Here is a 142,653-nt window from a genome sequence, read left to right on the forward strand (position 1 = left end):
GGAGTATGTGTGTGTGTGTGGTGGGTGCGTTTTTTTTGCTTCATCTTCCACGCCTTCCAGCCAGCGTTATGTTGCGGTTTTATTTTTTATTATTTTGGGGCCGAAAATTGGACCACTCTGATTCTCACTCTTTGCGCTGACCCCTCCGGCAACGATTTAACCCAAACCTTGAAATTGATAACTTTTTTTGCCTCTTCGTCTTCACTGCACCAAACCCACCCGACCCACCCACCCACCGATCCACGGAGTTCCTCCCCCAACTTGGACAAGACTTGCATGCTAACGAACTGTCCCTTACCCTGAGGTGATTCGATTATGTGTATGAAGCATAGTGCTGCGGATATAAACATCATTTCTCATACTTATGATCGCGTCACGTTCCGGGGCCCTTTTGTCCGAGCTGATCTGACATCAAAATATTCATTTAGTTTACAATTCCACTCTCTCCCGCCGCAGCACGGTATTTCATTTCAACCACTTTACACGCCTCACCACACACCACCTGAATGAATGTCCATCTTCCAGCAAACCCATGATGCCATAAATGACAGCCACACACACACACACCACTCGTGTCCGCAAAACCGTTTCTCCCTGCTCCACCACCACCACCGAGTGTTGCAGAGCACATTCCCGGAGTCCCGGAGTCCCCCGGGTGAGTGCCGTGGTCGTGGTTGGATGAATTCCATTGTGTCGCATCCAAATCCGTACCCTTGCCGAGACCGTTCGGAGTCGTCCCTGCTTCTGATTGTTTGACATTTCTATTTTTCTTGTGTGGTAGTTTTTGTTACTTCACTGTCACTGTTGTTATTGCTGTCCTGGGTGGATGTTTTTCTTTGGCATTTTCTTCATGTCACCGGAGAACGGCTCGAAAAAACACTGCTGCGTGTTCAAGGTGCGCTCGAGAAGTCACGGCAAAACAAGTGGTCCATCACCTAGGTTCAAAATTTCGATGACAAGACAAGGCATTCGGCCTAGTCACGAAGTCGCGCAAGCCTCGAATGGCCGTAAACGACACACGGCACTTGAGAGCATTGCTGGAAAAGGATGTTTGGAAAAGTTTTGGAACCCTTTACACGAGGGTGTGTGTAAGAAAGGGAATCGAAACATTGATCGACTTTTTGAGCGTAGCAACGTTGTAAAGTTGCGGAGGTCCATTCTATTCTCGAAAGGGGCAACTCTATTGAACTGAGTTGATTTGTGGCCGGTATTCAGATAAAAAAGTATGTTGGAATGGGTTGACACAAGACCACTACTGCTTCAAAGTTTAGAAAAACATTCATAACTCCAAGTACATGACTACATATGTATCTCAATATGTCCGTCAATGAGTAATCACGATTGACATTTGTTTTGTACATCTTGCAACATTTATCTTCGTTGATCGTCACCCATCGCTACATAAAATCGAAAATAAACGATCTGTGAGCAAGATCACACCTCATTCATCTTGCGTCTTCAGTATCCCTTTCGAAGAAGGAAAAAAACACAGATCGTTATTTATTGCGCTTGACCAGCTTGACTCAGCTGCATCGCTTTGTCTTCCGGCTCCAGAGCGCTTCGTCCATTGCTGGGATCAAAAAAGGCAACAATGTTGATGGCTTGCTGAACTAACGACCAACGTCTTAGAATGTTGCAAACAAGTATAATCAGGGGACATTACGATCTGCACGATCGCGTATGCCTTATTTGCTAAATATTTGATTAGACTTAGAGAAAAGCCCACGGTCGACATCGAAGTTTTATACCGAGCACTTACCAAATCGTTAAAGGATCGCACCGAGACAAAGCGACGAACCCAAAAAAATCGTCCCATCGTTTTGTTGATGTCCCAAGTGGCCGGCGGCACCAATCATGCTCGGTCGGGCTCACAAAACCCAACGACAAACTAGCCGTGATCCGGACGAACGAATAGCGATCCGTGTGTGTCGTTATTAATGTGATCTATAAATACATACATTTTGTCGGCTTCACGACAAAAGAAACAAGAAAATTAATCATATTTTTTCTTCATCTTCGATCGCATGCACGCAGCCTGCGCCCGAAACCGTTCTACCTGCGCGCCGATGCGATGCCAGCCAGATCGTCACACCGTCGTTGGGATCGTTGCCAACTGATCCCGACTGTCCAGAAGAGAATCTTTCCGATCCGAGGTGCCCACGAAATTGAATTTTCGGTTCGGTTTGACCGTCCTTCCCACAAGCGGGGTTCGTCGCTTGTGCCGCTTTGTGATCCTTCTCTTCGTTTTGTTCACTTTAGTCACAGTTGTCACGGGTCCGGCAGCGCTATCGCGACCGCATGCCTTTGTGTTGATATTCATCTGACTTCGTCCAATTCGATTACATCAGCATTGCGTCCCAAAAATTGCGCTCGTTACATGAGACGATCGAACGACGGCTATCCTGCATTCCTTCAATTCAATCCGAGCCAAAACTATCGCCCGCTGTCATCGCGCAACGCAACGGACGGAGAGTAATTTTGTGCGGGAATAAGTGACCGGATAAAGTTCAGGACACCAAATTGCTTCCACAATTCAGTAAATTGGATCAACCAAAGCCTCAAAGACACATTAAGGTACGGTATCTTTAATGACTTTTTGTTATTATTGCCCTGATCATGGTCCGGCCAACCGATTGGAATCATGATCGCGCCCTCATCGTACCCGAATTAGGGTTGCTTATTGTTATATTTTCGATATTACACCTTTCCGTGACGATATTCACTTGTCTCACGAAATGAATGCTACGGTGTTGATAGATTTGAAACAAACTTTAAAAGACCACGACCAAACTCACGCATGGGAAACGTCAATGGGAATATTTTTATAAACCTTTACGCTGGTAGACCCGAGCAGTGCTTTCATTTTTTTCTTCAAACTTCATCATGACAACCGCCTTCCAGAAGTACCTTTAAAGGCAGTCAACAGCGGCAAAAACGAACGAAGGCTTGAAAGGAACGTTTGGATAACATGATTTGCAAGATTTCCGTGCCTTATGGTGTGCGATCGGACGATCGGACAAGTCATTTAATGCACACTGTTTTTAGAGATCGAAGGATGAGTTATTGTTTGATTATAGATTGTCAACGCCGCTTGAGTTCTTCCTTTTTCGTTCGCTTTGGATCCTCGCGTGTTCGCTGGTTTCTTCTTTTTGCTTTAAAGTGTTTCTTGATATTTGTATAAGTTATAATACAAAAATGTTTAAGTAGTTAGCTAAGAAACACACACGGTTTGTACGCTAACTTGATATCATGAAAGGACAAATATCTTGAATCACATTTTAATTGCAATTCTTGGTTGGACATATTCACCCTACGATTGCCATCGTTATCGTGTTGCTGCTGTGGTCACTCCATTCGACCACAACTGTGCTGTGTGCTCGGGATGAAAAACGAAATGCGTCGATGACCATCACCCGTTTCGTCCTGTGTGTTCTGCTCCGTAATGTCGTTAAAAGCGCTCACTAAGCTTGCTCGTCGTTGGTCAGCGCAAAAGCAACACCGGAGAGATAATCGTTGAGTAAATGGCCTGAAAGAAGGGCCTGCACCCCATCACTGTAAGTGACAGACAGTGTACCGAAATTGTATCGTGGTGCCTTTGCGTGTGTGTGTGCGTGCGTAGCAGCGTCACGATAGGACCACGATCCTCGATTTAGCTTGCCCTCTTGCTTGCTCTATCGCCCCTCCAGTACGTAATCGTTGGTGAAACCGAGAGTAATGAAGTGGCTTAAATTACAGAATCAGACATGGCTTCAGTTTATTGGCTATAACCATTAGTACAAGCCCCAAGGCTTTTCAAGGTCACGACAAGGTTTGATTTTAAACTGCATATGTTGCCACCATCGGCATTGGCTCGGTTAAGCCTTTTTCTGCATTAACTTTACTTCCTTTTATCCACTCTCGGTAAACGGTTTCCACGGTTCGAACCACCGCGCCGTGGATGTACCGCTTCGGTATGTTGAAGATTGCGTACTGATAAGGATGTCCACACTGCAACCGACTGCAACACATACCCTATTGGACACCGAAGGAGGAGGAGTTCCTATACTGCCCTATCGTCTAAGATTAGGTTTCTGCATCAGAAGCACTATCATTGCACTACTAAAGAACAGCAAACCCAAAACGACCTGCATTCGGAAAGGCGTGCTACAGCCCATTTATCATTTGCCGTTTGTTGTGGTCTCAACTTTACAAGGTGCAGTTGGTTGCACATGTCTACTATGTGACCACCGAGCGGCAACGAGCCGCTAGTGCCGTACCGGAAAATACTGCAGAAGCATAGCAATATCGTTCGTCCACCATCTTCATACAACTAAACAGCTAATCAGATCAGAATGGCATAGACGCTTTCGTGTGAGACAGATAAGAAGTGTTCAAGAGGCGTCTTTTACCCTCGTAAACATTTTTACATTCAGGAAATTAAAAAAAAAACATCCTTTGTAAAGTCATTTGCCATTAGACGAGGCTTAAATAAAGTTGAGTTTTAGTAGATACTAGCGTGGCATTCCGTTTTCAATCTGGAATTTGTTCTCGAATCGAATAATGTGTGATGTGTCAAGACGGTTGACGTAACTATTACGGACGTGTCGTTTCATCCTAATGTTATTTATTGGGGACAAAAAAAACATTCTTAAATCATCCACCGGTTGCGGCAGGCAGCAACTCTACGGACCAAACCATTTACCGGCTATCGAAGAAATCATTGCGGGACAACCTTGAACCTGAGCGACCCGCGCGACAATCTGCGAAACCAAAACAAAGTCACCCGTCACCCGTACAATCATCTGCCCGAACAATTGTGACGCTCGACAGGCTCGACTACCATTGTGAACATTGTGTGCGACAGAACGACAAAACTGGCGAAGGGTATCGCTGTTTCGCCGCACAGCCATCCCAGCCAGAGATCAAGAAAACTCATTAATCATTCACTGTTGCAGTAATCACGTAAAGGAAAAAGTCATTCGACACAGGTTAACTTCGTCTCCTAGGTTCGCAAAACAGGTGCACAGCAGGGTAGGGTGGGTAAGGCACACGGAAGGGCGGCTTTGTCATCTCGGTACAATCCGAGTGGAACACGTCTCTTATTAAATTATTACATTTTAATGACACGTATCAACCCGCTCGCGCATGATCATCGACGGATCCAACCGGAGAGGCCAAAGAGCAAAGCGCTGAGCACGGATGCTGGGAACGGCGTAGTAAAAATCTGTTCAATTCTACATACATCTCCCATGCCGGCCGACGATGTTGACGTGATGGGATACACGAATCATGCGAAGATGACACTATCTCTTTCAAATAGCAATTGGTTACCTTCAGGAAGCTGACGAACAAAATGCACCAAGAATGTGCCGTGACGAACCGGACAAAGGGAAGTTAAATTTTTTACGGTAAAGTATTAAAAAAGTGAGGCATAAAACTTTACGAAAGAGAAGATGCTACAGCCTTCAAACGACATTGGGTGAGAACGAAAGTGATCGCGAATGCTTGGACGTACTTTATGGGAGTTTTATAGCCGTATCGTGCAATGCATCCACTGACCGATGTTATTAACTTGCTCTGCGACTGTTATCGCTTGATCCATTCCTCCTGGAAGGACATTGGTTATCTAAGCATCTGTGACGGTTTGCCTTACCCGGAGAGCAAAGCTATAATTTTGATCGATTGCCAAAGACCAATCCGATTGAATCGGGCCACACGGTCACAGAATATCGATCTCCAATCGCAACAAACAATGCGAATGAAGGTCACCCCGCATTGCACACGGAACTAACAACGCTGGGACAGTGATTCGCTCACTCAAAACAAATCATCTCGAAGAAGTCTGAGACGACTCAGACCAAACCAAACTATGTTAGACGAGCGCATGAGCTCATCGTGCCTAAGCCAGCGGCAGTGATATTGATATGGACTCAACGGGAATCATGTCAATGCCGGTATGCACAGTATTTGTACGATAATTTACAACTATCTGCCCATCGATCTTGCTGTGCGAGAGAGTTCAAAGGGTCGTGTACTTGAGCGTCGGCCGAGCGGTTTGGATATCAAGTGTAGATCCTCTAATTCGAAGCGCTAAAGCCACACGGGTGAGCATGATCTTTGAAACACAAATTGATTAAAGCAACAATTTTGGTAGTTTTGTCTTAAGTTGAGTAGTTGTTTTACAGCTCAAATACTATGCTAAACAACACGCTAAAGATTCCAGCGAGTTCTCCAAACGATGCGAGAAAAATCAATTATCGCACAAGCACCACAGTCACAAGCCACCTAATTATGGACAATTAACCATAAACACTCTCGTCATTTCCCTTTTGATTGCATTCAATTCTCGGCAATGTCCCCTCGGGCTGATTGGGTACGGGTAAAATTTACAAATTAACAAATATCTTGCAATTTCCAAACGCAATCACAACCACTCACACACACACCTATCGGCGTCTATCTAGCTCATCGGCGCAACAACAACCGCCCAACAACGAACCACGCTCGCGCGAGCCACGCTATTTTTGGTCTGCATCATATCCTTAAAAAATCATTTCTCATTCCGTGTTCTCTTGCATCTTTCTTCCTTGATGCGCTTCGTACGATTCGGTACGATTTTCCAGATTTTTTGCTGCTGCCTCCCTTCACGACCGTCCTTAAATAGTGGTTGCTCAAGTTTTTCGGTTATTGATTTTATTTGCTGCATATTGGACGATATAATTTATGCAGAATATGTTAATATGGCTCGGTCGCCTTTCGATGCCGCCTTTTACTCGCTGTTTTTGTTTTGTGTTCCTGGCTGCGCGTAACAGTTTAGTTTAGCTTTCGGTTGTACATTCTCTCAGTCACCTTGCACCATGATGTTGTGTCATATTCTTGTTTATTATCACCGTCGCGGTACTACTTACTAAAGGAATAATGCTTTTATAGCAATGGGCACGTCACCAACGCAACCAACCGGGTACGATCGCTTTACTTTCAATTATTATTTTCTCATCTTAATCTTTGCTTTTCCGAGGCACGGCCCGGCCGGCACTTGGCGGCGCCTTTTCCGGATCATATTTGTTCATTCATACCATGGGGAAAATGCATGATCGGATGCATCGGATGCGTCCGTACCCACTCGGCTGTCGTGTCTCGCCGGGCCGGTGCATTTAGTTGTTCGGGTGCCCGGCATATAATGCGCACTTTAAAGGCTGTTTAGCTTCGGGGCGTTCCGCAAATTGACATGTGATGATTTTATAACTAATTGAAAGTTAATACAATATTACTTGAAGGTTTTGCTGTTGTTGCTGTGCCTTTCGCCGGCGCTTCGTCCAGGGTTCGCTCGCCTGAACCTGGACACGCAGTTGCGTATTTCATTATGGTCATTTGGGTAAAAATAAAACTCGGCAAACATTATTTAATCATTGTGCTGTTACAGTTCACACCCTTTCGAAATCAATTTGATGAATTGGCCGTGGTGCATAAATTGAATGCTAATGAATTCAAATTATGCGTTTATGCACCTTTCTGCGCGAACGTATCATTTCGTATCCGTTCCCGCATCCCGATAGCATCGTAAGTACATTTGCGATAAAGCAATTCATTGCCGTGTTTTTGCGATGCAATCGATCGATTGATTAGTGCCGGTAGGCGTTAGAAAACTATCATATTAAAAATAAATCTTCTGACTCGGGCCGTATCGCGATCGCAACCCAAAAACGGCAAGAATCCTCGCCGGTGCCGCCTATAATGGAGTGCGTGACAGTTCTGGCACGCTGATATGAGTTGCCTGCAGCGCGGACAGAGAGCAACCGCAAAGGATCGGCACAAGCTCGACGACGGGACGCGGCACCGATGCACTTCGGCGATGATGACGATGATGAGAGATGGGTGATAAAATGTGCGATGAGTAAGGAATAAATAAAGCATTTATCTCGCTAATTGCTGACATTGTAGAAGATATTCTCACACTTTGCATCGGGAAACGTTCATCCGGGACCTTCGCCGTTGTCACGCTCACGTGATGTGATGTGTGCTCGCCACTCTCCACATAACCGATTACATCCGATTGAGATGGTTCGGTCGGTCGGTCCAGGTCCAGGACACTGGATCGATCGCGAAATTTGTACGGGGCAACCGGTAGGGGGGTTGGGGTTCTTAAACACGAGTTGTCTGATGTATCAGCAATTAAAGGGCTGTTCGACAGAATGGCCACATGATCGAACGCAACGGGCGCATAAATCAATAGTGTTTGGGCCGGTGGAGGACTTAATTTATGCAATGCCTCGTAAGAACACTGTTGCAATTGCCGGCAATGGCATGGCGGTCGAAATGGAATGGAACGCTGTTTCTAGTCAAGCTTTCAAACTGATTTGAAATGAATTGAAGTGCTAGCTGATGCATCTCAATAAAAACCTAATGTTCATCTGTCATTACCGCCTTCCGATCGGATGCCGTAAAACGGCAGACCGTGTGAAAATGAGTAAGTTTTTTTTTATAGTCCTTAGAGGCACGAAATGCGGGATCAACTTTATGGTAAGTAAATGCGAAAAGGTCATTACTTATGTTCAAAACGCAAAGATATCGTCTGACTCCAAGAGGAGTCTGTTACTCCAAGAACATATTTGTTGTTGGAAGTGATGCATCAATTGGGATCTTGGAGAATTATTAGGTCGAATGGTGGCTAATGCGAGACTTTTGAACGATCGCAATTCCAAGTTTGGAACTTGTAGTTTTATCGTAATTTCTGCCATTTTTTTTATCTTCAAATCTTCTAAAATATCTGTTGAGGCGACCCGGTGGCATGATGATAGCGGTGCGGGTCTTCACACGCACGGAGCGGTCCAAAATCCCATCCGAACCAATCCTTTGTACGCAGGACTGAGTATCCAGACTATTTTCATCTTAAAGCATGTGCTAGATCCTAAGATCTCAGATCTACTTTAAAGAACACAGGAAAACGCAAACCGTACGGCCCACGGTTGTGCGGTAGATTGAGACGGAAGCCCAAAACAACCGGCCAGAAATGCATCCAACTTGCATCTCTCCTATCATTTTCACGAAATGGGCCACAAATCTTCGGTGTCATCTCAACAGTTGATTAGCCGCCGCTGAAGTGAATTTAGATTGCACTGCCGTTGCATCCCCCAAACGCAAATCTTCCCAAGACCCTGGCCCTGACACAGGACCTGTTATGGGCTGCAGGGCGATGGACGTAAAGTCAAGGGTAATAAATGGAAAATTTATTTGCATTTCACTACTGCCGGTACCGATGATTGGTGCTGCCAGTTTCTGTACCGGGTGCCCACTTGCGGAAGGACGGTAAACGCAAGGTATACTCATCAACTGCACCACTGCCTGTGCGCTGAGTGCGGTATGACATTTTGACTTCCCCGTCCGCAAAAACCGTTCCACCAACACAACGTCAGCGTCAGGCGTTCGCGGAAGGGAATTTGCCACGGCAGTCGTGATCGTAAACGTACCTCGCGTACGGAAGAGACAAGACACTCGTCGAGGCGCAGTGTTTTTGGCCTGGGAGTTCTGATTCTTGGCCCGGTGGAGGGCACCGTTCGCCGGATGGTTTGTAAATGAAAACTCTCGATACACGGTGCTGTTCTTGCTTTGCGTAGCGTTCTCACGATTCGACACGCGGGAGAGGATCACTCCGGTGCATTCGTCTTGGGGGCCAGTACGTGCTGCAAGCTGCTCCCTGAGCATGGGTTTTGACTCCTGAATAATGATTTTCATAACTCCTCTCCGCCACTCGGCCAGGGTCGCAAACACGCAAACACGTAAGATCTCTGGGCAGGATCATCCTACCAATCTTGCAGGTTATGAATTATGTTCGGAGAAGCTGCATGGTAGGAAATGATCGTATATCTGTATATCCAAAACTGTACTAGCGTTAGTTCAACCCCGTGAATGCAGACATCAACATCAACCTCTTCGTCGTCCGGGTTATTTTTTGCTCCTCCATTCTTTTGCTCCTGCGACTTCTGTAGATGAGATTCTATATAATTTGAAGACAGTTAAACTCCAAGGAGTTTTTCTCTTGCACACACATGTCGAAGGTAGACCCTACCTCGTTCGTTGGTGTATTCTCGTGGTCCTTTGCTGTTTCTCGAACTCTTCGCCGAGTTTATCAACATGAGTCAACGCAACTAGAACAACATGACTCAGATGGATTTGTGGTATTATCTGTAAAGCATATCTAAATCATTTTTAACTTGAAATGCAACAAATAAGACATCCAATCAGCCCCATCTACCTTTGAAAAATTCAAACTAAATTTGGTGAATGAACGAGTTGTCTTTTACAAAATGCTAATGTTAGACGACTATGATGTAGTTGATGAAGTACTGGTGTAAACAAAAGTGTTCTACCATTTCAACATTTGAAACCGGACCAACATGGTGTAACTTCAAACGACCACCATTACATAAATGTGTAGATGCACATAAAATACGCACATGAACACTACGGTGATGTACGGTTCGAATTACTGTGCGGTGTTGGTCCTTGGACCACTATGGTTTCCCCGTTTCGGAGACCGTTCCGGCCCAACAGTGTGTGTGTGTGTGTCCTGGGATGCCAAAAAAGCAGGGCCCCGATGTGAAGGCCAGCCCCACGGTCACGATTCTGGCATCCTTTGCTGATAATTATAATGACAGTTTACGATTTGTGGCGTCTCGCTTTTCTGGACATTCCTTTTTTTATCCTCCATTTTTTTTTCCTACTTCGTCTTTGTGCCTTTTCATCCCGTGGCCATCTGTTGCGCGGTCGGGAACGTTGAAAAGCAGTGTTATCTGCAGCAACATCCACCACAGCAACTCACGCGTTCGCCGTACACATCGGTTAGAAAATCCGGTGCGATATAATTAGTTGGCAGCAATATTGGTGCAAAGCCGGAGCATTATCGATGTGCGTTTTCCCCCTGTGCCGCCCTGCGAGCTTAGTACGATCGATGAGTGATCGCGCTCATGATGACGTTTGACGCAGCGTGAGAACAAGTTTGTGGTGCTGGCGATTTTTGACAAACACTCCAGATATCCCACTCGAATGAAGGCAAATGACAGACTAGCAGGAAAGTGAGGCACCTATAAAATGGTTTGCGTGTCGTGACGAAGAGGTTGCTTGCGCTTAATTAAGGGCTGCAGACAGCATAAACGCGAGCAATATATTAGGAGTAACGAAAAGCATTCAGACCAGCAGTTTTTTGTTGTTGTTGCAGGATTCGAATGAAACAAATTTCAGGCCTTTTGATGAGCTTCGATTCGACTTATACACAAACTTTCCTACAAACATAATTACAACAATAAGCCATTCCATAACAGTTTGAAGATAAAGTCAGTGTCATTCCTTTTACAACCAAACGAAAGAAAAGCAACGAATTGTCTTTTATTTTACACTTGGTCAAATCAGTTTGTAAACCACGACGTGACTTTAGACATGACTTTTGCGTAAGGAGTTCTGAATGTTTTCCTCCGGTAGATAAGTTCCCATAATCCGTTTCTGGATCAAAATGTGATGTGTGCCGGTTTTGGACAAGCTTTCCCAGGTTAGACATACGGGAGAGTGGGGAGGAAGTCAGCCCAACTAACTGACCTTTTCTCCTTCAACACCCACAAACAGAGAGTTCGATAAAATACGACTTTCCTCTGTCAGTTGCAACTGAAATCAGCACTGCCAAACGAGACCGGTTGTTGTGTCCCTTTGCGAACCGAGCCGAAAGGGTTTTTTGCCATTCGGATCGGATAAGTCCCCCTGGAGGGTTGTCCATTTTCCCGATCCGAAGACTGATTGGGTCTGGGGGGAAGAAGTTTTCCTTTTGCACCCCCTCGTTTTCTCCTCCATGAAGACAATCGCAGTGCGCATTACCTGTGAAAACCCGGGTTTCGATCCCTGCGAACCAGAAATCATCGAGGTGAAAAGACCCGTGAAAAATCTTCCTTGTACAACATTTTCAAAGCATTTCAACCCTGTCGAATACCGGCAGCTTAATCGGTCAATACTCGATGTGTATCCTCTCGGATGTTATGGTTTGGATGTGAGGATTTGGAGATGGAGATTATTTATCATGCTGGACATATGCTTTGGATAAAAAGGGGTTTTAGGGGTTTTTTTTTACATCACGGGCTTACACCTTCCCCTTCAACGGGCAGGGGCAGGGTGGTAGTTGTTGTGGCCAAATTTGGCAGTGGCCCTTTCCCGTTCCTATATGTTTCCCTGCCACCCTGTTGCCGGGTGGATTGCAATGCATTAGAGCTGATGAAGGGACGATTGTCGGTAGATTGCTACTCGAGTCACTTTTCCCTCATGTCACTATTTTGTTTTTTTATTTGTATCAAAGCCTTGCCGCCGTTTATCCTCATGTGCCACTCGCTCTTCCTCACTGTACAGCATTTATTACTCCTTCCTTTTTTCAATTTCTATGCCTTTTCTGCGTGTGATGAGAGTGAATAACAGTTAATCGATTCAAATGGACACCATATTTTATTGAGAAGAAGAAGAAAAAAACACAATGCAAATGCATAATCAGTTCTGAGTACCTTCCAGATCGAGACCAATAAAAGGGAAGATGGCAAATTGCGAGGAAAGAAAACTACCGTTGAGTAGAAAAGTGTGGGGAGAATTCCGATGTGCCACAGAAAGTGGAAATCTCACTACGGAAGAACTAAACGGTGGTGAGGAGAGTACACCACCTGCCAGGACGGTTTAGTCTTCGTAGCAGGAAAAGCTAAACGTGACCAAGAAACAGTGACACTGTGTTGTGCCCCATGGATCAGTCACTCTTACACGGTAGCGAGCGAACCAAGACGGTCATCCTAGCAACTGACGACCGCGAACTGGCGACGGATTGATTACGTTCGTGTTTCCGTCACGGAATCCAATTATCCTACGTCCAACGTCGTTCGACCAGGCTGACCATGCCTGCGGTTAGCAAAGGTGTCGCCTTTCTTGAAACGAAATTGTGCGCGCGCCATGCTAAACTTTAATCAACATACCTGAAGTGACCTTTCGACATCGGTACGCTTGAATGGGCAAATCAGTCCAGTTTGCTGCTCATCTTCTGCACCCCACTGCAAGGCACTTGCCGCGGCCATACAATGTCCAGCTGGAGCTGATAAACCTGGTCGGTTTGGGCAGGCACGGAGCTGATGGAACAATTTCAGAACGCCTAAAAGAAAAACACACTGGATCTTTAAGCCGTTATTAGGACTTGTCTCTTGTGCCCCATTCTGGCTGCATACATAAATCGATAAGAACATAGGCTTGAAAGACGACGCATCGTTTTGTTAATTCTATTAATTGGTTCCCGAGAAAATTGCATACCACCGAAAACGAAATCTCAACTTCGGTGCCGGGCTATCGTGCGTGTGCTTCTCGGAAATTAACGTGGAGACCGTACCTCGGCTAACTCTGATCCACGCAGACTGAGTGCCAAAGCAGCACTTTTTCTCTGTCTCCGGACAAGTGTCTCTGAGTTCTGGGGCTTTTGGAGCAGAAACGAATTAGCTCCGAAACGCAGCGGCAGAGTCTAATGATGATCGCGTTGGTTGCCATCGTCTGCACGTCATATTATTATCATCTTTATACAGATTGCCTCTATAAATTATCTCTTAACTCCTCAGCTCCGATGATAATCTATGATTATCGAGGCTGTCTCGAGACAACACTAACGTTGTCCTTGTTTGAGTGAATACATTAAAAAAAACTTCGCAATCTCCTACTCTCGACAGGATTTTGTAATATAGTTACAGAAACATCACCGCACATGCAAACAAACTTTCGTGATACTAAAATCTCACTATCGGCTTCGGTTTTGCCTTACCAGACGTCTTAGGTCTCAGTCTTACGTTTCGGAAGCAAAGGAAAAAAAATTGCACATCTTCTCCTGGCCAAGAGACAATAAATAACTCTAACACCAGCACTGACCCCAATTACTCAAATCGAGAATTTTAGGGTTGATTTCACTTGACGTGTTCTTCGTTTTCATTCGCTTCGTGAACACTAACAGGGCTTGCCTGTTGACCACTGGCACAAATTCACCTACGAGAGATGCGAGCGGTAAAAATCACCCCTATCGGACGGTTCGGAATGCAGGACGCTTGCCTCCGTTAATCGTACATGGGTATTGCTTGTTTCGGGAGGTGTTCTCAAAAAGGGGTGAAGGATTCCTTAAGAAAATTAGCTAAAGATTGAATATCAAGTAGCAATAAATCGTTCAAGCGTCTTTTCTGCACAAAAGGTCAACGCCGGAGTTGAGGGACCGGGATCAATCCCTTCGCTTCGCTAGCCGCATTCTTTCTTTCACACCAGTCAATTACACATTGGAAGTATTGTATAAAATATACCGTAGCATTACTAACGTTTTACCTTTAATTCACGCTGCAAGCTACAGAAAACCCAAGTTTGGTTTTTGCATTAATTTTCTTAATGCAGTTTTAGCAGAACCTGTTAATAAAATTTAACTAAATTGTTCTTGTTACTGCATTCCTACGAAATGGTGCTTTGATGAACTTACATTGATTATATTGACGAAAAAACGTTTCAAGAGATCTCCATGAAAGGAAGTTAGAGCGATTACTGTATGCTATTTATCGTGAGCAGGTTCGATAAAGTATTTGGTGGTGTCATCAATCATCAATTCCACACGACAAGACCGTTACAAAAGCTCATTCGTAGCAAGAGCTATCCGGCAACACGGAAATAAAGTCATTAATGGTAGACATGTCCTAGAAAGTCGTTATGTCAGGAAACAGTATCCGAATTGAAGAGTTGAAGCATTTGTAGAGTTTTTATCAGTGATTAGTGGTCTTCTATTAATACTATTCCCTACAATCAATCACAATAGAGTGATCGTTTAGACAGGACATAGAAAATAAAATATCATAAAATTTCCAAATATATCAACGTTTTTAATGAACCCTTTATGAAAACTATATGATACCTTCATAAATAGCTCAAGAGGGATATATTGATTTAATAATTATTTCAAACATACAAGTTTTTTATAGTTATGTTACCCACTGTACTCGCTGGGCCAAATGGAAAGAGATGGAAGATGAGTATATGAGAAAAAGAAACATAAGTATGAGATACCACAATAACGGATAGCACATGAGAATTAAGCAAATTTCTTTTGTAGTGGTTCTGTTAGTGTAAGAAATTATTAAATTGGTCGTTTGTACACAAATTTCCCTAAATTACCAAAGCACGAGAGGCACATTTTCAAATCGCATATAGAAAAACTTCAAATCAATAGCCAAGACACCAACCTATCAGTTTTTCGAGCAGCTAAAGCATAAAAATGGAAAATCACGTAGCAAGTAAATGATATTTGGAAAAATTAGCAGAATAACATTTTCATTTGTAAAAATCATCAGAACTAAACTTGTGTAAATAAATGAACAATCCAGATTTAAAAACATTCTGCAACTGCTCGACACTTGGCGAACTCGAAAGGTTGCATGAGTTTTCTTTGCACTTGGGTTCACTTTTCGTTCAGATGGGTTAGTTAAAATTTTACACTTTTCGATAAACATTGCACGCGAAAACATCATTTAATTATCTAATATTTTGTTCCAATTGTGTCTTGAATATAAAAAAACCCTAAATTGCAATATGTAATATTTTTGAAATGGTAAAAATGGCTACCACACATCACTGCTTCAACAATGTCCAACCTCTCGTATGTGCCTGCGCGAAGCTGTCAGATTTCCCCGGAGTAATGTGCGGACAATGCAAACAACAAAAACAATGCGATACGTAAATAATTCTCTCGCAGCGACGCAATTTTTATCCATTCGGTGTGTACTGGCGGAAAATAACGTGTAGTCACGAGGAGCAAATTGTTCTGTGGGCTGTTTCAGTTTCATTGCAGTAATACAGACGGTAATAGCTTCAAGCGCTAGCATAAGATCAGCGGCATTGCCTTTTTTGTACCCAAAATTCCTTTGTGTGTTTGCAGTTTGGTGATCTGGACAGGTATGTAAAATTTTTTCACAAGGTAAATATTTGCACTAACTTTTGTGGAATTGTAAATTCATGCCCGTTAAAGTGCTCATGCGCTTTCTGTTCATGAGTAAACGCCTTAAACATTACATTAGTCAGGTAGAGATCTTCCTGAACAGATCCTTCAAAGTTAGGGAACAAATTAGAACCACAATGTTTTGGACTTTTGACTGTAATTGAACGGGTTTGTAAACCAAATTGTGTCCCTTGTCGGTGCTCTTCATATTTGATCTTCAAACTAACAGTGACAGCGGGTAGCTAGCAAACAGGGTAAAGACACGTGCCTTTCGTTCTGTCCATATGTAGAATACTACACACCACAATTCTCTATACCGGTTCCCTCTGCTTGGATGCTTTGTAATAAAAAGAAGCCACATAGTTATAAATATCACTCTCAGAACGGACGAGTTGGGTCTTGCGCACAGCGTTCGTGTACGCATCAACAGTTGAGAAGGAGCTACGAGCGTTAACAAGCGTTTACTTTCAATTTGCGGACAGTGTATTCTGAAGATCAGCCACGATGGAAGAACCAGATCGTGATCGTCCTGCAAATGCCGATGCGGTTGGTAGCAAAGTAAACGACCCGCTGACGGCATCATTCAGCTCGGAAGATCCCGACAGCTGGACATTACTGGGCAAAGGCAACGATCAGCTGCACAGTGAACCAAGTGGAGTGCAGGAGATCGATAAAGAAAATGTGACTGCGGAGAAAGGAGCTGGTCAGCCGACCTCAAAGCAGCGTCATGATAGTCACCATAGCACTGAGTGAGTTTTAACGATTTTTTTTGCTTTATTTGTGAGTGATGAATGCAATTTTGTGAGCAGAGTTCGTAGGCGAACTTTGTTCCTTTGTGAGTTAAATATAAACTTTGCTGTGAACTATTTGCAAACTTATGTTCGCCCGTTGTTCTAGACTATAAATGTGTTGCTAACTTTTAATTAATTGTAAAATACCGCTTCAGTTCGCAGCTAGATGAATCTTCCGATGGAATCAGCGTCATCAGTGAATGTGACACGGCGAGCTCTGACAAGATGCTTACTGAAGAGGAATCACCCATCGACCATGGATGCACGGTTCATTTCAGCCGGAACATTAATCTAAAGCTTCCGGATTACATACCACTTACACCGCCTTACACACCAGACGAACCGAAACCAACTAGGCAAGAAACGACAGACGAGAACAAATCCGAGTTACAGATCAAACGTCCCGAGGAGCAATCGATAGAATCAGTGAATTCGATTGTGGAACATTCTCATCCTCCTGTGAGCAATGCCAGCTGGGTCTTATTCAGCCTGTTGGCCACGGGGATGGTCGCGGTTCTGCTTGGCAACTCAATGCGGCTCCAGAGCCGGGTAGAAGAGGTGAATTTTGAGCACGAGAAACGCATTTCCGAACTGGAGCTGGAGAACAATATTTTGAAGAACGAAATGAACAAATTGCGCCACCTTTACACGCGTTCCGAGCTAGACGAGCAAGTTCAGCGGGCTGAATTTGAGTGGAGAGATGTGCTAAATCAAGCAGCATTTGATGAAACCGTGGACCAGAAGCAGGACGCTGAACTTGTGACGGAAGAACCGGTCCAAACACCGATAAGGAAAGTTCCTCCCCAAGATGGTGGTGTGAAGCGAAAGGTTGTTTGGTCGGGAGACGAAGAGGAACCGATGCTAATTGTGGACAAGGATTACGTACTGCCAGCGTTCTGTTACAAACAAGATCAAGCAGTGCACGATGATCTGTTTGCTGAGTATAGTGCAAAGTATTGTGACATAAAGAAGCGCAAGATTGAAGCAAAGCAGAAGAAGAGTGAATTTCATCAGAAAAAACAGGCCAAGCCAGAAAATTATAACAAATTCATCCATCCTAAGGCTTCGGAGCCTTCGCAGGAAAAACGGATCGACCCTAGCAAGCCGGCATCACCATTCAACATTGACTATCAGAAAGCATTTGATGCTATCAAGGCAGAGGGTAGCGTTATAGTAGAAGCTCTGGGTAGCATTTTGGATCTTTCTCCCGATCCGGAAGAAACTTTGAAAGCGAATGTAAGGGATGCTATTTCCCCCGAATACGATGAAAAGATTTCGTCAGAGGATGAAGCACGCACACCAACAGATACTCCTGTGTCACATGAGACTGAAGAACAGTTATCAAAATGCTTCGAAGAAAGTGGTTGTGAAAAAGTATCTGGAAAGCAAAGATACGAAGATCACAAACAGCGAAAGTATCGCGAAAATGAATATTACAGAAAAGAGGATAAACCAACGAGACAGGAAGAAAAAGAGTTTATCAAACAGAAGGACCGTGCATCGCATGAAGATGGACATAAACAAAGAAGTGATAGCCGGGAAGATGTAAGGCAATATGATAGCAAGGAAAGGAAAAAGGAGTATCATTCGAAGGACAAATATAAGCAAAAAGAGCCAGAGAAAGGATACAATAAACAGAAGGACAATAATATCCGTTCAGCTCAGGAAGATGGCCATAAACAAAGAAGTGATAGCCGTGAAGAAATAAGACAATATGATAACAAAGAGCGAAAAAAAGAATATCATGAAAAGGACAAATATGAGCAGAAAACATACGCTGAAAATTATAAGAATGAATATAACTCCAGAAATAGGGAAGATCACCATGACGGGAAACGAAAACATCACAAACAACACGATAATTATCGCAAAAATGATCACGACGATGACGACGATGATCATCACAAGAAAAAGTTTAAACAGCGTGAAGAGTTCAAGGAGCGCGATCATAAAGAGAAGTCTTATCACTCTGGCCATCGTGACGAGCAAAGACGTGGTAGTGGCGAACGGCCAACAAAGCAGGCTTACGAATCCGGTGAAGGATCTTATTTAGAAGAGTTTAAGCGTACAGAATGGACCAACGGCGATCGACGCCACGACGATTATGAAAAGCATCACAAAAAGCATGATCGTAATCAGCGTCGCGAGAATGATTATTGGGATGAAAAGAGATATAAGGGCAGAGATGAATACCGCCAGAATGGTGGTAAACATAGCGAGCGGGGATCAGGTGATCAGCATTGGCAGGAGCGTATGAAACACGGACGACAAGCCGCCAGAGATGAGCAAAGGCAGCAGATGGAACGAGACAATAACTGGTACTTAGAGCGAGGAACTCAACGTGAAGAAGATCGAATGTTTCCTGTACCAGATAGTCCAACGCGGTGAACTCGCGATCGTTCTGTTACGTTGCAGCTGCGTTACCAAATACTAGTGACCAATCCTAACGGATTCATTTAATTTTGCTTTTAATTCTGCTATCAGTTTATGCAGTTAATTTAATTGAGTTTCTACTTTGTGAGCCTGATGCTGTTCAGTGTTAGCAGAATAGATACTACTATCGATACAGCTTAACACATCTTTTGATAGCTGCACTCTAATAAAGTATGTGATATATAAAAAACTAATTAAAAGGACATACTTGTACGCTAACAATGTTGAGAATAGTTAACAACGGTAATTATGACATGCTATGGCATTTATTGGCAATACGCACCGTGTTTAGCGTCCACCGCCTAGAAAGCTGGGTCTCCATCGCTGCACTGCCGGCAGATTGCGCTGTTTGTCCTCATGCTCTCGTTCGGCCATCTGTTCTGCGAGTAGACGCTGATTTTCACGGAACTTTACAAGAGGATTTTCGAAAGATTTATAGTACGTCATCACATCGCGCACATCTTCCACCTCACTAGTGGCGATCGTAACCAACAGTGCCATTAGATCGAACAATCCCGAATCATCATCATTGCCAGTCCAGCGCGGTATGTTGAGCGTATTTTCCGGGTGCAACTTTGTCGAGTTTGGATCCCAATCGATTACAACGACTTTGCTAAGATCGCGGTTTAGGTTGTCCAAATTTTTTACATGATGTCCATCGACAAAGTGTGTTGCATCGCGCACCAAACGATACATGATATAGCCCCGCGGGTCAAGTGCATCCAGGATGGGGAATACGGTCATTCCCTGATCGGCAGTGAATACTACAATCTCATAGTTTGCGGCCAAAGTTTCCAGAAACTTATCAACGCCGGGACGCTTCTTGAAACGCCACCCGGTTTGGTATGTCCAGTCCGGGTGTACCAGCACATCTTTCATCTCTAGCACCAGCGTGTAAGGTGGCTGTACGTAGGGATACTTGAGCGGGTCCGGCAACAGCTTTTCGCGTGATGGTTCTTGAATCATTTTTTGGTAGTATGTCATCGATTTCCACATTCGTCGGAAGTATTGCTGAAACGTGGGCAATTCCATGAATTCGTCCATTATTATGTTACCTTCCGCGTCCCGATCCGGTGCGCCAAACACCCAAACCATGTACACACAGAAAGCGGATACGGAAAAGCCAAAGAAGACGAATCCTAACTTCATCCGCTTCCAGGACGATTCCTTCTCTTCGTCCTCCTCTTTGCGTTGCTTTTCTTGCTGCACTTCATTTTCGGTTCCTTCCACTGCGGTTTGTGGAAATAGTTTCGAAAGCAATTGTGGCGCTGCAGCACTTTGCTGTTGTTCGCCAGGACCTTTGCCGGCTATGGAAAGAAACAACAAAGCTGTTACACAACTGTCCATTGCGGTTAAGTACGCGTGATCGATACATACAAACTGTCGAAAGGAACCTAATTTGCCGGCCCTGTAAGAATTTGGTGGTGGTGCAGTACGATCGGGCCCATTTACGGGGGTCGTCCCAAACTTTAATGAAGCGTGGACTGGAATAATGGTACTGGCCACGGTTTGTACGGTAGAGGGCGGACGCTGAAATGGTTTGATATTGGCAAATTTGTCTCAGGCGGAAAAACTCGCACAGGTTTCTCGAAACCATTTTTTATGTTTTGATTCTGTACTTCAGCATGTTCTTTGACATTCGATTTTTCACAATCGCCGAAAGGTTGACAGCGCGATAGACATGGTCCGCGAATAAGGTCATGTTTGACATAAGCTTCACAGACGAGAAAACCGATTGATGTGTTCAATTCTATTTTCAGCAGTTATTATAATTTTACTACACTACAGTAGATTGAATTATACACTAGATGGTTGCAGCTTTCCATAATTGGCCAAAGACAACAGAGTCACAAAGAAACAAATGTGTTATTTGGCAGTTGTGAGTTGTGTCATAGCACAATTTGAACTCAAATGTCAAATGGTGAGTTGTCAAATCATGGCCACAGTTTACCAACCATTGCAGTTTCGTATTACCACTGGAGTTCGTCGTGGTTAGGTGGCATACAATTAAAAGAATAGAACAATCACAATATTCCGTGTTCTCCTTTCCGATAAATGATACAAATCCCCACGAAATACTCTCTCTGCGTACATCGGAGCGTAGTTTCATTCCGCGTAGTGCAATAGTGGTGTTACGGCACGCAGTACAGCTACGCACAGCGTTCAATGTATTGTGTTTGGGTGGCGGAATTTCCAGCACAAAGCACTAACGCACTCTAAATAGGGGTTTTTCATCGCGGCATCATTTTTCGTTGTTCAGCACGCAGGTGTTTATCTAATCGCGACAAAGAAATGTGTTAGATCACGCTAAACTAGGCCTAATTTCTTCGTAAATATCAACGAACTCCACACCGAGTGAGATTGTGGAATTGGTGTCACGAAAGGTCATTGCGTGTTTCATTTTGTTTACAGCAAAAGTTAAAGCGACCAGAGGTGTTTGTTTCATACGAAATTGTGCACGGGATAAATAAGGAGGTGAATTTGTCGCGTAAATGCGGGCACGGATCAGGCCCTCGAGCATATTCGTCACTTCTCGCGATGATTGTAGATTTTGCCTAAAGATAAGCTATCAGTGTTGCTGCGTGCCGAGGATGAGACGAGGTGTGTGACGAAGCGTTGAGCAACGTTGATTCTATGTGTGTTTGTTGTTAACAAGTGTCTGTGCTGTGGCTGAGTTCATTCCGATGTGTACTTGCTAGCAAAACCACCACGATTGGACGCAATTTGACCCATTAGGTGTGCTGCGTTACTTGTTGTGGAACAGCTCTGGAGCAAGACGGATTGCTGCTAAACATTTCCAGTCCAAGGACACGAACTCTAAGGTGGCTATAATAGCCGCACAACGAACAATCAGAACAACCGTGAGCTACGTAAACTCTGGCACTTTCCGACCAGTACTACAATCCGCACAAAAATGGCACAAGAATCGGTAAGTAGCAAAACTAACGAGTCTACTTACTTGTTTAGACAACAAGTTCGCATTAGAATGTAGAACGCTTTTATTATACGGGGGCACATGGGACAACCTCACCGGATATTGGGGCTGCTTACAATTCATCTTCGAAGATATTCTTTTCTGGCGGGATGTCTACTACCTCGACCGCATCCAGTGTGACGAAGCTACCGTACTTGGGTGCACAGTCAAAATACCGCTTACCTTCAAAGGTGCCATCATTCACACCCACTGGTTCATCGAACTTGACTCCGATGTAGATGCCGGGCTTTCCTACCAGCCTGCCCTGGTAAGCAATCTCTCCGAGCCGAGTTGGTGCACATTTGGTCATCACCGTACAGCGTTTCCCTACGGTTGCATCCCTTAGCTTCTTCTCCTGTTCTTCGCTGGCACGGGCTCGTGCAGCCATTTTCTGAGCAGCTCGCTCATCGCTGTATCGGCCGAGCTTGTTTTGCCGCAAATAATTACGCAAACTGTCCTTTCGGCTATCGTATTCTTCTGAGGAAAGTTCAAATTTTTCAGCACCACTATCTTCCAGCCAGGTACAGCGTCCGGTAACGTGAAGCCGCATCCCATCCAGGACAGGAAACTCTCTGAGCGATTTATGATCATTTCGGTTGCCACGATCAATAATCTTCTCGATGAACTGATCACCGTTGTAAAGTTCCACCTCCATTCCATAAGCACTAATGCCGGTGGCAAACTCAATAATGTTCTAAAGAAATCCAAACAGAAATGATTTAAATTGCAGCCTTCTTCTGGCCCAGATCAATTGACTTACTGTTAACTCCGCGATTGTAATGTTGGGATCCATTTTGCGATCGTACGATACAGCATCACTCGCGGAGTTGCTAATATGCAAATGAATAAAATCTGCCATTGAAATGCCGCTCGGAAACCTGGGAATTGTAAGCCTGTCTCTTTAACAATCATTTGAGAACTGTAGATGCTTCCTTCTAAAGGTCCGTTGTTTCATGAATGTCATAGCAACCGAACCATACATAACGAAAACAAACAATAAGATTGCTTTGATCGGTTTGAACGTTTTCCATTTTGTTTGTGTTTTAGTTGCTGCCGTTAGAACAACAAAATTCAAACTAATGTAATAAATTCATTCTTTACTTATACTTTATAGCAGAGAATTGTTTCTATCTAGAACGAATTATTTCACATTTCATCAGAATATTGTTACCATAACTGGACATATTTGGCCAGGTCTACTAGGTCGGGCTGGGAACGGAGCAGAAACGTAAACACGGCTTATCGCAAGGAACAGATTGCGAGGTTAATGATGATGAAAGTAAGGTCCAACGCTTCTTCGTGGAGGATACAACAATAGGAAGGTTAATAAATAATTTGCGATAGACTCCGCAATGTACATGCCAACTATTGGATACCTTTTATTGTATTGCAACAAGTATTATAACACGAGAACAGTTGAGGGAGTTTTAGTTCACAGGAGGGCACGTTACTCCAGGGATACATCCGGGCACACACTCGATCATCGGGTCACAGCATGCCCGATGCGGATAGTCGCAAACCCATTCGCGGACGTTGAAATGCAACCCCGGTGGACAGTTCATTTCGCACGCCCGGCCAGTTTCACACACGTAGTAACGGGTGCAATCGCTGTGGGCCAAAAACACCGGTTGCGCTGGATTGCGGGCCGGACATTCGGCGTTTGCGACACAGTTCAGTGGACAGGCGTTGCAGTTATCGTTCCGCTCGTCTAACGCGGCCGCCGGGATCGGTTCGGGTTGCTGCTCTCCCATCGCGGCACACACCGCAATTGCGACGAAAAGGATGATTTGTTTCATCGTGCAGTCCTTTCTGTACACTTGATGCCAAAATGGTTCACCTGCTGAAGAATGTTTCAAAGTATGTGGTTAATGCGCTAAACGCCGCTGGTTTTATACGAATCTCGAAACTGAGCCTGAGGGTGAGTGACTTAGACTTCAAGGCAGTTTTCAAATAGCAAAAAATTTCGCAGAACTGATGATGATAAACAGACATGTTTTATGTTGTTGCGCTTATGTCAATCAATCATCATTTGCTAAATGTTGCTGTTTGCGTAATGTTTCAAGATCGAGCGCGTTTTGGAAATTAGTTAATGTGCTGTCGAAGCAATAGAACGCTTTTGGCTGTTAAGTATTGTTTTAATTAAATTTTAGATAATACAAAATATGATGTGCTAAGAGATGGAAAAGGAAGAAGAGTTGAAGGTATTTTCAAGCAGATTATTCGATTATTTTATAAAATAATTGATTGACGGACATACAACACGTACATTTAATTTATCAAAACTGAAGCTCTTAGTGCAATTTCACGAATTTGAGGTTATGTCTAATTATTTTCTCGAAATTGCGGTTTCTTTATGTTGACCAACAACAATGTAATGGTCTTCTTAGCCTTATCTGATCTGTTCGATCTACGATCCTCGATGCGTATGATTCTTTTTTATGGTGACGAGTTAAGAGTTTATTTCATTTGTTTCTAAAATGTTTTACCAAGTATTTAAAACTAGTTTGATTTAGAAAAACTCTAAGGGAGTTCAGCAAAATCAATCAATCTTCGTTCTGATTCAATCAATCAATCTGTTTTTAATCATAGACGAGATTAGATTCTTGTCGAGTGTAATTCTCTTATCTCTTATCCATGTTAATGACGTTCATGCAATTTTTTGTTAACGAACATATAATGTTTATAATGTATCTATCAAGCTAGATAACCCCAATGATTTTGTCATATCCATTGATGATTTCATCCGTTTGCAACCATTTGTTTGTTAATTTATGTAATGACCTGTTCAGAATCATAAATTTGTCAGGTCTGTTTGAAACACAAGAAATAGAGTATTGAAGCGAGAAATTGTTATTTTGTAGATCTTGTGTAAAATTTTGATCGGCAAATTATTTTTAATATATCTTGTTTTCATTACACTCTCTGTAAAGTCTGTCAGAATAGACGAAATTGTTTTGAAATCGAGTAAGTCATTTCGTCGATAGCAAATATATGACCCACTACCACAACTACTACCACGGTTTGGTATAGTTTGTAGTGAATTAACCTACATCCTCTTCCTACTTTCTTGACCAAACAGGTCGAAAGATTCGAAGAAAGATATGTAACGAAATGCTCTCCAACGCGGGATTTGGATTTATGTTGGAAAGAGCACGTATGTTGCCGCCGTACCGCATGAGCAAAGACCGCGGTGATCGAGGTACAGCTCTCACCAGCTCATCCTCTCCCTGTATCGTTGGTTAGTTGCTCTCTTCGAAGATACTGCCACAAGTCTCCGCGATCGCGAGCACCGTTCGCTTTGATCGTCTCTACACGATCGTGTGTTGGTCGACGGGTGTGAGGCTGGAATTTTCCAGCGATCCGCTGATCGGTGCTCCAAACCAGCTACGTACGCTTTCAAGAGCGGACCATTGATTGATGTAGTGGTATTGCAAAATGCAGTTCGACGAGAGCCCGCGGGTCTCGGTCGGCAGAAGCCCACCGTCCCGGTGAAAAGAAAGCAAGCCCATTTCTTCGCAGTGTACGTTTGGTGGTGGTCGCGTCGCCAGCTTGCAGAGTGGCGAACATCTTCGACTCGTCAGACGGCGACGGCGAGTTAGAGACATCCGCATCCGACTCGCTACACGGGGCCCAGTTTCCGGTTACTATTCGTTCTGGTGGAACAAACAGTCACGTTCAACTGTGAATTACGCTTTACCCGTGCACGATGTGTGCACCACGAATTGGGTGAAATTTTGTACAAAAAAATTAAATTGTGTTGGCTGAGTGATAGACACACGACGGTCGCGATCCAGCAGCAGCAGCACCATTTTTTCTACAACGGTGCAACGTATCGTACAGAAAAAAACACAGATGCTGTGCGCGTGAGAGTGTGTTTGTGGTCGCGGTCTGGGCTTCGCGAATTTCTTCGCGCTGGTGGTAGTGTTCCGTTATAGTGTCGTTATTAAATCGGCAGCGGCCAGGCGCTCGGCAGACGCTGACCTCCGCCAGTGCAATTTGCTCCGTGGTCGGAAAGTAAAAGATGCCCTGCAGAGAAATGTAGTAAAATGTGAAAGTGAATCATCAGCTCCAGCGTGTGTGGTGGTACGGTGCTGATACTCGTTCAATTAATACTTCCGTTTGGAGGGGTTTTTTTTTATTGAGATCCTCAACCGACAAAAAGAAGACGGCATTGGAAGGAAAGCAATGTCTGGCTACGTTTAGAGCGAGTGTTTTGGTGAATTGTAATGTATTTTAACAGCAAATAAGCAATAGCGATACACAGCCGCAAGTGCGACGCGATACTATGAAAAAGAAAAATAAGATCACGATCATGGATCTTGTCCTGCTTTGGGCCTTGAAGGTAAAAACCCCGTAGCAATAAGCTGTCTTCTCCCGTCGTCCTTACACACATTGTTTTTAGATTTACAACTGGCCAATGATTGGGGTTTTCCGTTGAACTATTTTCATTTTTATGAAACACAATAAAAAAAGCGATTCAAAAACAGCACTACAGCTTTCCCTCCCGCGTGTGCGAGACTTGCTGCAAGTGTTGCAAACTTTTTGCCCGTGAGGGAAGATCGAATGATCCGCGATTGCAGTCCAATGGGTGCCATATAAATAAGCAATAACAAATTTCGATTGTTATAAGAGAATTGATTGGGGTCTTTTCGTTAAAAACTCCCAACGCGAGCTTCTTGTGTTAATTTGTTGCGATTCAAGAATCTAAATACCGGTCGGAGTGTCGTCTCAAAGTCGCTAAGGGCATTAAATGACAAAAATAAAAAGGGAATTGTGACTCTTCCGTGCTCACACAGCTCACAGTGCTCCAATACAGCTTTGGCTTTGGCCCGGAATCCAGAAACGAATGGTAGGACTCCCGCTGCTTCGATAAACATAATTACCATTTCCATCAATTTGACCTATTTCTTTCCGGTCATATATTCAAATGAAGCGGAAAACGCGTACGTGTGCGCCCGGTCCGAGCGCAGAACCATCGACTGCAGTCGAGGAGAATTAGCTCTCACACACGCTGATCGGCGACTCAGCATCGGCGGCAGTGACAGTGTAGTTTGGGGTGCATTTTGTAAGCGTACGGTCGGTTTGGTTGTCGGTGGCCGGTCTTCAGCCTTGAAACGGATACATCTAACTGCAGCTCTCCGAGCTCCCTCGCGGTGATAATGACGATGACAAGTGCTGGGGTGCTGGCACGCAGGCGGTAGTTGCGGTTTAGACGCTGGCTTTGCTACACCCGTAGAACCTGCTTTTCTCGTCCCGGGTTTGCGCCTCAAGTTAATGTAGGTAATGCTGCAGAAACCTGCTCGCGCGTACACCCGTTCCAAAGCTTTTCGGGTTGGATATCTTCCGCTGCATATATCCTTCCCAGCTCACCAAGAAGCCATTTCCTGCCGGTACCGGCCGGCGTTGATAGCTTCCCTGGTCGTCTTGTTTCGCTTTGGGGATCGTATTTGTGGTGTGGATTTGGTTGTTGCGGTTTTCCGCTTGGACCCAAACGGCGGTTAGGTTTTATTGCTGGGAAAAGGTCGAAAATCGGTCAACAAACGGGTTTCCTTCGAAAGTTGGGTGGTGGATGGGGTGTAACGTTGCAATAATTGCAACTGCAGCCCAGCATTGGAGCGAGAACATTATTCGATGCCTCGCTCCGCAGGATTGTACCGTAAACAAATGATCTAGCCAGTTTCTTTACACAGTTAAGTCCAATTTATTTATGTTAGAGTAACAGCAAAAGGGTGGCGATAGGATGGTGGAAGCAGATGAAATGAAATTCTGCCTGAAAGGAAGAGAAATTTTCCGAAATTAAAGACATAAAACGAAAATATTTTCTACATAAAACGCATGTCTATGCATTAATTGTTCTCCATCGTGGGGTGAAAAATGAAATATACCTCCATTCATCGGTGGATTTTCCACGTTCAATCAAAATTGTACGCAAAACTTTCTTTTCCGATACGACCGACGATCCCGATCGTGTTTCGTAGCCAAATTCGATAAAAGCTCTCGAAACCGGCAGCAGCAAGCAAAGCCACGATCTCGAACATGACCCAACAGATGCGCGCATTTGGTTCGCTGTTTCCCTCCGAAGACTTTCGCCCGTGCGTTGTTCCGAATTGGAACCGTTATGCAGCTCCACAGCTGCCCAAGGCAGCAGCACTGGGATCGTTGCTGGTGGTGTTTGTAGTTTTATCGTAGAAGCAGAAGCGTTTTCGCCATGCTCCTCAATTCGTATCGCTTCCTATTGCTCCTATTCGCTGTTTTCTTCCATTGCTTTATTGAGTCTTGCTCCTATATATATTGCATCCTCAGTTTATTTGCTGTCTGTCTGGCAGCAATTGGGATCAACCATCGGTTAGGAAACAATACGGTCCGTAACAAAACTCGAAGACAGTTAGGCAGGTAATTTCTGCCATGCAATTATTAGGGCCTTTGATGCGAAATTTCGGGTATTTTTGTTAACTTTAATTACCTTGCAATACTTCATTTTGAAATATATCTTCTTTTATTTCGTTTACTCCCTGAAAACTAGCTGTATTGTAATTATTTTAAGCACTGTATCTCGATTTTAAATTTCTTAAAGCAAAATATTCTATCGAAATGAAGATTCACAATATCCAATATCGTCTGCGCAAATGAAGAAACAATTGTGTTTATGTGTTCCTGGTGTACCAATTTTGCTCATCGAAACTCGTTCCGCTCTGAAAATGAACGCTCGCCTGTAATACACACATTTTAATGCAGATAGGTTTCTTTAAATTGTTGGTTGAAATGTTATTTTAACCAATTTTTTGCACAACATGGCGACACATTCGTATGAATATATTGTAACATTGAGTATATTGAACCCTTACCTATATTTATATACTAGTGTTACGTTGAAAACGGCAATACAGTTTCCTTTCACATCCTACATCTCTTTCAACAGGTCGTAAAACAATTTATCGATCGGATCAATAGCTCCAACAATGATCCAAACCGAAAGGCCGTGACACCGGCGATTGCAACCCGCTTCCTGTTGGCACGCAAATATGACATCACGCGAGCAATGGCACTATACGAGCAGCATGAACTGATTCGGCAACGAGAAGGGCTGTACGGATTCGATCCACTGAATGAACCACTTCGTGCAGAGTTGGAGACCGGCAAGTTCACGATCTTGGTAAGATATTTTGTTAGACAATGTGTATATTGGTTGCTTGACTTTTGTTTTACGCATAGCAATAAGAGTGGATTTTAGCAGGATTGAGAATAAGAATTGTTTATCGTCTCATGCACACTTCTTCCGAGCCGGATATGGTACATCCGCTTCCAGTTTGATGAATGTGTTGTTCGATGTCTTCTCGGGGAGTTCGCTTTCAAAGTGATCGCTGTGTGTGAATCAATACGAGCAGTTTTGAACACGTTTGATGAATTGTTTTTCAGAATGTTGATATTTTGGCTGGATACTTTCTTGATCTTCGTTACGGCATTCTGACGAAGAACAAAAAATCTTTTTGATCTTAGCTTTACTGATCTTTCGATGGTTTACTAGTGCTATTTTTATATCACCGATATCCAGATGTGATTCGATACGCGACGTTCTTTTTTCGTATTAGACAAACACTTCCTCCCGTTCCGCTATGGGACCGCTTCAAAAGTTCCTTCCTGTTTCCCCAAAACTGAAGCCTATAATTTTCAATCTACCCATAAACGTAATATTTGAATGCTAAACCAATTATCCGTCATACTTGTATGTCGCGTTTAACAACTAATGTTTCTTTCCTTTTTTTCCTTTTAAAGCCCGGACGAGATGCCAGTGGTGCAGCGATCGCACTATTTACCGCCAATCTGCACTATCCGATGACCGTGACCCATAAAACAACACTTCAAGGGGTCGTTTATCAGCTGGATGTGGCGTTACAGAGCACCGAGACACAGAAGGCAGGCTTAGTATTCATCTACGATATGAGCACTTCGAAGTATTCCAATTTTGATTACGATCTATCACAAAAGATCCTCACACTGCTAAAGGTAAAGGAGAACATAATTATGATTGAATTTCATGTATTCGATATCATCGTGACACTTTATGAATCAACGCAAATGGAATAGACATCCTGGTGGCCGAGTATGATTCCTTGTATGTAGAAAAAATACGAGTTCGAAAGTTCCCAACACACACGATGGTTGGTTAATTTATTCGCACCTTTGTTTGGTGCTATTTGAAGCGCGCGTGTGTAGAGATGACGAAGGTTACGTATGACTTTCGCGCCCACCAGCATGAACTGTAAGCGGGAACCGCCGACCAACCGATCAAGCCGACCGCGCATGGTTAGTTGGTCTCTGCTAGGGTGACCGAACATTTCGCGGGCGTTGTACTGCGTGGCGAGGATTATATTTGATACGTCATAATTAAGATAGCGCATATCGATGTCCCCGCCGGCAGTGTGTCTTGTTGCCACGTGCTTGTTTGTGTGTTTGTGTGGATAGTTCGTGCCCTCGTACACACGCGGTGACAATATCCAAATTGTTTCAATTGAGACGCGGTCGTGCTACCATGGCGCATATTGCGTTCCCAATGTATCTGTGTGTGCTATGGTAAGCTTTCGTGTGTGATCACGTACCTTCCCGTACATACGCAGCGGAAGTCCACTTCTATACTGTCGCACGGTAAATAAGAAGGGCAGCAACAGAAGAAGAAGCAATTTGTACGCGGTGCAAAACGACAAACCATCAAGCAAACAGTAAGTGAAGGCAGTGAGCTAAGCAAACGCGGGCGCACACTACGGATTTCCTGGAAGTCGAAATATACGCCTGGATGCCCCGGAACGCCGATGAGGCAGGCAGTCAAGTCCATCTTGGGAGAGATATCACCTGTTGTTCCGCTGCTGTTCGACCCATTGAATGAATTCAAATTCCGACGTAGATCAGTCAGTCAGACCGCGGGAGTAATGAAATTAAAGAGGGACGACATGATCGCTTAATTTTGTTGCTGTTGATTTGCTTACCTACGCCGCAGTTACTTACCTGCGGACGCCACGACTGGTTTTTGTTTTGCGCTAAGCGTGTGTTGTCATTCATTAAGTCATCGTGCAACCTAGTGGTTCCCTTAACAACATTTACTCGAGGCATCAGCGCATGCGTTTGCCTGAGGACGTTAGCTAAGTGTGTGTTTTTGCGCTTCATTCACTGATCTCATCAGTGTCAGTGCATCCGTAGGGAATTGGTCTTATTATTGTCCGTGTGTGGAATGAATGTTTAAGTTGACTACGTATTGACGAGCAAGTACTGTGGCCCCATAAAGTGACGCGATACTGAGTTATAGTGATTTGAAATTCATTCTGTGCGAAGTGTGAAGAACAACGTGCGTCCATCAAGAATCACGAATTGGAACTTGACATAAGAAGAGATTGAAATGTTTCAGACGCTCATAACTCAGAATAGGGGTTGAAAAGTTCAGCTCTTCAACTTTCATAAGACCTGAGGTGTTAATACTCAATGAGTTCCTACCTCAGCAGCTTCAAGATTTGTAGAGATTTTAGTGCCAAAAGTAGTCAATGAACTCTGTGTATTCTCATTCAAAGTAAGAGGATGAATATATTCAATATTCCGAACACTACGATTAGGACTCTGCCACTAAAGGTTCCTCCTTAGGCTTTGAATTCAGGCTAGAAATGACATTTTTCAACTTCAGTGGCGCAAATTCTGTCTCTTCGTAGATGGAATGAGGGTAGCAAGAGTTCATTGAACCCACTGCAGGGGGATTATCTCAAGAACTGCAATTAAAGTGAAGCTTAAAATTCATCTGTCTGTACACAACGTATACAGTTTATCCAACACTATGAATCACGTTCCCGTTGTTGCCAATCAGAAAATTACATTTTACTGTTTATTGTTGTATTTCGTTCTAAGAAGCTGCACATCTGGAAAACAACAACACGCTAGTCGATTAACGTTCCCCGAAATAGGTATTCTAAATTTATTTCTCTCGTTGGCTTGTTTTTATTGCGGCAACCTGCATGTTGTAATAACAAAACGCATCGGTATTCTATTTGCATTTCCTTTCTCATCGGGCAAGGACGTTTCGAAGTTATCCTGACAGCGCGGATAGCAATGGTGCCATCGCTGTGTGCGTGTGTTTGGTTAGCGTTTCTACGAAGTTGAATGTTTGATTGTGTGCTGGAAGGGTCCGTATGTCATGCGTGTGTATGTGTACCGATAAAATGCGTGTGCGTGCGGTGTTTTAAGGCGCACGCGTTTGTCGATGCTAACACGATGGGAAAGATTTCAGTTTGTGTTGTTTCGTGAAGCAGCACACGGTTGTGTGTGCACGGGAAACGCAAGCGCATTCGTGCCTTTCCCCCTAATCGTATTTTATTGCACAAAACCCATTTTAACTACACAACACACAACTACCACACAGGGTACCGAAATCAGCGCCATATTACGAAGTGACCACACGCTAATCAGTATGCATGAAGTTCGTGCACGTTTGATACAATAGGCAAACCAAGGGACGGTGTTGATTTCGCAGTGCCGAAAGCAAACCCTTAATGTTTTGCCTGTCAGTTGACAAAGCTATTTCGGATACTGTTCAACGTTTGTGCGTACAAGGCAACGGTGCATATTGGTTGTTGAAGTGAAAAACGCCTCGACCAGTTGGTGTATCGACCCTTTTGCGAATCGTGACATCTCTCTGTGGTGTGTGTCCCACCACCACCACCAACACCGCCCTGTGTCGCATGTCAGCTAGTGTTTGTTTTTGAACGTGAAAATCTCTCGGCGTGCTTCTTTTGCACAAGTGTGTCCTGAGGCCAAAAGGGATTTTTCCTCATTGTGTTGTTTCCCTGCGGCTTTTTCGCAGCAAATCGGCGAATCTGCGAACCGTGCGTATACACCTGCATACAGAAGGCGTGGGATTTGTGAAGCTTAAAAGTGTGCAGTGAAAGAAGAAACATCATACAAGCGAAAACGGAACGGGGTAGTCAATCCGTGGTGCTGCGACCGCGGCAAGTGTGTTATCGATTTTGTGGAAAAATTCATTTCCGTCCGTCCCGTTGCGAGCGGTTTTGGGTTGGGGAAAAAGTTATAAATATTTCCTTTGTGTTTTGTTCGGGTCGGTAGTTGCCGCTGTTTGAGAGGCAATATTTGTGTGGAAAATTGCCAACGCAACAGTGATTCGCAAACTAACAAATGCACGTCTGCGGCAGATGGCCAAATCGACAGTGTCCCTTCGTGAAATGTTAAGGATACCTGCGTAAAACCGACAAACAGCAAAGCGTACACTGCGAAGGTTAGTATGGCACACGGGTGTTGCGCCACATTTGTTAGGAGCAAATGTTTGCCTGGCAACCCTTAAAATTTGTATGATGCGTTTGTGATAATACATCGTGCCCCGAATGTCAAGAGCATCGATCGGTTATAACGTTTCAGTTATCTCATATATGTACCGGCCATGGACGTATTATAAACCCACGCATTTTACTTCAAACGTTGTGTGAGGAAACAATTGTGTGTAATGATGCCCAGTGGAAAGTGCCGGAGAAGATGTCCAAATAAGATCCCTGACGGATGATGTTTACTTGACAGTGAGGTGGATTGTAAATGCGTGATATCAAAATATGAAAAAAATGTTTCAATTGATCTCATTTGAAAGTTGTCAAACCCTTTCAAAAAGATAGAGAAGGCACATTATCCCTCAATAGCGAAAGTGGTCATGAAAAACACATGCTTAGTTTCGCAGAAAAAAACACAGCAGCCCGTCCATTTTCAGTAGAGATGGGAACGAGATCAAAATGTTGTCCTTGTTCAAGGGCGTGATGATTTGGCTTTAGATCCAACCGTTCTAGTTTTCCCTGCGAAGGGCTAAAAATATAATTCTTGCTTTTGCGTGACATTAAGCCGTATCGCATTTATAAAGTTTGTTTGTTATTCTTAGTTCTTAGGTACCATTATTTAAAACCTATCGGGCAGTATACTGATCATGTTCAATAATTAATTAATTCATTTAATCGATTTGCCTAGGAAGAGGCATGGGAGATAGCCGAAAGAAGCTTCTTGGTTAGACGAGATATTCACATTTTTTATGGAAAACTTGATTGATTTAGAAAAGAGCGCGCATCAAATGCAGGTGGTTCCCGAGATACACGGTATCAGAAAATCGCGGATTTGCAGATACGCTGGTCCAGGAATTTGGTAGCTCAGTAATGTTATTGTACAAAATTCAAGCGAATGCGATAAAAAAACTGTTGTTATTGCTTTCTAATTTGATTTGTTAAGTTTGATATTTCTTCTAAAATATCGCCCGACCGATTCAATTTAGTTAAAGCTAATCCCTCAATTTTGCATCTCAATGATTCGCAAAATAGCGTCTCTCGGAGAGGCTACCTGTGTATCCATCACTATTACTATTAGAGAAATGGTCCTATTTTTAGTTTGATTTGCTTATACTTTATCCCAACCGGTGCGTGTTTGCAGGAAAATCAGCTCGAACAATCGTTATAAGCTAAACGAACGCACTGCACAAAGTTAAGTATCAAGTATTAAAGTTTTTCGATATTATTTCATTTGAGTTAGATCCCTATTGCTCGCTGATGTGTACTGCTTTACCATTGAAACTGCATATTTTGGAAAACCCAACAACGTTTGACTAACGATTTCTTTGGAATGCTTAGGGCACTAATCCACTAATCGATGAAATACTTTCATAGAAAGACCTGAATTACTTAAGAATTTTTAGTCAATAGGAAGATGAAGCAAATAGGAAGATTTGTGCAATGTTTTGCCGCCCTGGTATCAAAGTTGACCTACTTTTCAGCTCACAGGTCAGCTCAGTGGCCTATTTAACCTGATGCACACGGTGTGCGTTCATATTTCGCTCATGTTACGAAGGAGATTTAATTGGTTGGCTATATAACCAGCCATTTTGATATGTGATTTATTGGATGTATTTTCCAGATGTTTGAAACACTGTGGCGAATATTTTTTATTTCCAGCACTCGGTGCGAAACATATCTTAAACCCTTTTTTGTATATTCTTCTCTTTACAGGGTGGTTATCCAGCACGGTTGAAAAAGGTCCTCATCGTAACGGCTCCGCTTTGGTTTAAGGCACCGTTCAAAATCTTACGGCTATTTGTGCGTGAGAAATTGCGCGAGCGTGTTTTCACCGTATCAATACCGCAGCTGAGTTTACATGTTCCTCGGGAATCTCTGCCGGTTCGGTTAGGTGGTACCTTAGAAGTCGATCATTCCTCATGGTGAGTAAACTGCAAAGCATCAGCTCGGATGCAACATACCATTAGGCGAAGCGATATTCAGTATTGTTGTGCAGTTCTCTGTTGATATCTTCATATAAAGCCATTCCACTATTCCTTCTTGGTATAGCACCTTTATGGTGGTGGCTATTGTATTCCCTCTTGCATTTATGGTTGTTCAATTGTTCTTTCACTGTAAAACAATGCGAGGGCACTAAACATTCTTCCTCATTTTGTGTGTGTGTAACTTACTCATGATGTCAAGCTGAGTTGAGTTTGGTAGTGTTTTTTGTTTTTGTATCCTGGGGTTCCAAATTTTCGATGTTTGTCCCTATAAAAATCAACATCTCCTTTCGCAGGATGCACAAATCATACAGTTTCTGGGTGTTGGACTGCGTCATTTATTGTGCATGCCAAGTTTAAGGTAAAATGAAATAAACCGTTTTCCTCATTAATTCGAGCATCAGAATTCCTCACTGATTCACATTCGCTCACCTCAGATACATAACATTTTCACGTTTTGCAAAACAAAAAAAAAACATTTCCTGTGTTATGTGGACTTTACAAAGTTTTGATTTCCCATCGGCATCATCATCTGTTCCGTGCTGGACCTTTGTTTTAAACAACTACAAATGCTAGTTAAACTATGAGCGATCCTAGCTTACGTAATGAACTTATTATACATTTGCTAGCACTAGAAAAATAAACATTTTCGTAATTTATAGCTCCATTTATCTCGCTCAGTGACTACAATGACATCGGTCGTAAAAAAAACTAACATTTCAACTGATGATCAATGGTCATCGGTTCAGCATTTGATACACAGTCTTTGATAATATGTTTGAATGAAAGTTTAATGCATTTACTGTTAAAACATTGTGCACATTTCCAATATTTGCTGATATCTTTACGATTATCAGTCATATTTCATAAGATTATTTCTTCATTCATAACTGTTTTGATGCTAAATAGCTTGCGGGTTAATTTAGTCATTATTGTGCTTGGTAAATTGGTTTCTTTGACTTATCGTGAGTACCGGTCGAAAACAACCGGTGAAGGCATTGATCTTAATTTAATTCTCTTCCTGATCATTTCATGGGTTTTTTGTCATATTTGCACAGATCTTATGTTCACGTGGATATTTGTTAGCATATCATGATTCCGTTTAGACATTCCTCAGTATTGAAGATATTAGACACTACACAAGTGTTGTATATTCGTCTTTCACTCATACACGAGCCGGAATAAAGAAGAAGTATTAATTGTGTTGTACAATTTCAGGTTGTTACATTGTTACAAATCGATGACGAATCGTGAAGACGAAATTATTGCGACAGCAGGCCAGCAACAACAGCAGCCACAAGATTCTCAAAACAGCTCCACTAGCGTGGCCGGACCGAATGCTGGCAGTCCCGTGATGGGAAGTGCAGGAATCGCGGCAATTGCTGCGGGAACCGGTCCATTAGACGCACACCATCTACTAAGTGGAGTTGGCTCGGAATTAGTGGACGTTGCTTTCGTGGCTACTCATACCCACCGGGCAGTTCCTTCCGGCAATAATGGTACACTGGTGGAAGATCACTTAAATGTGGATGATATTAGCGATATCGCTGCAGTGAGTGTCAGCCAACATCTCGCTGGGAATCATACAGGCAATGTTGGGCATCACAATCACCATACCACCAATTCGGAACTGTGGACAGAAAACCCGCCAAGCAGCGCATCTTCGGGCTTTAGCGACGACGATAGTTTAGCTGGCGCCGAGGGGGATCCGAAAACGATCGAACAGATTGTGCAGATGGTACGAGAGCGTGGCAAGATGGGATTGATTCGGGAGTACACTGAAATCAAAGCCCGCGCTCCCGATGGTACCTTTACACATGCAAAGTAAGTACAATGTTAGTTTTCCAATAGCGAGAGTTAATTAATGAGTGATTCTTCTATTACTGTTACAGGTTGAGAAATAATTTAGGAAAGAATCGCTACACGGATGTGCTATGCTACGACCACAGTCGCGTTGTATTATCGCAGGAAGAGGATGATCCGACGACGGATTACATCAACGCGAATTTCGTCGACGGTTACAAGCAGAAGAATGCGTACATCTCCACACAGGGTCCACTGCCAAAGACATCGTATGACTTTTGGCGCATGGTCTGGGAACAGCACTGTTTGTTGATCATCATGACAACGAGGGTGATGGAGCGGGGTCGCGCCAAATGCGGTCAGTATTGGGAACCTAGCGAAGGCGGCATAGCGGAGTACGGTTCATTTCGATTGCGGACTATGTCGATAGAAACTAATGAAGATTACACGGTGGTAGAGTTGGAAATAAGAAATATTAAGGTAAGCAATCAATCGATATCCTTGCTGAAGGAAGTGCAGTACTTATGAAAGCAAATTTTCTTCCTTTACAGACTGATGAGGTAAGGTGCGTATCCCATTGGCAGTTTACCAGTTGGCCAGACTACGGTGTGCCCTCGTCGGCTAAGGCTATGCTAAATTTCCTGCAACGTGCCCGCGAGAAGCAGGCAGAGATGGTACAATGTTTGGGCGACCTTTGGGCCGGTCATCCACGGGGACCCCCTATAGTGGTTCATTGCAGTGCCGGAATCGGACGAACGGGTACATTCATAACGTTGGACATTTGTATATCGCGCCTGGAGGACGTTGGTACGGCCGACATCAAGGGAACGGTAGAGAAAATACGCTCACAACGGGCATACTCGATACAAATGCCGGACCAGTATGTGTTCTGTCATTTGGCCCTGATTGAATACGCGCTTTCACGCTCCATGTTACAGTCGGTAGATCTTTCGGAGTTTGACGATCGGGACGAAGAATCCGACTAGAAAGAAGAATCGTAAGTGACAAACAAAAACCCAGCATAATAAGCGTAATTTACAAGCGTCTTTGTGATCTACGACGATGAGAACAGGCCATTATTGGCTTCCGATTGGGGAATGGTATGGAAGGTGATAAAATCGACAGCTATCATTAGGGTTTGTGCGATGAACAGTTGTTAATCTACCAAACGCCACTTTGCAACTGTTGAACCTTGCTATCCCAACATGATCGTTATTTCTCCGTGTGATCAGAGTAAATGCCAATCACTTTCTCACGCAAGCGTACTCGCAACTCTTTCTGCAAGTGGACCATATCGTGCGGATTTGGTGTACGTGTAAAAGCATGTGAGATTTGCTTTTCTGTTTTGGAAGAACGTATCATTTGTTTTAAACTGCAAAGGCGTATTGTGCGGTCCAGATCCTAACCACTATAAAAAGAAAAGACCTGACAGGCAATAGGCAAAATACCAGGCGATATTAGATATGATATACTATTACATGCGAAGCGATATTGGCAAATTACGGAAAGGGATATTGCTGAGGCTGACCATACCTTCTTGCTGATGGCGTCTTTTTCGGCTTTTTGCAGTGTGATTTAACACCAAAAAACGGCACAACTACAGAATGATTTTCTTCCAAAAAGTATCCATTCATTCACAAAACGCAGGTAGCGAATCTAAACAGTCGTATTGGGGAAAGAGTCGTATCTTGCAGAATTGTATAGCTTCGTAATACAAATAGATTTCAGCCTTTTTCTACTACCTACAGTAGAGTGGTAAAGTCTCGCTATCAGATAAAGGATCGAATAATTGTATTATAATTAAGAACCTTTTCTTTTCGAAACCGTTGCATTTTAAAACGGCCACTCTAGGCGAAGAAACAACCGACTAACAGATTATCCAGTCCAGTGAAATTGTGAAGAATCAATTATATATGTGTGAAAATCCATTCAACTAGCGCGAGACAAGTGCTAAGAGGAAGTATGCGGAAGAAAATAGAGAAAAGATATCAGAAGTTTATTTTTTCTATTTATTTTAACTTTAGTGAGGAAGATATTCGTAAGTACATGTAGTAATATTTAAAGAAAAAAAACTAGTAAGAATAAAAGGAAATCATTTGAACGGCGCGCCGCCGTGCCGAGGGAGATAAAATACAAAACAAAACACAATAAGTAGTCTAAACAACCAGTTCCGTAAATAAATATCGACCGTGTCTCAAGCCTGACTGCACCGACAAAACCAGAACTTGAAGGAAACCCGCATTATTAATCTTTTTAATGTAAAACAGAATCGTCAGCTTTTTGCTCACGGTGAAATATCGAGTGAGGGCAGATAATCAAACGGTATTATCATAAACACGTAAGCAAACGTTAACCTTTCCCGGTCGTTTCTACATTTCTTTCAACTCGCAATAGCAAATCCGATGAAAGTAGTTTGCCCGAATGTACGCGTGCAAATCGTCTACAAACTTCATAAATCCTAATCCTCGAGATTCCCGATAAACAGGCAATTTATTTTCCTCCTTTCCGTAAGTTAAGCAAAGCATGTTCGTAAGATGCTCTCTTAAGTCGGTACACCGCTTGCGAGGGAAGCGTACTGAATCATAAAAAATGCCAGTGGTAGATAATTGTGAGGGTTAAACGAAATCTAAAATATAGCCCAAACAAATGGTTAAAAATCGTTCGATCGCTTTCGATTTTGAAAGAAACTTGAGAAAGATGTTGTTCATACATGGTTTATTACTGTTTATTTCATGCGAGGTGGTGTAACTTTAACAATGTTGAAAAAACAAGCTGTTAGTAAAACTGTTTATTTATATTTTCAAATCTGGTAAACTTTGTCGGAAATATGCGTGCTCTCTGCCGTCATTTGGGATGACCGATGACTACTGCAGTGTGTGTTGTCATTGCGGCTGACAGCGAACGTCAAAAGGAGCAAACGAGAGAGACGGAGAGTAAGCCCATGAATAAAATATAATTTTCCTGCTCGTGAAATTACGAGACCTGTGCGGATTTCTACGTTTCTTGTAACAAAAAAAAATCGTACCTTCAGGCAAAGGGACGGTCGATATTTGCTGGGCAATGCAATGCATTTCTTCGCGACGTGTGGGTCCGTAAGCCAAAGTGATTAAAACATTCACCGTTTGTTTCTCGTTTGTTTCGTGGCGAAAAGGGGAGGGTTTTGCGCAAAACTGGAAAAGAACGGTGCCCATGAGTGTGATCTGTTTATCGGATGGGAAAATGTGAAAAAAGTGTTGTGGTGAAGCGTGAATTTGTGAATTTGTTCGGGCCGTTATTTGCTGCTGGTGCGTTAGTTTAACGAGAAATTGCACAGCCGACCGACCTTCGCGCAAAGTCAAGAAAACAAAGCCCACAGGAATGGAAGCGAAAAATGGCAAATCCGGTCCAACAACCGCAATCTCTGTCGCGCCGTCGGGCGGTGGAGGTGGTGGGAGCGTAACGGCGACGATGAAGAACGGGGTGAAGGAAAACCCGAACGGTCCCCGGGTGGTCACCATCTACAAGACAGAAACCGGTTTCGGGTTTAACGTTCGTGGACAAGTCAGCGAGGGTGGGCAGCTGCGATCAATCAACGGCGAGCTTTATGCACCACTGCAACACGTCAGTGCTGTTTTGGATAATGGGGCCGCGGAGCAGGCTGGCATTAAAAAAGGCGACCGAATCCTGGAAGTGTAAGTGGGTTCAGCACTCTAGACACATTGCGTTTCGATACTACCGGAAGTGGCGTGGTGCATTATGATAAGAACACTTGAAGTAGTAGTACTATCCTTATGCTGTAGAACGCAATCTATTTCACAAGATTGGGCAGTAAATTAGAGCTATGCCGGAAGTACTATCGTTGAAGTGGAGATGGAGGACAATTCCTAGCAAAGCACTCGAAACAGCTTGTGTGTGTGTGTTTGTGGAATTGAACGGTTTCCTCATCAAATGCCGACCAATTATTCTCAACCTTTCTACTGCTGGAACTGTCCTAAGAAAACAAAGATTTAATTAGTATGTCATCATCCGTATGTTTGGCCATTCTCGTCAGTAGTATTCTCCTGTGGAATAAGATCACTCAATCGTCTATGGTTGTTGTTAGATATTTATAGATAGTTTTTGGACAAACCAGACCATCGTCAAACTGCATCTACTGGTGTTATGATGATTAAAAATAAGAGCTGTAACCGGAAGTCCGGCTCTGGTATATGTGAGATAATGATTGATAACTATTTCCACATTTCCCATGTGTATGTTCATTACCATTCTGTTCGGATGGAATTTTAGTTTGGTTCCCTCTGTTGCGTTTCGTGCAAACAGTACGAAATGGCAATATGTAACATATGTTGGCCCAAATAATACTCCCCTTTTGTACGCCCTGTGTTCAGCAGGCTTGTACAGTGGAGCATGAATGACGAACTCTCCATAGAGCATTTAAAAGCTTAACTTATTTGATAATATTTTCGTGGAAATTCTTATCGCTTTAAAAAGAATAACACCATTGGAATTAAATAGTGGCTGGCTTTTTTAAATTTATTTATCAAACAATGCCCGTGTTTGTCTCCTTTTTTGTGAATTTTCAAAGTTTAGAGTTATTTGCTCACATGTTCACCCTCAAACATTGTAACGTTTTTTTTGTGTGTGAATGTTATCTGTATTATCCTTGTATGTTCGTTACTGTTTTCCGAGAACTTCACAGACCGCTAGAAGAATTTGAGTGGCGGTTCTTATCTGATGTGCAACGGTTACATTTTTTTTTTTCTTATGTAAATCACATACTTTGGCGTTCTTTCCCTCGGGTTTAGACTTTATCAGAATCCAGCAGCCAAGTCTGTGCCAACCCCCGTATGACCGATATCATTTTTGCAACTCTAACGCATGTAGGACTGTATGAAATGATTAACAAACCTAACCGAAGTTGGTCAAAAAAGGCTACGTCACATGTCCATGGTTGTAGAAATCTTGGGAGTTCTTAAACCTCTTTAAGTTAAACCGGATATGTCCAGTTACACCATGCGCTTCAAATTATAGTTTATATTATGTTGTTTATCGGAACGATGCATATTTTCACCATTTTTCCAAATATATTTGTTTATAATTTCGTTGACGCTTTTAAATTTGTCTTCCAGCAAAATAGATCAAGAAGCGACATAAATTAAGACTATTGACATCGTTTAAAGAAAAACAAACTGTGACTTCTTTACAGATAATGCAATGAAAGAGCAAACGAAACAAAGAACAGAAGAATGCGGTACAACCGATAATTATGAATATTGCCGTCGTATGCAGCATGCATCCCGCTTTCAATTTTCGCTTATAAGAAGCGCGAAAGAATGTTTAAAACATGGTATGCTAGAAGATGTCATATGAAACATCAATTGTAGACAATACAAGTTGTCAATGTTGCACTTGAAGGCTTGCTCGTTCAATTTTCAATTCAATTTTAACATAATGAAGAATTGCGATCGCGTACATGTCTTGGCCGACGTAGCATAATTTAATTGCATTGAATATGAGCTCAGGCAACTTTTTTAAAGCAAGAGGGCAGTCCCACCAACTGTGAAAACAAAGATTTGAGATAATCGCGTATGAAGTTTCGAGCCCACGCAGCTTACGAACAGAATGTCCCATGCATTACGGGTACTGTATTGCGATGAAGTAGATTCTTCAAAGGTTTCAAAGTTTGCCATTGATCGATGTTATTAATGTAACAGAATGGGTTTTGTCAAGCAAAAAGAATATGAGCGAACTTCAATGCCGTGGAAGTTTGTACAGTTATTTACGTCACAAAATGATAGTGAAAATGTATGCTACCACAAAATCCCCGCTGAATGCAAGTGTATGTATGTAAGCACACTAGACATCTAGACAACGATATGATATGGTCGGTGTCGCAATTCGCGGGAAAATCGCTACAATCACGGGCGATTGTCACAACCTCCCATGGTGAATAATGCCCCAGCAGGAACACATCATTCTTCCAGCCACATGAGGCACATGATTACAATGATTACACGATAAACCGTACCAGCCCCGGGCGATACTATAGGTGCTCTAGAGCTGTGTTGTAAATTGTCCGAGCTTACTTTATCAACGATCGGTAACGAAGAAGATCAGTCTCTGCGAGAGTTCGCCGTTGGTGGTTGAATTTGTGCTTTTCGCTATCGAGCTTTTGGGCGTGCAAGTGAAACGAATTTTAAACTTTACAATGCAACGAAGCATGTATTCGTCGTACTATGCAGAGAATACGGAAGATGTTTTAATTCCTCAACGCTTTGCCGATCTACTACCAGACAGTAGCGATGAGGAGGAAGCAGTTAACAGTGTCCGGAAACGAAAGATCGAGCCCATCGCCACTATCAGTGGTATAGTTGCAGAAAGAAGGTTTGTTTAGTGTTTTAAAAACCTCTCCGAAGTGCAAGGGGACCAAAAGCATCGATGGACAGAAGTTTAAAATTGCCCACAAATTATAGGTTGTGTAATTTTTCGCTTGTTGAACAATGCTTCTCTCAACACCATAGCGCTCGGCTCGCAATGATACGCGAGCCATGCAAAGAGATAGAGCTGTTGTGTGAGTGTGAACAGTGTTTGTTTAGGGTGAAATACAATCGGAAGCTGAATGCAGCAAAACAATGATATAAACGCAATGTCACACTGTGTGTCTTTTTTGTACTCTTTTTTAGCAATCATGTAAACGTGGAAGGCGCTACTCATAAGCAAGTGGTGGATCTCATAAAATCCGGTGGAGATACTTTAACACTTACCGTCATATCTGTCACACAGCAGGTAAATAGAGTGCCTCGAGGTTGTAGCAGGGAGCGTTAGTAATCACACATGGAACCATTATATTTGTTTTCAGGAGGCGGAACGCCTCGAGCCAACAGAAGATCCCGGCGGATATTCGTACATCGATTACTCGGAGAAGCGCAGCCTGCCTATTAGTATTCCGGACTACAATATCATTCACCGTGGCAATGAGCGATACGTCGTGTTTAACATCCATATGGCCGGTCGGCAGTTATGCTCCCGCCGATACCGCGAATTCTCCAACTTACATCAACAGCTGAAAAAAGAATTCTCAGGGTTTAGTTTTCCCAAAATGCCCGGCAAGTGGCCGTTCCAGCTAAACGAACAGCAGCTCGACGCACGACGACGCGGCCTGGAACAATATCTAGAAAAGGTCTGCGCAGTGCGTGTCATCGCGGAGAGTGACGCAGTGCAGGAATTTCTCACGGACACGGTGGACGACCTGGCGGCGTCACCGGTCGACATTAAGATCATGCTACCGGACCATGCGGTGGTGACGGTGTCGGTGCGCAAATCGGCGAATGCACAGCTCGTCTGGGAGCAGCTGGTACAGCGCGCCAATCTGACCTCGTACACGCAGCAATATTTTTACCTGTTTGAAATCGTCGAGTACAACTTCGAGCGTAAGCTGCAACCGCACGAAATCCCCCATCAGCTGTACGTGCAAAACTACAGTACGGCTTCCAGCACGTGCCTGTGCGTGCGTCGATGGTTGTTCTCTATCGACCGAGAAATTTCGCTTCCGGTGGGCGAACAGGCCGCCAAGTTCATTTTCTATCAGGTATGCATCATGTGGGGCTTCTCATGCCTGTCCACTGTTGGACTTTCCAACGCATGCGACTGTTGCCCGACCGAGGGGTTAGTCGGGAGTTCTGTTTTATATTCAACTTTTTTCCCCCTTTCCGATCACTAGGCCGTCGACGAGGTTAATCGTAGTAACATACGGGCAGATGGACGACTGTACGAGCTGAAAGCTTTGCAAGACTCGAAAAAGGCAGACGAATATCTATCGCTGGCTCGCACCCTGCCCGGGTACGGTGATATCGTTTTTCCACACTGTGCTTGCGACAGTCGCAAGGAGGGCCACGTGGTGCCGGCTGTCGGTATGAAAAGCTTCCGGCTGCATGCCTGTCGGGAGGATGGTTCACTCGAAGCACAAACGGTCGAACTGCAGTGGGCCACAATTTCGCGCTGGGAAAGCGACGAGGAATCGATGGCGTTTTGCTTTCAGTACAGCCGCTCGGACAAACCGCCCCGGTGGGTGAAAGTGTTTACGCCCTACGTAAGTTGAACAAGAACGCAAATTGTCGTGCACCATTATTGTGGCATTAATTTTACGATGTTTTGTTATGTAGCATGCGTTCCTGGCCGACTGCTTCGACAGGATAATGGAGGAGCGAGCGTGGGATGACACGGGAGAGTAAGCGGACGCGTCCGATAGACGCTTGTCATGACAATGCATTTGAATTGGCTACGAAAACAGGAAAAAAAAACACCGGTTTATCAATTCTGAGCATAATTGACCTGCATGACTGGGCTCCAAGATGGACCGGCGATGTTAACGGATGCAATAAACATCCACCAAACACACACACACGTATTGTTGCTAAAGTAATTTATTGATAGATCAAACGGAACAACTCTACCAGCGAATGGCACAAAAAGCCAATCTCGCGTTGTTTTGTTGGATCAAAGGCGAAAAAGTAGCGAAAGTTTCGCTTAATTTTGGGTGTGTAATATGAACAAGACAAGGAAATAGGTAAACGAGAGCAAATAACAATACCATAAATTCTGCCATGTTCCACTATGATCTGATTGAACTATATGTATAACTAATCGTGTAGTAGAGGCAAACAAAAAAGCAAAACTTATACTGCGGTGGCACATAAGAAATATTTATCTCAACGTAGAACATCGAATAGGCCTCTTGCGTCATCGTTGTGTGTTTGCTACTCTGACACACTGTGCCCTAGTATCGGTCTGAGCCACTGTTCGGTAGGGGAAAACATGATGCTGAGCTATTCGTGTGGAAATCAATCTCGAAGTATTAGTAAAAACGTTACACCTTTCCAGAGCAATATCAAACGGTACCCAACGTGTAAATTTGGTACCGGGGAAGCTATGTCATATTTAAAATTATTTTGCAAAGTTTAACAATATTTCGGTACCATTTTGTTGACGTGCAACAGAGCAAAGTTTGTGTAAGGCAATATTTAAACTGTTCGTAAGTGAGCTAGAAAGTCGTATATTAATTCCTTTTAGTAAAAACGCTTCTTTTATTCGCATTTGTTTTCTGTGATACAGTCAGTAGAACGTTTCGGAATCTGAAATCTTTCTAACGCTTCGTCGTGGCTTCTGAGAGAGAGCGGGGAAAAATATTATCTTTCCTCCCCCAAACTACGGTTCAAGTACACAGTATCAGTCCAAATTGAAGAAAATGAATCCATTACTTACCCCCTGCTACGTGGTATGGGTGGATTAACCTTCCGTAAATACAACCACCTGCATTCCAATTTTATGTTTACTGATTGTTGCCCTCTGTTTTCTTCATTCCAATTCGCCATGATGCCTTTACAGCATTACTATGACGCTAGTCTGCAAAGTTTGAGATGATCGTGTGAATTATAGTTTAGCAAGAGGATAGTTGAAAAGGCGCACACATTTGTTGCTGGGCGGAGTTTCGACGGAGGCACCACATTAAGACACAACTATGACCCGTTTGATTAATCCCTTTTATGATCGGAAACAGTTTAAGGATCTCTGTGCATTATTATTACGTTTATCAATGTTGCATAAAACAGTTTGTTAGCAGGTGAACGTAACAAAAAAAGGAAGCAAAAAAAGAAACTAAAAAAATGGTGTAGTTTTTAGATGTTGCAAGATACAAAACAGCTGCAAAATTAGAGAAAAATGGATATTGGAAAAATGAAGTGTGTGGAGTAGAGATCATACAAAATGTATATAAAACACGACCATCAGATTGAACTTTCGCCACCAAATACGAAAACAATACAAAACTCATTCGTTCACAACAAACAAAAGAGTAAACAGTGCAACTCCCCTAGGTTTTGCTGACCACATTTATGACGAGTTTGTGCACCGGATGATTAAATAGGCTTGCGCACCCCTCACTATTTGAAGCAATTAAAGAATGAAGATTTCAATTAGATGCGAACAGAATGTGTAGATAAAGATGTTAAACAAACCCGAGAGATGCAAATCTTAATATTAGACTATTATAGTTGAATCAAAACGGAAATGAAACAAAAAAAGAAGCATTACAGAATGCGACCAAGTCGAACGTATATAACACAAACAAGCAGCGTAAGTGGCGGTTGCTTGTTCTATAGCTTGAGTCGGCATACTGCATTGGCAACGGTTAGAACACTTGCTAACAAGCGTGGAACAAAGTTGACTAAAAACATTTATTGTTTGGATTATGTAATGGCTCCAGGAAATGCTCTGCACGTGTATGATTTTAATTTCCACCTCCGTTTAGAACTTTGCATCCCACTAACCCGCGAAAACCCCGCAAGAAGAAGCACTGGTAGATAAACCAATAGGAAATGACAATTTTTAAGAAAATAATCTTAAGAGCTAAGTACATCTAACCTTAAGTTCATATCGTGAGATGAACAGATTTTGCCCGATACAGAGCATGAAATATGAAGAAGTATAAACAAATGCAGATCAGTTATCATAATTTATTATATATATGACAGTGATACTATATACTATATAAAGTTTTAAAATTGATGCTAACAAACATGGCATACACACACGCTCGCTGCTGTAAAACTGTAATCCGAAACCATACTTGCGAGATCTTGATTGCAAACAAAGGTTCGTGCAGCTATTGATTGTGAACGGAAGAGAAGCAGGAGCAAACAGTTTAAGTTCCACAGACCCCTCTTATCGACTTGTCCGTATATCAAGACACTTGTTCGCATCTGTGTCGTTTCGATGAGTGCAACATCTTTTTACGCTATCGATAAATGGTTTGAATTGTTTGATTATGATAAACAATCAATTCACATTATCATCAACGCACGATTGCACATTCATGTGTCCACTGTCGGTACCATCGACAAAGTCACCGTTAGCCTGCGTCAGATGGTCAGTCGCACTAATGGAGCCGTAATCACATCAGGTGAATAGCAAACGAATGTAGCAGAACAAATTGAACCTTTACCAATGGGCAGAGTGTCGTATGCCATCCCTGCAAGCAGCCGTTTTGCTTGACTGGCGCCTGTAGTTCAAGTATTGCTACAGTTACGTGAATTGTGGTTAGTGCCCTTTGGGGTGTTTTATGGAATCTGTTCGCTGGAAAGAGACGATCGCACATTGCGGTTATAGCGCGAGAGTGTAGCGACGATCTTTCGACTCCAGTGGCACTGTTAATATTGTCACTTTCCGGTTAGATTTGTGCAGAAAGATTCACGGAAACGTGCAAAATAGAATTAGCACTTGACCGAGACTTGACTTGACTCAAACCCAGATACAGTTTTGTAGAAACAATCGTGCTGTGAAGAGTGGTGATTTGGTGCATCGAATTCTACTTTAAAACCTGGGCAGTTACACTAGTGATTTGTGAGATAACTTACTTACCAGCAAATGAATTTCATCAGAAGAGTCCGTTTGTTCGAAGTTATACCATTTTATAGATGCAATCCAAAGTTCCAAGCTTTACAGCTTTAGTTTTTCTTGCTAGATGAGCTTGTGAATGATGGATTAGTGTATTAAGAGATTAGAAGATATTCGCATCATTGCATTGAAACTAGATTAGCAAACCCCCACTTAAAGCATTAAGCACGGACGGTGATATCTGGAGATTATCTTATCTTTCGGGAACTAATTTGCAGAACAATTGGATTAACGTCGTGTCGCGTATGGAATAACACCGCCTCACCGGTTGTGCGATTGGGCGCACTAAATCGATCGTGTTGCAACCGTTTGATTCCCTCTTTTGTGTATTGAGTTTGTTTCACACTACTAGCGGTAGTTATGCGAATGGCATTGTAAATGATCGCTACTTTGGCTTGGAGCGCAAGTGTCCCAATTATAAGTGACGCGAACGAAAACAGCGTGAACGTGCCTGTCCTATTACCTGTGTTGTGATTGATTTTTAACCCTTGATAATCCATTCGAGTGCCCAGTGTTGGACGATTTGATTTTAATTCGTTTATTGCCATTTCTCCCCATGAGCGAAAGAGTGGATCCTCCCTCTCCACAGCGAAGGCAAACACTCGACATATTGTATCAACTAAGGATCGAACAGATAGTGTTAACAAATCGCAACCATGCACAAAGGTGCTGGGGCGAACGGACAGCATGGAACGGTCCGTGAAGGGTATGGCAAGCCGCACAGGGCCGGCGGTCCAATCGAGAAAGAGAACATCCCCTTTGTCGATTCGGATCACGAAGACGATTGCTTCGGCAGCAGCAGTCCAGCAACGGCAGCGATCGGTAGTAGTATATCGACAGTTGACCAAGAGAACGACACTATGACGGAAAGCCAAGAAAATCTAGCTCGAGCGTACGTCACGCGCCACCAGCCCAGTCTTGCCGAACGTAGAATGCAGGGAAAGTTAACCGTGTCCATCGACAATATCAGCGATGAAGGGTGAGTTGCGTGAAAATGTTGCCTTTAAAGTTACGAAAATAGCTAACCAAACACCCTGTCGGTGTAGTGATCTGATCGAAGAGGCGAAGGACAAAGCGATGGAGCTGAAGCTGGTCGACGAACGGGCACGAGGATTGCGCCGAAATTCTATTTCCCTCCCAAGCCTCAACGTTAATGAGCTGGAAACGTTGCGACTGGCACAACAAGCCCAGGATGGTTCGGTGAGTATTGTGCTACAATCCAATGGTTATCACATAAAGTGGATTGAAACCGTCAAAATCAAACAATGGCGTAATCGATTCCACAAGACGACATTGAGTGATAAAAAAAGCTGAAGAGCACCTGTCGTTGAGTGATGTGAATTCAAATATGTATCCGTATGATCATGCCAATACTGAGTATTGCAGATGCTTTTGATACGCAACATGTTGTTGGAAGTTTCTACATATTTATTCGTATTCGATTCGTAATTGTTACATAATGATCTACATTACTTCCATAAAGCATTTGACGGTACGTTTGCCCAGTAATGGGGGTAATTGCCTCAGTTTATCCTATTTTCGTGATACGGACGACCATTTGAAAAGGGTTTCAAATTATAGACCAACATCGAAATTTGAATAACTGGCAGTTATTCAACAAATTGCGCCATTACTTCTTAGCTTGGAGACGCTAATCGAACAACAATGGGTCACTCGTCTGGATGATACGATGGCCGGGGTACGGTGGCAACATGTTTTCGTTACTAATTACCGTGTACATTGGATGTTACCGTTGGTAATAGCGCACAAATCGTCGAATAACCGTTGAAGTTTTTAATTTATTTGGCCTTTTTTTTAGTAAATTCAAGGCTTTCTAACTCTCGGAAGCATGAAACATAGTAAACATAGTGAAACATAAACATAGTTTGGCCTATTTTTAGTAAATTCAAGGCTTTTTAACTCTCGGAAGCATAAAACATAGATACATCGCATATAAACATAGCACGCTTAACATACATCTCTGGTCGGAAGTTTACAGAATTAAATTAAATTCCCTTTTGCATTTCTCTTATGTACTGTCCCTTTTTTCAGGGGTCCGAATCCGGATCAGACTCACCGTCGGGAGAGACTGTCGCTACGCCGGAAACTCCAACGACACCTGCGAACTTTAAACCTATGTTACAATTTCATGATGATAGCAGCAGCGACGAGGATGATAAACCGCGTGGCAAGTAAGTAGCGTTGTAAACTGGATCTCTCACGTTAGATAAGATTTGACGTTGTCCAAAGTGTAAACATTTCTACCAATTACCCATAAATCACGGGCAAAACGCTTATCTTGCCAGATACTCGATATATGTCGCGTCGAATCAATGGTCCAAATGGTTAAAAAAAACAAATGAAGAAATTCTTTTCAAGCTGACGCTTGGTTTGTTAAAAGTATCATGACCACAAAGCAACCAGTATCTCACTCAGTGTGACAAGGCTGTAGGCTATACGGTAGAACAATTGTATGTAGTAATAAATAACACGAGACTAGCGACGTACGGTTGACGCTCAACGTACTAAGTATCTTCAGCCCACCTAGGCCCTGACCATGCACACACGACGATCGTGTGTTTGTAATGGAATTTTCAATATGTCAGCATCTATCTAGCAACTTGCCCGGTTGTGCATTTGGTAGTGGACTAGCCTAGCGCACAGGAATCGATCAACCATTTCCTTCCTTTTCGCACATCTCATCTTTCTGCTGGGTGGGCATATAAGGTAAACATTACAGGGGCCAGTTGTAATCGAGCGATCAAATGATTAGATGCGTTTAGTGTGGGTTTTTTGCTTGGGATTGGTAGTTTGATTTTTGTGCCATCGTATGGCAGTAGTTTTGGGACTAGCCAATATTAGCGCAATATTTGCTCAAGATGCTCGATCAGTGTTCGGCGCAGTGCAATTGTGGGATGGATGAGCTTGTACCAGTGGTTGAGCCGAAGTATGCCACCTTCAGCCACTTTGGTCAAGGCGGGTAAGAAGTGTTCAGTGTTAGACATTAAACCGTGCTCTTGTATTGTGTTCTAACAATGTAAAATCTTTTTAAAAAGAGGCAGCTTTGGAGAGGCAGACATCGGTCTCCAATAGATTGAGTATAAAGTCGTGAAATTGAAGTGCATTAATTGCTTGCAGCTACCACCGTACTTGTTATTCCTTATCATGCCACTCTCACCTTGTAAAGCAACATTCATTCGTTGCGTAGCAACATTCAACACGCGTTACTCACGCTTCGCGATCAATTCCGCCGCTGAAGTCACACTGACGGCTATCCTTGGTTCGATGGTCGTTCAACGATCGGGTGTGCGTGAATCGCATACAAGCACGAAACACAATGCCTGCCCGCTGCTGCAGTGTCAGCCTTTTTGTCAACCGCACTCAGACGTCGAGATGTTTACAACGGTTCCCCCGTGGACTCTCAGTTCTCGGCTAAGAAATGATGCGTATCATCTTCTCTCCGTACCAGGCCAAGCTTCTCCGCTTAATCTGCATATCGCGGTTACCGTTTCAGATTTCTCTCGCGGTTATAAAGAACATTATCAACGCAAACAAGAACCAGTAAGAAGATAGCCTTCCGAACGTTTAATGACACTACAGTGGTTGAAATATTTTTAGCAACACACGATGATGAGGAATTGTATTGAATAATACCGTTGTAAGACTTTGACAAACAAATTTGAATGAAGAGACAAACATATTTGAACGATTTTTATTGTTATTGTATTTGAAATATTTTTATATTTCATGTATTTTTTTTTTCGTTCCTTTTGTATCTATCATTTTGGCCGTTTTGAGATCAGGTCGACTTGTACAATTTATTGAAAGCAAAAATTAAAATAATAAATTAAATTACACCTTTGTAAACTGCTTCCACCCGCGAAGGCAATCGTGTTCCAAGGTGTGTTTGTTGTCGCCGTTTCCGACACGACGATGACGACGGGGCCTACGATACAACGCTTACACGCGGACGAATAAACAGCTGTTGTGTGCCGAACAGTGCGGGAGTACGCTTGTCGGAACCACAATCGCGGCATTCAACGCGATAAGGTCCGCATTGCCGGTCAGTTTAGGGCTATTACGCTACGCGTCACTTCGCTTCAGCGTATTCTACTGAGTGTTGTTTCATTCGCATCCAAAAAGTAATTCAGCAGTTTGAGTACTACGCGTCTGTGTGTGCGTTATGGTGAATAGAGTTAGTTTAAATAACATGTTTGTTTCATCTTTATCCATCGTTTCATGCTGGCCAGAAACCTTTTTCGTACCAAGCGACGTTCCTCGATTGCACCGCTACCAGCCTTGCGGCTGAACGACAAGGAAATGATGTCGAACGACTTCGATTCGCACAGCGTGCTGAGCAATCAGGCATCGATCACCAGTGTCAATTCTTTGGCCAGTCTGTTGAAGGAAAAAATGCAGGTAAGTTAGCCAGATTCCGGTCGTAAATAGGGTCTGTGTGTTCGGGAATCGCCATCTTTCTGCAGTTTAGGAAATCCCAGAATTAAAGTGCGTCACGATGGTGGCAAAATTTTTCAGCCGTGTGAGTTGTTTTATCTTATTAACCGGTTTTTGTTGTACCTTGTACAATTGGTTGCGGTGATCCACCGCTTATAAAAACGAAGGCTTTTAAACTTCAGACACAAATATGCTTCGATGCAAGACATCGATCGTCTGGAGAGAATGAGGTTAAGTGAACCAAATTAGAAAATTACCGCGATTGCTGGTAGTTGGCACTGTGCGAGCGGTGTGACTAGAGTCTGTACCACTACGGCCATGTCCGGACGTACGGCCATGGGACTCCGGTTGGTTTGTCAAGTGTAGGGGAAGTTTACCACAGAGCATATTGCTATGAAGAGATAAGAATATGAGTGCCAATGATTGGGCACGCTAATGGCCAACGGTAGACGCACTTGGAGTCGAGACGATTGTAGTAATAATTAAAACGTTTGTTACTCAAATGTAGCTGCATCTGATAGCATAACGATGCCATACACGGAAGTGAGATCCATGCGAATTGTTCACCATTCTGATTGATTTGCTATTATGGAGTGAGATATCGGGGTTTGTTTTATATAATCACAAGCATCTAGAACATGAAAGTGGTTTTATGTAAATTGGAGAACTCTTGCATGTTATCGGAGTAGTAGTAGCGAAGTCTGACTCGAAACAGTAGTTAGAAATCGATAGATCAAGGTGCATTCGTTGATCTACTGGAATTGCAAGAGTCACACAGGAATTTATTTGAGTAATATAAAGTCTATAACGAATTCCACACAATGTAGTCACAATTAGTCATCTGCGTTTTGGTAGTTAGTTAGGTTCATTTGCCAAGGTTCAGTTGACGTTCTACGTCTTTGATGAATCGTTCTGGGACCTGACTTTCTTTCATCATTTTGATCTTGTTGGAAATGATGGATTTGATGTTTCTAAAAGAGAGAAGGTAAAATAAATCAATTGCTCTATGAAAATGCAGCAAATTATTGTCTCTTGCACATACTTATCACGTTTCTTCTCCGCCTGCAGTAGAGCTTGCTGTTCATTTCTAGCAATGCGTTCCTTTTCCCGCCGTTCCTGCTCTTTAAGGTTCATTTGTTGGATGATCTCCTCACGATACCTTTCGCGAAGTTTCAGCTGCTTTCGCTTCTGTTCCATCTCTTTAGCTTCCTCGACTTTCAGCTTTTCAATTGCCTTTTTGTGCTCGAGCTCATCCCGTGCGAGTTGCATAGCTCGTTCCGTTTTCTAGAACAAGAATCGAACTTAGCAATGGCAGGAATGTAGAGAACTTCAACGGGGTAGAAACTTACCACGGCTTCTAGTTGGGCTGCCCGTGCCACAGCTAACTGTTGCTCGAGCTCTTTCTTCTTAATGGCGGCTTCCTTCTCGCGACGGCGGAATTCCCGTTCTATATGTTCCTGGCCCCGGCGCAGGTCCATATCGTTTTTCTCCGACTTGGTATCGAGAAGCTTTTGCTGAATCTTCAGCATTCGATCGTGCTCCTTCTCTCGTACCTCGGCCGCAATTTTGCGTTCAAACTCTACCTTCTTCTGGCGCTCCATCCGCTGGCGCATGTACTCCTGAATTTTAAGCTCCGCAATGCGTTGCTCTTCGAACTCCACCTGCTTGTAGTGTGCGGACAGCTCGTACGCTTTCTTCAATCCGGCACGCACCTGGTTGACGCGGTCATGGCGCTCCTGTTCCTTCCGTTTTTCCTCCTCGACTATGGCCATTTGGGCTTGCTTCAAAACACGCGCCTCCTCCTCGATGCGTTCCGCCTCCTTGAGACGCATTTTTTCCCTTTCCAGCAACTGATTCCGTATCTCCTCCGAATGCTGGGTGGTGAGCACTTTGTTGACTTCCCTTTTCTTTTCCTCCTCCTTGAGAGCCTTTTCGTTTTCCTGCAACATCATTTTCTCGAGCCGCAGCTCTTCCGTGCGCAGTTCACGCTCGATCTCCTGCTTTTCGGCAATCTGTGCATCCCGTATGATGTGACATTTGGCAGCGAGAATGATGCGATTAGCTCGTTTGACCTCTTCCTCCTGCTCCTGTTTAGCAAGGAATGCGCGATCGATGATTTTTCTCGGGCTGGTGTCGGAGTCGCGGTCACCGCCCCCGTCCTCAAGAATATTGCTCACTTTGCCCCCTTTCTGCTGCCGTTCGCGATCAATTTCCTGCAGGCGTTTCTTGCGCCTTTCCGACTCCTCGAGCATGTTCTTCTTCTCCACCTCGTTGGCTTTAAACTGCGCCAAACGATCCTCTAGCGTCTTCAGCTTAGCCTTGTCCTGCATCTTCTCGTAGTCTTCCTTTGACCAGAAGGCAGGATACACGGAGGAATCCTTGCTGGGAATGAGCAAATTGCGAACATTATCCTTGTTCATGATTCGCACCACGTTTTTGCCTTCGTATGGGTCTTCCCGTTGAAGATGGATGGGTCTCCATCGCAGCATAAGGTCGCACTCCTGAGGGCTACACATTGGAGATATGTAATCAGCACACTTGGGCAGTAGGTGAGTTTCTAAGATAGAGAACTTACTGATGGCGATTGTAAACTCCCGGACGATGCTGTTTCGTGGGCAAATCATTGATGTAGTTCGTACGAGCTTGAGTTTTAACGAAGTTTTTCGATGGTTTCGATTGGATTGGCATGTTGAACCGAAGGCAGTGTAACTTTTTCCCCACAACTGGACCAACTTTGGACAGTTTTTGTACAACTTTCGCAAACCGGTTGATGTGCTGAGACCGATAGCTCGAAGCGAAAACAAATGTTTGTCGTGTTTACTCCGGTTTCTAGGCGTCCCAAAGTTCCGTCTCCTAGGGAGAGACACTAACAACAGCACGTATCCACCGTATCCTAGGGGGAAACGTTTCACATGCGCCAACTACCAGAAACGAATGTTGAACCCTGCGATTGTTTACTGCGATCGAACTGTCGGTAACACGTGGTAACCGCCTGCTTCGTTCAGTTCGTTTGAACCTGTGTAGGAGGTGCTGGAGTCCCCAAAAATGTGCGAAAACGTGTTGCCGAAGGTGTCACCGTAGAATTGAGATGATAAACAGAAGATAATAATGTAAATCAATATGGAAAACAACCACCAGTCGGTACGCTGATAGATAATAGTCTAGCCTCCGGACTAGGCATGATCGACCACACTGGGCAGTAGTGGTTTGTGAGCGGTGCAGCAGACGCCCGTTCGTTCCTGGGGAAAATAGCAATGTTTGGACTGAAAGGAAAAGCGGAAGCGTCTATCGAAGAATCCGATCTTGGAGGAAAAAGTGCAATTATTGGGCTAAAAGGGAAAGCTGAAGCTGAAGAGCCCGATAAAGCGGTTCCATCTTTTGATAACGATGCTAGTTCGAACGTTTCGTTGGTAGATGTGCACGATTCTTGTAAGTCAGACCGCACTGTGTCATGCCGATCCCGAAAGGTTTCAGTCTGCTACGTCGATCGTGGAAAGCGATCCAGCATTCAGTCCCTCATGGGATGGCAAATGTTGCGAAAGGTAATGAAAGTGCTCCCGATGTTTCACCTGCGTGCCATAACTGAAGTTAGCTAAACAAACACGTATGATAACACGTGTCGTCGTGGAATTGCGGAGGAATTCAATATTTAACATTGCAATCACCGTCTACCAATATTGAATGTGCACTAGTGTGCAAACGGATGACCAGATACCTCGATATGCTAATTATCTACGCGGGCAACCGCGGCCACCTATCTGAGTTAATTTGGTTGGCGAAATGATAAAGCCACTCGCGGTTCCAGCGTGCACTGTTCGTGCCGGCTAATGTTTGCTTGTCTCGTTCACAGAATGTGCCCGCCATCATTCGGAAGAAAAAGCGTGAAACTAAAGACTACAAACTCCGCGTATTTGTCGGCATGCTGTTTCTTATCATCGTATTTTTGGTGAGTATTTTCGGTAAACAACAGAACCCGCGGGGCGGTGCCACGTTTTGTTTGTGGAGTGCTAATTAGTTTGCAAAACTTGTAGGTTGGCTACGCGTACGTCATGTACAACCAGAAGCTGCTGGCCAAATCGTACTTCGAGAGCATCAAGTTCCACAAGAAAACTCGCAACTTTCGGCTGCTCGACGGCAAGGGGGCGGAACTGCTGACCGGCGTGCTCGGGACATCGCTGAGCATCGAGCAACCGTACAACTGTTTGCCGAAGGATCTGAAGGATGATGGCAGCGTGTGCTACGAGTGGAACTCCAAGGCACGGCTGTACATGAACCTGGCCAAATCTCCGGGACCGCCGGACATTAAATGCTACTCGTTTCAATGGGAATCTCTGCTGGCCGATCTGCACCCGACCGATTGCTTCGACGTCGCCGAGGAGCGTGGCTTTTGGTACGGCGGCGGACTGACCAAGGGCATTGAGTACATTCTCGGCAAGGCAACGATCCCTGCCGGACCGTTTGTAACCGGCGACATCAACATGCACCAGTGGGGTAATGCGCTGAAGCGCTACTTTCTAAACTCCCGCGGAGTGGCCATTCAGGTGGACGAAAAGACGCCGCTATACGTGAGCGTAAACACCGACGCTGGGCGGCGGTTGTGCTTGCAGGGCAGAAATGATAAGTTTGCCTTTGTGAACCGCCAGACACCGTTCTCGGAGCTGAAGTACACTGTCTGCACCGGGCCGGACATGAAAACGCTCCACAACGGGCTGATGCAGAAAAGCCTTTGGGACGGGTTGACCGAGCGGGACAATGTGGTGATTAAGTCGTTGCTGCGCGAACCCGTCTGGCAGATTCCGGCCTCCAAGCAGGCGGATCTCACCGAGATAGCCATCTACAACTACACGGAAAGCATCATAGCGCTCGACTACCTTCGGCTGGGCCATGTGCTTGTGAACGAGTTTTGGCAGCGCACGATCGGCGATTTCCGGCTGGATGCGGACCGGTTCCCGACGCTGGACGAGACGGTGAACATACTGCACCGGCGCGGGTTCCGCGTGTCGTTCATGATTCAACCGTTCATCAGCACGGAGAGCAGCAACTTCCGGGAGGCGGTCGCGAAAAAGTTGCTCATATACGAGCGTGAATCGGAGCGAAGCATCCCGGCGCTGACGCGCTACAAAAGCACGACCAGTGCCGGTGTGCTGGACGTGACGAACAATGCGTCGATACCGTGGCTGGCGGAGCAGCTGAAGAAGATCTCCGAGACGGTGGAGATCGATTCGTATTTCGTAGATTTTGGCACTGCGTTCAACATTCCCCGCTACTACCAGTGCTCGCAAACGCTGGTCAATCCGGACGAGTACAAGAACTACTTCATGGAGCAGTTCGAAGGGACGCTGAACATTTTCGGTGTATCGAGCGCCATATCCGTGCCGCGGCCACCGGCATTCCTGAGCTTACCGCCGGTGAACAGCTCGTGGAGCGGTCTGCAAAGCATCATCCCGACGATGCTTTCTTACGGTATAATCGGCTTCCCGTTTCTAATGCCCGGCCCCGTTGGTGGGGACTTTGTGCTGCCGACGCAGCAGCTGAAAAAGATGTACTCCTACTATTCGTTCGATCTGCCGCCGCTGCCCGACAAGGAGCTGTACGTGCGATGGCTTCAGCTGGCCGCATTTTTGCCGGTGCTGCGCTTCACCCATCTACCCTCCGAGTATCGGGACGAGTCGGTGACGGCCATAGCGAAGGAATTGGCACACATACGAACGCAGCGCGTCCTGCCGCTGCTCGAAGACTTTTCGAGCATTGCCATGGACGAAGGTTTGCCGATAATACGCCCGCTCTGGATGCTGGATTCGACCGATGTGAACTGTTTTTCGATCAACGATGAATTCTCGATCGGCGATCGGATGATAGTGGCACCCGTGCTGGACCGTGGTGAGACAGTTCGGGAAGGTGCGTACGAAGGGGGAGGAAGTAACCGAGGGAAGTAAGCTTATGTTCATATGTCTTCTGTTGTTCGTTGCAGTTTATCTACCGCAGGGCGTGTGGAAGGACGGTATCGACGAGTCGTTGCGGAAGGGAAGCCGCTGGATCCACAACTACCACGTGCCGCAGAATAAGGTGGCCTACTTCATCAAGATGCCCGACAATACGCGCTTTTAGGTGCTGTCGCGCTGTTTCTCAACTCACCCGCGAATTGCCAAGATCAAACTATTTATTCTATTAAATAAACTTTTATTAAATACACAAAAACACTGTCCACAAAATATGCACTTCGTATCAACACGGTATGTACGTAAAAGCGTTCGGAAGAAAGCGTCGCAACCGGCAGAATGCTGATCGCGCCTCATAATTGCATGCGGTTTTGTACTGAGTATGTAGTTCGCTTGAAATATACCGACGAGCTGGGCGGTCTCAGCACACGAACATACGGATAAAGAGCAGTACAATAGATGTTAATATAACATATCTTCTCTCTACTAGCTCATGAACAAATGGGTCCATTAAGTATCGCTGTCCTGGCGCTACTCGCGAATCGTTCGAACCGTAGTTTCAGATGCTGTTGTTCACCTCGTAGTCTGCCGGGGTCGAGGGCGATGGCAGGTCGGGCAGCGTGGGCTCCTCCATTGGCGTTACCGTGTCGGGACGCTCCGTTTCCCCGCCGGTTCGTTGAACGTCCTGGCAGAGCGGTAACTCTTCGCCGCACGGTTCACTGTCGTGCGGACGGGGTTTGTTGTTGCAGTCTGCGTCCGATCTGGCGTTCGAGTTGGAATCCACGCAGTAAATCGACCGGTTTCGTGTCGGGACCCGCTGCAGTGGTTTGCGGCACGTTATTGGACACAGCTGCCACGGGCCGACCCACCAGTTGAAGGGACACGGATCGTCATTGCAGTCGCGCACGATCGGTTCGTGCCGTTTGCCAAACGCATGCCGGAGGCACAGTTCCTCCTTGATGACGCCCTTGCCAAGATGGTAGCAGATTGACTCGCGGTACTGCTTGCCTCCGCCACACGTGGCGGAGCACACGGACCAGTCCGTTAGCTTCCAGTAGTAGGTGGATTGATTTTTGCTGTTTTGTGAAGGGAGTGTGTACTCGTAGCGAATTCCCACATGGTTGTTTTTCTTCTTGATGACAATCTGCGAAAGAAATGGAAAGAATTAATGTTTGGTGTCCAACTCACACGTGCTAGCGGGAACATGGTGATCCCTGTCATCATTGCATTTTTTTACTCGCTTTTCCTTTCGTTGAAGTCTCCGCGTCCCACCGCGCCAGGCGCACCAGAAACGACCAGTTTTGCAATTGCTGATACCAAGAGAGCATCCACGAAAGGAGGTAACATTCTTCTGTGGACAAGGATCCGCCATGCTAGTATGTAATATAGTGATCTCGCTTACCCTCACGTGTAGTGTTGGTTAGTAGCATGGAGAGAAAAACGATATCTTTCGTCTCTTTTCATTGGACAAATTGCCCCTTTCGGTGGAGAAAATCGTATAGAAACAGGTCGTTTTCTGATTTCCGACACCAGGAGAGCAGCTTAGGAAGAAGGTAACCCTAATGCCAGGATACCGTGCGCCATGATAGTGGTTCATATAGCTGTTCCTTTTCCGCTTGTAATCAATGCTCAGAATAAAAGATCTTCTACTATTGGCTAATTAGTATCACATACTATCAAACACAGGAGAGTGATCGATAGAGTAAGTAGGTCAGCTAGTGTAGTGAGTGATCTTCGTCTCTTTTTAACCATCCAGTTAGTACAGTGCGTAACATAACTGTATACTACTTCGTTTATTTTTAATATTACCAGTAGTAAACGTGCAGTGGCGCTGTTTCCGAACCACAAGACACTTATTTTTGGTGGGTTATATTACAATATTTCTATTTATTGTAGCCATGGATTGTTTTGGGTTTCGTAAACATTCCATAAACATTTTTAAAACCAACAAACATGCGTATAGTTATGGTACACACTGTCCTGTTTGGGCGAACGGAAAGAGATGAAAGATCAGTTGCAGGATCATACTTAACGATCGCAAGAGAAAAGAGTACAACTATACGAAATACTAACACTTGGTACGGGAGTTAGTAATACCTCTCCTTTTGCATGCTCTCTTGGTATCGGAAATCACAAATCCGACCATTTCTGAACGTTTTTCGGCAAACGGCGCGCAACTCGAAAGAGATGCAGGATCCTTTTTTCCTACTCCCACGCACTAACACTATCGATCGCTGTGACGCGTTTGATAGGAATGCGATAACGACAGTCACGCGTGATTGATGACAATATGCGAAAAAGAAATAGCTATACTCAGTGTATGGGGAGAAGCGTTACCTCCTTTTGCGGATGCTCGCTTGGTATCAAGTGTAACAAATCTGGTCGATTGTGGGGAATTTTGTCCCAGCTTCCGGGGACTTCAACGAACGGGGAAGTGAGGAACGTAACGCAATTAAGTATCTCTGGACACATCAGTAACTGACAATTGGGAAAATGATTTTTGTGGTCCCCCCCCCATAGGGTTTGAAGCTACCCTGGATTTGTTGCACTATGGGCTCGTATTGGTCATGGTAGGTGAATAATTAAAATTTAAAGTGGTTTTCTAAATTTATGTTTCCGTTGCTCTAATTGCTAAAAACAGCGATTTTAAAGGAATTTATAATAAATTAAGTACATAAATATTAAAAATATTTAAATTTGAGCAACGAACTTTCACCACATTCCTATATATATTTAAATGAATACTCGAAACAAAAACTTTGTTTTTTTAAATTTGTAACCTTCCATGACCACGCTTACCCCCATGGTGCCAAGTCAAAATTCTGTCAAGGAACCCCCTTTAAACCCTATGGGAGGGGGTGGAGAGCGACAAAAATCTTTTGCCGACAATTGTAATACTTACAAAAACATGCACATCTTCCATGATGGGTCCGGGAATTTTGAGTCTTTCCTGGTCATTTTCCCTCTCATACAGACCCAAACTGCTGGCCACCTCGTACTCGCCCGGGAGTTGAATGAAGCTGCAACAATACCGAAAAAGCGATGCCGATTAAACGAAACTAGTCGGAAGCGGAAATTAACTCCATTTGCTCACTGATTGCAGTTGAGATAGCAGTCATTGCCTGCCGATCGACCGACGCTGATAAAGTTCTTGGACGGAGATATCTCCTCTATAAGCACGTTCCGCGCTCCGGCAGGGATCATCAGCACGGTGTGCATGCTGTCGGTGGTGTTGATTTTCTTGACGATTTCGCCCTGCTTCACGAAGCAAGTGTCCCCGACGCCGCCGCAAACACCGCACCGGTCCTCGGCGGTGTTGGAGTCGACCACCCAATCACAACCCACCTTGCGGCAGATACCTCCAATGCACATATCGTTCGTGCCCAGGTTGCAGAAGGTGCCATCCGCGGCCGTATCGCCGAACGGCACTATCATCGTGTCTTCCGTGTTGCTGCAGTACAGTTCGCACGGTTCGTCTGCGGGACATTCGGGAAGAACGAGTGTTAACAAGATGGCGCCGGAAGTGCATCGCTCAGAGAACTTACTTTTATCGAAATAAGGCAACCAGCTGTACTTTTCGCCCTTGATCGTGTCGTTATCGTGCGAAGAGCATTGCTCTGCTCTGAAGCTGGGCGTCCCCAGCGGGCAGGCCTGCACGTGGCACGTTTTGTACCGTGCCCGCTCCCCGATGCAGAACATGCCACCGTGCGCCGGGGACGGATGGTCACATTCGCGCGTCTGCTTAGCGATTCCAACGCCACACGTGCGGGAACATTCGCTCCAAGCGCTCCAGTCGCCCCAGCCGCCATCGACCGGCGCCGGCAGTTCCTCAACCTCGACGCACCTCTGGTTCTGGCACCACATGCGCCGTCCGCAGTTGGTGCCCGGGGCGGCCGGCCGTAGCATGGTGGTGCAAACCTCGCCCACCAAACACCAGAGCTGGGTGCAGATTTCGTCCAGCTTGGAGCACACGGTCATGTCCTCGTCGGTCGAGTTAAACTGCAGCCTGCATTGGAGATCCGCGTTGTACATGGCGCCGGGCGGAAGTTCCGGGTATTCGTACTCCTCCTGGCTGGGCGCATCCTCCAGACACTTGCCGAGACCTTGATCGAGAAAGTGCGTAATGTCGCGCCGGCTACAGTTGGACCACGACACCTGCATGGTGTCGGCCTCGAAGCTCGGTGTCATGATGTGCAGAATGGGTCCGATGCGATGGTCGCAACCGGTTTTCGCCGTATCGTGGTACATGCCGAAGCTGTAAAGACAATTTCAATCACAATTCCGATTCTCAATTACAATTCTAACATTAATTCCAATTCGGCCTCATGTAGCACGACGAGTAAATGTCGTAGATCTAAATGTACTCAATTTTTCTGGCATTATCTGGTCGCTACACTATCAACTACCAGCAACCTGTCCCCAGCAGCAGCACGGACGGGCGGATAGTTATGTCCGATAAGCTAATGAAATAGTACACCCCACGACATTATACTAAGAAACTCGCACTGGCGCGTAAATAAACAGCGACTCGCGGTGAGTGTGAATGGAAGCCGAAGGCAAGATTTATGGCACCGAGCGACGATAAATCAACGGCCGTGGCAAAAAGGGATCGATTCAACAAGGCAAATGTGTAAGCATTGAACGCACAACGGTGCGGGACCGAGGCAAGCTCGCAGGACATGTTCGACATGGTGGCGAGGCTTGGCAGTCCGAGAATTGACTTGTTTCGCTTCGATCGGATATCGGCGGGAATTTTCGGTGGTGTGTTATAACACAACGAACGTCTTCTGGAAGGCTACAGCACTGCCAGCATGTGCTTCATTCGCATCAGCGTCTTTCGGCCTTTCGGACTCCTCTCTCTTCCATCTTCATGTGCCTAATGTTCCGTGATTGAATTAAGCGAAGGCAGTTAAGTGAAGTTAATGAATTGCACCCGAGCGAATTACCCCCGACGACTGTGATGCAGCTGGGACCACTAGCAGCGGCACTGCTCAGGATTAGCCATTCCTTTATCTAATAAATCGAGCAATATGAGGGCGCAAGCTGCCGCCGTTGCGAAGATGGCTTTGCAACCGATCAACACCATTTGCCATTTTTGTTGAATTTTATTTCTGCGGTTTCCACCGTGTCCACCGATCATATTGCGTCGTAACGTCCCCCTCCTTCTCGCTCGCTCTGTGTGTGTTGAGCAGAACGTGGCTCAGAATTTGCGTACCAGTAGTCGGTCCGCGTGTTGATCTGGCCGCCGCGCGTTAGATGCAGCGTCATGATAATACAGATTTATGGGACTACTTTCGATAGCGCATGACATCATCTTATCACTTATCCATGTCGCGACAATCTAACCACGGGGGGGATATGCAAGCATATCGGACGCGGAGACACCATTTGGAGTCGGTTGACCAAAGGTTCTCCCCCCTTACCTCATCCGCTCCCCGGGAATGGTCAAATCGATAGGCGGCAGTGGAGTGGAGCGTATCGCGTGATAGATCGCTCTAAAGTGCGTATATGACTGTTATGATCGTCACTTGGGCCGCAGCTATCAGCTTAATAAAGTTGTTCTAATTATTCTCGATCGGTTCAGCTGCACCTTTAACATACGTGACTGTGCGGGAGGAAGGGAGGGGGGAGGGGGGGGGTGGAAGGATGGGGGAAGGGATGGTAACGCATTAGCGTCAATGCGTGATGTGGCAGGAACCGTCCGCGCTAGAACAAACTGTTTGTTTGCAGTTAAATTTATTACGAAAACGGCTGCCGTGCTTGCGCTATTAGATGCAGCCAACCTGTCGCTGTTGACATAAATTTCAATAAACCCCCTCCACTCCCCCCCACCCCCCACGAACCGATACCGGTTGATGAAGTCCCGATTGATCACCCGGGTGAACACATTTGTGATGGATGTCAATTCGCTCACAGAACGAATGCCGTTAAGGGAGAGACTTTCAGGCGACAGCGACTCGGTTATGTGTCTCGGTAATGCCGGGTCTGCTGGATCGTTGTTTTTGCTGTTGTCCTATTGCCCCGACCAGGAAAAACAAGCAGTATCGACCGTATGATCGTCCGTTGGTGCTGTTGTGCTCGTTTGATCTCGATCGCGCTGCGAAGATATGGTCGGCAGGCACGGGTTGGCTATACTGCTCTAAATGAAAAATTAGCTCTAATCTGAATAATTGCAGAATAATTAATCCTCTCGCCCTAGCGTTCGCCTGTACGCCGGCCACGGGTTGGCAACGTATTCGGAAGCATTCCGTACGAAGGGACGGGCGGTTGAGGTTGCATTTAGTGGCATTAGCGTGAATGCGTTCGAATTGCTTTTGTCACGCTTGTTCCCGCACTTTGCATCTGGTTAGCATATTATGCTAATTATTATCTTTATCTATTCACTTGTCGCGCAGCGTCGAACAAGTGATACCTGCATGTCCCTGTAGCAGCCTCATTGATTCTGCCAGTGGAAATTACTAGCAAACGACATGAACACTCTACATTTCTTACACAAAGTTAGTGATCTGTTAAGTATATTAAAAACAAAATTGTGTTACTTTTGGAATCAATTTTAGTGGATTGATTTCTCATTTACCCCCCTTATGAATTGCATCAGAATTCGGAACATTCAAGATCACCATGGCAACAAAAGCATGCAAATGAGCGAAAGAGGAATTGAGATGTAGCGGCAGGCAATAAAGCAAATGCAATCAAGAAAAGGCAACGTAGGAGATACATAAATTATCGTTGGTGAGATTTTTGCTTCCCCGGACATCTCAATTAAAGTTGCCTTTCTTTGTCCAAGACATGCAGGAATTCGGAGGTTCCATGTTGCGCTTGTACAGCACCTCTGCCGTGCGATAAAGTGAGTCATGAGATGGCGGAAAAAGCTGACTTTTCATCGAGTGAAACGATCGACGGACCGATATGGTTAGGATGTTTCGGAGAAGGATCCGACGACGAGTGGATCATTAGGTTGATTTAATAACTCCTAATTGAGAGTCGTACACGTGCATTAATAACCATTCGTGCAAGCTCGCAGTGCCGCTCGGTGCGACCGTCCACACTTTGCCGAAGTCTATCGATGAATGTTACAAATTAATCCTCCGAGCCTTTTGCGTTGCGCACGGTAAAGCAACCCCACCACTGGCGAAGGGTTGGCCAATCAAAGCCGTTCCAAGTGCCCGGGAACGGATCGAGGGAGGGACTTAATGCCCTGCCAATACCCCGGGGCACTTTCGGTTCAATTAAACCGATTCTCTCCCCCCGCATCGAGTCGATAGCCAAACAATAAATTATTCAACGTGTCGATACAATTAGGGGCGATAAATCTTGACGACGAGGTTTCGCCAGCTCATGCGACTTTTGCGAATTGATTGGAAAGTTTTGTGTTGCTAAGGGCAAGAGGGCCCCTTTCGAGCAAGAGAGCGATGGGCGATGGGCGCACGTTTCAGCACAATTCGACCACACGATAATCATCTTTTCGGTGACATCTGAACCACGCTCGTAATTTCCCACCTTTGTCGGTTCATGACGACGGAGCTGAGGAAGTCATCAATCATCCAGTCTGTCATCCAGCCAGCCCACCAGGCTGTGGTGTTCGCTGGGGTTTCCCCCCTCCTCCCCTGTCGTTGCGATACTCCTTCAAGAAAGTGACTTGTAGATGTGGATTATAATAACATATGCAAATATTGAACAACAATTAAAGCCAACCCCGGCTAAGGCACAACCGGCTGGCCCGCACTGCACAGGGAATGCATCGCTTTGAGATGGCCTGCCGAGAGCTACTGTCAGGGCAGATTAGCGCAACGGCCGTGTGAAACGTGCAAACGTTGCCGTGTGACGGGTGGGCGAAGTGGACCACCATCGGCGTTCGACCATCACGGGCCCGACAGTCGCTATTTGGTGGGACAGGAAATGGGCAGTTGGATTGCGAATCCGAGCGCGCCAACAACACTCGGTGTCGAAATGGGGCGACACTTACTTGTGACCCAGCTCGTGGGATATCGTATGCGCCAGGGTGATGCCGTTGTCCTCGTTGACACTGCACGATTTGTCCGGCCGACACATGCCGCCCACGTTGGCCACACCGAGGGTACTGTTGGGAGGGGGGAGGGGTCGAGCAGAACAGGCGGGACGAGATTAGTAAATCAGCAATGAGAGAGTTCCGTTCACGAATGGGGCACAACAGTGTGGCAGGGAAGATCAAGGACGGTTAGTGTGTGATAGTGCTTACGCGCATCCGTAGTTGGAGCAGATGTTCTTTCTGGTCACCAGAATGGCCACATCGTGATGGTGGGGATCCTCGTCCGGCTTGGGATTAAGGCTTCTCTGCCAGCTGTCAAGAAGGAACCAAATGCGTTTATTAAACGAAAGACTTCAACGCCGGCGATGAACGTGTGCCGCTCATCTCGTTGGGTGTGCCGGGGGCATTACCGACAAAAGTTCTCCAAGGTATTGCTGGCCATGTGCGTTACGTTGAAATCGGCATGCGAGTCTTCCTCCTCCAGAATGATGATTTTCACCACCGCCACCTGGATCGAGTTCCCGATCGTTGGATCTTTGTAAAGCGACGAAACCATGTTCATGATCATCAGCAGATATTGCTGCAGATCGACGTCCTGGTGAAATTGCACCATTGAATGGTCGGCCACAATGAGCGCCTCGACATGGCGTGGCTTGCTGATACTTCGCCGAGTTCGATGCTTTTTGCCCACGACTTTCAGCATATTTCTCTCACTTTCTTCACGCGTTCCCGTGGCCGAGCCGTACAAGGACGTGGACGGTTCCGGGTGGGGAATGCGCGTTTTGCGACCGCCTTGCACGAGGACCTGTAATGGAGGCCTTTGGAAATTTCTTACACATTCGCAAACAAACGAACAAATGCAATTCTTCTGCGCAGTGAGTAAGAATAGCTCAACCACCGTCGGGGAACTTGGATGGATTGGTTGGTTGGATGGAGGGTGCAGTAGACTGCGGATATTACCTTGCCCTGATGCTGCCATTCTAGCCGTGTTTCCGTCAGTCGACGAGGCTCCCGGGTTCCGCAGTTGCTTAAATGACGCTTCTTACGCTTTCTTTTCTTCTTTTTGTTTGCAGAACGTGTGTTTTTCTAATAGCGATGGAAGGGAGAGTGTTGTTAGATGAAGAAATGTTTCCGATTCCCCAATCGATAGTACCTTGGATGGTGTCTCTTTAACGTTGGATCGTTTGAAGACTACATGCGGATGCTCTCCATTCGGACCGAGGGTGGTATTTTTCGCCGGCTCTATCCAGTATTCCGTTCGATTGGTTCTCAACACACCGACCTGTACCAGGTCAAATAGCCGAAAGAAGGAAGAAATTCGTTTAAAATTAGGGAGTTCTTTTCTTTTACAACCGATTTAGACCACCGTCACTGTTACCACGTGAGAACAAATTATGCGCTCATTGTGTGTTCTTGATCATCAACACGCGATCGATGATGAGCGTAGGGTCCAGTTTTGCGCATCGCTTATAGTAGATCGAACTGTGGTGGCGTCAGGCCATGTGCCGTAATGGAGGGTAGATTCGATTTCCACACAACATAATGCTTATGTGTGTTCGTTGGTGACCGGTTTCCAGCACGTCCCATTTCGAACCCAAGCCCAAGAGCACCGTCGAGCTCGAGCGAAAAGGATGTTTGCGTTCGGCATAACATTAGGTTAATTAAAATATTATGCACCAAGTGATTACAGCCAATTAGTGCCGGAAATCACGAGTCATATCCATAAATATCATTTTCCTATGCTATTAAAATATGGCCGCTGCGTGCGGTAAGGCAAAAGCGCGAGTTGCGTTCAGATGAAAGCTCACCTGAACTAAGCTGCACCATAAGTAATAGAGTCATTTTCATAAATTTGTCACAATTTATGTGTGAAGAGAAAACCTAGAGTGTTGTAAGATTATCGCACTGGGTGAGCCATCTCAATGTCCCATCTTGAATGCGTATGGGTGGTAAGGAAATGCGATCATTCAATTGCTGTCGGAGAATAATGGCATTGCAGTGCTCCTTACCGATTGAAGTGTTGAATTGAGGGCTAGTGGAGAGTTCTGATCAAAGAATTGAATTTCACGTGAGTTTGTGGTTGAAAGAATTGCTCACACCAACTGACTCATGCGTTGACCAGTGTGTCTTGAAAGTGCGAAATACACAATTAGTTTCATGCTATGTCTGTCGAAGTCTTGCGATTGAGTCCATTCTGAGTATAGGTGAGTCGTTTCACTAAAGCTGTGAACCCAGACCGGGCGTGAAGTTGAATCGTTAATTACCGGACAGGCCTACCAACGAACGGAAAGTATCTTTACCAACACGTACGTATCTTGGGCACGGTTGGTTAATTTCCGCTGCAACTTTTCTTGTCCACGAGCCGGTATTAGGTAAGGTTGGAATCAATCCTTCAAATGGGCACAATTGCCATCGGACCCGGCGATTGTGGATGCTTAAATATGGCTTGGGGTTATTTTCCTCCGTGCCCAGTTGGCGCACAAACAGCGCCATATGATTCTGAAAATTAATTATTTCGTCCGATACTGCATGGGCACCAACCGGGGACGGGAACGAGCGAGAGCCTTTGCGAGCACGACTGAATCGATAATGATCGATGCAGTAAGGCTGGCGCCAGGAAGGAAGTCGCCACTAAGCCGCGTCGTGAGTATTCCGTCTGGCAAGAACGCGATGCGCGACCCGGTCCACAGCACGGCGATCGAGTTGCGAAGAAGTTTGTTGAAAAGTGCGGCTTGACAAATCCCTTCGAAGCCGCCCCGTCGAATGGGCGGAAAGTCGGAAAAGCGGCATTGTTGGATGATGGCGCCCACGGCAAATACCACTTACCAGTCCATTGCAGGCGGATAGCGCCACTCGCGATTGGTCGTGACCTCGGATCTGGCCTTGGTAGTGACAGTTGATGTGCCCCGTCGGTCGGACTCGCGTGCGGACGTCGCGTCGATGTCGCTCGATCACCATTAAAGGCGCAACAAACGTTGCCGTCGATGGTCTGCATTCGGGAAATTGCGGCACAAACCGCGGAAAGAGAGAACGACAGTTTAGTTGTAAATGATTTTTGCGCACTCTTCGGTGTGTTTGCCACATCAATCACAACCACAGTATGCTGCGAGTTGATGCGAGATGACTTGGACGGAGCGGAGAGGAACTTATGCCTGAAACCTACAGCGTGCAAATGTGGGCCCGATGCCGCAAGGCAATAAATCGATTGGGAAAAAAACTCGTTTCGTCAATTATTAATGGGTAGTGCGTGTTGACAGTGGCGCCTAGATGATCGTTATCCTTACGGGACGGATACGATGCCACGATGCACGATCAGCATTATTGATGAAATGGAAAGGTGAAAATGTCAACCTTTGTTTTACGTGCCCCACACTCCGTTGTGAGATAAAAAAAAGGCAATGAGTTACCGTGCAGCGTACTTACTGAAGTTCTAGATGATGCGTTTCACCATCGATCTCGACATGGTAGTGAAGTTCCTGGGAAGGATTTACGTCCACCGTACTACGGCGACTTCGCCATCGACCAATTGCGTCCGAATGGATGGACTCATCGTGGTGATGGGTTAGCTGATGTGAAAGAACTTTGCCGTGAGGAGTGACTTTTCTTGGAACGATCAAACTCACACCATCATCTAGATGGTGTGTGTAGAGTCCTGTCAGAGTAACACAAATTTAGAATATTTGTGTGTTATTATTTTGTGGATAAGAACGGGAAAAGAGCATCAGTTGGTGTTGATGTTCCGATGAACTTACCTTGATATTTAGAGGCAGAAGGAGCAATAAATAAGATCAGTGGCAAAATGTACAAAGCTATAGATGAACTCATTTTCTCACACTCGTTGTGGAAATTTTATAGACACTTTACGATCATCAGCCCAATATTTTCCCTTTCGCTGCTCCTTTTTCTTCAATATCACTTGAACTTGAGTTTTCTGTGGGTAAATTTTTTGCGTAATTCACTGTCACTTGTCACCGTTTAGAATGCTGCTTAAGATTAAGATAATTCCACGCCGACCATTCACACTTTGGAGGAATTCAGTTACGCTCACAAATGCCACCGGCAGTCAATACTTCAAGCTGTAACAATTCACTTCACTCGTCCAACTCACTAGCGGCACTGCTTTCCGAGGAAGTTTTGATCAATCAAACATATCAATGACATGCTTTTCCTTTTCACAACACCTCACGCACCGCGTACGCAAGCGGCAGAAGTAGATGCGTCCATTCGCGGAATAACAGCCCGTGATTAACTATTACATTTCGCGCACGCAACGCAACTCCACCGGGCGTGTGTTTGCGGGCACAAGAGCTGGCATAAGACCTCAGCGTACTTAGCCATTATCGATCAATCTGCTCATTGTGAGGTCTCCGCTGTTATTGGAGCCGAGATGGTGGAGATGGATTGGTGATTCCTGGCTGCAAGCGGTGGGACGTTTGCTCTCAGAATTGCGCCAACCGAGCTGTTGACGGGAAGGAGTAGGTTTCCGTCGCTGCTCCAAGGGATTCGTCGAGCAGCACACACGTTACGCTCAACTGTTCCGTTCGACCGTGCGTACGCGAGTGATCAGTGATCGTGCGGCGGTATCCAGGCAGGGACGATCGTGGTCTTGCGGTGTGGTGCGAGCGCGCGCGCGCACGACAAACTCAGCCAGCAGCGATGGTCGCGATGGTGTCGTAACGCGACGACAAAACGCAACACCGCAGCCGCACACACTTTGACGCGACAGACGCTTTTGGCGGGACGAAGGGAGAGCCTTTCAATCGGATGCCGTTGCGGTGAGTTCTGCGGTTAATTTGTGGACGCCCGGTTTCTGAGCGCCGTGTGAATCCGGAACCGGACCGGACGGCACAAGCTGTAGACGCGATCGTACGACCTTTTTTTTGTTTTTGGTTTAGGCGATTTTCACTGTTTGCGCCTGTGCCGCTCTCGTTCGGAACCCGGCTCCCGGGAGAATGTCGTGGAGATGCGCAAGGAAGCTGGCTGCAGGTTGATGGGCATCGACACGCTTTTATCTTTCGTCGGGCATCGGGTAACAGCAAACCCACAAACGCCAACTCCACACTCACGGCGATCACACCGTCGCGATCGTTCGCCAATCTACAAGGAGATGCAAACAAGACAGAAGGAGAAAGAGAATAAAAAATCACTACGACGATCGACGAGCAAACCGAAGCAGAAAAAAAAGACAGCAAATGATCAGGTAAAATCGAAATCAGATAAGGTCTAATCGAGTTTTAATACTGCGCCGCGCCAATGTCGTACATCTTCCGGAATGGCTTTTCGATGTCGTCGCACACTTTTTCAAAAGGGACGCCGGATGGTGGGAACAGTCTGAGAACGTGGGCGATTCCGTGTGTGTGTATTTTGGTTTGTTGTGTGATGAGGACCGAAAACGGCGCCACATTTTTATTCAAAACCGTTTTTTTGTTTAAATCACCGACCGACCGCGTGAGGGTGTCTACTCTTGGAAAACCGTGCGTTTGAAGTGGCAGGCGCTGAGCTGTCAATTTTTCTGATAGCTTTCTGTCGGTGAAGGCCTCTATTCGAATGAAAAATTGATTTTTAAACACGGTTCACACGGTTCCGGACCAAAACGGTGGACTTTTTGTTACGGTGACATTTATGATACGTGTTACGGTTGTGGGCTATAAAATAAACTGTGCGTGTGTCGGCCTATTCAGCCGTCGGAACAGAAGACCGAAACGTTTCTGATTGGCGCGTTTTGCTGCCAAACCTTTTTCACAAACCAATATTATCGATCGTAAAACGTTAACTGTGTCCTGTGTTGCACAAATTAGTTATCGTAAAAAGTTTAAAACTACCAAAATGGCAACACAAAACAAAGGAAAACGGAAGAACCAGTAATACATTTACAGACATTAAACGGTTTTATGGCGCGACGATGGGTAAGAACGGTGAAAGGAAACTGCAACGTTCGCTATCTAACAGATTCTGCTACAAAGCATTCAACATTCAGCACGCTTTTACCAGATTATGCTTGAATATGCACAATAAACACAGCTCTGCACGAACTACCTTTACCAACGATTCGCCCGACGCAAGGGAGGAGATGTTGGCCCGAACATCATATCGCCCGCAACCCCATTTTCATGGTGGCGCCAGACATCAGCATGCAAATCGTTATTGGTGTCGATAGCAGCCGTGACTGAGTCGCGAGGAATCGGTACGACAATTTATGGACGGAGTTTAATTAAGAGTTTTATGCGAAAGGTTTTTTGTCAATGAAGAACACTGAGGACCGTTTCGCGTATGTCGGTCTGTGATCCGAACGATTTGTTGGGAAACGAAAGCTTTTTTGAAATGCCGAACCGAACCAGGAACGAAGCTGTTGGGGGATGAGGCACGGTAGGTGTAAAGGTATTTAAAACCAGCCTGTGGCCAAACCGAAATATGTTCGAGAAGAACACCAGCCTAGCCCAAACGCAATAGATGCTCTCAAAAGACGGCTCTCAAAAGGATGATGTAATGGTTCAACCTTCAGGGCGGAATATGCGTGGATGGTTGTTTTTGCCCCAGTCAGTGTCTGTTTGTGTCGTTCGAACGTGAAATCTTGAGGCTGAAAATAATGCTGCTGCGTTAAGTAATCGAAAGAACTTCAAAAAAAGGTGAAGACATCAGAAATAGAATAAAAAAGAGGATCAGCAAACACATTTCGTTGCGATAAAGTGAGACATCTCGGTCACATTTTTCTCGAACAAGCTTAAATGTAAAAATGATCGTAATAATATGGACTAATCAGATTACGATCGTTTCGAACCGATCGCGCAGTGGCATCGTATGGGGGCTTCCTTCCGCCAGTAATTGCTATGTTCATCACTTCATTCATCAAAACGGCCATAATGGTATGGTGTAGTGGGTGCTAGCATGGGCGGGATAGTAAGCTGTTGAACCGCTTCGACCGATCACAAACGAACGTTCGATCGGTAAACTGCAAAGGCAGGCAGGCAGGGGCTTTGTGCCATAATCCTTTCATTTATAATTGTAATAACGCTCCCGTTTTGTGGACGACGTTTCGTGCAAAGCTTTGCCAGACCGGTGAGGGCCCAGTTTTGAACGTTTGATCGCCAAAGCCGCATTCGGGACTACTGGCAAATGCGTAAAACTGTGCGCTGCGTCTTCTAGCGGTGCGAACATAAAAATGCCATAAAATAGTAATGAATAAATCAAAGCAAGTCCCCCTAGGCGCGCCCGTTTGTACAAAGGCTTTACGAAATTCGCCACCGTGTTTTGTTTGGAATGCCGAAAGTTTTGTGTACGGCATTGTTGACCAAAATTCGCCCAAATAAAAAACCTTCCACCCTGGACTGAACATTAGTATGCAGCTTATCACCTGTTAATTAAAGTGTCATCCTCAATGTCCCCGTTTGTTTCGATCGTAAATCGTGCTCCTTATTACGGAAGGTGGAAGTTTTGGGCGGAAGCTTTGGGCGGGCAGCGATTGGAGATTGGTAAGCTGTCGCGGTTTCGAGATGAGTGTCCCGCCAACGAAGCCATACGTCGGCGGCATTTGCAGTGGCCGGCGTCTGTTTTTTTATGGCTTTTCTTTCACTAATGCTGCGCGTTTTGACGAGGGGATTTTGTGTGTGTGTGTGTGTGTGTCATGTATATTTAACAGATTTGAAACCGATTTGTCCGATTCGTCGCCTGTTGAGCCGGTTCGAATTGGCCGTCAAGTGAGGCTGTAAGCTACAGTTTTTGGATCGTTGTTGAGCCGCTCGACCCATACTCCCCATTTAATGCCGTTGTCACCGAAGCTTTATGGCACAGTGATGGGCCATTACTTTTCATAATTAGAACGAGGCTTGATATTGTTGATGTTGCTTCAATCGGCGTGTTTGATTGCATTGTTTGTGAGTCATCCTGCCGGTTTATTGTGTTTTTGGCAAGCACATGAACGAAGTGTGCATTTTTATTGCTCAATGTAACGATAACTGACGGAACCATATTCCATTCACGCCCCCAAAAACGCCCTCGGTGCAAAATTGAACCTAAGTTAATATCAATTAATTCTGCAACTTTCCACCGAAGCCAACCATTAAAATCAACTGTTCGACGTGTCTGACGAGAGGCGTGTTTATCAGTTGAAGGAGATCGGGAGCAGTTCGCAACCATAAATTGATTGCACGTAACGTTCGACCGTAATTTGGGACGAATGGTAATTAAATTCTTGCTTCTGTTTCAACACTCATAAAGGCGGCACCAACGTCAGAGCTTGTAATATGGTTTATTTTTGGAGCAGTGCAACATCGGCTCGGATTAACAGGGCACCTCCAACGCCGTATGCTCAATTCTCAACTCAAATGCGCGATGAGCTGGCGGCGTTGGTTAAATTGTATTAATAACTAAGGAACGTTAACGATATACTGTTGTTTAATCGCTTTTGATAACTTAATTCAGCTTCGTCTAAATCATGTTTACGTCTTTGTTTTACTCATGGCAAGTATAATTAGTCATTATTTGCTTTTTATGGTGTTTTCATTGCGGGAATTCCAAGCTGATGAGCTGCAATAGCGAATAGTTGGGAACGTTATTCATTCCATTTATTAGGCTTATGACTACAGTCTTTGCATGGTGTGTTTGATGTGAATTTGAACTCTAATGTTGCTAATAAAAATCAGCACGTTTATCGAACCTGCAGGGGTAAACTGACTCTCCCACCTACGCAGGAGTTGTTCAACAGCAAAGTAAATGAAGAAAATAAAATATAAAACATTTCATTATCAGTGTTAAAACATTTATTTACTGTAGATTGAGTGATCATTCGGTTCTGTTTGTATTTCATTATTGAAATGCACCCCCCCAACATACCAAACATGCACTCTGTCGGACGCACGGAGGATGACTGAAGAATTTGACCACACACAATCATTTATACCCTCCAACCGAGTCGTTAACTCCTACGCGCCACTTAACACCTTCACTGTTGATGTTTGAGCTACACTTGAGCTGTGAGCGACGCGCACATGCTGTCATGAGTGTAGAAACATTCGACTCCCCCCAAAAAAACAAAAAAAACCATCCGCTGCCGATCGTGCTTGAGTGTTCCCCAGCTCTAATTGAAGGCAAAAAGCTTGCACCGCTCATAATGTGTCGTGTGTAACGTGCAATCGTGTCGTTTTGTGACAGATAAGACCCGGTTTAGTTTCCGGTCTTCATTATACGATCCGTCCCACAAGCGCCCGAACCCCAAACCGGCGCAGTGAGTTGAGGGGAGTACGCACAAAAACATACACCCATAATTGCTAAAGTCCACAGGCCGGCTGTGAGTGTGTGTACGCGCTCCAAAGGACCACTTCCCTTATGAGGAGTTTATTGGCCGGCTGTATATGGTGACAGCTAGCTCTGGCACCAAAGTGATTTGGTGAATTAGCGGAACGACGTACGACGCCAGTGAAAGATGCTAATAAATTTGTTCACCCTTGAGTGGAAGGAACATTTCAGGGGTGGGCACATTCGTTCGATGGAAAAGTTTGCAAGTAGTTTTGTGCCAGGTGTCCACAGAGCTTGCTACCGAACTGTGCGATACAAAAAATCCTAGCTCGCCGCTAGCCACCAATGTGCTAATTTACGATCCTTGAAGCTGAAGTGAGCAGTGCTGTGAGGGATGAGTAGATCACCATCGTAGGAGGCAGATGCTTACCCAAATACCTAATTAACATTAGAAGAAAGGAAACCATTAGATTAGTCCTGTTCCATGTTTGTTTGTCTCAATAACAAAACAAAGTGTAAAATTCCTCCTCGTAGCAGTTAATAATCCTTTTCATATTCCTAAGTTCGCTTTGACATCCCTGATTCGACTTTTGTAGGGTTCTAACAAATGTTTGAGCTCTATTGCGTTGACGCTGCAGATTCTCGGGTTAGGTAATCTTACGTTGTAGACTTTTTTAATATAACAATAATGACCACTTTGTAGTCGATCCATTTCATTGCGTTTGCCTAACTATTGGACCTACAAATAATACTACTGACCTACTTAGACGCGAACTCACTGCTTTGGCAGATAAGACTCTCTTATGTTTTCTTCCAACTATCGATATCCTTGTTTCACTGGATCTACTGACTGTGCCTGACTGGAGTAGATTTTGATCCGAGTACTGCAGCACAAATGAAGTCGGAGTCTCTCTCTCTGGAAGTCGCTGCTACCAAAATCACTGAACCTACTGAATCTATATCGACGGATGACTCCAAACCGGGTGACTCTGTGGGAAACGCAGAGAATTTTCTCTCTAAAAATACTGCAAACCACCACAAGTTGTGTCCTTTGTTTGCGTGAATTGATGCCTGTGAAACGATGCTGTGCTAATATAATTGAACATGACAGGCCCGAACAGCAAGAACTAAAACGGGTAAGCTGTGGTAGGAAAACCGGGTTGCTTTTAATTAATGAGCTTCTAAAATGTAAATTCTCAGCCGTAATCGATTTGCATAAACACAAGCGCACTGTCTCACTCACACAACAACACGCACAGGGCGCCGATGAAGACGACTGCGGGCGGTTCGTAGCTTAAACGGGCACCAAAATCTATCGAGGACACTGGCGATCGGTGCGTGTGGCGATCAGCGCGAAATCGTTGCCAAATGAAACGTTTGCGATCGTCCACACAGCTATGCGATTGCGAAAATGTTGCGGAAAAGAGCAATGGTTCGATTATCACTTTCCCTTCCACTCGTGCTACCACATTTGGTTAAAGATGATCTTGAAAGTCCCGAAGATCCCGAATGGTAGAAGACGCTCGCAAACGCTCGCCAACATCTTGATCGTACGTATTGGTTTTGATGAGTGATAACAGTTGTTTCCGCTTTTTCTCTTCTGGCCATTTGTTGGTAGCCGTGTAGAGTGTTGTTAATTTTATGGTACCATTTGACAGCGCTCTACTTCGAACACACGATCAACATTCAAACGCCCCACGGGCGCCATGATTTCATTTTTTTTTGCTGCGGTTCCGTCTGTGAATGGTTTCTGTGGTCGCGATACTTTGTCTTACGGCGTCAAGAAGGATACAAAGGAAAACTAATATTCACTCGCTGAAATTTTAAATGGGACCGAAGCTTCGTGGCGTGTATTTATACGCATTTGTATTTATGGTTTTATAATCCGGGCAGAGGAGATTATCATTTGCGTAAAATTACGAAATCACACTCATTTGCGTGAAGGTTATTGGCATTTTCCTGACGGTGTTAGAGCAACAGTTTCTGCTGAAAGTAAGAGACGAGACGACAGCCATTGTTTTGTTGGACAAATCTTGCCATCGTTACACGAACGCCAACTAATGCGGGGATGGTTGAAAGAAAACAAAAAGAAACGCATGGGCCATGTTGGCAACGTAGTGCAAGATGATAGTGTGAAGCCGTGACTAAAAGAGCAATATTGATTGCATGCAGCGCAGTCGAAATCAGATACAGAAAAAAAGCTCAACGGGACCAGCCCTGGGGTTTGTGTCTGCATCAGCCAAAATCCATAAAAGGTCCGTTTGGTGTGTGTTCCGTGCATGCAACGATTTCTCCGACTCCTCCTGGGCATAGTCCGTCGTGCACGTCGGTGTATGAAACGGGCCCAAAAGGAAGGAGTGAGCGAGAACCCGAACCCCGGAGATGCGCGTCCTGTGTACCTGTCTGCCTGTCCGCACCCGAGGCACCACCAGATCTCAAGAGCCGCCGCGCCTACGATCTGGAAGTATCAACAATAATGATCTCAGGGGTTCGGTTTTCGGTTTCTTCCCTGAACGAGTTTCTTCAGATTCCTGGAGGGCTTATATAGCAGCCAAGGTAAAGTATTGTGTAAACACCTTGCTGGCGCCTAAATGATACCTTTTTCTTTCTCTCTTTCATTGTTATTGTCGCTTTCATGCTTTCTAGCAGCGGTGTTCTTGGACCACGGTTGCTTCACCGGCGTCACTGCGTTTGGCCGTATTCTTCCCGGGCTCAGTTGTTGGTCCGCCTTGGTTTTTTTTTTGACCGCCGAAAAGCGGTTCGCTCTCGCAGCACGAGCGACGAGCGTGTTAGAAGTGATAGGAAACAAACTGCGCTGAGTGGAAGAAGATCCACTGCAGAGCTACGGTAGTAAGGGAAGTGAATGGTGAAGATCAGTTTCCATTGCGAAGCCACCAAGATTATGGTGTTGGGCTGGGTGTCGGTTCTAGGGTTCATGGAACTTGATGGTTGATGGTACCTTGAAACCGTACGTCTGAATATACCCAACAGAAGATCGTGAAACTTATGCCACATTGATCTGCAAAATGGGTGATCCTTCTGATTACTTTCAGTAAGTTATAAATTCTGTGTCTCTCTCATCGCAACAGATGGATGGATAATTCACAAATTGTTCAACATAAGCAACTCCTCCTAAATGTTCATTCCAACGCAAACGGATCCACCCACCCACTATAGTCGACACACATGGATTGATGTGTCTCGTACAACTCTTCCAACTGTTTCCAATAGTATGATGGAAAATGTTTAGCTCATTAAAACTTAGCCAAGCAATGTAACAATAAGAACCAAAATTAAGAAACTATGCGAAATTAAGAGTACTAACAGTCGGATCAGCTCGATAACTTACTTGATGTCGTTTTACTTTTGGAGTACTTTGCTTGACGTTCGATGTCTCTAGAAGTCACTAATTAGCTGGTGGACGACTGTTTTTATTCAACACATGCAACATGTCGCATCTGTCTGTGGATACATTTGGTTCATCGCTTGCGAATACACGCCACAGTTGGGAATTAGAATAGCTGCAAGCAGGGCAGATGGTTTGGTGGCAAACAAGAGCACTTAAGCACACCGAATTGCACGGCAAAGTGAAAACACTTGAAAACACTCGAGATATTGATTTACGATTGCTTACAAATTGACCACCGATACGGCCAAACTCGCCGTCGGTGCCTGATCGCTGCGGAAGGGCAATGCTTATATTCTTTCTCTCTCACCGTCTAAACACTGCACACACACACACGGGTTTAAAAACACTGTGATTCACTGCGATCAAATCAAACAGTTTCGCAGGCACACCTCGCCTAGCCCGTCGGCAACGATTCCGAACAGAACGAAATGATCCCAGCAGGCAACTCGCGGCAACTTGAAACGATCCACAACGACCGCGACCGTCCTGGACGGAAGGCACGAGAGAAATAAAACTGAGAACTGTAGCTCGAATCAGTAGAAGTCAGAGTCGATGCAGGGCTGCGCAACCATTGTTATGCTGCGACGAATTCGATAAGCTAAGCACATTTAGTTGTACAATGGTTTGTACATCGTATGGCACTATGTTACTGCTCTTATCATACTTTCTTAGTGTGCAGCATTATTTTAGAACTGCGGCAAGTTTAGCACCCCTGGTTTAATGGTATCTTCGGTCAGTGGGAAGCAACACTAGTGGTCACTATACGCGTTGCTAGGAAACTTATTTGACTTTGTTCGACTTTAAGTGTGAATGAACAGAATGAGTAATCCGTGAGAGATTCTTCACCATACAGCAGGCATGGTTTGTCCAACTCCATTACTAGTTGAGTGTGTTGAGTGGAATGGAATTTTCCTTTAAGAATCACAAACTCTTTTGCATGTTTTGCGCATAAATGGTTGAGAGCATAACAAATAAACCACCGAAGGTCAAGCATCTTCCAAGTACGATCTATGTTTGGAGGATCTGGCGTTGTATTTTTTCTCGAGCATGACTATCGTGGGTCTGTGTCACAGTCAACAGAAACATGCCAAACATAAACAATCAGCACTACGCCCTCTTCGTATCTCCCAGAATCCATTGGTCGCGTTAGTACCGGAAGCCTTCGGGACCCCGAAAGATGATTCCATGCGGGTCCATGCCTGCTCCACACCTTTTGCCATTTCACTCTAACCAATGCGGTTGCGTTCGTTTCATCTCCACATCACAGTATTTCCGCTGACTGAAACTGTGCGGACACGTTCACCGGATTCGAGCGTCCATAAAACGGTTCCGGGCGTAAAATGTGAGTAGGTTTTGTTTGTTTACTGTTCAGCCGCGCGCAGGAAGGAAACACTGGCCTATGTTCGCCGCACTGGCCTACGCGATCGATGGCATGCGCCAACGGAGGAGCAACAAAACCCCCAACTTCATTGATGACGGTGAGATTTGACCAGCGATTATCTGCCACCGAATCGTTAGGGGTGGCTCTTTCGATGGCAGCAAGAAAAGACAAAAAAAAGAAACGACACGTTCCCCAAAATGGGTCAGCGTTGTGGTTGTATCCACCGAAGCATGGTTGAAACCGGCCAAGAGGTAAGTGTGTTTTTGTTGTTCGAAATGGAAAAACATGTTTGATAAAGGGTACACCAAAACTGAAAACGATATCGCATTTAACGCGCTTGTAACATTAGAACATCAGAATCAGGTTGTGGGGAGAACGTACACCAAGAACCGATGGGCCATTCGAGTAACGATTTGAAGCGCTCAAGTTTGAATGAAACATTAGAACGGTGACGATCGATACGATACTCCATCCGCGTACGAAGCGTACTCGAAAAGAATGAACAGAAACGCTGTGTTTGTCGCCATCGAACACGCAACGTTAAAGGAGAGAAGTCGAAGCGCTCCACGACCACGCAGCATGTCGTCGACTTGACCGGTCTTGACTGACTTTTCATTCATGAAAAATAGTGATTTACCTTCTCTGCGCCGACCGCTGCTAGTCCCCGTCGCGCAGCCCGGCACCACGGTACCCGATTGGCCGTTAAGCATTAATGAGACGTAAATCAACGAAACTGTGCGGAGTGGTTGGTGTCTTACGTGTGCTGAACGAGAAGCGTTGGGTGCGCGTTCGCGAAAGTTAATCTGCGCGACGCGATTGCCCACGTTCGATTCCAATGCGAGACAACATCATCAGGGCAAGTCGATCGATCGGCACAGTCGCCTGCTGACCAGTTTTGTTTGTTTTTTCCCCTCCCCTTTTGCTTTTCGTTTTGTTTTCAGGCGCCCGTTTTTACTCCAGCTCTTGGATGTTTCTTCCTCGTTTCACTTTACTCCCATGCGGCCCATACACTCGCCTTCTGTTTTCTGAACATAAACATCAGAGTGTTCCATTAAATGATTAACCCACGCACGTGGCCTTATGTTTGAGGCGAATTAAGTGGACAAATGTGCTGCCCGTCGGTGCCGAAATGTAACTTTTTTTTCCTTCGGAAAGGAGGAAGCGGATATTTACACCAGCTACATTTTCACTTGTCGCTGTGCCTGGGCGGCTGAAGGGAAGCAAATTGTCCGCTATGTTGCGCAGTTCATTTGATATGCTGTATGGTTTGAGAACGGGACTGGGACTATTAGAAAAAAGCCATTTTAATTGTTTGTCATACAATTTTGCTCACTGCTTCAAGAAACATCAAGTTATCGATCGTTGACTACTGTTAATTATTTACGTTTTTAGAATAAATATTTTTTGTTGAATAATGGAAAATACAACAACCACAGTCCGCAGAGCATAAGCATGCCAACAACTTCGATTGATTAAGTGCGTAGGAATAGCAAAGGAAAAATTCCGCTTAACTATTGGAACTATTAACTGAATCGACAATCAATATATTTGTTTACTTATTATAAAGACCTTTGAATTTCATGAGAGACTTCATTCAACACATTCGTTGATATTTGCAAACTTTATAATATGAGTGAAAATGCGAACCCAGAAAGATTCAGTTGGTTGCCAACCACTGACCCCAATGAGCGTGTGACTCAATTCTGTGCAGGGAGGTTTTAGGAGCCTGTTGTAGGAGAAAATGCTTGTTGAATAATTCGACGTTTTAAACAAATATGTATTAAATCAAATATCAGCTAAATTGTAAAGCAATGTTGATAAAACGTACGTACTCGACCGAATACAGATGAGAATTTATTTCACCCGCCCAAAAATTCACCACTATTAATTTTGAATGAAATATTTCAAGGTTTCGATTTCGATTTCGAAAACTTTCAATTGATGTTCGAAACTGCGTGCAACGGATTGTGGAACGGAAGTGTACGAGCCGTTTAAATTCGTTTGGATTTTCTTTTTGTTGCAATCCAAACCCTTAAATTACTCTCAAGCTTTTATATTCCAATTATATTTGTACACATTGAAGTCAGGGATGGTTAAAACATAAAACAGAACAAAATCACAAAATTATAAAGAAAATCAACCAACCGCGCCAAACGATAAACTATAATAATCTCGTCTAGCAACTAGAAAATAAGATATAAAATGTGATACAACTATTGATGTTAAGCGTATTAATCAAACGTGCATTATTTATTTAATAACCACTGCTCAGGTCCATGTGCTACAGGAGGGGAAAGATTAATTGATTTCTTTATCTAATTGATAAAATTATCAAACCATCGTGATAGAAAGCACTTAATTGCCCATTCCCATTAATTCATTTCCTGCTGTTTGACGCTGGTAAAACAATTGTGACGAGTATATTGCTCTCGGTACACATTAGTCGCACATTAGCCACGCGTCGTGCCTAAGTTCCGGTCATCCTCTGACGTGACCATTTTGGGAAGAAGCCTCAGTACTTCAGTGACATGAAAGTGAAGACTGGACATCAGGAGCTGTTAAGATCGTTGTGGCGCTTCCCAAAGCGGGACGTCTTCGACTGTGTGCCGTTGCATTATCTCATACTGAAGCTGAGCGGTATGGGCTGCATAACACCGCTGGCTGGTGTTCGCAACGGGTCCACCATAACGACGTTCGTGGATATTGGACTATTTGCGTTTAACCTGATGCTGGCCGTGAGCATGATGGTTTACGGGACGTTTGTAACGCAGCGTCACTTGCAGTCACCCATCATGTTCATCGGGTTGAAGCTGGTCAATTTCACCTGTTACGCGTCAACCATTTACGGGTTGATCAGCTGCTTCATAAATCGGCACGAGATCTGGAAATTCTACAACGAAGCGCACGCCGTGGATGTAATGCTGGAGGAGCTCGGCGAACGTACCAACTTCAGCCGCAGCTTTGTACTGTTCGTGGCTTACTATGGAGCGGTCATGGGAACTTGCTGCCTGGTGATCGTAGTAATGTATCGAGAAAATGTTCCCTGGATGTTGCTGCTGAATCTGGGCTATTCGTACTTTTGCCTCTCAACGTTCCACATCGTCAGTCTAACGTGTCTGGACGTGGTTTGGATGCGGAACATGCGTTTAAACCGGGTATTTCGCAAACAATTCTCGCTCGCGGATAGCGTTGTCGATGCACCAACGCTGACTGTCTACGATACCAAGCAGATGGCGGTGCTGCGCCGCGTAATGCAAATATTTGATCACATTAGTGACCTAGCGGATAAGGGTAGCTTCTACTATGGCATACAGGTATGCAGCATAAGACGCCCGAGCATAAGCGCTTAAGCATGCCATCGCCATTTTGTTTCGCCTTACAGATTATGGTTAGCGTTGCGGGTTCGTTCGTGTATTTGCTGTTCTACACATTTGCCTTCACGCTGGTCATCCGTTCCGTGCTGCCGTTCGAGAGTGTGTTCAACATGGGTCCAATCATTTCGTATCTGATGTTTGCGTACAACGTTTTTATTGTGGCTTGTTTCGGCAATGCGTTAAAGCAGCAGGTAATGGAATTTCGACCATGTTCATGACTCCTTCATGACCATGAAGGCTCCTTTGATGCCTAATTCTGCTCTGCTCTTCTCAATTACATCTAAAGGGTAAAATTACATCCCAACTGATCGACAAGGCTATCAATTCGACGAATAATGCAGAATTAATTGAGATGGTATTTGTGGGCCATTGTGCCAGGGCGTCGTGCGTTGCTTGCATGCAACCGGGGAAACGTTTTTACAGCACGTATTTTTGGTTGCACTTGCACATGGTTGGTGTTTGTTGTTTGGTGGACGGTGTTTTCCACATCCGAGCTGTGTCGCTTTCCCGTGTCATGTACGTTCCGTTGTAACCGGATGTGTAGAGTAGTTTGATGTTTATTTTTTTAAAGCAACTCATGTATGAAAACTATGCACATCACATACGTTAGTTTGATTCGCTCTCGTTTGGTTCATTAGAACGGGTAAGGCGGGGCATACAAGCTTGTTTATTTTGTTTGTTTGTGTCATTCCGTCCAATTCATCCGAGCTAAATGAAAATCCTGTGTTATATAGCGGGCGATATCCACGTTGTTTTGCACTGTCGTTCTTGCACAATTTTGACTTGTTTTGACCACTTTGCACTGACACTTGATCACGCTTGCACGATTGTTTGGATCTGGTTGAAGCTGTCGGTTCGATTTTTGGTACATTGGACGACATGGACCTGATCCACCAAATGGTGTGCCAGTAGAATGGACCTTTGATTGCTTGCCCCAGTGTGTCATCTGCCATTACCTCGTGTTCGTTTGCTTTACGCTGTTAACTTGGCATGGAAATGTTTCCCTTTTTGTCTTTCCAAGAATCTTGCTGTTGGCTTGGGGGTTTTTCCTGCTGATATCACGTGTCTTAGATTGGGTTCGTTTCATGCTCCATTGATGGTGATTGTTGCGTTTGTGTTGTTGTTGTTGTTGTGCTTTGACGCATGTGTCTATGACATTAGGATGTTATATATTTTCGGCTGAATGCATCCAGAAGCGTGCTAAATTTGCGTTAAATGCGTTCCCTCTCGAACCTTTCCTTTCCCCCCTTTCCATATATATCGCCCCGCTGGACACGGACGGGTTTTTGGGGACAATTTCAATCATGCTGGCGTGAAACGGTGATGTGGCAGTTGCGAATGTTTTTGATGCAGCTGGGCCATCGATCACCGTTGATAACATGCGGACTTTTTCCATTCGACTGGACGCTGATTTTTTCGGTAAGCTTTTCATCATGCCGGTACCCCGTCCAGCTTATTGCTTCTCAAACACGCTTAAACTCAATTTCGACCGATACGAAAAAATGGCTCACTGATGAAGGTGCTGGGTATGGAAAGAAGCACGGTGAAATACGGCATTTGCTGTCAAAACATAAACACTCTCGTGCGCGGGCTCGTGCTTCCGTGCAGCAGCAGTCGAGAGTGAGGCAAGAAAACGGTGCTTTATCAATGCTTGCTAACCATTTATCCCGCTGCACTTTATCGTACCGTGTGTTTTCGCTTAACTGATACGATGATGCTGAAGCTGATACAGCTTTTGCATATTGTTTTATTGATTCTTTAAATGGGCGAAAAAACATTCCCAAGCGTAAAAAATAAATAAATAAACTCGTTCCTACAACAGAATTTCAATAACAACAAGTCGTAAGGGCGAGGTGAAACAACATCGACCTTTTAAAATTAATAGGATAAATTTGAAAGCAGTGTTTGTTTACGAGAAAACCTATTATTCGTATTATTATTAAGTTTATCTATTGTGCTGTATTCCAGATCTTATCCACCGCGGCCACTTATATCATCATTTTGCTGCAATTTGAAAGTGCTGGAAGTTCAGCGGCCTAAGAGTGGGAAATCCGAACCAGTGTTAAGTATTCTTGCAGCAGCGAATTAAAAAATAATCATCCCCATGATAAGTTTCAAACAAATGTCAATAAAAACAGCTGAGAAAACATCGAACATTTGTCAATTGTTCCTCCGAAAGCTGCCCCGAAATACGACAGACACCAGCAGATCGTGCCAATACTTGCGCAGAACCGTCGCCTTCTTGGATGGCGTTGAGTTAGAAAACGCCGGAAGGAATATTTCACGCAGCGTTGCGAAAACGCAACACATGTCTCGTCTTTTTATCTGCGAGTCATGTACAGAATTCCGTTTCAAGTTGACGTTCTGCCGTACGGCACCGCTCAGCACGCAAGTGTCACCGTGTCGTTTTCGCTGTCCTGCAGCTGCAATAAGGGCCCGGCGCCATTAACACCGCAGGGAAGATGAAATTTCTATTGTGAACGTCTCGTGTGGTTCTTTTGTGTGGTTCTCATTCGAAAAGTCACGCTTCTCCGTCGTATGTGACGGGGACGGTTTTGGTAGCCCCGGCACGGCCTGCAGGGAGTGTGAAAGAAGAATGGAAGATACATCGCACAACAACAGAACTCGGTTCTAATCTAAAGCGTTGCGACGTATACGGAGGGGGAATGAAAACCGCATCATTGTGAAGAAAGAACATCCAGAGCGTTGGAGTTAAGGGAGAGTAATTATAATTCCGATCGTGTGACAACAGTTCAATATTTTTGTAGTGATGCTTTTTCAATCATACACAACAAACGATCCAAAAAAAGGGGCGTCGAGGGCTCAGGGGATTTACCTTTTGATCGATGGAGCGTATCTTTCTGCACTGCAATATAGCAACACTATGCGGCGTCTGATATGTTTCGATATGTTGTGGCCTTTTATTCGTATCGGAATCAATCCCTCTTTTTGCTTTATGATTTTCAGCACGCCTTTCGCTCTGTTTGGTTTAAACAATTGGGAAATATGAATCTGGACGAAGCTGGATAGCATGTAGAAATCTATTCCGTTTTTTAAGGCATGAGGTTTTGTGATAGTTGAAATGTGTTATGCTTTACATGTGATAACTAATTTAATATTTTTATCTTCATTTGTGGACATTTACATTTCTGTTATATAACTTTCATACCGAAATCACACCAATTTTTTATACAAAACATGGATGTTTGTGCGATGCGTTTGCTGTGGGGTAATGAGATCTGTCCATTGTTCGAGAAAATTCATCTATCCTTGGAACCAGGATATTCGACATAACCTTAATCCGCCTCCATATACGAATCATAGCCTCTGCATATGATAGATTCAGAAGAGTATCATATGCTACGAGATGATCATGAACGAATCTAGATACTTCGATTAAAGTGAGAATTCAAGGAAAAACACCAAGAATATTAGACTAGTTTTGAGTCTTTTTGGACATGGAGTGGATGGGAAGTTCCAACTCCGCCTCTTTATAGTTCAGACTTGGCCACATTCAGATACCTTTTTGCGAATGATTTTCTTTAGTAGATAGATATTAGAGTAGAGCAAACTTTGTACTTTCTGAAGGACAGTCCTTCGAATCGAAACGGAGTGACAATTTTTCCCTATTGATCCTCAAATCCTGGAATATTACGCTCGAAGCTTCCTTGTGCATCTAATATTTTAACCTATTTTTTTAAATATTCTATTCCAACTACAATTTCCTGAAAATAAGCAAACAGAATTGAAGCCGAAATCCGCGGACGCTTTTGCCGGGCTGATTGACAAAAGTTTGCCGTGTTGCAGGAATGGCTACAGGCAAACGCACTACACAAACGAATAAACGAATTTGCACTCATGGGAAGAAAATCAAACCAGCGAGCCATAAGCATTCCCACTTGCAGATTGTATTGACATACGGTCGACGGATCGACGGATGTTGCGCTGAGTTTGATTTGAATTCAAGTGAATGTGCCACTGTTAGTCGACAACTTTTCGTACCGCAGATAGCAAGGCGCCCAGGCCCAGACCCAGGCAAGCCGATGTGTTTGCCTAGTGAAATACATCCAATTCCGCGTATGGCGGTATGAAAAATGTATTCGCTGGATGGCGGCGAGGCACAGCAATGATGAATAAAATGGATGCGTTATTATCCTGATTCGATCTCGCAAAACAAACACGCTTTGTGTGGTTGTGTCGACGATGTCTACCACAATTGAATATTTTTGAAACTTTTTCCTCACCTGCAAAACGAAACACATGTTGCATGATCTTCCTTCCCGATCGACTTCCTTCAGCAATATCACAACTTACCTTCCTTGGTTGATGCTACAAAACCCCACCGGGTAAATGAATTTAATTGAAAACTTCCAACGTGCCAAATTGAATTAATTTGATGTGTGCTTTTTTTCTCCCTTTTGCTCTACTCTCTCTCTCTCTCTCTCTCTCTGTCTGCTCTGTTTAATATTCAAACTTCTACAGCATCATATGTTTGCCGTGCTTTCGGTCGTTGTTTTGGGGCGTTCCACGGTTTGGCAGATCTGGCCATATGCTGGCTTTAACGTAGCCATCGGCGATGCTACGTGCCTAGGAAAGGCGAGTAAAAACTCTTGACGAAGAACGATGAACCCCGCTGGTCGGATGCGCTGTCCTCGTGTCTTCGTGCGTGGTGTTTATACGGGTGCTATAAAGTTTCACTTCTAGCAAAATCCTTATTTTTTGAAACGCATTTGGGGTTGGGAAGTCTGATGAGGTACCTCGCCCTCTGTTAGTGGTTGTTGTTAATGCACCTCCGGCTTATGAAACTTTTTTCCTTACCCACACATTGATGTATGCATGGAAAGGGCAGTGCGCATTAGAGAGCTTCTCGTTTTATTCCGATGATAGTCGATAGAATGTGATCTACGTGCACCATTAAGTGAAAGTGTTAAAAGTTACATTCCATTTTACCTGAAAACCTAGTCAGCGGGTTGAGGTTTGTTCGGTCTCAAAAAACTTTACCAATTCCTTACGAGTGTGGGTAGCCATTTGTTTCCAAACTTTAGTAGCTTCAATCGTAGGTCATGTTTATTTTGTAGAGAGAGTACGTCTTGAAGTCTCACCAGCTGAATCTTCAACCCAACCTGCACGGTATGCAACGGTACTGCACCCCATTAGCATACCGAACGAAGTGTGCGGAATCCTATTAATCCTTCCGCCTGCATGAAAGGCGGGTCACTCAATCGGGTCGCACTGTGGCAATGGCAACAATGTTAAACTGCTTAGCCGATTTTACTCTCTAACGACGTTAGCTTCCCACTACGTACGCCGATGAAGGCTGAAGTGTTCGGGATCTCAACCGGATTCGATTCGTTGACCACCGAGAGACAGAACGGCGAAGCAAGATGCTGGCCAGTATTCTAATTGTGTTGCTATCACTAGTTTTTGGCACATGTTCAAAGCAGCCAGGTGCTGCTCGCTATGACTGGGACGGGCTGAAAAGTTTCGATGTCTGTTGCTGATGTTGGAGTAATCAGCTGTGATCGAAGCTCGGTAACCTCGTCGACTGGGAAGATGGGCGAAAACGTACAGTTGATTTGATTCAATTAAATGATTTCCTTCCTATCATCCCTACCAGCTGGCTGCAATGCTGGCTGCGCCTCGACGATTGTGTAGGCCATACGCACAAGTCATTAGTTATGGATGAAGTTTACGATGTGGAAGTGGTGCCGCACGGTTTGGAGCGGCTCGTTCTGACCGGGTGTCGGGGCGGTTTATTCCATTTGTGTTAATAAGTATGATTGCCTACTCCCTTTTTCCCATATCCAAACAATGTCGAGTCCGATTCGATTGTGTCTACGCAAAACATACAAATGCTTGTTTTGCCGTAATGAGCGGTTCATCAACACAGTGGTGATCAGTTTATCGAACGGACAGAGCTGCATGCACACAAATTGCATTGAATGTATGAACATCCCTCAACTACGCCGTATGTGGAATGCCGAATATGACTTTATTCCACGAAAAGCTCATAGTTCTGTTTAACATTAATCTTTAATGTCAAATGTGAAGGTGAAGGGTGCAGGTTTCCGGCATGATGAACAAAATTCAAGCATTGCCAATTAAACTCATCCTGCAGAACTTAAACTCCATATCGATTTTACAATTTGGTAATTGGTCTACGCTTTTATTACCCAGAAATGGACCATCGGTTTCAATAATTACCAAAATAAATTACAACTAGTGAATCTCATCGCATATGCAGTTGATGCTCTCAATTTATGTTACCATCACGCAAACAGCAAGAGCGAGAGAATGGATGATCCATCACGACTGTTTCATTTGCACCGACACGATAGAATCGTGTTGCTGAGCTATGCCTAACTTAATCGTCCAAACGCTATCAAGAGAGCCGTAGAGCACACAAATTTAGTTATATGACTAATGGACCAAATTACTATCGTTTCTCGCAATGGTTGGTTCTCTAAGTGGTTTGATGTCGCTACGCCATCATAAAATGCGTGTAACTACACCAAAACTGTCCAGCTTTATCTCGTTAAGTTGGTGTGAGTTAACATTAAAACAATAAAAATTGTATTGATGCTATTTGAAACGAGTAAAATTATCTAATAGACGATGTACCAGAAAAGGAAGATCATTTTACTTAAATAAATATTTAAATAAATAAATAAATAATTAAAACTGATCTTAATTTAATGAAACAACGTATGATGTTTGATATTTTCTCCTTGAACCATTGCTGTATTCATTGAGTTAATTACTTGAGGAATTTCCATATTTAGACCTACAAAGTCCGATGGATTAGACAGTCTTACCTACTTACAAAACAAACGTTGTTTGCAGCTACTGTTAATGGAATAAACAAATTAATGGCACCAATGTTGTGCGAAATGTAGGCAACGTTTTCCGCATGAAGTATGTTGATACGAAAGCAGAATGAATAGTCAACTTCCCGTGGTACGCCGTATCGATGAACGCATCAGAGCTTAGTACGGAAAAGGGCTAAAAGTCTTAGCCTCACTGGCTGGTCAGAGGGTATCAGGAGCGAAAGTTTAGCAAAAACCCAAGGCCTTTAGGAAAGTTTCACTGTCTTAGAAGTAATGTTGAGTATGCTTCGAGAACGAATATCAAACAGGGCCGAACAGCAATCATCGAAGCAGAGCATGTGCGGAGGTGTGGTTCCGTGGTCAAGTGGTTCGAGCTGTGGAATGGTGTTGTTTTTCATTAGCGTAACTGAAATTGTTCGTAAACGGTCGACTAATTGCGTACAATGCATTATCTCAGCTGGTCTGCTTGGACGGAAAGTTCGACTCCCGATGGTATTGGATTGAGCCCCGGTACCCGGTAAACGGCATAATCTTGTTTGGTATTGTGAACTTTCTGTTCTATTCTCCAAGGGATCAGGGAAGCTACAGCTAATACAGCCTTCCTCGACTTGCATGGACACAAAGCGTTAAAACTCATTTGAAAACCCACACCTTTCACACGTAGTTTAACTATATAAATCTCAGCACTCGGAACAGAATAAAAGTGTCCGACGAAAGATAAATAAGTTTGACTGGTACGTTATTTATTGGATTTTCGTCTGACATCGGCATGCAATCGTGAGTGACAGCTATTGTTCGTTTCTTTGCAGCAGGCACTATTGTTAATAACGAAATATTCATTCGACGCACATTCCGGCACACGATGGACAACACAACACAGCAGAAACAATGGACTTCGTAGAAAGTGTCATTGAAAATTTAATTTAATTATTCAGGATGGGCTTTTACTAAGTTTTTGGTAATAAATGCCACCGATTGATTTTTGGATTTTGTGAAATTTATTACGAAAGGGTTTCCCATGAGGTATCCGTATCCGGGATTTAAGTGTTTTTTTTTTTAATTTTGGGAACTCCCAACTCCTGTTACGTTATGATTGACTATACTCGATCTCTAATGTAATGATATTTCCAGTGAAGTTGCTTCGTAATCACTGCTTGAGGCCAGTAGAATTTGCCTGTGAGAAGGGACGATCGTGGTGAGTTGAAGCATTGGGTTCGCAAACTGTCATTATAAGCCCTGCCTTGGTGTTGATGGTGTGCTTTGGATTATCAAGTTCCAGCGGTCGTAGAAGTTGTTCCGTGAAGTGTAATTTGCAACTGCCAGATCCGATTAAACAGCCATGTTGGGGCGCAGAAAAGCGTTTCACCCCATTACGGAGTTTTCGACTGCAGGGCCACTGTTTTCGTTCCCGTTCGATGTGTTGTGCAGTGCTGGCCTAGTCCGCCACACGTGAGATAGGTACAACGCTGGAGAAAACTTGCGAAATTTAATATGCACCGATGCATCCTTTCCTTCCCTGTGCGTGTGTGTGTGTGTTTGGTTATGGGGAAATTTATGTTGTTGTGCACCGGTCGTACCCTACTTTCGTTTCCATCGCATTAAAGGATGAAAAGTTGTTTTGCGGAATGCGGTTATCGTCTGCTGCAAGGTGCATCGGTGTACAGTGCGTGACGTCGTCTATTTCGTTGGTAGCAATCCTGCGAAGCACTGGGGCACGTGAGTTGTGTCCGCAAGTTGTCCTCCTGTCCTTTGTACCATTTTCATGAAGTGAAGATCGTGCAGATCTTGTGTTTTGAACGAGGAATTTGGCCAATTTCTGAATAGACCCGTGGGGGAGTGTACTATTCGGAAGCAAAACTTTTACAGCGTGTTTCCGGCAAACATTCCCCTTTACCGGCGGGCAGAAAGCGTCGGTTGTCGGAGGCCAGGTTGTCGAACATGGCACGCACACATTCCAGCACACTTGGCACTTTATGAGTTATAATGAGTGGAAGTGAAAAACATTCCGACGGTTTGCATTTCCTCTTATCCTTCATCAAGATGCAGCTGATGCCGCACACGGAACGGTGTGAATCGGTGTGTATTACCACGCCCGGATCTACCGTGAATGGTGACCGCGAAACGGCAGGTCAGTGTCAGTGAATGAATTCGCTTGTGCAGTTTGTGCAGCGAACGCGCGATGAATCCGCAAAAAGCCAGGGAGTGCCCGGGAAAGGACACGAAAACACGGGAAACTTTCAGGCGCTTGGTTCGGGCACGTCCCGTTGCAGCCCGGCCGGCGAAGAGGTAGTCTTCACGTCTTTACTAATGATATATAGTGTCGATGACGATGTAATTAGGTGTGATGTAGTTGCGGTGCACTTTTGAGCGAAGGTTACGTGGTTCGGTCATGCGGCATGGTTGTCACGTGCCACGCCCCGCGTAAGAAAACAGAAGGGCCATTGAAGAAGTAAGTTTTATTACATAAACGTTGCAACAATCTCTATCTTTGCCAGGAGCTTTTTTTCCAGTATTCTCAAGGATTGTTTGCCAATGTGTCCGTGCTGTGTTGCAATATGCCACTGATGAAGAATTTTGGCACTCCCAGCTCAAACTGAATCAAAATTACACTGTACGTGGCAATGGCGGATAGAATCTGGAGCAAAAAAGGAAAAAAAGGAATAAATAATTGAATATCCTTCTTTAATCTTCAAATTCCACCTACCGAAAGTGCCAGTGTCCAGTCGAAACAAAACAAACCACAGGACACAACTGGCCGCTGATGTTGAAGGTGATGTGAAAAGAGAACGAGCTAGTATAACGAAAAAAAGAGAGAAGAATAAAAAAGAAACATCATTCGTTATATACCCGATTGACAAAAGCGAGCGACATTCCGCTAGTTAACTGAGCCTTTATCCTGCCCGTCATCAAAACTCGAACAAGTCCTACTCAATTGGGGTGTGGCATTGGGGAGATGTGGTCAATGAAGGAAATAAGCGGATTATCTTGGATATTATACGGGTTGCGCTGGTCGGAATAGTGGTGACTTATAGCGCACTGTTCCGATCATCAAGCAACTCTCTACATACCCGTTCCACTAGTGCTGGTGTCTTAGATGATTGATTTATTGCCTTATGGACGAGGACGGCCGTTTGTCTGCCCTAAGGTTGTGTGGGATGAAACGAAGCACGCACAACGCGGTCAATGAGTTAGCGATGGTCTGGTACTGATTCGCTTTGAGCGGAACGAAACAGAGCAATGTATTAAAATTACCTCTCGTTTCAGATCATTTCCTAGCTTCACCAGCAGCAGGAAGAGCACACTGTACAGCGTGGCCATAGTCGTATAAATCATGACCATGGCAAGTACGAGTGGCACTGAGTTGGTGAAAATGTGCCCAATCGAAAGGATGGCAAACACTGTTGCTACTATCAGCGTGGCACAAAAGAACACTGGCTGAAAGGCGGGAGAGAACACATGGACATTTATGAAAGAATCATTCTTCACACACTCGGAACACACCGGAACTCGGAAGTTGCACGCCGGAATTACCTGCCACACAAATATCGAGCAGTACAATCGAATGGCGTCGCACAAATTGCTGTAGATTTCTATAAATCCTTGAATTCGACACATCAGTTCACCGAACGATGGCACCGGGTCTGCCGAGGGCATCTCCAGAAAGCAGAACCTTCTCGATATAATGCATTCGATAGATTAGTATTGATTTGATATTAAATATTAAGCACCGTCTGCAACGCCAACCATACCGTAGCTGCTTGTTGAGGGTAAGAAGTCGTTCGCGAAACCCGTACAGACCACCGATGAATGCGGTCACGCAGGTTACGTGTACGGTCCGTATGACGTAGTAGTATACGAACGCCACCTCCATAGACTTGTTCCGCGGACTGGATATGTATTTGGCAAACAGCTTTCCGGCAACGCATTCGTTTAGAAACAGTAAAACTTGAAAGAAGAACGCGGCCGACAGGAGCACGACACACACCAGATGGATTTTGGAGTGTTGAATGGCGGCACAACATTTGTAAAACTAGAACGGATCATCAAACGAGCGGTTAACCGGTGCATTGGCCTTCCGAACACGGTTCGCCATAATTACCAAGTGATCCGTTTCCTCCACTAACTCTACCATGCGTATGAATTTTTTCCGAAAAGCCAACACCAATACAGACGAAATGGAGCAATTTAAACCACCGATAAGATATAACAGCAGCGTGACCATGATCATGATTCGAGACACTGGCATCTCGAAGAATGCCTTCGTCCAGGAAGCGTAAAGCATTTGAAGAAAAACTATTTGCCACACGGTAAAAAGGACCAGATCCATAAATTTAACTTCCACTTTCAGTGTCTTCGTGCGCGAACTGTTGCGATCAGTAACGGCTGCGGTTCGGGATACGGAGAACGGGAACGCACCGAACAGCCGTAGGGCGCGAATGTTCGGTCGAATTGCATCGAAGAAACTCCCGATATTGAACCAATATTTTAACGCAGTTGACATTTTGGGGAAATTTGTTGCCGACTTCGGAAGGGACAATGTTGTTTGACTCGGTTTTCCTTATCACTGGTTTCAATTTCCACTGATGGAGGCGCACGGTTGCTGGTACAAATGATTCAACTGCGGATTGTTGAATGATGCCAGGCAAAGTGGAATAAAGTACTTGCCACAATTTAGAACAGTCCGCACCAACTTCCCGTCTGTGACTGACGCGTGGTTGAGAAACAACACACCCTGGTGAGAAATATGGGCAAGTCCGTTGTTCGCGGGACACCCGTTAACATTTGCACTGGCGAGGCGTGAAAAGATAAACATTCCGCTGCTTGTTTACAGAGCGAGAACGAGCCGATAATATTTGTGTATCGGTAACGGGAAGACTTGTGGTGAATTGTGATATCATTGCAAGTGGCACCGCTAGTGGCAGTGAAGTGTTACAGGTGGGAAAATCATTCGCATAAGGGCTTTTCTTCGCCCCGTTTCGGGTTAGGACTCGTTTCGAAAGAGTTTTGATACTTCCGAGTCGACGATTTTATTCGGGAAGAAACTACGCTAGAGTGAAGGCTTGCTGTTTAATCTATAAAGCTAGAAGGATGGATTTGTAAAAGTGAATTAAACTAATACGTACTTTAATTTCTTTATATTTTGTTTAACAGCTGGAAGTTGACTGTAGCCTCTTAAGAATTTGCTCTTTTACAGCTTTAAAAAGCGATGCGCGTATCAGTGGCAGCCACAGCAAAGTAGTTTCCATGCGATACTGATGCGCCATTAGTCCCGGGGATTGGACTAAACGGATTCGTGCTTCAGCATGGCAAAGAAAGGGAATCGAAGTGCAGGAAAACATGAGATATCTTAAGCTTATGAATATTTACTGGGTGCAAGGGAATCCCAGAGTGCAGCAGCATTGACTGCGAAAGGACATGATCTTGGACTTATACAGGCAATTGAATAAAGAATGGTATTTATTCAGCAAATAAACTATCGCAAAATGCCCAGTCACCGAGGACACATTTTCAAACGATTCAAACGACCGAAGTAAACGCGCTGCTGCTTCGAGGACGTTGGACCTGGTATCGTGCTCTCCTCTAGCGTTGATTCCATGTTGCAAACGGAGCGAAGGAAAGCAGTTAAATAAAACAGAAACTTCACTAATTTGCTGTTGCTACAGATCCACTCTGCGAGAAGAAGCGCCCTGACGAGTGGCCGGAGGTGATGGCAGCGAAAGAGATCGGTGACAGTGATGCAAACTTTTTAACATTGCAACCGTACGCAACCATGGGCGACTGGGCGACATCTCGCTGTCCTGCTGCTGCAACACAGTGCATGGTGACTTCTTCGGATACTGCCACCACCGGCAGTGCCTGAGAGCCTGAGAGACGGAGTGGTGATAATTTATTTAAATTGCAACAAAAAGAAAATGTTATCCACAGTCCCGGGCAGCGTAATGACGTTAAATCATTTAAAAACGGCCACCCCAAACGGATGTCCAGGAAGTTGTGTGTGGCTGTGGGAAATTAGTCTTCCGTGCTGCGCTCTGTACGCTTTCCGTGAGATTTCTGTCGGCAAGCGACAGCGTTCGAAATGGAACACCGGATAGGATGGAGCCGTACAATCGGTGCAACATTGCTGTCAACTTTCATATCCTGTGAAATGACACGAAGGGCGCCCTTCAACCCACGGCGGCGGTAAGGCACTGCTTCAATTTCCATTTGGCATTTTTCCCTGGCCGTGCAGAAGCACCGCCAGTAACGGTATAATGACGAACGTAAAGTTTTTCGATAAAGAGATAAGCGGAATAAAATAAATGTTTTACGTGACAAGCGTTTATTTTCCGAGCAAAATATGGGGGCCATTCAGGGGCCCCTCACCCCGGAACACCCCAAAACGGTCAGTTACGGAGAGAGACGTGCGGAATTTTGTACCGCTATCTCCGATGGCAGCATGCGGTCAATCCCAGCTGGGGGGTTTTGCAACCTTTCTGAGGCGAGCGATAAGGGAAAGGATTCACCTGAGGTACCGCTTACAATCATATGCCGGAATGGAAGGCCCTTTTGTTGCGGGCTTTGGGTTGTTCATGGGAATTGTTTTAATTTTCTCGTACCATAAATTAAACTACAACTACGAGCACTTGAAATGTTGAAGCTCCTGCTCCTTTTGGGGGTTCTGTACAAATATTTTCTGCATTTTACAGTCGATGTAACTTCAATTTATTATCTAATAGTGGGACACTTCGACCACCTTACCGTTTCCGGAAGGCCTTTATGTTGGAAGGCTTTACAAGGTGGCGAGCAAGCGTTTTGAAGGAATGTGGAACTTATTAAAACAGGAAGAAACGCCGTTAATCCACAAAGCAATCGGGAGCAAATCTAAAGCGAAAGATTGCGTCCCACTTGGCCCAAAGTGAAGATGGTGACGCCCACCAGCATTAGTATGGGTAAGCTGTAAGCTGTAATCAGTCGTAATTCGTCTGTTTTGCAGTCAAAGAAAAAGCTAATCAATGTGTCAAGTTCTGGCAGTGGTTCATTTTTCACTCCACCGGACGGTGTGAGAAAATGGGACAAACATCATGCTGCTCGTGTCCACAGGAAGCGAATATCACCCGTTGGCAGGGGTGATCGTGAGGTAAGCATTATAAGAAAATGAGTTTTTCTTTGAGCGATGATTTGACGAGTGGTTTAACGGTCGAAGTGTGCTCCAGCCAACGGACGGTGGTTTGCGTCGTCCAGGAACATGATAAATGAATGGTAACATCTATCAAAAAAACTATGCGGTTATCAAACTAAGCGTAATAATGATTATTTCCACTAGCGAAAGCTACATCTCTGGCTCTTATCTCTCCATATCAGTTCATAAATTATTTATACATACATATAATTTACAATAATACTTTTTAATGTGATGATATGAACCGGCTCAACGAGGTCCATGAGTACGGAGTTATGCTAGGGTTTATATAACAACCTGGTCTATTCGATAATAGTGTTCAGGAGTGTCCTTAGCGGCGGCTAGATGGTATATTAGTAGTGGTCATGATCTTTACACGGCAAGACCGGTTCAAAATCCCATCCGAATCGTACACAGGATTGGGTAAATAGAGTCAAAGCCTAAAATGACGGTGTACTGAAATGTGCTTTGGAGTACATCTTCAGATTTTTTAAATAAGCGAATAGAGCCATTGCAGCACCATTTGACATGGATTGTTTTGAGTGCCACCGATCGACTAGACTATTTTACACGTTGTCTGCTATTAGGATTACAATGCTGAGATCACAGGCGCAAAGTTGCTCAACGTTCAGCGAAATGGACGCCAATGATTTGTTGTCTAGATTCTATATTTGTGCTCCGAGTCATTAGAAGCAATACAATTTTCGCTCCGTTCTTGTGGAATTCATAACGAATCTTTGTCAGTAACAATAAGAAAAAATTAGAAAAGATTTTTTACGACAGTTTGATTCTAGAATATTTTAGGTTACCTATCGACCATCCATTAAATTATGGAATAAATAAATAAATATGAAGTTCAAGTTGCTAAAGTAATGATTGTTTAATAGCAAATATAAGACTATTAATCACTCCACAGACTCTTCTCCCAGAGTTTTGCTAGCATTGTTCGTAGATCTTCCAGATGAACAAATCAATGCTAAATGCCGTTGCTCGCTTCAGAACATTTTAACATCACAATTCAAGAACCGCAACGATCCCAAAAGCTTTATACTGGTACACTGAACGTACTATAAAGCTGATAGAACAAAGGCAGGCTAGGAAATCTAATCTCCGGCCCTCCGTTACTGTCGGGCCAGTTTCATTGAGCCAACGACGTGTCGAAACGATCTGTTTCATTCATTTCGGAAAGGCGCTAATGTCTCCACAAGCACATTTTCCCCGGGAAATGCCGGGTCGTGATAGGAAAATGGTGCTGCATGTGGTGGCATGTGCCGAGAATGTGTTTCACATATTTTTATTACATTTCCCTTAGCTGCTATTACCACTTTGTTTTATTCATATTTTGTTTCCGTGAGGCAGTAGAGTCGAACGGCGAACGGTCGTTCGGTAGGTTGCTAGTGGTTGGTTTTTATTTTTAGGCAGGCACAGACAACGGCTCGGATGATATTTTTGATGGAATGGCATTGAAGGAGGGGGAGAACGAGGAGCCGGGGTGGTAAGGAAAGAAAAACAAATCGAATCGGCCATATTTATTTTTTTTCATAACTCTGTCGACGTAATGGAAGTGTGAGGCGAGGAGTGTCTCATGGAAGATCATTGGGTTAGCACAAGAAGGACCCCCGTATCCCCGGCATCCCTGTGGCTGTGGTGGTCGCCCGTATTATTTTGTGGATATTGTTTGAACGTTTGGTTGGCCGGTTGGTGAAGTGGAATTGGGTTAAAAACCGAAGTAGAACTATAACCACTTTTAGGATGGTGTTGTGGATGAAAGCATACGGGATCGTTTGTCGTGTGGGACTCGTTGGCGTTTAATTTTAACTCAACTTTCCAGTGCAACCTGGGTTGGACAACGAGTGTCCAACCCAGGAACCGGAACGGGTGGGGGTGTTGCACGGAGCCCAGACCAGATTTTGAGGTTTATTTCTGGAGGGTGATTTTGGTTTTATTTCCAGCAGTTATGATGCTCCTTCTCATGCTCCACATGTGACAATAATAGGGGAGAATGGAAAAAAAACAAACTTTATGTTCCTTTTTGTCGTGGTTTTCAAAACTATACGCACTACGAACCCTTTACTGTCACGTTGGTTTAATAGTCAGCAGCTCGGCTTGGAGAAATGGTGGGAAGAGCAAGTTTGAAACAATTTGAAACTATAAAGTCGTTTAACGAGCTGTTTTGATCCCTGCTGGAGTTACCGATGTAAAACAGCACTGGTGTGATAGTACATTAAAATTTCATTTAAATCATCATTCTCTCCCAAATGCTCAGTGTTGCTAATACATCAGTCAATGAATGAAATTGAACACAATAATTGCAGCTGGATCTGCTAGATGTGAAATAGTTTCAGAGCGCATGCTCCTGCTAGAAATGCTGTGAAAGTAAAGTGCATGAAAACCAACGCAGCCAACCGTTTTAGAAAGTCAAAACCAGAAGTGAACTCGAGCAACTCGAGGAGTGGATAATTGTCTAACAAATTAGGACGTTTCCTCGGTTCATGGTTTGCTAGATCTCCCATCATTCCTGGAGAAGTTGTGTATTGTTAGAGTGTGGGAAATAGAGTGGCGTAAATAAAGCGGACGACAACCAGTACTTATTGGTACAGGTCGAAATTTTGTCCAAGGTCACCAAGAACGGAAAAAAATGCTAGGAGTTGAAGGAATGAATCCCCGCGCAATTTCTTGGGCCGACACGGAGTTTGCTGCTTCCAATCAGGCAGAAATTTCAGTTTAACTTGTTGGATTGAATGTTGATTTTTGTTGGTCGCGGCTAAATTGATTTTCGAAAAAAGAAACACCCCAACCTTCCGCATCCACATTGCGGTTGCCGGCTTCCTGCCGTTACTGGCTAAATATAAACGCGCCATCATGCCATCGTGTAGCAAAGCGTGGTATTTGTTCTAAAAAGTCAACATCGACGATTGCAGCGAAGGCACACAGGCCTTCTGGATTGGAAAAACGTTTACATACCAAAACCACGGCAATCGGCTGTTCGACCAACAACGGGAAGGATTTGTGGAAGGAGTGCTCAAGGAAAGACGCCACACTGAAACGTTGCGTGTGTTTTGCCATTCTTAGCACATCCAAGGGCAAACGGGTTTGCTGGTCGGCATTCGGCAGTTGGCACACGAGCAAGTTGTTGATTTGCATTAGATATTAATTAAAATCTGCTTCCGGAAGTTCACATTTTTCATAATTGATTACCCCCCGTTAGGGACAGAGCATGTCGGAGCGTTTCGGTACGCTCCACTGTCGGAAGCCGAACGGGCTCAACCTACCTAATCGATTATGATGTATACACATCCTTCTGGGGTTTACATGGTTAAAACCAGTCCCAATAAGCACTCGACTAACTTGGCGTTTTTTTTTTTCTACAGTACTTAACCTTATTAAGTGTTGTTCTCGTGTACACATTTTCTGCCCGATGGTGTACCAAAACGTGCACATAACGTATTGCCCCGGGGGAGGGGGGCAAACCATGATGACACGAGGTCCTTGATTGGTCACCCAAAAGGAGATGATGGTCACGAACCGCGTAAAGCAGATTAGTGGAAAACAAGAAAAACGCTGCAAAACCAAAGCGTTATTTCAATGGGAAATTGTGTACGGTGAAGTTATTGTTGAGTAACAATAGCTTGTCGCATCTGAAACCTTCATACACACACCAGCTCATACGAGGAGGGGAATGGCCAGGGCCCTCAGGACAGATGATGAAGATTCGTGGCGCACGTTTAAGTGGAGATTCACTTGCAATGTTTTTGCAGTGCCGAGCGTTGGCGGATTCCACGGGCGTATGCCTTCAGGGGTCTTGTGCAGAACTCCAACTCATACAGGGAATTCCGTGCGGCTTTGGTACACGCGCTCAAGCGCAGGTGAGCGCATTTTCCCAGCTGCCATTGGGTGCTGGCATGTCCAGCTTAGGTGAAGCTTCTCACGTGTGCTACCCGTGCGCTCGGTGTACTGTCGCGCGAGCTTTGTTTGCGCAAAGGGACAGGCATCTGTCGGATGCGGTGCAAAATATGTTATGCAACATAAAACACTGAAATAACCATATATTCATAAGGTAGCATCGTTTTCTTCATCGAGTGGAATCCCCGCACCTTTCGAATGCTCTCTGTGTTCTCTGAGCCGGCGGTGTGCTGATTGTGCTCGGTTGTTCCTGGGGCGAGGGGGGCCCATGTTTCATCTTTCCTTCTTCTTGGAACCACAGACTTATTTCGTATTCATGTTTGTACGTTAAGCGAATCTTAAATTTAAGCTTACCGATGTTCACGAAATTTCCTCCTCCGCCCCGTTTGTGACGCACCGTCTCCGTCCACCATACGTTTTCCATCATTGGGCTGTGTTTTTCTTTCCAAACGCCCCGAAGGAGGATGGCGAATGAAATCTCAGAATGCAATAATTTGAGGACATTTTGCCGGATTGTTTGGTGAGATTTAAGATTTTTCTTTTGTCTTGGTTCCCTTTTTTATCTGTTCCATGAATGCGAATGTCACATCCACAGCCAGCGCTGTAAGGTAAGGCACCGTAACCGGAGAGTGTGCTCCAGTTTTACCAACCAACGTTACTGTCCGATCACTTCTTCCGATACTGTACTAGCGAGAGCTGGTCGAGCTGCTGATGTTTGCCTGGGTGGATGGTTCCGTTTTACGGTTAAAAAGAACCGTTTCGTAAGGTACTCCGTCGTTCCGTGTTTGTGTTGCCGTTTGATGGAACTAAAAGTGGATGCGCGATGAGCAGGAAAGTCGAAGAAGAACGTCGTGCACCGGGAGTTGAATGCAATTCGCATGAAATTTATCCATCGAAAAACCAAAAACATTTGTTCTACCACCACAAGCAGCCACTCCACAGCACAGTGCGAATGCGCTCACAGTGATATTGTCTTACCGCTCCCGACGTGGTCATCCTTCGGCACAATCTAACCGTTTCCCGTTTGGCTGTTCCGTTGGCGTGTGCCATTAGCGGTAACGGGCGGGAAGAATCGTAGGTAGGTAGGTGTGTTGGTCCACAAAGCTCATACATGTGTCAGAGCACCACGTCACGGAAGCTCGGAAGGTGGAAAAGTGTCTTATCTCACCGGCAGATGTTATGTGCCGGGCTCGTCTGGTGTAGTTTGTTGGTCCTTTGGGATGGTATGGGCTTTCTAGACAACCGATGGGGTTTTGGGCTGTGGTTGGACTGTACGGGTAAGCTTCGTTCAAAGGAATGTCAGTACAATGACTCCTCATTTCCGCAGCAAAACAGAATCTCTTCGCATCGCATAGGCACGGTAAACTCGTGCGAAGGTAAAATGGGTAAGTGACTGCGAACGAAAAACACGGGCTGGGAAGTACTGCCTACTATAAATTCAAAATTTTGCGTAACATAAGCAAAACGAGCAAGTGCATGATGGTTTGCTATGATCCGGTTCTTGCCAGCAAACGGGCGAGCAAGCTTTAGTTGACTTATTTTAAAACATACCAAATAATAAACGTTACTGTGACCTATTCAATGAATGAATCTATTTTTCCATTTTCCCAATCAAGGACTTTGTAAAGCAGACAATTGCAATACTGAATTCCTGGAGCCTAGAAATTAATTCTGCTAAACTTCTGACCGTGAAGTTCCCAGGAAAACTGTTGATAATCTTCAAGAAAAAATATTCCACTTCATTAAACAAATGACCAGTGCCCATTCCGTGGAAAACTGCTGCTTGAATTCGGCTGGCAAACTTTGGACAAACACCCGTATGAGACGTGGAGTACAATTGCGTGAAGACCGCTGAAAAATCGATGCAAAATTCAAACAAAACCAACACATATTTATTCATACTGTCAACACAAAACCCGAGGGATGCCTGCAACATTGTTGAAGAATTTTTAATATCGTTCGAAAACGATTACGAACACATGGAAAACAGCTTTCCTAAGGCTTCATAGATAGACCTCGGTAGACCTTCTGGTGAACACTCAAGGCTGAAGCACTAGTTGGAAGCCCCAGAAAGTTTAAAAAAGATAAGTAATGGAGCGTAATTAATCGGAGAATGTTAATTGAAAATAGACGGAAATTTTTTTTTTACTGCTGTATTATTAAAAAAAAATATTTCCCAACCACTAAAGTTCAGTGCGCCCCATCTATCATGCTTTACTAAAAGACAATACACATGTATAATATTCATTTGTAATCCTTTACGATACATTTGCTTAAATCGCTAATGTACATTTGTTGCAAGCGAAAGAAAACCGTGCAAACCCATTATTTGATTTATTTTCCCTTTCAAGGCGATTCGAGGTACGATCATAATACTTTCACTTTAATGAAGTCATCTAAATGATAAAGAACAACGATTTGATACGATCGCTGTGAAAAGTTTGCTGCCAGTTCAACAAAGGGCGCCGTATCGCTTGTCTCCTTAGCACTCGTTAATGGCGTTGCTTTTTTAAACTTCTTCTTTGAATTCACGTCGTCTTTCAAAGACTTTAAAACAAAGAACATCGGAGAGAGAGGAACGGTCCGTTACATTCATCCCGTATATTCCACGCCCTGCCTGTGGTACGAGAACGTAAGCGGAGTGCCAGGATGAATTTTGATTTATATGTTGGAATAATTGACGAGATTGATCGATGTGCGTGCAAAAGGGCTTTGGCGAGAAGCACCATGACGAAGGGCATTGCGGTAAAGGGAAATGATGTTGGATGTAAAGGCTTGAAATCTTTTCCAAGTTTCCGGCCTGTTCAGTTGTTTAGCGAGCGAATATTATGATTTATCTCCCATCCGCTGAGGGTTGGTGCTGCCCGAAGAAGGAATCTGTCGGGTGCATTTTGTAATTTTGATGACGCGGGCACACCCATCCTTTGTGGCAGCATTGGTCTATGCATTAGGAGATATAAATCACCCATCGGTTCTAGCGAAGCTTCCTTGCTGCCATAAATCATTGTAAAGCGTGTCATGTTTGCTGAACATGGGTAGGTTTATGTTGCACAATCGATTTTTATAATCAGTTTAAAGTGTTTGCAACATTGTGCTTTAAAAACCTTTGCCTTAGTCTAGAAATTAATATGAAAGAACTCCGTGCTCGATTTGCTTACAATGTTTCGGAATCTCGCTGTTGTAAAGCTTTCAGCAATGAATCATCGAAAAATGGGAGAGAAAAGTACAGAATAATTGCAAAACGATATATCATCATTGAGATGCTCTATCGTATGCCCGAATTGTACACGGCTGCAATAACAACACTATGAAGGCAATGAAACGAAATCATGGCCATAATTGGAACAATTTTTCTATTGCGACTTGAAAGTTGTACGTCGTCAGTACAATAAAATCTTCAATGCAGTATTTCTCTGCATGTCGAACACTTTGCAAACCAATTTTTATTTGAGCTTTATTTCCTGTCAGCCGACTGCTTCTACAGCGCTATTGTGCAATATCATGAACACCGTTGGACTGTTAACTGTTGGACGTCACAAAGGATACTGACTGACGGTACAAACATTACACCATCCTTGAACGGCATTCGGTGCAACCAAGTGCACCATTCTCGCCCGGCTGTTGAACTTACCTCATTAATCTTCTTTAATTATAAACTAATTGTTTGCGGATAGTGAAACTAATAACAATCATCTGTTACAAACATCGACGCCCAAGATGGCGAGGCGCCCAAGTGTAGAGAAGCTGTAGAAAAAAAAAATAAATCAACACCGATTTGATGCCTTCCCGTTTGCTGGCCCAATCGGCGTAAAACATGGCGTGAATGTTTCGAGAAGAGACAAAGAATCGTGTAGCAGGATGCAACATTTCCTACAAGGCCGGGCGTTACGAACATTACCAAGGAAGCTGATTAGTGGTCGTTCATCATCGAATTAAATAAACAATGATGATCTTATAAACTATTCGCTCACTGCCTGGACGAGATGTCATTCGCAGTATTTAAAATTAACTTCCGCAATTTCAATATAACGTAAGTAGTTGTCCTTAGAGACGCAAGTGGATAACGATCCCGGCGACTCCATCTCCGGTTTGATTACGAGGGTAAATTTAATCTAATAACCTGTACCGAACCGGTAGCAGCAGGAGTTTTAATTTAATTAGAGCACAAAATCGCTCCACAATAAGAGTCCCTGATTGTAAGCTACCGGAGACGGTTGGGATTGGTTTTCGGCTCTGGCACAAATGGGAATTAACGGTACGGATAGCAGCACTCATCGAATGAAAGGAAGGAAGCGTTTGTCCAACTGGTTAGCTACAGTAACGAAATATCCACACGATGCCCTCCGGATTTGCCTGACACATGTTGCCGTATGATGCGTTGCAAGGATGGGGAGTCAGCAAGAAACAACACGCAATCTACCGCACGGTGAAAGATGTTACACTGTTCTCTCGCTTGGTCTATGGGTCACAGGTTGGGTGCCCCAAACCGACCCAAACGAACGGAGTACGACGACGTCGGTTGGTAACTCCCTAATTCAGTTAATTTCGGTGCGGCAATGATGATGGCGACAACGGCGTGCTAGCTCCAAAAAGTAGCCTCAACTTCCCTGGGGGCTTGTTCCTGTTTGCATTCGCGGCACACATTTACGAGTCCACCAGTGCCGACGGGCAGCATAACGCTACACGATAACTCTAGCGGAAGGAAGTTATTAGCTATTGCATGCATTGCCACCCTGCCAGGCCCCCGCTGCCGGAACTTTCGTATGTTATAATTTCTGATATTATTTTCCTGTCCTTGCCCTTGTCGCGCCAGGGCAGGACCACATGCGGGGGCACATGCCATATCTCCTTATCGTACAGCCAAAGGTACATATGGCTTATGACACCAACGAGTCAGTGAGATTGGTGTGCACTTTGGAACTAGAACAGTGCGTCGGAAATTGGCTACCCCGTCGGTGACGGCCGGCACGGGAGTCTCAGGCGGATGGCGCATTTCTCGTAATCATCATATTTCACGCAAAGGAAGTAGCAGTAGCAGAACAAAAAGTAACGAGCCCCATGCAGGGAGCGGACCCGACGCAACGGATTCGACTACGTTCATCTGACAATATTATCTATTCTCGGTATCTGTTTCCTATGAATGTGGTTGCAGACTGTTAACTAACGAGCATGTTGAGCATGGTCTCTGGTGTGCGGTTCCGAGGCACACATCATCACAGGCTTGAGCTGTCGAGCTCTTCATCTCTCAACGCGGCAAGGATCATTTCTTATCGCAACCGATAAAGTAGCATGACTGGGAGAACAATTTAGGCCTGGGGTATGGAGTGTCCATGGAAGGCGTTGCCCCCCCCCTCCCCCATGTTTCATGTGTGACTCACAGTGGAAAGCTCTTTTACGCATGTCAACATTTGCGACACAGTTACACTATCAAGTGTGTATGTCGGTGTGTGTTTGGTGCTAGATGGTGACGGTCTCTTTCGTCGGAGTGTGGCGTATTTGCATAAATTTCTAATTTATCAGCAACATGTGCAATGGCCCTCTTGCCTAAACGTCCAGAGCGGACTGATTGCTCCGGGAGTCGTACCGCAGTTGACACCTTTCCCCATGCTGAACTTATGCCACTCATGGCCGTTAGCCGTTGCCGTGAATCTTGAAGGATATTTGTACAACAGTACCCAACCCGCAGTTTGTCTTTAACCATTGTCATAATGTTGGAGCGATCTCCGTAAATAGCTGCTGATGGCAACAACTAAGCCATTCTCTTTAAGCGTTTGCCAAGATAGGCAAATCCTTTTGTACCTTTTTGTCATGTAAGACATGTCGTATCAGTTGCGCTACTTTGTTTTGTGGAAAGCATTGCACAACTGGCACAAGCGACAAGTTGTGATGCTAACAACATGGAATGGTAAGCCCAACAATTCCAGTTCATCTGCTTTTGACTGTATCCATCGAACTACGCATAGTTTGCTAACATGCAAATAAGCTTGATTAACATGAAACTGTATTCAAGACAGTCTGAACTTTAATGGCAGTAATTTTATAAAAACATTTTTCTTACACAAGTGACACTTCATAAGAAGCTAATTAATTATGTGTATTGGGTTGAAATAAATTTTATTTGTAAATTTTAATGTACGTCTTTTTCTTTTCTAGTAGTTTGTTCCGCTTGCAGTAAATACATACAACTTTGGCGTTAAGTTACAACTACACACTATAGTTTAGATGAGGTGGGTTTACTCCATCCGAGCGTACTACTGATTTCGACCACTTCCTTAGCACAGCCCCAGCACAGTGTCACTCCACAGCCTCCATGTCCGTAGTTGTGAATTATTGGAACATAATCCTTTTTATCGTCTAAGAAACGAAGAAAGTATTAAATTATAAATAAAATGCGTATTTTTAGATGCATTAATGATAATGTGCTCGGAACATATCAAGTTGAATCACGAAACAAAACATCACACAACCCCAGCGAAGCGGAAAAGTTCACAACAACTCATTCCTTATCAATGCAATGACGTGTGGTGGTTTTGTTTTTGTCCATGTAATGCAATATTATTTTCTAAAACACGCTGATCCTAGTGAGGCAAGATCGTTGTCATGGGAAAAAGGCGCGTGAAAGATGAACATATATTCTCACCTGATCGATAGTGTTCCATTTCAAGGCGCACGCTATCCCGCCCAGGCCGTAGACCAACCCACTCGTTTGTGACATTTGCGGTACGAAGGCTCGGGAGCATTCGTTCACAGCCATCAAAAATAAATCGACTGTCGTCTCGTGCAACGTTGCGATTAAAATCATTCATCTGATGCGTTCCGCCCAAGATGACTGTCTCACAGCTGAGAAAAGCGAAAGAAATGCGTATTAATGTTGACGGATCGTCTGCAGATCGTTCCGATCGATGCTTACTTGGGAATTATGTAATTTCCATCATCACTGTCGTCTAGAATGACTTCATAAATCCACGGTGCACTAACCCGGGCCACCTGACCTCGGATGGGATGTACCGCCTTATCGCTAGCCAACTCCAACGAACCCAGCCCGCTACAGTTGACAATCAGATCCACCGGCCGATTACGAATGATTTCATCGAAGTTGCGCACTTTCGACGCCACAAACTTCCCACCAACCGCGATAAAACGATTGAACAGGTACGGCAACAGACCGGAAGGTTCGCACGTAAACGTGGCAAAGTGGTATCCACCCGTGTACATCCGGCCATGTTCATTACTCAGCCGCTGTAGTTCCGATTCCTTGATCTTCTGGCAACCGAACACCACATCCTTCCAGGCAGGCTCCGGATACCCGTTCGGGTCCGTCGTTAACCTCATGCACGGTTGCAGACAGACGCCGATCTTTCCACCGAGCCCGTTCTTCCACAGCTGATGGAAGAACAGATGCGTTTCGCTGGACCATTTGCTGCAAATCAAAGCAAGCGCTGTTGAAGGTGCTTCTGCTACACCGAATTGCTCCGAGCATGCTTACACTATCTTATGATCTGGCGTTTTCCCACAGTAGTATGGACCCCACAAACCGGCCGACCCGTCGCCTGTCGTGTTGGGACTAACGGTTTCGGATATTAATGTTACATTAGCCACGTTGTAATGATGTTCAGCCAACTGTACTGCAACACTGAGACCACTTACACCGGCACCGATAACCACAATCTGTTTCATGTTGCGAACACACTTCTGCCGAAACGAATAACCGAATTTCCACACACGCTACAACTTCCTGACGATCCGATCGTTCACACCGTACTGATCGCACCGGTAACTCGGGAGACGCATTTTGTATTCCAATCACCACCGGCCCGTTATCAATCGGTGTTGTGATTTTTCTCGATTGTTTACCCCGCACTGCGAGTTCCTGCTTACAGTTCGGTCCATCTATCTGTCGCGATAAGGATTAGCAGCGATGTATAGAAACGCGTAAGCTAGACCTTTCGGACAATATTTTGATTATATTTACCATCCGTCAGCTGTACCGGCCCGCCAGCCAAGGTCTACCGTTGGCGCATAGATTCGCTGTTGTGTGAAGATCGTGTGAATTTTGTAGATCTTACGAGAAGCGAGAAGATTGTTGAAATTGATGTTTGTGGCGTTGTTGGGTCAGGTGGTGAAATTGAAATTCAAAAACATTGCTTGGCCCATACGTTGCGGACTGGGCTTGGGGCACTACACTGAATAGAACGCTGCAATCTGCACACCTCCTTTGAATGGTTCTAATTTCAGAAAGGTCATTGAAAATACCGTTCAATTGCTTCTGGAAAATACGGAGAATGATGTGGAGATGATAATCCTCTTCAGCGACCGGATGAAGGGTACGGTGTACGACGGTGTACGTCACCTTCGATAGGATCCTTTGCAAAAAGGACATCTTTAGTCCTTGGGTTGATTCGAAGGGACCAGAAGATCCTCGCTCTATCACTGTCATTCGCTCAACGACAGCACAAGACACACACACACACACACGTAAGAGTGTGGTGTCAAGTGGCTGAGTCGCTTAAATAAGAACATTATCTAATTCTCCATCTGGGAACAATAAAAGAGAATTATCGAAATCGAGTTCATCGTAGTGAATAATTGATTAAATTGTAATGTACCATTTATGTAGTTCCCTCCGCAGCTTCACTCCTTCCCTCCGTTCTCCACTCGCCTACCCATTAGCCCTTCCACTCCCGATTTGCTGCATGATCTTATCTCGTTCGAGCCAACTTTCCATACCGGTAGTGTTCGTTTTGCAAAGCAACGCCACCAGAACGCTCACAGACACTTCGGACGGGATGTGTTTGGTGTCTTGAATAAAATATCCTACGCTCTGACAATCTCTGCGGTGCTTTGTCGTGTCGTCGCCATCGTGGACCTCACCTCCCTCGAAATCGACGGGGAGGTGATGTTAATGCGAAAGGCGTTCAGTGAACATTGGGTCTTAATGAGCTCCCGCATGGCTGCTTCGGGTTTGGATGACACTGGCAAAGGGCAAAAGGCGCACGGGTAGATGGCACACTAGCTCGGAGCTGTTATTAAAGCACAAATTTATGCAAATCAATTTTTGCCGTTATCCGGGTTATCACATGCAACTCCAGCAACCCAGTGATACGCTTCCAAACGGTCTCATTGATTTCTATGATGGGATTGTCGTAGCATGTTCGTCGGGCCAGTGGCAAACAGTGGCTGTGATAGAACGAATGTTACAACCACTTCTTGCTGCAACAACTTACAATCTATCGTTCGAAATGTGTAATAATACGTACACTTGTGGAAAACTCGATTGTTTATACACAGTTGATCGTTCAATAATTTAGATAAACTGGGACTGATTGACTTACTTACTTACTTACTTGCTATGAAATTATATGTTAAGTAACAGAGAAGAACTACTAATTTAAATCTGAAAAATAGGTAAGGTACAATTGTATTTAAATTTGCACTGCAAATTCGTTTTACAAGACTTGAAATGCAATAAATGTCCTTACAATTTTCTACTCTAGGCAAACAAAGTCATTAGTTGGCCAGTTCAGTTTGCCAACTCCACATCCTATAGGGGTATTTAAAAAAATCTCAACATGGTTCGAAAGAATCTTGTCCGTGCTGAGGATTCTTCCACGTGGACAGCCCGCTGCCGTAATTACAACAGGGGCCCCGAATTCAATTTAAACTTTATCCAGTGCCACATCGGCAGGCTGAACAGAGCAGCTAGCTGCTGTAAAACTTGGAAACTTTCACCCTTTTCGAGTGATTTACTGTTCTGTCTCTTTGCAGGGCAGTGCTCGCTGCATTGCAATGGTTTAGCGAAATGGTTTTGTTTGAACAATGAACATTTTCTCAAGAATTTCTTGAAAACAGTTCTTCGTCGAAGAATTGAACCAACTGGCCCGCCAACGGTACCAGCAAACTTAACTTTGCCTAATTGCCGTTTTTATTTTGCACCAAGTTGTACAAACATTGGAAAATCCCGTTCAACTATATGGCCCGTTTGTCTCATTGTTTCGAAAGGCACCCAAAGCCGTCCGCTTAGTATCGAAAGAAAGACGTTTCAGTTTCCGGAAGGTTCACCAAATTTCAAATAAACTACGATTTTAATAACGAAACCAAAAATGCAACTTAAAAAAAGTGAAACTATTAGAAAAACTATCTATCAGTTCCTGAGATTATTTGTATGCATCTCATAAGTTGCTGACCAAAACCTAACCTCAGAAATCCCCTCAGTGCATGGTTTCAAACCAACATTCCTCAACTACACTTTAATCCAAAACGAATGCGTTCACTCTGCACAGTGAAATGTGAGCTTTTGCACTTAAGTCGCTAACAAGAATATCACATTCGCTGCAATGTTACACATGCACAGCAACATGAGTCCAATCGACAGGCCGACCATGGACACGGCGAACTACCGCTCTATGACGGTGCGACAAACGACGTGTATGATTAATTTATGAGGCGTGGTAAATTGCGAAAAGTCGGCTCGGGATTCTCGGGCCGGGTCGGCGAAAGCTTCCGGGACCATTAGCTGCTTACTGTGGACGTCCACGGAGGACGCTGAGTGTCAGTGTCAATTTTATACCCGAGCTGGCTAACCGGTGCGAAGCGTGATGCTGAACGAAACGCTGGACGTGTACAGTTCGATTGAAGTGTTGTACTGGATTCTGCGACTGTTCGGGTTCGCTCCTTACAGATTAAGGATAACGCAAAAACAGTCTGGTGTTTGGTGGACAAAGTTGTACACCATTGGCTTTATGCTGCTGTACGTGTTGGCCTATGGCAAGTTTATGTCCGGGTTGAAACACACCGGCTTTTCGTCCGCCATTATCGAAGGAAAAGGTGAACGTATGTACTTTACGTTCAACTTTCTCACCACAACGTACGGTGTTGTGAATGGATATTTTGTGCGAGAAAAAATCGAAACGGTGCTGAGTAAGCTGCATACCGTCGATCGAAAGGTAAGACGAGCGAACCGTGTTGAGCAAATCGTGGTTCATCCTGGAATCCTTTTGCAGACAAGCCGATGGAAGCGAATCGTCGATCATCGTCAATTTTATCAACAAATTTGGCACGGTATCTATCTGATCGCCGTCGTGGTGCCAATCTACATCTACGGCACTGTCATTACGTGCCAGATCCATCACAATTCATGCAACATGCAGACTTTGTACGTGTTCATTTATGTACTTTTCGTCAACTCGTACGCGGTGATGATGGTGCAGTGCACCGCATTTCTGGAAACCACAAGGTCGAGATACAGGCTGCTGAATAGTTGCTTTCGGTACGTTCAATGAAATTTTTCCTTTTGACGAACCGGCAAACGTTACACAAGAGTTTACGCGTCTAAGAACTTAATGTACCAAATTTAAGAACGGAAAAAAACATATTTGCACATTTTTGGTTCTTTGCGTTAAGCAAAAAGCACCAGCAAATTTAACTCAAAATCGTCCAGTCCAAATTCCATCTTTTCGATAATAACAGTTCTGATTCCATTAGTAACAATTGTAATGGCTGTTCAAACCCCCTTTATGTGAATATTAATAGATTGATAAATGGCCGTCTCCCGATGCACTTCCAAACTTGGCGTTGGTTGAGCGTGTAGTGGGCATGCCCATCGCCATTGTCACGTCTTGGCATCTTTTTTGAGTCAGCAAATCGATTAATCGGTTGACGGTGGTGGTGGCAGGTGCTTGTTTATCGGATGTGTGTTGATTGGTCCTGAGCTGCCGCAAACGATGTTTCGCCGTAGAATTTCAGTACGCATTCGCATAGTCGCACGTTAAGGTGTGCCACCCCGGTAGTGATGGGTCGCTGGTTTCTTGTGCACAATGTTCGCGAGACGTTTCGACCGTTCTACTATCTGCTGAAAGCGACCGGATTGGCTCCATTCCATCTCACCCGTCATGCCGGAGGTGACAGAATCGAGCGGTACTGGGCGCTCGGTTACACGACGACTTTCATTCTGCTCTATTCGTACGCAATCTACAGCTATCTTTTCACGGCCAACACCGGCCATCTATACTTGTCGAAAATTTTAACCGTAATGGAAAATGGCTACATGCTCAGTGAATACGTGGCAACAAACATGGCGATAATATTTGCGCTGGTGGTGCGTCATCGAATGGTGGAGATTTTCACGCTGTTGTCCGAGTTCGACGACCAGTTGAGCGTCCTGCAGCATTCAATCGATCATTCCCGGCAACATCGTCAACTGACCGGGTTTTGTGGCATTCTGTTGGGATCGTTCTCAGTGCTGCTGTTCGCAACCATGTACGTAATGTTGTTTCGTGCGGAAATGTTCGACGTACCCATGCTCGACCTGCTCGCGCTGATGGTATCAAGTTTCGGCTTCCTTCTGCAAATAATACAATTTACTGTGATGGCGCTGCTTCTGTTGTCGCGCTACACTGCCCTCAACCGATCGTTCAGGTAAGTTGCGAAAGGAACGGTTCCGACGGTTCCGTGACATCAGTCGCACAGATGTCGTTATTCGGAGAAGACGCCTTGGTGGCGTTTGAATCGTTCAGCGTGCTGTTGAAGTATCTCGGCGTGAATCCACCCATCTCTTCCGACCGTAGACGCACACGTCTAGCCTACCGCTGTCTTAACATTGTGGCAATCATTCTTTCCACCCTGTTTTACGGCTATCTGTTGTTTAACTTTACTCTGGACTCTGCTGTGGTTAGATCAAGTTTAAAATCACGAATTCTCCATCGGATGCATGATCTTTACTCTGTTCTGCGTTACATAACAGTGTTCGTGGTGCAACTGCATGTCCTCAACAATGCGTGTGACATCAATCGTCTGTTTCGCACACTTAATTCGATCTCAAACTCATTGGGTCTGTTGGCCAGTCGGAAAGGACACAGTACCAAGCTCCGATTCTTCGGTACGGTACGATTCGCGAAAGGATTGCGCCTCTTTTCGTTATCGTATCCGTTCGTCTGTCTCGCCCTATCCGTCTTCGTTCTGAAGCTGTTGAACCGAGGCCAGCTCATTGGACATCTGTTCCAGTTTGTGCGTTTGCTATACTTCACAACGTACGTTCATCTCTGGATGCAAGCGATACTGGCCGTACTACTGGTACTCGCTCGCTACGAAGCTCTGAAGCACTTATTCGGGTAAGGAAGCTTGTTGGAATGAAATATTGTACATCGTACACTCGTGGATAGCAAAAAATTTTAAGTGAAACCGAATACCGAACCGAAACACTGGTTTCGGGGATAAGGTATGTCGTGTGGAGCAACATGATGTGTGATTGAAAACAAGGTGTTAAGCGCAGTTCATGTCAACACACTTTCGTTCCCGGCCTGCGTTGTGCGCATGGATAGCACGGACATTGTTTACCATTCTTCAGCCGTATTGTTTATTTTGCCTCGTGTAGTCTCACAGCCAATTTGATGCTTCTTGCCGCGTCTCTCGGCCTGGAATTGGCGTGACCCAGTTCAGTTCCGTTCGGGAAGCGTTGAGCGCAACAAGATTCAGCGGCGTGATATTCTTTAATTTTTAGTACGCAAACGAACACGGCGAAAATGCGTTGGTTTTTGGTTAGGAACGTGTACGAAACAGTGCAACCGTTTATGAACCTGCTCGGGCTCGTTGGACTGGCCCCGTTCGGGTACCGGTTGACGAGGAATCCGACGAATCGGTTCTATGAGATCGTCTATGTGCTAGTGTACATTGGCATTTATACGTACGCCATGTACTCGTTCTTATTCGTTGCGAATGTGGCTGATTTTCACATATCGCTCATTATCGGCACGATAGAGTGCATTAATCTTTGCATCCAGTATTTGACGATGGTGTTCGCTATAGTATTTGCGTGGGTTGTAAAGACGCGAATCGTTACGACGCTGCGTATGATGCACGAATGTGATCTGCAGTTGAGCGAATTCAGCCCACCGATTGACCATCGCGGCAGGCACAGGATGGTTTCTTGCCTTTCTGTGGGTATAGTGCTCTCGTACCTCCTACTGATGGCCGTACATCTTCCTTTAATTATGGAGCTTGTTCCAGACGTCAAACCATCGTTGAAAGAAATACTCCCAGGTTTCATGTTTGGGATGTGCTTTTTGCTGCAAATCTGTCAATTTCTCTTCTTCCTGCTCGTGCTAAAAGATCGATACTGCGCGCTCAACCGGGTTTTTAGGTAGGTGAAATTTGATACCCTCCATCGAGTCTGCTTAATTAATTAATTAACTCCAAAACGGATCAGATGCACGCCAATAGTTTGTGTTGTGAATTCGACTTTACTACCAGTGCAATGTTGACTCCCAACGAGGACGCGTTGAAAGCTTTCGAATGTTTCACTGTGATGGTGAAGTGTCTGGGGCTCTATCCTCCGGTAACGTGCAGTCGGAAGCGAACCGTCCTACGTTACAAGCTTTGCAACCTGCTCACCATAGCATTTTCGGCTACCTTCTACGGATTTCTGCTGTTCTTCCATTCGCTTGATCTAGAAACGATCAAGCTGGGTTCGGGTTCGCTGATCACATCGCGAATGCACGACTTTTACTTTGTGTCGCGGTATTTGACGGTTTTGGCGGTACTGCTGCACTCCTTCATCAACCAAGACAGTGTGGATCGACTGTTCCGTTTGCTTAACGAAGTGTCCAGTGTGGTGGGAAACCTGAACAAGAATCAGGCTTCCGGAGGTTCCATCGGGTACTTTGGAACCCAAAGCTTCGCAAGACATCTGCGCTGGTTGTCACTGGTGTACCCACTCTTGTTTGTCGCTATGACTTGCTTCGTGGAACGATGGTTGCCAAACTGTGGACTGCAGGTGCATGCATTCAATGTGGTTCGGTTTCTGTACTTCTACTCGTACGTCCATCTGTGGGTTCAGGCCATTTTAACGCTGTTGTTAGTGCTCTCAAGATTTACCGCACTGAACCGTCTTTTTCGGTGAGTTTATGGTTTATGACCAACGACCGTTTATGACTATCTTACTTTTGATACGTACAATTAAAGAGTGTCCTGGATTAAATGTCCTGGAACTTTCGTTATGGTACAACATTAGCATTAGCCATTCATGTGCCGCTCCTCACGAACTTAGGACAAACAAAACAAATGGTATCGTTTAACGTTAAAAACAAACCAATCCATCCATTTCGAAAGAGGAGTGCCACAGTTTGGTAAATGTAAATAGTGAATGCAAATAGAATCGATACAATTAATTGATCCACATGCCAAGGAACATGTGGTACCAACCACACCCAAGCGCCAGCCCCGGGTTAGGTATAGCTTGGGTGTAGTTCCGAAAATCTCCCATTCCAACAACTGATGTCAGTCGAGCTCGGTGCGCCCCAATACAAGCGATCCAGTGTCTTGTCTAAAGTCGTCGTATCAACATGGTGTACAAAGTGTTGCAAAAATTTACTACTTCCAGCTCAACGGAAGCCTTTCAGCCCTTTCTTCTGCTGCTAAAGTGTCTCGGATTGACGCCCTTTTTCACGAATGCCGCCAACAGGCGCCTTCTTTCGGTGTTGAACGTCATCATTTTGCTGCTAATTGGCACACTTTACATCAACGGGCCCTGCCGTCAGGTCCGTCTCGATGTGTCGCGTTTCCAGTCGTCTCCGCTGGCCGTGAATAGTCGCATCTTTACGTACCTGCTGGGAACGCTAGTGTATCATCTGACGATGTTTGTGAACTTTCTGCACCGCCATCGGTTGTGTGAACTGTTCCAAGCGTTCGTCATCGTCGATCGGGAGCTGCAACAGGTCGGCGTGAGGATCAACTACCGGATGCACCGTTTTCTTATCACGGCCGGCATGGTTTGCTTTCTGAGCGGCATTTTCGTTACTTCCGCGCTGGTGTATGTGTACAAAATCACGGTGCTAAACAATCAGCCAAACTTTGACGGTCGTTGGTACTACAACATGTTTTCCTTCGTGTACTACAATGCCGCCTTCCCGACCATTACGAGCTACTTCACCATCGTGCTATGGTTCCTGCTGGTGCGCTTTGAACGTTTGGCAATGGCAATTAGGTTGGCAGGACCTCCACCAAGTCCCCCGAAAGAACAATCGAACCCATCGACAGGTGGCATAAGACTCTGATTCTTTCATGGTTTTCGCTCTCTCCACAGAATGTACTTCCCAACCAGCCCATCAGCGGTCGGCAATCGAAGCGAGTTTGCGATCTGCAGCGAAAAGGAACAGATTAATGTGCTGAAGCAAATCAAAATCCTTCACGACAAACTGAACGACGTTGTGGAGCTCGTTAATTATTGCTTCTCCGTGTAGGTAAGCAAAGCGAGGGCCGCTGTGCCGCAAGCGAGAGATGCGGAATGCTCTTTTGTCATCCCGAAATAAGGGCGCTGTTGCTGTTGCTTCAGACCAACGAACGAACGGCCACAACAAAGCGCAAGGACACGTTTCGGTACAAAAGTTGTGAAAGAATGCTTACCGAAGCGCACCGTGCCCGAATGTGCTTGTGCCGTGGCAGTGTGGGTCACGAATTTCGCTAACTTTTACACTTCTTCGTGTCTTTCCCGGCACCCGCTTGTTCTACCGTTTTGCTGTGCATTGCTATTCATCAGATCACATTTTGCGTTGGATTGTGCTTCGTCATCGGAGTCGTCTGCTCGTTCGGTCTGTTCCGGGCGTTCATCTATCGGAACGAGCTGTTCTACATGGGTGTGCTGAACTTCATCTGGTACATGTATTATCTTTTCTTCGTCCTGTTTTTCATCGCCGTCGGTAGCAAAATAACACGCGAGGTAAGACCATCCGCACCGCACCTTGGCGGGAAAGACCGGACCGGAGGACCTCCTCAGAAGCGAATCGAGAAGTGCAAAAGTGGACTTGATTAGAGTCAGCAGGCAAGGAATTTGTTTTTCTAGCACAAAACCGTTGAACAATGATGTGCAATTAGTCTTTGGTATATTTGAAGTGCTAGTTGTAGTTATTAAATTAGCTAAAATACTGCTGGATGTGTAGAATAATATCTCAAACGATAATTATGGCTAGAGCTCACGGAGGGTTGCGATAGTTCGATGCCAGTTCGCCTTGAAGGTAACGCAACATCGTTCCACACCGTTTTGTTTCATTCGCAGGGTAAACGTATCGGTATTTTGGTGCATAAAGCCATCAACTGTTCGTCCTCGTCGGCAGTGATAAATGAGGTATGGTTTTGTTGCGAAACGTGTACGCATTGTTTCGTGTCGCGTGAGTAGATGCGTGCTAATGCTTTATCTTTCTGGCCAGTTGAACTTGTTTTCCCAGCAGCTACTGCACCGCAGCCCGGTCATAACGTGCGGGCTGTTTGTCTACGACTGGACGCTTTGGTACACGGTACGTCAGCCCGGGTGTCCGTTTGCCCCATAATGGCCGCAAGACACCAGCGTACAGACGAAACTAAAGTTAGCACCATTTTTGCAGATGATTGGCGCCACAGCGACATACCTCATCATCTTAATACAGTTCGATGTCTCGTTCCCGAACTTGGTCAATGTCAACGCCACGACACTCTACCGAGGCAGTACATAGGTGGTCCTCCCGAGCGCCGGCACCAACGGTGAAGCATCGACGAGCAACCGACGACCGTCCTGAAGATATGTCTCGTGTAGCATACCACACCGTGGGTGGGTAGCAAACTTTTTCTTCGACAAGCGATACGGTACAATGGCATGAAATATTCTTATGGCACGGGAGCCATGCTAGCTCTTTGTCAGAGTACGTAAAATGCCTCATTCAGTGTGCGTGTGTGTTTGCTTTTTGTTTACTTTGATGTCGAAATTAAACAAACACAAAGAACGGAGAAGAAAACGAAAAACGATCTACATGGTAGTTTCGGGTAGCAACGTGGTTGTGCTTCATTGTTGTGGAACTTACTTGTCCCCCACTCCATCGCAGCAGTCTTCGCCATCGCAACACAATTTATCCGTGCGACCACGAACCATTAGGCGTCTCCATCGGTAAAGTACTCCAGCCATCGCTCGTGCTTGCTCACCTACTCACCATCGCCGGCACAAGCATAAAACGGTCATTGTTTGTGCTCTCAGTAACGTGTTTGAGTGCTACTTGTTAGCCGAACCACTTCAGGCGCCATGTTCTAGTGCTGCGGTAACTGGAAGCCGGAGGGGACACCCGTCGATGATGGTGCATTGGTTGTAATTTGAATTAACCATCAACAACAGCTAGGTTTCAAAGTCAATTGCCGTTACTTTTGGGCAAATATTTACGCATTGTCAGGCGTCGAGTTTGCTCGAGCGACTTCAAGCACTGTGTGGAGCTTAAGTCCAAGAGAGATAATGAAGATGAAATACAATGTGGATAGGATGCTAAACCGTTCATTACCGTGCCTAACTTTATTTGTATTTTGCAGTGCTTTAGTTCCATTGCTTTCGAAGTCTTGTAAATCACTAAAAATCACTCGGTGTACAGGAAGATGTGCACTTTTTCCTATTTCTATTTCAACATCCGAAACAAGGTTCGGAAATCGTTGATAGAAAAGACTCTCCAATGAAAGTAAACATTTTTATCTTTAATTTAAAACTTCAATCAATTTGCCCCGTGCAGCCAATAGAAATGGAAATAGATTATGTATTTCAATTACACCTACCAAACTTTATGGAGCAATATTTTGCTTTCACTGCAGTCTCGATCGCTCCGATGCTGAAACACTGCGAGCCCCGAAGACATTCGATAAATTCGGTCAACTCCCACGGTTTTCTTTTTTTTTTTGTTGCCCATGCTTCTGCTTCTAGCTTATGATATCCTATTTATATACGAACGGATTCATTTTGGGGACGGTTGAATCGGTACGGCCATTTGTGGTAAATGATGAGGACAGTAATGGTTCGAGGTTTGGGATCGAATCGAGGTCTTGTTTCCCATTGCTCTCTCTCTTGACACTGTGGTTTGTGGGCTGAATCACGGATCTTATCATAGATTCGTACCGCCTGTTCCTCATACCTCACACTGTCCACTCAGCTATGCCATGCTGGATGGGCGCATTTAAGTGAGGGAGAGTCATGATTTAGCATTAAATAAAAATTGGTGAATCAGAAAATTGCATACCGTCTATATTGAAAACCGATTTCGATGCGGCCCAGGACAACCCCGACAGGACATAATGGTAGATGGATTGTTCGCCCAGTGGCCATGAATAAATAGATTTTTTTTTGTGCTGAACTCCCCCCTATTCAGACATTGTGTTTTTTTGTGGCTTGTGGATGCCTTTAAAGGCATTGGAGTTAAAAAAGAGGAGAAAAATGGCCAATTTACAATAAAACTCTCAGCATTCTGTTTCGAATGTGCAATAAGCATAAGAGCCTGGGGAAGTTTTGCATTTTTCGCTCGCAAGTTTTTTCTAAATCGACACATTTGACATCATTCGTACGATGAGTTGGCTGGCGTACGTAGGAAAGGGTTGGTAAATCATTCGTACTTGTGGCGCTATTGCCGCGTTCTGTTGTTGCGGTTGGTGAGCTACATTGGTTGTGTGGACTTAGGACGAGCGACGGCAAACAAAAAAAACTCCTCGCCAATAATAAAAAGAGGTAACAAAACGCCGGCAAAAAAAAACAACAATAAACAAACTGCAGCGGTGCAATAGAAATGGGGTTTCTGATGAAAGTATTCAGCTGACTGCACAGTGATGGATTTCCAACCAATTGACCGCTCCTCTTGGAATCATTTAGTATCGACGCGCTATTCCGCTCCAAGGCACGCCGCGTTCGTGGGATGCATTCTGGCAGATGTGCATTTTGCGGATGCAACCAACCGAGAGCGCTGCGTTACTAAAAATTCTACCTCCTGCCAAACTCTCTCACGCACCACGGGCACATGGTGATTTGGTGTTTTGTAGCACAGTCGGACGCTGCCGGGTCGGTGATGGTCGTTTTCGAGCGAACAATATCATCGTTAAATGTAATTATGGCAAAGCGTCCTAACAAAAATCGCACCAACGACACACAGTCAATCAAATGCCGCAGAGCTTTTCATCGCATCACGCAACGCATATCCACCTGGGCAACAAACCGAGGTGGGTTACCATTTCAATCACGTTACCATAACGTCTAATCTATGACCTATGCATGCTTTTTCTGTTTTTTGTTTGTATGCTTGGTGGAAATAATGTGTGGTTGACTGCATATCACGTCCCCACGGCCCACACGGGGGTGGGAAATCAAACATTCCCTCGGCAAAGCCTCTCACTTACAGCTGTTGCTGAGCTCTGCACCCATCCCAAATCCCCGCCCAAGCTAAAGGTTGTTAGGCGTTTTTCGGGAAAATTGTTTTCCACTCGAAGTTTGGGATTTGTGAAACCATCAAGCTACGGACCAGAATGTTGCTTCACGTTCAAGCGCGAAGGGGAAAGTTTTCCAATTTGTCTTACCAACTTGTCACACTCGTTTTTCCGCCTGTTACCCAAACGCGGTGGTGGTTTTCCAACTCCCGAACCGCTTCGCTTCAATTCAGCATTCGGCCAGTTTGTTGGTACGTGCTGTAAAATCATATTTCCTTCCACTGCTAACCACCTCCACCACGCCCCACCAAATCGCTCAAAACAAATAACAAATGAAATAACAAATCGTTTAACATCCGCATCCCCCTGTCCTGAAATCCTCTCAGCACGCACTGGCCACTATCCGAAGGGTTTTCGCCCCGGTAGCTTTTGCCCAGCATCTCCAAAGCTTTGGAAGTTTATGTAGAAACACGTGTGTACAAGGCCAGCGCAAGTTCGTGGGGGTCGTTGCGTATCAGACGCACCATGTATTTGTTTTCGGATTGCTAGATTGTTGTTTAGGTTATGCTCGCTTTGAGCTATGGGTGTTTTTATTTTCCAACCCAAGCGTCTCCTTGGGACAAGACGGCGAGTTTCTTTTCATCGTGCGGAGGGTTTGCTTCGCACGCCCGAACCCAGCCAACAAATCCTAAGTGCCCAAAAGGACATTCCAAAACCCCTCTGGCAAACGTACGGTGGCCTTTTATTCTCTTAAATATCAACTCAACCCCACACACACACACATTAAAACACACCGCCCACATCGCTAACGAGCTGCACACAAATGCCCCGATGGCACCGAATAGCATCATGGCAAAACGGGACTTGGTTTTATTTGCTAATTTATCGCCATGTTGGGAGGAATATCCCCGGAAGACCATGGTTTTCGCCAGCTAACTCCATATCAGAGGCTTAAAGTGGTCGACAGTGGTCGATTTGAAAACGGCTTTGCGCACGCCACGCAGAAGGTTTGGTTTTGAAGGGCAGCGAAACAAGACCGAAGAGGAAAGAAAAAAACAGCAAATGGACCAAGGTACAGTGTAATCCCTAGCAAAACTCTTATAAGATGCGGTAGAAACGGCGGCTCTCCTTTCCCTACAGCGGTTCCTGTTATGTTTGCATTTTGCTGTAGTTAACCTTGTTTCATTCTCGTCGAGGTGTGCGGTGCGAATGGGAAGTTTTGTTTCGCATTCGCGTCCTTCGCCGCGAGAAACCCATTTCTGCCCCGTGCGCTCACGAATCCTTTCCCGGGATCCGGAAGTATTAGGCTGTGTTCATCTCATGCCCTTTTCCACCGGACCCTTGTCCCGGCGTTCCTTGTGCTTGCAATTGTTTTTGTTTGGTAAAACAATTTACAAATCGAAAAGAAAAACCCCAGTGTTCCGGCACAGAGCGTAAACTCTATTTCCCTACGAAACCCCTCGGTTATGGGTTGTCCTGGGTCGACGTACCACGGGAAGGAAAGGCTCGTGTTTTTGTACGGGGAAACATCGGGCAAAAAAAAAAACACGCGAAGCTTTGTTGCAGGGTAACGTCGTCGTCGTGTCCCGCAAAAGTGGTGCTTCGAATGAATTCAATTATACCGTAAAGTATTTTCTTAATATTCTTTCCATAGCTGCGCTCGCGTGTTGCTCCGGATTCCAAGTTGGCATTTGTTTATGCTCGTTTACCGTCGGTGGCTTTTTCCACCCACCGTTGATGGCGTACCGCAATTATAAAGCATTGCTGTTACTTCATACCAGCCAGGCTGAACTGACGGAGAGGTTTTTTTTTGTTGGTCCTTTAAACCGCCAGACACCAAATACAAACCTCTGACTTCCGGGCGGGACACCGGATTGAACCGGAAGTTGGGACGTTTCCTGTTACATTGACAGAACCAGAAGCTGGCGGTAGTTTTGTTGTTGTGCTGTCTCTAAAAACGCTCCGGACGAAAACTTTCTTTCAAGCCCATCAAACCGGATGGCTGCAGCTCTTCCCCGAGCTATGACAACCTCAAAACATGGTTTGCTTTTTGTGGTTTGCCCAGGGTCACAACATTGTGTGGAACCGAGCCCGGGATTGTTTCAGCCTTTTTTTGCCCGGAGTGTCTCTGGCCATCCTGATGCTGCACTCAGTAAAGAGCAAAGCACACTGATTGTTACATCCATGCCAAATTTCCATGCACTAAAGCAGACGGTTGAGAAAGTTGCACCGTGACAGAGACGATTTGTCCGTTTTATGATCGTAGCGTAGATGTTTTGCGAAGCAAAGAGTGACATATTGGATAGGCACTGTGATCTCTGTGACATTTGACCCGTGCATGCAAAAGATGCTATAAATAAGCGACTTGTATCAACTTCCACTACTTGTATGAAATACATTTTTACTGCTTTCGGTACTACACACTGTTGCGATGATTCCAACCTGGCAAGTTTCGTAGATAGGATACACATTCCAAGACAATTTCTCTTGCCGGTTGGCTTTCCGAAGTTGAAGTTTCGTGACGACTTTTACTTTCCGTGCGGTGGCAAAAACACAAAACACACTTTCTTGACACGTACGATTTTGGATTTTTTCTCCGACCATGACTGCCACACGGACGAAAAACTTTTCGATTGACTGTGTGTGTGTGTGTGTGTGTGTGTGGTCCCTAACGAGTGGACGGAGTGAAGTTGTGCATCGTTTGACCGAATCGAATCCATGGCTTGGGTCGGGTGAAGCAATGGGACTTTGGAAAAAGGATCCTGTAGGTAATTGGATAGCATTCGAGGTAAGTTAGACACGATTCTCTGGCGCGATATTGGCAAACAGATTAGCACAATGATGACAGACGAGGGATGATGACCGAATGTTTTCGATTTGGTAAATTGATTTCGGAACCGTTTCATCCTTCTATTTGGGAGTATTGTTTTTTTTTTTTGGAAGATTCGTACGCTTCACTGGCAAAAGGATTCGATCTTCACTCAATAAGATCCTCACGCCAAGGGTCACCAGTTCACTAACTATTCTAATCTGTCCCAGAGAAAGAAATGGGGAACGGGTTTGCGAAGGATGAACAATGTTTATTAATTAAAGGAAAGAATTCCGAAACCTTTCGTGCTGTTCGCTAGAGATATTACTGGATAGCAATGTGGTTCTGCATTTTATGCTTTAATTACCGCATTTTTTTTATTTTAATAACGAAATCTTTCCTACGCCCAAATTCTGTTAATGTCTTATTATACCTCTGTGATATGGGGTGTAAATGTGTCAAATGCTATAAACTCAAAAAAATTAACTTATACCTAGCAGAATTTTCAGTAAAGTCAGTTCTCATAAACGAGATGTAAAAACTGAAAGAAATTTAAAGATTGGCAATGGAAAACAAATCAACAAAACGCAATATGGGATAAAACCATTCTACCTTCGAGCATACATCTCATAAATCACTAACGGAGCATCGACAGCTGCAGGCAGTAAGAAAGGACAGGCGTAAAACAAACACAAGCCTCGCAACAAAAACAAAAAAACCACAGTCAACAATCGGTTTCGGCTGTATATGTGTGGGTGCGTGCGCGAATGTCCATCCGGTCTGCAAACTGAAACCCGTCTCTATCGTCGTTATTCTGTTTCGAGGCTTTTCGGAGGCATAAAATGCCGTTACGCCATCGACAGCCACTAGCAGTCCAGCCGCATGTCAATTAATTATTTTAATGGGTTGAGCTGATTTTTTAAATGAAAATCATAAATATGTTGATCCGTTGATTGTGTTTTTGTTCCATTCGATCATCTGCACGCCGAAAGGGAGTAAAACAAACGTCGCCCAGGTTAACCATTCGATTCGTCGCTTCGAAATCATCAATGCAATGCGGAGGAATGCCAGAAACAACAATCGAGTGTGAGAGAAAATAACAGCGGGAAAATAACCAACGTAAAAATGGAAACAAGATTTATTGTAACCATTCTCGAATTCTCGCTTACAGTACTTACATCGATATCGTGGTCGGCAACGATTCCGCAAATAATAAAATTGTACTCGAACGACCGACAAAAACGATAGACAAGGGCATCGAAATTCACATTACAACAAAACCCTCTCCGCATCCATTCCCTTGGCAAACAATTCGAGGGAAACAATGTATAATGTTGGTTTTATTATTGTTGTTCCTTTCCACTTTCCAATAACCTTTCGAACGTTTTAAGCACACTTGTGTGAATCTGTCATTCTAAATCATGCTCGGTTGAGAACGCCATTGCACAGCGATGGACCATTCGGTGTACCGTACAGCAGGAATGTAAATCATTCACCATCCGATATGTGTACACAATCCGAGCGGCGTAAAATTTCCATGCAAATAATCGAGTTCCACAGTGCCTTTGTGAATGGATTGGTCTAAAGAAATGTTGTTTTTTGTTGTTGTTGTTGGTTCCATATTTTACCAGGTGACAACATAATTAATTCCTATCTCCAGTACGAACTTAGTAAAAAGGATTTAAGGATAGATTGAATACATTTTTGAACTGCTCACGTCGTCGCTGCATTTGGTTCTCATACTGCCCCACAAACCATCTCGAAAGCTCTCGCTGAACAAAACACAGCCGGACATTCGAACGATGTTCGAATATTGGCCCAAACCCGTTGGTTTTTAACCCATGACTGCAAGATAAACCACCACCGCTCCCGACCAGACAATTATGCGCCGTGGTCGGTCGGCAGTGTTTCAGACATGCAAAATGTTTCCGGTGAAACAAAATTGGCCAATAAAGTCATAAAATGCAAAAGTTTATAATTCAAATTGCGTTTTCTATGCAAATTTCGAACCACCTAGACAAGCCGCATGGTGCAATATAGGTTCGAAGAAGCATGGCACACATTCTCTTTCAGAATGCAGCCTGTATTTGCCGCTTTTAAGCAAAGAGAGTCCAATCCGACGGAAAGCAAACCGTATCACAGCACGTTTTGGTTATCTAATGGAAGGATTCGACTCTTGGTACAATTTGTATGAAGAAATTATTGCACTACTGAGTATGAGGTTGTGCCTTTTACTGAATAGCGATTGAATCATATTTATCGGAAGCGTTAGGTTCAATAAATCGGAAAAGAAAGGAACATGACAAGGAAAATATGCTTCAACTATTCTATTGAAATCAATGTGCACTACTGGTGGATCATCATTAGTAAGTCATTAATTAATCACCTCAGTTTGTTTTTTTTCCATCGTAAACACATGCATGATCGCGCTTCTGACCATCTTGTAGGCGATTATTGGAAGTTTGAGAAAAGAGGACCGGTCTCATAAAGCTAAGTGAACAAAATTAATGATTTCTTCAACTATTCTTCTCTTATTTCTCGTGTTCATTCCTCACAACGCTACTATGAACTAGGGGTAAATTCAACCCTGAAATGAGAATCCGATCACAATTCATTCCACTAAGGGAGATGTTGCTTTTTTATCTCTCCAATTACGTCTGGTCGGCTGGTGGGCTCGGCCGTAAACAAATGAGATGGAATGATTCATCTGCCAACAACAGCTACGCCATCAATCAACTATCGATTTCACTCTGCCTGCATCCCAATGATGTTCAAAGCAAACCCTTGGTAAGACAAGGGGTTTGTTGCTCCCTGTCGCTAATCAATAACATTAATGATCGATCAACAGTCAGTTTATGCCCTGTAGTGTTTTACTGTGGCATGGAAATTGTGATGTTGAAATTGTATTATTGAAACTGAAAAATTAAAACATTGCTTGTAAAACAAGTGCAGTGTAAAAGCCGTTCAAAAAATGCCTTTATATATCATGAGTTTGCAAAGCTGTGTCAATAATCCCAACCCAAAAAATAACAATATGGCTAACTTATATGGCTGATCAATGATTGTATTTCGTTGCACAATGAAGCAAAAAAAAGACATCAGCTAATTTTACTTTACATGAGTTTTAAATCGTTTATTATCAAATGCCGCGTATTCATTCCCGGATGATGTAAGACGACTATTTTGCTGTGAAAAAAAAACGTCATTTAATACCTCAACTCGTCAACAGGCTGACCCATAAATCTGGCCAGCAATATAGCCGCTCAAGGAAATGGCTTGATTTATTCCCAAAGTTATTAATGTTTACGGTTGCGCGTATGAGCGTTACGGGTGAGGCACTTTCACTTCCGGAAGTATTTTTTTTTATTTCTCCGCTTATTTTTCGGTCAACATTTAGCTACCACCGCTACATGGACTGTGTCGTGAGATAATTTGTCGTTTTCTCACATGGGACGACGGATCGCGACGAATCACGGTAGAATTCGTCACACGGTGAAGTAGTGCCCAGGGAACTGTTTTTTCGCCCATTTGGGTGTTTTTATTACAACGTCGTTTTGGTTTTCCTTTTCTTATTAATTGAGTGTTATGCATCTCAGCGTGACACATTAGATTCACGTGATAGCTGTTTTTCAATAGATAAGACAAAATCGTACTCTTAAGAAAAGGTTCAAATAATGTGAGCTATCATTGAAACCATGTGAATAAGCAATGCTTAATATATTTTAAGCTGTGTTACAATTCCCAAGCTGATGTACTGAGTGAGCGTTGTGGGTTACAAAAGTCTAAAGACGATGGATTTTTACATCACAGCACATAGTAAACAATTTAACGGAAAGTTTCGCAACACCCAATACTGACGAGGATGACCGAAAGAATACCAAATTTAAGACCAACTAAGCGTGGTTGAACGATTATAGCTTGCCATTTTCGACGTCTAGTTTAAATGACACGATGTAGACGTCAACTAGACTATGCTCTGTCGAGCAGAATGAAAGAAGAGTCTTCTTAAAGCTCTTGCTTAAAAAGTTCAAAACCTGCTCCTGTTTTTGTTGCATTATGTATGAATATTGCTTATTCCAACCTCATCCCATGGTGGCATTTTGGATCGTCCATAATTCTACATAGCGAGACATCACGATGGCCCACAAATCTTGTCATTACTCAGCATTTCGGTACGATCTTCTGCTACCATGACGAAACCATCGCCAAAGTGACAATTGCGTTCGATCCAATTCCAGCTGCGTGCTACAGTATTTAAGAGCCTTCTTCCAATCGAATTACTTTAAAATCCTCGACACTGCACGCTTTACGACACCATTGCCATCGCTCGGAATAACTTTCGGAAGGTATTTCGAAGCGTGCCCAAAGAGCCAAACCGGGATAGGAATCATAAAATTTTTGCCCATTACCAGCAACGGCGGCCCAATGCAAACACGGCCGTGTAACATTTGTGTACATTCGTTCGCGTTAAATTATGTTGTCTCTGCATGTCTGCATGTGCTCCTCTTTTTTTCCCAACTCACAGTTTGCCAGGTGAAATAACATCACACTTTCCAAACAGCCCCGTGAAGCGGAAGTAAGGCGCAAAAAGAAAAAAAAATCACGCCCAAACAACCGAAGCAAAATTATAAGTCGTTTTTACGTCAACGCGTACTCGTCGGCGGATCTGTGAAGAGGGCATCCCAATTTTGCTGGCACTGCAAATCGTCGAACCTCCAAGTGTACAGCGCGGCACGACCAGCCAGACCTGGAAGGGAAATAAAAACAGACCACGCACAGCAGTGTGTTTCTCGGCCAGCTCGGAAGCCAGGCGCAAAAATGTGTACCCATTCGAGAGTGTGTGTTTAAACTTTTATGCTGCCGATTTTTTTATTGAGCCCTAAATGAATGAATAAAAGATTAAACCACCTTTATTGCTGCTGATCGTTGCTTTAGAACGCCCAGTGCTCAGCTTTTGGGTGGAGCGAGAAAGAATGAGCCCAGAAAGGGGACTGGAGGCGTTGAAAGGCATAAAACAAGCCCGAAATTCGTATGGTCGATATAATTTTAATCTGTTGGATTTTGAGAGGCCCCCCTAGAACGTCTTTCGGAGCAGTTGGTGACAAGTCGTTGATCGTACGGTATCAATGGCTTCAGGGTTTTTTTTGTTTGTTCGGGAAGAATTCACGCCGAATTGCTGGCGGTAGAAGCGGAGAAGAAAATCCAGATCCAGCGTTGGAATTGAATACCTTGGGCAGTGTACGCGGGATGAGATCATGAGCATCGGCGCTCAATACCTTGCAGCGTGACGGAGACTCCTTACTCCGGGAATGGAGCTTTCACTTTCACCGACCGCAATGGCAGAGCAGGGCAAGGCCAGGGACGTTCGAAGCTAACGAAACGTTTCGTTTATCGTGATTACCGATTCCGGAATGTTAATTCCTCTGAGGCGCATAAGCTACGAGTGAGTAAACGTTGGCTACGTGTTGTTTGATTGGATTATCCCTTGGCAAACAAATGGCGCTGGTATGGTACAATGGAACTCTCGAGTCTCGAGTCTTGAGATGCGTCATAAACACCTACTTACATGAGATGAAATGAACACCTGTGTGATTGGGACGTGCTCCGACAACACGTGGAGACATTCTACTGGCAGCGCTAGTCACATCTGTCGACAATCATCCAGTCCTCGTGTGAGTGAATGGAATGTGCATCCAACGTGGAACGGGAAGGAGAAAACGAATGGAACAATTGCAAATATATTCTTGGTTTGTACCATAAATCAGCAGCAAATTATTGTTCCGTAGGCAGTAATTGAATCTGTAGAAATTCTGATAAAAAGTTGAGCAAATTCACTTATCAAACAACGTGTTACGTGTTGCTGCACAGACCGTGGACCGAGTGGTTTATAATGAAGCATCAGCGAAACCGAACTGCATCAACAAAGAAAGCATCTTTAACCGACCGCGATGAAGCACGGAACGGAAAAGAGGCGCCAGTATAGTAATTCATCCGAAAACTCCGACAACCGGCGGGCATAGTTTCGTAATGTTCACTTTTAATTTGGTGCGTTTACTACCCAATGGACTGGCCGCGGATTTTCCACCGAAAACTCTCATTTCGACCGGAGCACGCGGAATCGGTTTGCAAAACATGTCGAATGTTTAACCATTCATTATTCGCTTGTATTTGCGTTCGGTTGCGTTCATCTCGTCAGGATGCACTGCCGAGCACCGTTGCCCAGGAAACGTGAAGCCGTGACTGATGAGCATCATCTGTGCTTCTGTCTTTACTTTGGACGCATCTTGGTCGTGCAGTAAACGAACCCCTGGTTCGTCGGTTTTCCATTGAACGAAATTAGTTTCACTAATTTTCCTTCGCTTCGCGTTGCTTCGACCGAACCGGGCATTAATCAGCTGCACCGGCGGAGTCCACTTTGCTGTGACTCGCACGTTGGTAGAATGAAGTAATTCGATTGCGAAATTTAAAGGCATAATCAGTTAGCTTAGCGGGTCGCAACGTTTGCGTCACGCATCGGAAGCGATCCGGTTGGGTACAGTAAATTAAGTAATGCTGTCCGTATCGAGACGCGACTCTAAAGTGTTCAGAATGATGCACCGTACGTAAAGCGGAAAAGCAACGACCGGAGCGCTTCGAAGCTCCAAGCTTCGGCTTGGCTAGTGTGACAAACGCCCACAGACAAAGGCATTTTGTAACGATTAAATGACTACTTCTTCAAAGCGCTCAACATATTCATTTCGTTTGTTTTATAACGATGCATGCCGTGCGTTAGAACGGACAGTGCATGAAGAAGAACGACTAATGCTGCTTCGTATTACATGACCATTATCCTTACATTCGAGTCATTAAATTTCCATATCAGTACCAGCCGTTTATTTCACCAATGACAAACAAGAACTCGTACTGCAAAACTAGGAAATAAAGCAACGTAATTGATAGGAATCCGCCGAATATAACACCGCAACCGACCATGTAATTCTGGTGGATCTGGGCAGTCACAGCTGGCATACAGCGGCAAGCACGCGTTTGTTGTTGGTTCGCGAAAACGAGAAGTCAAAGTTTCGCGATGGAAATGAAAACATCGGACAGAAATGCAAATTCTACCAAAACACAATAGCTCGCGCGCTCTGCTCGGTAGTTAAGAACTTTGCAGCATTCGGTTTCGGTCAGGTGATTCGTAAATGTTAGGAATGAATTCAAAATTACTTTTAATTGAAAAATAAAGCTCGGTTCCCAGAAAACGATCACCGGACCGAATAATCCATCGTGCAGCGCTCTGTGGCCAAACAAAAGCGAGTCCCATTCTCATACAGTGTGTGGTACCTTCGAGGAATCCTGCGGTCTGTCTAAATGTTATGCTTTGTCTAACGGGGAGAAAAATGTGACCGAACAGCCGTCAACAAGCGACAAAAAGCGCCGAATCCCGAAGCGAACATTTTCAACTACCTGCTATAATGGTGATTTGCATATTTATAGCGATCTAAACTCCATATCGTGCAAGTCACGGAGCTGAAGTTTGATAACAGCCGCCGACAGACACGATGCAGTATCGGAGTACGAAATTTGCGCCAAAGCTCGCATCAAACGGCATAATTGGTTGCGAGAGTTGTATCTAAATTCCCACGGCATAGTTCGCAAAATGGCTGCTAAATAGTACGCGCTGTATTGAGCTAGCATTCCCATAAACAAAGTTGTGCCATTCCTGTAAAGGATGCACAATCCCCAAACCATTCCCTACGATGACCGAAGGAGATGCTTGCCTATCGTCTGATCATTATTGCGTAAGACGAAACGTTACAACCCGTCCCACAGTGCATCTGGCATTCCGGCGAATTCGTAGTGGATAATGATGCGAAATCTACGAAACATTCAGACATCCGGAAAGACGACGAGTACAGTGGATTTCGCTTTGCCAGGATCGCATTTCCTAAGTTAACGCACCGTTAGGCACGAATGTCTCGGAATCGTGCCGTGCGGGAGGTTAACCCACTGCTGCGGGAAGATTCCTTTTTACGAGCTGCAACCGAATCTCGAATCGCATCGCGTGTCACTGCGAGGAAGCTTATCCATGCGTTTCTGTCCGTCGAACAAGCCAATCTTCGCATCACACGTAAGCGATGGGATTAACGGGAAGAACGGCAGTAAAATTTCACTTCTTTCCCTTTTTGTGTGCGCGTGTGTGCGCTGGGTGCTAAATGGATTGCGCGTATTTTGGCTGCACCCGTAAGATGCTTTTATCCCGCGGCTAAAAGCACGAACGAGTGGGGCGAGAAGCATTCTTTTTTGGGTGGGCATGGGCGATGACGATGATGACACACAGCCACAAAGGGGACGCCCGTTACGGGAAAACGTTTGATGAAATTGAAGGATGAGTGTTACGACATCAAATCCTTGCCGAGTGAGAGTTCCTGAACGAGGTTAAAAAGTTTCCGATGTAAAAGACATACCGGCACCGTCGGAAAGGAACGAGTTATGGTGATGGGAACAGAGCGAGCGAGCGAACTCCCTTTTCTTTCGCGCTACTTCCCCAATATGTGCGTTTGCGATTTTTTCCTTTCGCCAACTGGAACCTTTTAACAGTGGATCAAAAATTTATCGGTTGTTCTGCAAACCGGGTAGAGCAAAAGTTCGTCAAAACTTATTACGGAATCTATTTCCTTTTCCTTGGCGAAGTTGTGTTTGGTGTAGTGACGTTTTTTTCTTCTACCCCTTCAACAGGAAAATCGACAGCCAAAGCTAGGCGAGTGAGCAGCCGGATGACAACAGTGGAGCCAAAAGTTAAAGCATCGGTACAAATTATTCAGCTTTCACGCGACACAGAGCTTATCCACGTTGGCAGTGCTGGCAAGCGAAACCGATACGATTGCAGTCTTCGCCAGCGTAGCTCCACAGAAAGTTGCAGTAAAATCACGAAATGACGACACTCTCGATCCACTCAACTCTGCGCTCCTTCCTTGGCAATTCCCACCCACACACACACCCACTTGCTCTCGGGCCCGATACGGTGGCCCGGTAAAAGGTCATAAATCCTTTTTTATGACGCCAGAAGGACAACACCCTGCCACGCCATGCCACCGCACGGCTGCCGATGATCGTGCGCTCGTTTTTCCGATGGAAACCGTTCGAAACGGCAGGCGATGAGGATGCTGCCATTTTACGACGGATGAAAGTGACAGAAAAGTGTTGTAAATGAAGTTGATTCCCTCGATCTCCTCTGTCTCGATGCCGTCTCAAGCAACGGAGGGCAAGAATCCGAACAACGGTGGTGCAGAGCAAGATTCAGCTCTTGCGATGCCAGACGCTGCTGATGGCCATCGGTGGGATTTCGACGCAACGGGGTGCCAAAACCGAAACTAGCGCCAGGATGAAATCGTTGTTGCTTGATTAAAATTTTAACTGACTTAATTAGATATTAAATTAAATTTATTTCTAAAGCGTAACATTACACCCGACAGTGGAACAGCAAATACCCAGTGAAAGCCGGTGGAAAAATGTCACCCAGCCAAGGATAAACCGCGCTCGCCCGGGCATGAGTCGGTGGGTGGGTGGCTTAAGCCCGGTTCGGCCACATAGGATACCCTTAAAACTTAGTTTATGACAGTTCGTCTCGTTGTTTGCCACAGCCCGTTTGACGCAGTGGGTACGTTTTCCCATCGTCAATTCTTCCGGTTTCGGGAGAGGCCTTTTATCACCGCGTCGTCCGTGTCGTCGGACCACAGCAAATTGCACCAAGCGAAACGTGCGACCAGCTGATTATAATGATGATAATAATGTTCTTCGGTGGCCATTCCTGCCGAACCGGGGCGCAGAACGTGCGTGGAAGAAACCGGGCTGGAACGATTTCCATGCCCTTGACCAGTGCAGCCGGCCGTTTTATTTGGCGAAGGTGGCTAGCAATACTACAAATCACAGCCCTGCTGGAAGCCATGAAGAGTAATATCGCGCATTTACAAATCACGCCAGCGCTAGCGGGTAAGCTTTTATGGCGCTGATCTCGTTATCGATGTGGCGTATGATTACTTTAAAGTTTTATCATTGGAAACGACGTACGATCTCCGGTAGCGAGCGGGAGTGAGATGGCGGATCGTAAAACGGATAATAGCCAACAATCTTGTCCAGCACAACGGAACGTGAGCCGGATTATTGGGCACGGAATAAAAAAGGTGCAATGATTGGGTGGCCGTCGAGATTTACGCCCGGTTCCGTTGATGAGAATGGAATTTGCTTGTGTTTACGAAAGTAGCTTTGGAATTTTATTGTAAATAGATTCTTCGTTTACGTCGCTACGTTTCACTGTTTCACTCACCGGTGATAAAAGCTGCAAAACGACATCAGTGTTTGTGAAGTAGTTGCGAGGAAAGAGCATTTCCTAAAAGAGCTCAGGGAACATAGAACTATGAGGTAATTTCATGAATTTCGAAGGAATGGCTATAAAAGAGACGATGGCTCATGGCAACACCACCACAGCCAGGAAAATAAGAATGCTCCCTTTTCTTCCTTCAAAACCACTCCTGAAGACAGTGAGGGGTGAAACACTTTGAGTTATTACTTTATGCAAGCATAATGTAATCCTTCTGAAGGTGAGCTTGCCGTGGGAGAAAGTGGGCCGAATACGCACGAGAACCACCGAGATGTCATCGGACAAGAACAGCGGCCGACCGGTCAGGTAACCGCTCTAATCGACCATATTGTGCACTAGCGTAATTGACATCGTAACGAGAGCAATCAGTAAAAAAGCCAGTGCCAGTTTGTAATGAAAAATGACGAACCATCACCACCACTAGGGGAGCCCAGTCCAGCCAGGATGCTGAGGATGTTGAATATTTCAGCACATCTAAAACGACCGTTGAAATATGGAGGCACTTTTTTCGTGTACACAACTGTACAACAAAAAACCAATTAACATAACCAGCCTTTTATGAGTCGTTTGCAGTGTAATGAGTTTTAGGCGAGACTTTTATTACTACCACCAATGTAATAATATGAGCGCGTACCGGTCCGGATCCAACATCCAATGTTTGGAAAGCGATCGATGCTCTATTATTGCGCTTGTTATGGGATCGAATGGAACCTCTTCACGTGGCAATTATGTTTGGCAGTATTCGGGGGTAGAATCGTTCGCGAAGCGCGATTCGGCACGGGGAACAATTTCGTTCACATCTCATGGGAGGTGCTGCTGAAACGTGAAGTCATTAAAAAACACCGTCCAAAAACAACCAGAATCAAAACCCGGCACGTCCCAATAACCATTACGAAATTAGTCGGCACCTTTTTTTGCGAGGGATGGTCCCATTTCGGCACGTTCGGATCAGATCCAACTCCCGGGTCCTGGGGTTTGGTTTCGTTAGGTGTTTTTTTTACAGCCATCAATAAAAACGAGGATGCCTTCCTCTGTCCATACGAAATTAGACTCGTTACTGTCCTTCCATAAAAAAACATCATCCATCCTTCCATCCTCTGCCGGTGAGTGAGCGCCGGTGTCTAAATCCCTTTTTCCGTTTATTGAATGATATCTTTGTTTTGGTGTGTAATAATAGATGACCATTTTTAAAACTTCCCTTTTTTAAACAAGAATAAATAAGCCGTTCAATTAAAAGGAATTTCGGCACATTAAAATGGTCGTTTGATTTTGTTCGAATGTTCGTCCGAAATTAAATCTTATTACATCTAACTGAGGCAAACCGTAATTTCAAACCAGAATTAGGCTCAAATTTACTCAACTGTTTTCTTAACAGATTTTCTTACATTTAATGAAAACTCTCCAAGAAAAAGTTCCTGCTCGAGAGCCAAGTTATCTCACCACACAGCTTAAATGCTGCTTTCTATCCGGAATTCCACACGTTACTTGGCAAAAGTTCTTTACGATGCGGTTTTAGATGCATGTTTTTTGATGTGTGTGATGGGAAAAAAATACGAAAGCTCGTTTTATGGCGGATATTTTCAAGATCTTCACAACACACCGGGAAGTGTAGTGGAAGGGCAGTGTCGTATATGTTTATTTGCTCACAGAATTAACGACGCTCGTAATTGATGCATTTGAACGTAAAGCATTCTCCGTTCCCTGCCGAACCTTTTTACCCCTGAAGTATGATTAATTCCGAATCAATTGAATTCCGTTTTCACCTGCCAGCCTGATGCCTTGCCCCAATGTACAACTCAAAGATGTACATTAAAATGTTTTATTGCCGGTCAATTTATTCATTACCGTGAGCAGCACTTCACAGAAAATGAACTCACCCTACGCGTCCACTAGGCGAAGAATGGTGGTGATGAAAAAAAAGGAAATTGCGTCACAAAATGATGGAAATCGGCGGATCAATTTCCGAATCAATTGACCGGACAAAAGAGATTGCGGTTTTGTTGAAAGCGACCACTTCAAAACCTATTCGCACACGCTTCAAGGAACGTTTTATCGAATGCACTTCATTACAATTGACGCTCTGGAGATAATGTTTGGTTATCGGAAACTGTTGGCATATAAGGCACACACACACACACACACCAGGGCTCAACCGTTGATGTCGTTATAGGCAATACAGAGGGTCGGATAAATGGGATGGTTTGCAATTATTTTATCACATTATTTCTCACCATGCTCATGCCATTGTTCCGATCGCGGCGGTGAGAAAAGTGATCGTATTCGGAGAGTGAACCGTTTAATAATTTCGATACACGAAATGAGATTGCAAAAAAGAAAAACCGCTGCAGCATCAATCGGGGGGAATGTGAGCAAGATGGAAAATTTTAAACAGAAAATTATCGAAACAATCAACCAAACAGAGCGGAAGTCCGCATGGGTGCGGTATTTTATCAAATGCGTTAACGAAACCTGTTGCTCGCAAACAAATAAGCGCTAATGGTGCAACAGGCTGGCTGGAGAAGTCATTATGTAAGCTGTAGCATACTTTAAGCCGTACTTTTTCTTATTTCCGTCGCCTGCACTGTACCACGCCACATCACGAACGGGTGGTACACTCACGATTAGAGTGTACGCACGAGTGATGATCACATGCGGTTGCATGCTGAATGTCGAACGGAACGGAACGAACGGTGGCCATGAGCAGACGTCCCGAAAACGCGAGATCTGGACACTCTCCAAAACCTGCTTCAATCACTGCGCGATAGTTGGCGAATGAGTGGACGCGTCTGGTTCACGTCCGGTTTCGCTGGGACGCTAAAAAGAAAACATTACAAATACACATTCGAAACTCCAGCCGAGCCGAGCGGCCGTCACCTGCCGCGCGCTGGTATTGGATGCTGAAGGCCCCGAAGGCATCGGGGAATTCGTTTCGAAGAAAGTGTTTTCGCCACACAGCGGATGCGCTGCGGCCTCGACAAGGCTTTCTTCAATGGCTCAGATATGGTTTTGCCTCTTTTTGCGTTCCAATCGCTGTTTTTTGTCGGAACCATAAGCGTCTCGTTGGTACGGCGGGAGTGAGCGCGACGAATGAAGAGGAGAACTTACATTTTGACTTCGATGACGGATGTCGAGATGGTACCCATCTGTAGATGGGGGGAGGGCTCACAGTGCCATAATGTCGCAACCAGCACCAAAGAGGTGCCGTTTCGTCTCGGCACCGATAAATAACGATAATGGAACTTTTCCCATTTCTTTTTATTAGCGTCATCGCTAATTTATTTAACTGACAAAACAACCACCGAACAACATTTACATTCCAAGATTGGTTCGCAGATTTCTGGACACCTTCGCCACCGCCATCGCCGCCGCCACGTTTTTGGCAATTACTTTGTGGGAATGTTCATTAGAATAATTCATTCATTTATTTTCCTACCTTATCAGTGGCACTGCAGCGCACCGGTTTTCCGAAGGGTGGTCCCAAAAACTTCGCCAAACACCACTCATTTCTATTACGATAGGAACGTGAGCTTAGGCGCCCGGGGTTTTTCACTGCCCAAAATGGAACAAACATTCGCCCCCACGCGACTCCCCGGCGAGTTGGGGGAGGGCGAGAGCCGCCCAACACCTTTCGTGAGGTGCAGTGAAATGAAATTAAATTAAAAAAAAGTTTGCCATTTCCACCGGATGGGTTATGATCTGTTCCTACCTTTTGCAGCGCCGATTCGAGAAAACAACTAAAACTTACGTAATTTATTCATTAAAAAGTGCACTTCGAATGGCGCGGCTAAAGGATGATGGCGGCACGCAGGGTTCATGATTATTTGGTCGCGGAAAGGCTGCGGCTTCCGATTTTCCCATCAGCAGCACACTTTGCAGCACACCAAACGATCTCTAGCCCAATGTGGCTAGCTGGCTGATTTGGTACCCCCGGTGCCCCCCGTGCCCGTCCTCCGGGCGAAGGAGGTATTTGAATTTCTAATGCCAACAAAGCTGATGAGATTGGCTTTTCCGCTTCGGTTCGCAAGATTTGACGAATGTCTCCCACTGTACACTGGTTGCTCTGCGGTGTACAGTATGTGCCGTGGCATAATTTAGAATGCGAATGAGAAGCAGCTGAAACATTAAACCCTACCTACCGAGCTGGACGGCAGGACATCAACAGCAAGCATCATTAGAACGACTGAAACGAATGAAATGACATCTTCCATTGGAAATCATAGGCAAGTGGAAATGAGGTAGGAGGGTTGCTCCAGCAGCTAAGGCAAACGACGTGATGTCCCAGACAGCTTGCAGCTTTTAATGTACAGTGTGTATGCCGTAACCAGTAGTAGATATCCCGTATCACACGTTTCCATTTGTTACGCATCCAAAGGAAACAGGGACAAACGAAGAACCTTCTGTTTAACCGTTCTTTGTAGTACTTGCTATAGCCATTGCTGGCAAGCGCTCGGTAGTTCGAAATAAAGGAAAACCATTATCTAATGATTTCGATCGACACCGTTAGGGACATGCGTCTTTGGAAAAATGACATTACAAACAGGGAAAAGCTGTAAAGGAAGCAAAACGTACAGCCGACGGCATCCTCAACAGGCTCGGGAAACATTCGAACAGAGCTCATTTTTATAATGCTCTTAACCACAGCAATGTCACTTTCGGGCAACAGAGTGTGTAGACAGAAAGTGATTACATTTGAGCAGAAGCTTGATTACCGTTTGCTGGTAAACATGTACGCAAACATCCTGATGCAGCAGACTGCGTAATGTCGTTGCAGCTTACAACGAGGCAAGTTCACACGGACCCAGGGATGTAGTCGTTAGATAGTTCTTCTTTTTTTCTCTAAGTCAAACATGTCTATTCGGACAGTACGCCTCTAAATCATAATCAGTAGTTACGGGGCTATTATAATTAAAATAAAATCCAATTGCTTCATTCTGAAGGGAGCCACCTGGAATTCAGTCTTTCCTCAACATAAAGGGGAGCACAAGTACAAGGACATCAATGAAGTTGGGAGTTTTCTACGGGAAGCGCTTTAAGCTAGACTTCACTTTAAAAACAGAAACTTCAACCAAAAAACTCCACGAAACACGGTAGATGAGGTAAGACCCATAATGTACCGAGCCATTTTTAATGTATTCTGCCAACGATACTGGCATTAAGGTATCCTGTCGACTAGTCGGAAGAATTCAATTGCAAACACTCTATGCTTTATTCTCATTGGAGAGAGAGAGAGAGGGAGAGATAGAAAAAAACAGCACGAATTAGCAATGCCGCGAAAAACACCATCTTTAAAGACACTGTTTTTAATGAAAAAGTGACCTATTTACGCTTCAGCTCCTAGAGTTTCCGGTGCCCTGCGGCGTACTGCTACAGTCGTACGAACGGGAATGCCTTGGGCATTCGCTGGAAGACCCGGGGCCCGGTTTCTGTGAGATATTTCCCCCAGTCGAGGATCATCAGGAAAAGTGGTCCCTTTTCAACTTACTTAGTGTCGTCTCATTAGGTGTAAGAGCGGAAACCGGAGCAAAAGAGCCCTCGGACAGTAGAAAAGAAGAATGGTCATTTAGGAGAGAGGGGGGTTGAGCTGCTAAAGGTGGCGCAGGTTATGCGGTGTGTTTATCACTAATGTTCCACTGGTTGAATTCCTTTACATTAGCCAACCAGACTTTGCCACCTGTTCGCTACGCTTTTGCTCAAGACGCCACCACACTCTTCACGATGAAAAGATTCGTTAGAAATTACATTTTATTTATTATGTCATTAGGGCGCTTTTCACCTGCAGAAGCACATTGTCGGTCCAGGGACAGCCTCAATTGCAGTTTCGCACCGCACGTTCTACGGTTGTCATGCTATATTTGATAAAAAATAATTCCCATTACTTCGCGGAAGCTTTTGTTTTTGTGCGGTTCAGCTAGATAATGCTCGAAGAAAAGAGCACCACAGTTGGGAGGATCTATTCTGAACTATAACTGTGTTAGGAATGGTTTAAGAAATAGTTCTGCGCATTACTTTAATCAAAGTGTAACTGAAAAACAAACATACGTAATGATGCGAGTTACATTTTGAACCGTTTTTGCGTGGTAAACTGAAGCACTTCAGATCGGAAGTACCGCTTTCACACGCTTTGAGCAAACAAAACGAATGTGTAAAAACACGTGTTTAATTGTGCACGGTGTCCGACATTCATAACGATCAATCAGTGGCAATGCATTTCAACTTCGCTTCGATGCTTCGAAAGTGCCGCAAAGCAATGTAAATCGCGATAATCACACCGTTGCACGATTGCACTGCCGGTCGGTCACGTAAAAGACATCAGCAATGCAGAAGATACAACATTGCGCTTTTCAGGAATGTTGATCACATCGTCGATCGTTTCAGCATTGCGAACGACACCCGCGGGATTTCACATTACGCAACACCAAACGACCGGCTCAATTCCGTACCCTAAAAATCGATTGACTTGTCTCATCGTGTCCTCTCATTGCTAATTTTTTCCACTTTTCGAAGCGTCCAATGTGGTACTTTTTTTTCTACGGTTACGATGAGCGAATCGGAGCAGACGTGACCAAATGAGTAACTGAGCCGTATGTAACGCATGCTAACACGGTACGCCAGTGCCAGTGGTTTGTGGAGCATAATGGAACATATAACCGACCGGTTGCGTTTCGTACGTTGCTTCAGCTTCAGGTTCGTACTTCTTCGGTGTGATTTGAAGTTTCAAATTGGAAGATTTTGTTCTTGTAATTGCATAAACATATGTGTGTTAGGACTCACTATTCCTATTTCGTTCAGTGCGAAGTTTTGAATACGCTGAGCGAGTTAAGGTAAAACTAACGAAACATTACAAATGGAAGTCAACATATCGTAACAGTCACCCAACCAACCGCAAACGGATGTAGGAAAT

At 44.7% G+C, this 142,653-nt stretch overlaps 11 protein-coding genes and 1 pseudogene across 12 annotated transcripts; 6 read left to right on the forward strand and 6 right to left on the reverse strand.

Annotated features, from left to right (window-relative positions):
* Nucleotides 1–16,498: 16,498 nt before the first annotated feature.
* On the forward strand, nt 16,499–19,173 carry LOC128708049 (RNA-binding protein 25-like). Its single transcript, XM_053803007.1, has 3 exons — nt 16,499–16,743; nt 16,941–18,021; nt 18,070–19,173. The coding sequence occupies exons 1-3, from the start codon at nt 16,499–16,501 to the stop codon at nt 19,171–19,173; spliced, it is 2,430 nt and encodes an 809-aa protein (XP_053658982.1).
* Nucleotides 19,174–19,506: 333 nt separating this feature from the next.
* On the reverse strand, nt 19,507–20,845 carry LOC128706708 (mitochondrial import inner membrane translocase subunit TIM50-C-like). The gene is given in 2 exon segments (XM_053801649.1): nt 19,507–20,525; nt 20,596–20,845. Coding segments are annotated over 2 exon segments (1,269 nt in total).
* A 1,420-nt stretch (nt 20,846–22,265) lies between these two features.
* Nucleotides 22,266–23,051, reverse strand: LOC128709382 (tubulin-folding cofactor B-like). The gene is made up of 2 exons (XM_053804380.1): nt 22,953–23,051; nt 22,266–22,886 (listed from the first exon to the last, which is right to left on the reverse strand). Exons 1-2 carry the CDS (start codon nt 23,049–23,051, stop codon nt 22,266–22,268), a joined length of 720 nt encoding a protein of 239 aa, XP_053660355.1.
* Nucleotides 23,052–26,477: 3,426 nt separating this feature from the next.
* Nucleotides 26,478–38,272, forward strand: LOC128710329 (tyrosine-protein phosphatase non-receptor type 9). The gene is made up of 7 exons (XM_053805379.1): nt 26,478–26,534; nt 29,112–29,345; nt 29,966–30,196; nt 35,215–35,423; nt 36,702–37,307; nt 37,376–37,766; nt 37,838–38,272. The coding sequence occupies exons 1-7, from the start codon at nt 26,478–26,480 to the stop codon at nt 38,270–38,272; spliced, it is 2,163 nt and encodes a 720-aa protein (XP_053661354.1).
* A 2,371-nt stretch (nt 38,273–40,643) lies between these two features.
* LOC128707233 (sorting nexin-27) lies at nt 40,644–45,496 on the forward strand. Its single transcript, XM_053802184.1, has 5 exons — nt 40,644–40,957; nt 43,949–44,051; nt 44,125–44,853; nt 44,986–45,354; nt 45,428–45,496. The coding sequence occupies exons 1-5, from the start codon at nt 40,644–40,646 to the stop codon at nt 45,494–45,496; spliced, it is 1,584 nt and encodes a 527-aa protein (XP_053658159.1).
* Nucleotides 45,497–49,372: 3,876 nt separating this feature from the next.
* Nucleotides 49,373–59,279, forward strand: LOC128710452 (myogenesis-regulating glycosidase). 2 transcript variants are annotated; one of them, XM_053805505.1, is made up of 7 exons: nt 49,373–49,695; nt 49,763–49,925; nt 50,769–50,908; nt 52,967–53,135; nt 57,022–57,117; nt 57,203–59,069; nt 59,143–59,279. In XM_053805505.1, exons 1-7 carry the CDS (start codon nt 49,373–49,375, stop codon nt 59,277–59,279), a joined length of 2,895 nt encoding a protein of 964 aa, XP_053661480.1. The 2 variants fall into 2 exon arrangements, with proteins under 2 accessions (XP_053661480.1, XP_053661481.1); XM_053805506.1 differs by having other exon boundaries at nt 49,544–49,685; nt 49,738–49,941; nt 50,788–50,901; nt 52,963–53,135.
* On the reverse strand, nt 54,037–55,795 carry LOC128710453 (cilia- and flagella-associated protein 45-like). The gene is made up of 3 exons (XM_053805507.1): nt 54,521–55,795; nt 54,214–54,455; nt 54,037–54,142 (listed from the first exon to the last, which is right to left on the reverse strand). The coding sequence occupies exons 1-3, from the start codon at nt 55,793–55,795 to the stop codon at nt 54,037–54,039; spliced, it is 1,623 nt and encodes a 540-aa protein (XP_053661482.1).
* Nucleotides 59,280–59,669: 390 nt separating the features above from the next.
* On the reverse strand, nt 59,670–70,946 carry LOC128719211 (A disintegrin and metalloproteinase with thrombospondin motifs 7). The gene is made up of 12 exons (XM_053812833.1): nt 70,871–70,946; nt 70,542–70,770; nt 69,945–70,107; nt 68,272–68,400; nt 68,079–68,204; nt 67,529–67,923; nt 67,329–67,430; nt 67,077–67,190; nt 62,656–63,365; nt 62,205–62,586; nt 62,013–62,130; nt 59,670–60,254 (listed from the first exon to the last, which is right to left on the reverse strand). The coding sequence occupies exons 1-12, from the start codon at nt 70,941–70,943 to the stop codon at nt 59,670–59,672; spliced, it is 3,126 nt and encodes a 1,041-aa protein (XP_053668808.1). The 5' UTR covers nt 70,944–70,946.
* A 12,721-nt stretch (nt 70,947–83,667) lies between these two features.
* On the forward strand, nt 83,668–86,553 carry LOC128708927 (uncharacterized). The gene is made up of 5 exons (XM_053803908.1): nt 83,668–84,453; nt 84,522–84,704; nt 84,800–84,868; nt 85,846–85,932; nt 86,482–86,553. The coding sequence occupies exons 1-5, from the start codon at nt 83,668–83,670 to the stop codon at nt 86,551–86,553; spliced, it is 1,197 nt and encodes a 398-aa protein (XP_053659883.1).
* Nucleotides 86,554–93,855: 7,302 nt separating this feature from the next.
* On the reverse strand, nt 93,856–95,841 carry LOC128709156 (uncharacterized). The gene is made up of 7 exons (XM_053804142.1): nt 95,440–95,841; nt 95,090–95,370; nt 94,872–95,010; nt 94,593–94,775; nt 94,409–94,480; nt 94,045–94,131; nt 93,856–93,975 (listed from the first exon to the last, which is right to left on the reverse strand). The coding sequence occupies exons 1-7, from the start codon at nt 95,839–95,841 to the stop codon at nt 93,856–93,858; spliced, it is 1,284 nt and encodes a 427-aa protein (XP_053660117.1).
* A 12,772-nt stretch (nt 95,842–108,613) lies between these two features.
* On the reverse strand, nt 108,614–110,079 carry LOC128707084 (D-amino-acid oxidase). The gene is made up of 4 exons (XM_053802031.1): nt 109,889–110,079; nt 109,313–109,822; nt 109,043–109,242; nt 108,614–108,756 (listed from the first exon to the last, which is right to left on the reverse strand). The coding sequence occupies exons 1-4, from the start codon at nt 110,077–110,079 to the stop codon at nt 108,614–108,616; spliced, it is 1,044 nt and encodes a 347-aa protein (XP_053658006.1).
* A 6,571-nt stretch (nt 110,080–116,650) lies between these two features.
* On the forward strand, nt 116,651–119,879 carry LOC128719146 (uncharacterized; annotated as a pseudogene).
* Nucleotides 119,880–142,653: the final 22,774 nt, after the last annotated feature.

Source organism: Anopheles marshallii, chromosome 2 (genome assembly GCF_943734725.1).
Source record: "Anopheles marshallii chromosome 2, idAnoMarsDA_429_01, whole genome shotgun sequence".
In the NCBI taxonomy this organism is placed as follows: Eukaryota; Metazoa; Arthropoda; class Insecta; order Diptera; family Culicidae; genus Anopheles; species Anopheles marshallii.

Coding starts and splice junctions, on each gene's coding strand:
- LOC128708049 (XM_053803007.1), top strand. CDS start 16,499: ATGGAAGAACCAGATCGTGATCGTCCTGCAAATGCCGATGCGGTTGGT. Junction 16,744..16,940: donor GATAGTCACCATAGCACTGA/GTGAGTTTTAAC, acceptor ATACCGCTTCAG/TTCGCAGCTAGATGAATCTT. Junction 18,022..18,069: donor AAGAAACTTTGAAAGCGAAT/GTAAGGGATGCT, acceptor ATTTCGTCAGAG/GATGAAGCACGCACACCAAC.
- LOC128709382 (XM_053804380.1), bottom strand. CDS start 23,051: ATGGCAGATTTTATTCATTTGCATATTAGCAACTCCGCGAGTGATGCT. Junction 22,887..22,952: donor TTACAATCGCGGAGTTAACA/GTAAGTCAATTG, acceptor GGATTTCTTTAG/AACATTATTGAGTTTGCCAC.
- LOC128710329 (XM_053805379.1), top strand. CDS start 26,478: ATGAAAAAGAAAAATAAGATCACGATCATGGATCTTGTCCTGCTTTGG. Junction 26,535..29,111: donor TCCTGCTTTGGGCCTTGAAG/GTAAAAACCCCG, acceptor CTCTTTCAACAG/GTCGTAAAACAATTTATCGA. Junction 37,767..37,837: donor TGGAAATAAGAAATATTAAG/GTAAGCAATCAA, acceptor CTTCCTTTACAG/ACTGATGAGGTAAGGTGCGT.
- LOC128707233 (XM_053802184.1), top strand. CDS start 40,644: ATGGAAGCGAAAAATGGCAAATCCGGTCCAACAACCGCAATCTCTGTC. Junction 40,958..43,948: donor GGCGACCGAATCCTGGAAGT/GTAAGTGGGTTC, acceptor ACTCTTTTTTAG/CAATCATGTAAACGTGGAAG. Junction 44,052..44,124: donor TCATATCTGTCACACAGCAG/GTAAATAGAGTG, acceptor ATTTGTTTTCAG/GAGGCGGAACGCCTCGAGCC.
- LOC128710452 (XM_053805505.1), top strand. CDS start 49,373: ATGCACAAAGGTGCTGGGGCGAACGGACAGCATGGAACGGTCCGTGAA. Junction 57,118..57,202: donor TTCTTATCATCGTATTTTTG/GTGAGTATTTTC, acceptor CAAAACTTGTAG/GTTGGCTACGCGTACGTCAT. Junction 59,070..59,142: donor TGGTGAGACAGTTCGGGAAG/GTGCGTACGAAG, acceptor TGTTCGTTGCAG/TTTATCTACCGCAGGGCGTG.
- LOC128710453 (XM_053805507.1), bottom strand. CDS start 55,795: ATGATTTGCCCACGAAACAGCATCGTCCGGGAGTTTACAATCGCCATC. Junction 54,456..54,520: donor CAGCCCAACTAGAAGCCGTG/GTAAGTTTCTAC, acceptor TTCTTGTTCTAG/AAAACGGAACGAGCTATGCA. Junction 54,143..54,213: donor GCGGAGAAGAAACGTGATAA/GTATGTGCAAGA, acceptor TCTCTCTTTTAG/AAACATCAAATCCATCATTT.
- LOC128719211 (XM_053812833.1), bottom strand. CDS start 70,943: ATGAGTTCATCTATAGCTTTGTACATTTTGCCACTGATCTTATTTATT. Junction 67,924..68,078: donor AATGGCAGCATCAGGGCAAG/GTAATATCCGCA, acceptor CCTCCATTACAG/GTCCTCGTGCAAGGCGGTCG. Junction 67,191..67,328: donor TGCTCCAACTACGGATGCGC/GTAAGCACTATC, acceptor CCCTCCCAACAG/TACCCTCGGTGTGGCCAACG.
- LOC128708927 (XM_053803908.1), top strand. CDS start 83,668: ATGAAAGTGAAGACTGGACATCAGGAGCTGTTAAGATCGTTGTGGCGC. Junction 84,454..84,521: donor GCTTCTACTATGGCATACAG/GTATGCAGCATA, acceptor TTCGCCTTACAG/ATTATGGTTAGCGTTGCGGG. Junction 85,933..86,481: donor ACTGGACGCTGATTTTTTCG/GTAAGCTTTTCA, acceptor GCTGTATTCCAG/ATCTTATCCACCGCGGCCAC.
- LOC128709156 (XM_053804142.1), bottom strand. CDS start 95,841: ATGTCAACTGCGTTAAAATATTGGTTCAATATCGGGAGTTTCTTCGAT. Junction 95,371..95,439: donor TGGAGGAAACGGATCACTTG/GTAATTATGGCG, acceptor GATCCGTTCTAG/TTTTACAAATGTTGTGCCGC. Junction 94,481..94,592: donor GAAATGATCTGAAACGAGAG/GTAATTTTAATA, acceptor ACACAACCTTAG/GGCAGACAAACGGCCGTCCT.
- LOC128707084 (XM_053802031.1), bottom strand. CDS start 110,079: ATGAAACAGATTGTGGTTATCGGTGCCGGTGTAAGTGGTCTCAGTGTT. Junction 109,243..109,312: donor GGAAATTACATAATTCCCAA/GTAAGCATCGAT, acceptor CGCTTTTCTCAG/CTGTGAGACAGTCATCTTGG. Junction 108,757..109,042: donor AATGGAACACTATCGATCAG/GTGAGAATATAT, acceptor TTCGTTTCTTAG/ACGATAAAAAGGATTATGTT.